General features: G+C 39.7%; 2 protein-coding genes and 1 long non-coding RNA gene across 5 annotated transcripts in view; 1 reads left to right on the forward strand and 2 right to left on the reverse strand.

Annotated features, from left to right (window-relative positions):
• The first annotated feature begins 6,778 nt into the window (after positions 1-6,778).
• On the forward strand, positions 6,779-121,463 carry RASGRP3 (RAS guanyl releasing protein 3). 2 transcript variants are annotated; one of them, XM_077135050.1, is made up of 17 exons: positions 6,779-7,043; positions 70,976-71,170; positions 72,108-72,210; positions 73,420-73,482; positions 74,008-74,139; positions 75,376-75,523; positions 76,952-77,125; positions 77,519-77,635; positions 79,977-80,252; positions 89,833-89,910; positions 94,520-94,633; positions 98,011-98,126; positions 102,727-102,874; positions 108,760-108,796; positions 110,913-111,038; positions 111,338-111,702; positions 116,830-121,463. In XM_077135050.1, the coding sequence occupies exons 2-17, from the start codon at positions 71,101-71,103 to the stop codon at positions 116,836-116,838; spliced, it is 2,076 nt and encodes a 691-aa protein (XP_076991165.1). In that variant the 5' UTR covers positions 6,779-7,043; positions 70,976-71,100; the 3' UTR covers positions 116,839-121,463. The 2 variants fall into 2 exon arrangements, with proteins under 2 accessions (XP_076991165.1, XP_076991166.1); XM_077135051.1 differs by lacking the exon at positions 6,779-7,043 and adding an exon at positions 34,413-34,747.
• LOC143661436 (uncharacterized) lies at positions 57,567-79,079 on the reverse strand. 2 transcript variants are annotated; one of them, XR_013164583.1, is made up of 5 exons: positions 78,680-79,079; positions 77,489-77,652; positions 67,989-68,199; positions 66,455-66,522; positions 57,567-57,674 (listed from the first exon to the last, which is right to left on the reverse strand). It is a non-coding gene; the product is annotated as an uncharacterized LOC143661436 (long non-coding RNA). The 2 variants fall into 2 exon arrangements; XR_013164584.1 differs by lacking the exon at positions 66,455-66,522.
• A 12,884-nt stretch (positions 121,464-134,347) lies between the features above and the next one.
• Positions 134,348-144,179, reverse strand: part of FAM98A (family with sequence similarity 98 member A) — a 15,691-nt gene continuing 5,859 nt past the window's right edge. The window contains exons 4-8 of the mRNA XM_077135052.1: positions 141,042-141,226; positions 139,865-139,945; positions 139,195-139,311; positions 136,220-136,387; positions 134,348-136,131 (exon numbers count right to left, since the gene is read on the reverse strand). Of these exons, the coding sequence (XP_076991167.1) occupies positions 135,472-136,131; positions 136,220-136,387; positions 139,195-139,311; positions 139,865-139,945; positions 141,042-141,226 (1,211 nt within the window). The 3' untranslated portion in view covers positions 134,348-135,471. The remainder of the gene's footprint in view (positions 136,132-136,219; positions 136,388-139,194; positions 139,312-139,864; positions 139,946-141,041; positions 141,227-144,179) is intronic.

Here is a 144,179-nt window from a genome sequence, read left to right on the forward strand (position 1 = left end):
AACCCCAGACCTATTATCCATGCATATTTCAAGGCCTATGGAATTAGAATCCTCTAGAGCCAAGACCCAGATTGTTGCATGTTCAACAGACTATGTTATTCTGACACAGCTTCTCATCAGACCACACTTTGTGAAATTCTGGTTTAGAAGGAATTTTATAGCAGGGACAAAATGTTTAATTTTATTTTTCTCTCATATGGCTCAAGCTTAGCCCTTTGTACTAAACTGAAACATTTAGGAAAAACAAAAGTATTTTGCTAGGCTTCGTTGTCCATATAAAATACAATATCTAACATTTTGATTTCCTTCAGAGTTAGCTGTGCATAGATATTTGGCATTTGAGAAGCCGTATAGTAGGGAGCTATAATATGACACAAATGCCAAAAACGTGGCTTTTGTGTCTTAAAATCCAGACTCTCAGATGCTCTAATCTCATATAGCTCTAGAAATGCAATTTCCTTTTTGAACTATTTATTCATTTCACCCTCTAAATGGAAATGAAACATTCCTAGTTTAAATCTGACTTACGATTTTTAATCTGTATAGTTCAAGAAGGATAAAAGACCATTTATAGTGCTCCGCTGTGTGTTCTATCCCCATAAGAATAGCTGTGACTATATGGTTAACATTTTATGTACTGGTCAGGCCACAGTGGCTTAGCAGGCAGAGTTCTTGATTCAATCTGAGTTTAATTCCCGGTGCCTGCCCATGCAAATAATAATAATAATAATAATAATAATAATAATAATAATAATAAATAAAATTCTATATACTTAAGAATTTAATAATTTACCTGAAGAAAAAGGAAAGTTCATTTATCCAGTGAGCAAAGCAATTTTGGCTTGGCTCATTTAGATTAAATTCATAATTTTATTTTTAATAGAGCTGATTGCATTTGCGATATTGCAAGGACATACAATTAAGTCTAACAATGTTTACTTTGACATGAACAAGAGAATTTGTTGTTCATGATCTGTAAGAGATTTGCCCATCAGATGCATAATTAGACAGATGACCACAAAGACGCTGTCTAGCCCGAGGGTCTATGAGTTTACACTGCCAAAAGTGATTTCTTCATGCACTCAATATTCCTTGGCTGTAATGTGAAATGTAATTTGTTCCCCCCAGAGAACATAGATTTAGCTCAAAATTTGCCTACCCAACATGAAGTTAATAATGGTTTTCTCTCTGTGTATTTTTAGAATGACATCATGCTTTAGAAATATAAACATCAAAGTGGGAACAAAAGATTGGACCATAACAGACTTGTCTTTTAACTTCTCTAAAGGACTCATGTATTATAATTTTCTTCCTCCTACCCTACTGTTCTATTAAGATGTCAACAAGAGCACAGGGGTCAACAAATGCTTTGTATTCATACAACCAGAAAGTAGGATTTGTGGCATTTCAAAATGCTGAGAGGCTTGGAAGGGCATGTCCAAAGTCACAGAGGGTTAGAAGTGAAAGCATCCAGGGACATGGTATGGGGACATTTAGTCTGTGAGCTGTTCAGGAATGCATAATGGTAGGGATGACTCAATTCTCTCTCAAGGCAGTGCATTTCCCAGTGCTTTAAAAGAGAGAAAATGAGGTTTCGGTTGGGAGGCGGGGATTCAGACTCTGCAGCGGTCCCCACTACTCCCACCTCCTGGTATTCATGCCCTTTGATCTCTTCCCCACCCCCCTCCAAGAGGACAATTCTTGTGACTTGCTTCTAACCAACTGAATCTGCCAAAGATGAGAGACGGTATGCATGATTCCAAGTACATAACTACCTTACATAAGTTATAAACTATTTTGCTAAAACATAAGCTCCTTCCCTTGCTGACTTTGAAAAAGCAAGCTCCCATGTGGGGAAGGAACTGAAGCCCTCTATCCAACAACCTGAAAGGACCTGAATGCTGCCAACAGCCACAAGAGCTTGGAAGCAGCTCCTTCCCCGGTTGAGCTTCAGTTGAGACCAAAGTCAATACCTTGATCACAGCCTTCTGGTGTGGACAAAGTGGATCCAAATAAGCCACATCTGGGCTTCTGATCCCCAGAAACCATGAGACAATGGATTTTTTTTTAAGTTGCTAACTGTGTGTAATACTGTTATCCAACAATAGCTTACAAATATAGCTATCTTGGCAACAGGGAAACCTAACACTTTTACAAGTAAACCTCTAAAAATAATAACAGGTAACTCAGAATTTGAAACCACAACAGGATTTTTACATCACTCGCGTGTGCCCTTTATTATTTTGGTCATTTGTGACACAACCAGAAGACTAAAGGCTTTTGTTTTTGTTTTTGTTTTTACTTAAAAAAATATTTTTATTGATAAATCTTCACACACACATTCCATACATGGTGTACAATCAGTGGCTCACAATATCATCACATAGTTGTGTATTCAATCCCATGATCAGTTTTTAGAACATCTACATCACTCTAAAGAATAAAAAGGAAAACAAAACCCTCATAAATACCATACCCCTTACCCCTCCCTCTCATTGACTGCTAGTGTTTCCATGTACCCAATTAATTTTACCCTTTTTCCCCCTATTATTCATTTTATCTGTATCCATGTATTTTTACTTATCTGTCCATACCATGGATAAAAGAGCAACAGACACAAGGTTTTCACAATTCCACAGTCACATTGTAAAAAACTCAGTCATTTTAATTTGTTAGATCTTATTGGGCTGAGCGTGCATCAAATAACTTATATTAGGATTCTAGTTTGTGGTTGTGTTCACCTTGACACCATCAATATAAAATCAGTTTCAGCTCTGACATAATTATATGGCTCAGGAATTATGGAGTATATTGACCCTATTGTAAAATCAAACCAATCTATTGTTTAAGCAAGGAACCTGGGTAGACTGTTAAATCAGCAAAACCTACCACCTGGTCTTTTCCTAGACTAGCGTGACTGCCAAAACAATCAGTTTTCATCTTTGCCGGGCAAATCAATTTCACTGCCATGCTCTCCCCACCACTTCCTTCTCTGCTTCCAAATATTGTACAAAAGGAGGTAATAATTAGGAACCAGTGCTTTGGGAGCCCATGGCAGTCTCCCCGCCTTCATATGTGTGTCATGCACTGTCCCTACAATGAGTCCCTTTCAGTGGTCTGTTTTTTCTTTCTGCAGATTTCCCTCCCAGCAGTGGTTTTGCTTGGTCCTGCTTCCAACAGTGATTAGCTTCACAAATAAGCCTATGGTTGAGTCCAAAGGCTTTTCCCAAAGAAACACCCAACTGGCCAAAACAGCAGGATGAAAGAGCCCATTTTTCAGAATTGATATAAAGAATTACCACAACACCAGTTAGAATTCCCTTAAGTTATTATGACGTTAGATTTTAGTTTTGACAAAACTGAACAAAATCTAGGCATTTGTCATCAGAACAAGTTCCTTTCTCTCTCTCTCTCTCTCTTTCTCTCTCTTTTTAATGTGAAAACTTGTGCTGTGTTATTTTAGATACATGGCAAAGTGGCAGAATAGCAGTGGTGGCCAAAGCCAGACACAGGGAAGGCATTCTTGTTTAGATTTTTCCACTGGACTTTACCAAGACTGACTTTCCCTTGGAGATATTGTGAACTCTTTTATTTGTGCTAGGATTGTCATAATTTTGCAAGGCAACTTTGACATTGCTGTTTATAGAGAGTTAGACGAAGTGAAAATAAATGACTGATGAACACCATTAAATGTAATGAATGGAAGTATTTCATTTCTCTCTTACCAAGTCTCCTAGTTCCTTGAAAGAGTTGTTAACTTTAAAATCTACTTTTTTATAATGTATAACTCCTCTCTAACTTGCAGCTACATTTACAATGCTCTGCTAAAATTTAGAGACTCACCTTTTACCTGCATCCTTTTGACTAGCCGTTCTAGCAGTTCTAATTTATCTTCATTAGGAAGCTATAACAATTCAAGTAAAAGGAACACAGTGCCCCAAAACTGGGTAATCGCCTTTGCTAACAGAGATAGGCTATTATTAAAAAAGTACCTGTGGGTCATAGGGGTTCAGATACATACAATGCATTCCATCAATTTGAGCAATAATGTGCAGACTATTTTTGCTTTTTTCCTAGAAGACTTTTGCGTGAATTTCCTCTGTATTGACTATGTTAAAATTCTTTTTAGGTGACAGAGGTGGTTTGAAGCTTATGTACCCCAGAAAAATGCATTCTTATATCTACTCCATTCCTGTTGAAGCCAACCCATTTCATGGTACCTCCTCTGAGCAGCTTAGGAAACGAAAACAGTGACTATAATTTTAAAATAATGCCTTTTCCTCCATTTACAGAAGCAAAATAGTTGAAGAAAGCCGCAATTAAGTTTCTGATGAGGCCTTTGACGTTTTCCCTTATGCCTTTGAGGGAGACTATCATTAGTTTTAAAGTAAGAATACAGAGCCTTTCTTTTCTCCCTAAATAGCTGAATGCTTCGTTTCTGGAGTTGGGCTATAGTGAGTAAGTTCATGAAGTTGTTCTTTTTGAGAACTAAAACATTTCCCCACACAAAGAGAACGAATGTTTCCAGAGACCAATGAAAGCCTGGTAGATGTGCTCGGCGTCTCTTTGAAGAGTCCGTTCTTCTCACACAGGGCATGGTTTACTCTCAGAAACATGTTGCCCCATTGCCAGCCATTTTCATGCCAATGTCAACTCTTGTACCTTTTAGCTACTTCAGCACACTGCAGCTGTTCCTTCCTGACCGCCGGGACTCCTTCTCCTTCTCTGCTGTTACACGGAGGTGAGTCTTCCCTTCTTTCTCTCTTTTAAGGATATCTTTTTCTCCCCATCTGTGCCTGGGATGGGATCTGTCCCTCACCGGCTCTGGCTGAGCTCATTGTCCAGCCTATTGTTTCTGTTATATAGTTCTTTGCAGTTAGGCTAAGAATGATCAAGAAACAGATGGGTGAGAAAACAGTCATCAAATCACTAAGCAAAAATATGGAATGGAACATTTTATTTTCACCTAGGGATTTTTTTTTTTAACTTATGTTCTCACTGTTTACTTAGATTTTGTGCTATTTTAGGCAACTCATAATTTTAACAAATGCCTATTAGTGAAGTTTGCTTTGAATTTATCCATATTTATCTGGACTACCTCCAGTGTGAGAATTCTCTTGTCTCTCCCTTGAATACCACAGCTTATTCTTTCCACTGTTTTTGCCTTGATTCTGGCAGCTGCTTCAAAGTAACTGGGAAATTAGAGTGTCTTCTTAACATTATATGTGAAAAATGTTTTACTCCTTCTAAATAGGAGTCACCACCATAAAAAAAAGTATTTTAATTTTCCCTGATTTTTTCTTATATTGATTAAAAAAAATCAGCTGTCTCAAATCTTCTTTAAAATGAGAGGTAATAAAACAAATAGAATAACTCTATAGCCCAGTGCTTCTTACATATTCTTAAAGCATCAGACCACCTGGAATTAGAACAGATTGCTACCCACCCCCACCCCGCCCCTGAAATTCTGATCCAGATACTACAGAGGCTACTGGCCCCCGGAGCCCCTTCTTTTGGGTAGCCCGCATATAGAGAGATTCTCTAGCCATCCTTGAATTGCTTCTTAAAGTGTTAACCAGCTTAACTTGTTGGCAGACAGTAAGTAAGCAGATGGATGGATAGATCTATGGATGGATGGATGGATGGATGGATGGATGGACGGATGGATGGACAGATGGATGGATAGACAGATAGACAAACAGATAGGTAGATAGAGATGATAGATATCTAATAGAAGCATATGGAGAACGTTAAGTGATGACATTTTTAAAAAATCCTATCTTCAAATTTTTAAAGTAGTGCATTCACAACATAACAATTAAATAAGTATAAAACATCCATATCATAAAGTAAATCATGCTCCCATTCCAGGCTTCCACTCCCACTTCACAGAAGCAACTTGATTAAGTATCTTGTAGGGTGCATGCCCTCAACATCTCAAAAGAAGTTGAGGATTGTCCCCCAAGTAGTTTATACCAATTTACATTTCCATCATCTAATAGGAATGCTTCTTTCTCCACACTTCAAATAGCGTCAGATATTATAAACGTGTTCATATATGCCAGCTTGACATATGGACATTATCTCATTTTAATTTAGCTTGTGTTGTCTGCAACTATGAGAGGTAGAGCTGCTTTGAGTGGCCCGGTGGTGGCCACCTACTATAGCTTTAGTGCAGTGTCGATCAGATTGCAAACTCTACTGCATACTTTCTTTTAAGCCAGATCTGTGTGTCTTACTCACCTTATGATATCTTCTTTCTGTTGAAGCTTGCCTCAACAAGTACTTTGCCTTCCTTTGAGTAAAAAGAACCAACTATAGTGACCCACCCCCACCCCCACCAACACCCTTATTTCCCCCCCGAAAATCCAATTTATATGGCATTCTCATGGGAAATAAGGTATTTGATATAGTGGTATTTTATATAGAAAACGATACCTCTCCAAGCTCAAGCTTTGCTTATGGAAAATGGCAACTTATAGCAAAACCAAAGACTCTAGGAAATAAATTCTTTTTTATTATGGTACACATACCAAAGCTGGATTATTTGAGGCCAAATTTTCTTTAGCTTGTTTATTGGTATTTATTGTTAAGAAACATATATATATATGCGCATATATACCTAAGATTGCTTTTTGAAATCAAATACACTTCCTGTCTTCTTTTTTTCCTTAGTACTGTTGTGACCAGCCTATTTATAGCCCAGGAAAGGAAAAAGCTCCACTGGAGGCAGGAAAACTAAGTTCGGAAAGAATAGGAGGAAGTGTGCCTGCCATTTAGCCAAACAACCTTTAATTCATTGAACTCAAAGCTTAGCAGCTTCAGTCGTTGTTAGGCATAAACAACTTGCAAATTTGAGTTTTTTTCCTCTCCCTACAAAGCCGAGCAATGGAGGTGATGACAGCATTTCAGAGGAGGGAATAGGAATCTCTAGATGATTAAATACATTGAAGAGAAAAGAGTTGGTGATAAGTGGAGTGGAAAGAAGAAGCAGGATTCTATTGAGGGATGGGCTTCAGATCGTTCCATGTCTGCAAGTTAAGGTAAGCTGTTATTTTTAAGACTGTCCACTGCTGTTTCTTAATGTAGTTTATGGCCTATGGATATTAGCCACAGACAATATATACATAATCTGAAGGCAGATCCTCATACAGCATTTTACTGACCTTTACATATATTTCTAAAGAAATGTAGAAAACAGCCATAATTATAACATTTTCAGTTTTTAACCACGATAATAAATATTGAAAAAAAGTAGTTATTCCTTAAGATAACTTTATTTCCTGTAAATCTTCTTTAGTTACATTATCACCGTGGGATTGCATAGCATAATAATTTTGCTGAAGATTATTTTCCAAAAAAACAGTCTTTAATATTTGTCTGTTTTCTGTCCTTCTCAAAGTGCTGACTAATATCCCATCCACCATTTCTTTGGTCAATGCTTGCTAAGGTACATTAAATAGATAGGTCCTCAAGCAAAAATGGGCAATTATTGTAAAAGCATTTTAGTTGCAGTTTAGATTTTGTGTAAAACAAAGTGGAAATAAGGATTATTTTGAATGCAAACACTTTTTTTTTTACTGGACATTAATTTGCAACAAAAGAGACCCTTCTAGAAGCACCTGAAAGCCCAGTATCCAACAATTTCCGTGATGGAGACTGTTGGATAATTATTTCCATTTCAATGATCGGTTCAGAACTTTCAGCATATATTTTCTGACTGCCTTGAAAAATGTCACTGGATTTGGAAGTGGAAAGATTGAGGGGAAATGGATTAAATCCAAGAATGGTTGATGGTGCCCACAAAATCTTGGAACGCTCCGAGGGACATTCCCAATGCTTTAAACATTCCTTGCCATTAGGCAAGTTTGAAATGGTGCCCCACGTGTGCTGTCGCTGCTGATAAGGTCCGCATGTGTCTGAGCGACGTGATTAATGTTGTCCCAATGACTGTCAAAGGAACAAAGCGCTGGTGGTTTACTGAAAAGGAAAAAGAAGAAGGAAATGTGTTGCTGTTATTTTGGCTCATCCCAGTTTGAGATGGGTATGTTTAAAAATCCGTCACAAGATAGCAAAGCTGGAGACCAGCAAAGCTGAGCCAGACAAATTGCAGTCCCCAGAGGTGACCCGGGCTTTGGGTGGGTTTTTCCCAGCCGGGGAGCTCACTGGCTGCTCTGTTTCCTGGGAGAATTTAAGGGTTGCGCTTTCTGATTAGAAAATTGTGCTTCATTCCGTAGAAATTGTAGCAAAGCATGATGTTTTCGTGTAGAAGGAACAAGATTTCCTGGTTGAACTTTTCCTGTAAAAACAGGAAAATGGAATCATCTGGACCGATAGGATGGGTCTGGAGAAGCCAAACAAGCTCAGGACACCCCTATGATGCAAAATCAATCCGAACCCACTTTCTTGCTTCCACAAAGCACGAGCTGAGGAGACTCAATCATTTGCGCCTCCACGTGGCTCTGGTGATAGAAATGTGGCCCGCAGCGTTCCTAACTTCTGTGAACATTGGACTCATTCCCCCAAGAGTTTTGAAACATCTTTGTCATTCGACACATCCATATGTTTAGATTAAGAGAATACAAATGTTATAGCACTAGTGAACGTTAAAAAAAAAAAGTAGATTACATTATGCATTAAGTAATTTTATCCTGAGAATGTATTTTTCACTATTTTTGTTGGCCATCACTTTCTGGCTGCCCGTCGATGCTTATAACTGTACTCACGGAATGCCAATGATACCAGATGGACGGCTTGGGAATTGCTTAACAGTTTTACGGGCTTCTTAATAGTTTCACAGGCTTTCACATATTTCAAGCCCCTGAGAGTCTTTTAAGTTATTAGAGTTAGCTAATTTTGAAAATATTTTGTCAATTCTTCATTTCTTCCTTCTTCTTCTTCTTCTTTTTTTTGTTCTCTTTATTGAATAGAAGTACAACTCCTGTAATCACTATATATTTACAAGTTGCACAGTGCAGCCAGCTTGACCCTCAAGTTGAAATATCAGTGAAATCTGTTTTCTGAAGCGTTCACAGGAAGCCACGAGAAATTCAGATATCACCCACTGCAATCTGTAACTTGGAAGGTGTGCTGGAGGGTGGGGGGCGTGGGGGGTGTGGGTAGGGCTTGTGGGAGTCAGGCGGCCACGCCCACCCTGGCTGACACTGCCAGGCAGTGGCGTGTTGACTCGTGTGTGCTCACGCTTGTGTCCTAGGCCTCTGGAACCCGCTTTGCCCTCTCCTCCCCTCACACCCTGCATTATAAGTCAGAGCACCGCATGGCCAAAGCACGTTTATTACATGTTCCTACTAGTAAAACAATCTCCACCCTCAGTAAACTGAACGGTTATTTGGGAAAAGGGAATTATGTCTATAGGACACAAAGCATCCTCTGTCTGAACCCGAATTAATGACGTGGATGATCAGTACCAGTTAAGGAAGGACTGATCCATGCAGGTCTCGCCAAGGCGCGGGGCTGAGCTGTCTTTAAGGGCAAAGAGGAGGGTGGGTTTAGAGGGAGGTGGAAGAGCATTCCAGAGAACCAGAGAGCCGAGAGCAGGGGCAGAGATGGGCTGTCCCTGGGGTGCCCGGAGATTAGGGTTGCTGGGTGAAATACAGACCTGCCCAGTTAAATGCGACTTTCAGATAAATAACAAAGTGCAAGTATGTCCTACAGCACAGCGGTGCATGGCGTCTTTTGCATGGGACACAGTTACACTAAAACAGCATGCACTGTCCATCGGAAATTCACATTTAAGTGGGTGCTATTTGCTAAATGTGTCACCCCTGCCGGGGAATAAAGAGTTAACCAGCATGCCGGGAACAGCGGGAATATCATAGGGCAAGAGGAGAAAGCTCGAGAAAGCCCTGGTAGAATTCTACACTATTTGGTTCACCTTTCTGAGGAAACGGGAGACGCTTACGCACTAATGCTTTCGTCTGTGTGCATGTATGCATGCATGCATTTCACCTGAATGGTCTCCCCGCCGTGCCTCATTTTCAATTTTCCCTCAGTCGCCTAGTGAATAAAGATGGATTGCGCCGCCTGGAAACCCTGCCCCGGAGGCGTGCTGGGGGCCTCTCCCTGTCCCCCGCTGTCCCCTAGCGGCAGCATCAGCAAAGCGTGCTGGGCCCCGGCCAGGGACAGTGGAGGCAGCTGCTAGAAGCAAGCTCCTGGGAAGCTGGGACCAACACAACCAGCTCCCTGGTGGGCGAGAATTCGCGGGATTGCTGCAGAGTCACCTGTAGACATTCCAATGGTCGGAGGCTAGCAGCGCTAGGAGATTCTGGAAAAGGGCGCCATCCAATTACACACCCCCTCCCGGCTGGCTGGCCCAAAGGACATTTTGAATAGTGTAGTTTTAGATTTATCTTCAGCTTTCTAATCAGTAGGCGCATGTCAGTTTTTGCCCTTTTAGGAGAGCACCTATATGATGGTTGATTATTAAACTTTGGATGCACAGATGTTCCTTTATTGTTATGAAAATTTCCTAGACTTTTTAATTCCTAATATTTACTTCAAATTTTACAACATATTTCTAAATAAAAAGTGAAAAGTCTATCTTTTAGGACTCTATCCTAAGGAAATAATCATGGGTTCAGATAAAAATATATGTAAAAGAATGCTTATTTATTTATAACAGACAGATTTTGGAACTGACCTAAAATAGACAAAAATAAAGGAATTATTAATACCCACCAATATGAAATTCTGTACAGTCATGAAATTTCATTAAAATATTTAACAGTATTGGAAATGACTGATGATAGATGTTAGGTGAAAAGGAGCAGGATACGAAATTTATACACGGTGTGATCCCATTTGCTTAAAAAATATTTACATATAAATAAAGAAGAATTAAAAACACACACACCAAAATGTTAACCATAGGAATAGTCTCTGGACGGTGGGAGTCATGGTGATTTTTATTTCCCACTTTGTCTCTTTCTATAGTTTGCAAGTTTCTCAGGATAAGCACGTGCTATTTTTGTAATTGAGACTAATAATAATCAATACGCTTTTAAAAAGTGGGACACTAAGTCCCAGTGTTCTAATTTCTTGCTGTCATGGCTGGGATAATATGCTTGTACTAATCCAGCCTCTTGCAGCTTCTATATCCTGTTTGTGACAGAATAATTCATTGTAATGGAAAAGATTATCATGCATTTGCCTGGTCTGTGACTTCACTGCATTCACCAGCAACAGGAAACAAAGGCACACACTTTTTTTTTTTCATAATTGTTTTAGTAATAATTGACAATTGGAGGAAATGAATGGCAGAAAACAATTATGGGCAGACAAGATGGTCAGCAAATCAGACTGGGAAATGTAATGGAGCCAGTCAACTTTATCCATGCAAAGATTTCACAACACTACAAAGATATTATTGTTTTGTTCTCAATCTATTCCTGCAATCACTATTGTTTTTATCAGCACTTACACAACTCTTTGCTGGCAGCGGTGACCAGCAATATGTTTTTTGTGTTTTTTTTTTGTATGCTGTATGGCGGGGTCACATTTCTTTATTTTTCCATATGAGTATCCCATTATTGCAGCATCAACTGTAGAATGTTTGTCTGTTTTGTTGTATTTGTTTGTTTGTTTTGCTTGCTTGCTTGTTTGTTTTTGAGGAAGTGCATGGCGTGGGAGTCGAACCTGGGTCTCCCACGTGGCAGGCGAGAATTCTACCACTTGCACCCCCTTCCAATATGTTTTTTTTTTTTCGCATGGGCAGGCACTGGGAATCGAACCCTGGGCTCCGGCATGGCAGGCGAGAACTCTGCCTGCTGAGCCACCGTGGCCCTCCCAACCGATAAGTTTTTAGTTTAGTAACCTGCTAATCCTACGCCAGGGCTTTGGAGCTGAACTTTTAATGTTTATTAATATTCGAGGTGGGAGTGAGTCTTCCCTGCAGCACATGTTCAGTGGTAACGCCCGGCCCCGCGGCCTCTCATTCCCTGCCTGTGGTGAGCCGCCTGCTGCCCACATGTGGACAATTCCAAGTTGTCGCTCCTGTTAAACTCTTTTCAAAGTCCTCTAAAAGGGGCATCATTGATAACCCCCGAGATGAACACATGGGGCTATTTGTTATAAATTGGGAAAGAGCTGAGCAAGACCTGTCTCCTAGAGGCTTGTATCCGCAGACCTAACTGTCCTGTTGGTGTGATTAGAAATCTTCGGATGGGAGAACTGAGCACACGGGGGCTGCTGTACCTTTCACTCCAAGTCTAGTCTACTTTTAGTCTGGTTTGCAGTAAAGCTCTGTAGCAGCGCTGACTTCTAGCCCTAAAGACCACTAACTGGCCATGCTGTTTACCGTGGGAGTCTCTAGGCCAGCAATGTCCAATAGCAATATAATGCGATCTACAAATGCCCGCTACGCGGGTCACATTGCATTGTCTAGTGGCCACATTGAACACACACACGCACATATAGGTGAAATTAATTTTAACGGTATAGTTTAACCCACTATACTCAAAACTTTTATCATTGCAACCTACATGCAATAGAAGACATTATTAATGAGATACGTTTTCCATTCCTGGTTTTGTGTGTACCAAATCTTTGGAATCTCATGTTATTTTACACTTACTGCGTGTCTCAATTCCAGACTAGGCTCATTTCAAGTGCTCGGTAGTTTCAGGTACCTACAGGTCATGCATGGTACTGGACCATGCAGATCTGGAAAAAAAAGCTGTAGTGCTGCTCTCCGTTCTTTAAAGAACATTTGCAGTTTGGACTGTGAGATGCTTCTGTCGATTTGGGACTCAGTTTTCTCTGTCCTGGTACACTGGGCTGGCCTGCCTTTCATGTATCAGCTAAAACCAAATGGGTGAAAAGTAAGCAAGGACTTGGCAGCATTTGAGGTGTGACCTTTTAAAACAATCCGACTGTTCACCGTAGACCAGGTAATTACGGATTCTCCAATTAAGAATAAGGGTTACATCGATTTTTAAAAACCTAGCATTTTGAAATCTGGATTATGTGATTCTAGAGACTTTATTTTATTATGATGTTTTCACGTAAATTGAGACATTGCAATATATTTTGTTACATCGTCTAAAGCTAACTTCCAGAAACTATTATAGACATTGCGCTCTTAATAGGCCATAAAACTTAGTGCAAAGAAAGAAATTTTTAGTAATTGGGTGAAAAAAAAGCCCCTCCTAGCATTGTGACTGCTTGCTGACTGAGGTCTACTCTGCATGCTGCATCGTCTTCGTGGACCAGTAGGACATGTGGCTCGGTCAGCTTGTGTAATAACTGCCTTACCCTGGGGACTCTCATGCCAGTCAGCTGGAGCTCTAAACGTAGCTCTGTGTGCTTAATGCAGGGACACAAAAACAGAACTCATGGAAGCGGCTCAACCAGAAGACGCTGTAGGTTCCTGCGGTGCTGCCAGGAGAAGACCTGGAAGCACGGGTCTCTGCAGTCCTAAGGGGTGGGAGCAACCTCCACCGATCATATCTTGGGTCCAGTTCTACTCCATGGGGATTGGTTATGAAGCTAGATTCAAAACAGTCAGAAAACTCTAAAATCAAAATAAAAGCTAAAGACATTTCAAATATGAATAACAACCGTACACTGAATGATTTACAAATTGGTAATATTAGCGCCAAAAGCTTGTTTTTAGGAATTTTCTTTTTAGGAATTTTCTTGGCCCTCTGAATTCGTTTTCCATTTCCCCGTGGAAACAAAGGTATAAATGGTGACTGGGTCTGTGTACCTGAAATACCGTAGTTTACAATGAAACACAGTAGAAACAATACTTCCATCACTTTCATAATTAGCCAAAGCAGAAAAAGAATGCACTGTACTGACTTTGTGTCCAAAGCAACAAATACGGACAAAGCATCTACTAAGGGCCATGCAAAAAGTGACAAGCATACAAGATAAATCACATTAATTTGTCTATTAATGTTGGTAGGAAGGCAAATTTCTACTAAATTCGCTAAATTTAGTGGACTAAAGAAGAATAAGGAAATAGATTTGTAAGCACTTTTATTTACTTATTTATTTTTAGGGCACTGCCTTAATCTCAGCTGCTCTCAGGTGGAAACGACCTGTTGGCTTTGACGTCTAATCTTACTTTCAGCTTTGACTTACCCTTTCCTTAAGGATGAGGCAACTCTGGCACTGCTCTTGGTGTGTTCCCAGAGCTAGGACCTTTCTTGGTTCCCAAATAGGGTGAGATTTTCCCCAGGTAACCTTTGGCTAAAATGTGGAAGAGAAGAGTGGCGAATGATTAGAACTAGAGAGATACATGTGGGCATATGTGAAAGAGAATTGCACAAAATCGCTCCAATCTCTTGGGTTGAGGGATAGGGCTTTGGATCATTTCTCTGAAATCTAAATGGTGGGGAGAGAGGTGTCTGCAACTCCTTTGCATGGAGAGTGTCCTTCCTGATGTTAATTGGAAGTGCAGAGGTTCCCATTGCTTTGTTGTTGTTGTTTTTTGCATGAGCAGGCACCGGGAATCGAACCCGGGTCTCCGTCATGGCAGGCGAGAACTCTGCCTGCTGAGCCATTGTGGCCCGCCCTCCCATTGCTTTTTCTGACCACTAATCAAAGAGGGAAGGGGGGGATGGCAAAAACAGGCATTGACTGGCCTTCAGGCAGGGTCAGCCATCTGGGTTGAATGCTTCTAGTGGTTGGTTTTACAAATCAACAAGAGAATTTCGGGGCATACAGGAGAGTTGAGATTATGCATGTAGCCCAAGGAGTAAGAGTCTGGACCAGTACAACAATACATCCTTGTGATTTATCTTTTCTGAGACACTTTCCTGAAATCTCTTGTGGCCGGGGAACTGAGGTGGTGGTTTCACAAGGAGATCCACTGACAAAGGCAAAGGGTGGGATGGTTGTTACTCATGGAGGTGCCAGCTTTGGAATATTCATGAGTATTTCCTGTATCTGAAACCACCCCATTGCCACCCCATAAATCAATTCTTCCTTCTTAAGTCCAGGCTTCCCTTGTTTTATTGTGCTTCACTTTACTGCACTTCACAGATATTGTGGGTTTTTCTGTTTGTTTTTAACAAGTTGAGGGTTTGTGGCAACCCTGCATCAGGCAAGTCTATGAGAGCCGCTTCTTCAACAACATGTGTCTCTTTGTGTCTCGGTGTCGTGTTTTAATTTAGGTATCTGTGTTGTCTTTAAAGACAGGGTGCTATTGCATACTTAGCAAGCTGCAGTATAATGTACACCTAACTTTTATTTATTTATTTACTTTTTTTTTTGTGGGGGAGTGCATGGTCCTGGAATCGAACCCGGATCTCCCACATGAAAGGAAGGCATTCTAATACACATAATTTTTATATGACTGGTGTTCCAGTTTGGAAAGTGCTGGAATGCGATATACCAGAAATGGAACAGCTTTTAAAAGGGAATTAATTTAATAAGTTACAAGTTTACAGTTCTAACTCTCTGAAAATGTCAAAACTAAGGCATCCAGGGAGAGATACCTTAATAAAAGAAGACTGATGGGTCAGGAACACCTCTGTCAGCTGGGAAGTCATGTGGCTGGCATCTGCTGGTCCCTTGCTCCTGGGCTCCGTTGCTTTCAGCCTCTGTTCCTGTGGAGGTTTTCACTTTGCTTCTCTGGATCTGGCTTTCATCTCTTGGATTCCCTTGGCTCTCTCCAGGTTCTGGCTTGTTTAACATCTCATGGTGACGTCTGCTGGGCTCCAAGCATCTCCGAACATCCGTGTCTCTGTTTTCCAAGTGTTAGCATCTGTGTCAGCTCTGCTCTGAAGTTTTGGTCAGCTCTCTCTGTTGGCTCTGAGGTTTCTGTCATTTCCTGGCTCTCTCCAAATTGTTTACTTTTTCAAGGGAATACAGTAAACTAATCAAGACCCACCTAGAATAGGTGGAGTCACGTCTTCTCTAATGAAAAGGTCACACCCACAAATGGGCATGTCACATCACCGTGGTAATAATCAAATAAAAATTTTTTAACCTGCAGTGTTGAATCAAGGTTAAAAGAAATGGCTGCTCTCACAAGATTGGATCTGGATTAAAAATGTCTTTTCTGTGGTACATAATACTTTCATACCGGCACAACTGGGAAACCAGAAAATAGGTGTGCCTCGCTTTATTGCGATACTCACTTTATTGCAGTGGTCTCAAACCAAACCCACATATCTCTGAGGTGTGCCTATGTCCTCTCTCAATTTCTTTAGCTTCTAGGACTGTTTTTGTTAAGCACTCTTATCTCTTCCTTGCCATGGAAAACTACAACCCAACACACTTAAATCTGCTACTCCTTCTAGTTGCCCATTTGAATCTGATTTCACTGCCCAATTTTCCAAAGTGTGTTTTGTTCATACCACCTTTATTTCCTTACTTCTTTTTCAGAATTTTAACCTCATAAAATCTGATGCTCTGCCCCTTAACCCCACTGAAGCTACAATGACAGAGGCTTCCTAAATGATGACACGAACAGCCCTTTTCTCAACTTTTATTCCTCTGGAACTCTGCACACTTTAAAAATCTGAAATTTTCCTCTGTTTAATTCGGAGATGCTGCATTGCCACTATTTCCTTTGAATCCTTATGAACACTTTTCCTCTGCCCTCCAATGTCACTGTGTACCCTTATTTCCCATTTCTCTCTAAATCCTCTTTCTCCTAAAAGAATTGTTTGTGGTTTCGATATGTGAATAACCCTGAATTTTCTTATCTAGCTCTGAGAGAATTATAACCTAAATTTTCGGTCTAGGTGTTTACCTGTCCAAACTGTTTCTACTTGATGCTCTGCCATCACATCAAACCTGGCACCTTCAAGATAAAGCCCCACCCTGCTTCCCTATCCTGTGCTGTTTCCTTTGGAGACGACGTGGCCCCACGGAGGCTGGGAGTCCCCCTCCTCCATCATGTCCTTCTCTTCCCAGTAACCAAGACTATCATTTCTTCCCCTTCAGTGAGTCTCAATCCCGTTCCTCCTTCCTATCATTATGGCCTCCACTCTTGTCCCTTTTGATCTTATTCCTGGACTGTCGTAGGGGCCCTCAAGCTCAGGGTTCGTCTTTCCCACACACTCAACTCTGGACACTGTCACAGGAATCACCTGGGCTGCAAACTGCCCAAGATCTTAGCTAAATTGCCTGGAATAAAAATATACTGAAACTAGCTACATTGGTTCTAAGGAAAGATGTGTCTCATGGCAGCACAGGAAGTGAAGTTGAAATTGGCAAGGGCCTTCCTCCAAAAACCAGAAGGCTAGTGGCCCCATGCAGGGAGTTTACTGGAACTGCCTGGCCCCTCGCCTCCACTCCTCTAGAACTGCCTGGCCCCTTGCCTCCACTCCTTCCCACTCTCCAGAACACCAGGTTTCTCTACCTCAACATGCACATGGAGAAGGATGCCCATCAACTCTCCAGTCTGAATGTCCTTTCTGTCGGGGCATTGGTAGAAATGGATAAAGCTCTTGCTCCCAATTTCAAACTCTCTTGGGAAAGAATCTGAAGACTTGATGCTCACTGGAAGGTCTATTTCAACACTTCACTCACATGGCTGACAAGCTGGTGCCAACTGTGGGCTGGGGCCTCAGTTCCTCTCCTTGTGGTCTTCTCCATGGGGCTGCTTGAATGTTCTCATGACGGGGCAGCTGACTCTCCGCAGAAAGAGAGCTGTAAGAGACCAAGAGGAAAGTGCCAGTTCTCTCTCTGACCTTGCCTTGGAAGCTCTACACCTCCACTTCTCCTGTGTCCTCCTGTATTGCACAGGCCCAGCCAGATTCAATGTGGGAAAGGACTATACAACGTTACATGTGGGTCTATGGCCCATCTGGGGGCTACCACATATAAACACCAAAATGATATTAAGAATCCTGTGATTAGAGCTGATCTTATTTTTCTTCTTTGAGCTTTTCTATATTTTCCATTGTGTTATAGTGAATATGTGTGATTTTTAGAATCACATACATACATATGCAACAACTAAAATAAAACTGTCACTATTCCAGAAAGAAGCAATTCAACCCCAGATACCTTGATATAAAGTTGGGTTATCTGTGCTTTTCTCAATTTGATATAATCCTGCACCTAAGGAAAGCAGGATTGGCTGAGAAGACATGGCCACAGTACAGAGATTGGGGGTAGGCATGGCAGGCTACAGGTCCCAGGGACCAGACACGGAGAGTAGAGAGAGAAGTGTATTATAAAGACTTTGGGCTTCTAGCCCACATTTACTTCTGCTTTCTTCTGAAATCCCGTTACAATTAGATCAAAAGGATTTTTAAAGTAACAAACTGACAATGTCCATAATTTGGAAGCTGGAAAGCAGATGCAGAACAACTACTTTTGCAATGGAGAGCAGAAAACCAGTCAAATTTGCCCTGGAGAACCTTTCAGAGGCTCAAGAATTAGTGGTAACAGATACCACTGAAACTGGTTGAGGGATGAGGCCAAAACAAAGAAAACTGGTTGAAAATCTTACAGAAAAGCAATTAACCCCCAAGACTGCACCCCTGCTTTACACAATTGGCCAATCATCCCTCTCTTACCCTAACAGAAGACTGGGGGTTTATTCTCTCGAGAGAATACATGGGGTCTCTACCCTGGGGGACCCCAGTCTCTGGGCTAGGTCCAATTGAACGCAGGCATTTCATACTCAAAACCAGGAAGTTAATTGAAAGCTCACAGACTGGAAGTTGAGACCACAAACCTCTCCTTTCTTCCACTCAGGTCTAGAATGTTGTAGGCAAGGCAGAAAACGTGGCTGTTAACAGGTTCTAGGTTTTCTTTTTTATGACTAGGCTGCAAAAAAAAGTCTGTTTCCGTGTCTGAAAAACACTGGAAAGGACTCATTCGGTTACAAATAGTTCACCTGAATCAGGTGTTCACCTTTAGAAAGTTCAAATGTGACCAAAGCAAGGCAGGTGCCATGACTGGCCCAGTTTGGGCCACATGTCCATCCCTGGGCCAGTGAACTCCAGCCAAAACACATGGAAGTTCCAAAAGTAGGAGGGAGAGGCAGACAAGGCCACAGATGTCAACTCGAACTTCTCAGGGAAGCAAATCCTCCAAATTGTCTTATAAAGCTGTCGTATAAATGCAAGAAAATGAGTACAATTTAAATGTGTACAATATTTATAGTTATTCAAAGTACTTTTTTCCTACGTTCTTTCATTTGCTTCTCAGAAAAATCCAGGAGGTAGATATTGCCATTCGCACCCTATTGGTTTATTGAGGGTCTAACAGTGTTTGCACAGGACAGATTCACCCAGCAGCCCCTGACGAGGTGAAGGCAGGGCCGGGAGAAGTGGAGGAGAAGTTGACATCCCAGTGATGATAACAGGATCACAGATTCCAGGTTAACTGGGCTGGGAAGTTGCTGGGAAAGACGTTGGAGAGTTGCTGCTTAAGGCAGCACACCAGTGTTCAAAGTTTCCTAGGATCTCGCTCACAAACTCTCTGCACATCAGCCCCGACATGTGCAAAATCAAACTTGGGAAAGCGCCGTGCCAAACACAGGCAGTCTGAGGAGTCACGTGGGCTTCTTTTGGAAGAAGACAAAAGAATCAATTCCTGGGACGAACTCCTCCGTCTGTTTTCCAGATAAGATTGATAAAACCATTTAGCCCAGGTTGCAGATGCCACAAAAGAATGAGTAAAATTGTAGCATCTGACCTGATGACGTTTACTTCAGATTTCCCAGAAGAGTTTTAGCTCCGCCAGGCAGGGAAGGACTTTTGACAGTCAGACCTCCTAAGGGGAAGAGGAGCTAGTGTGGTCCCAGACATTGACCCCTGAGTGTCTCACTTGAAATAGGATAGTGCTGCAGCATTCTCAGGATTATAGCTGGTTATTGATCCCACATGCAAGCCATTCACCATTGCACTGAGGTTACAGTACATGGGTATGTTATTTCTCCCTGCCAGCTCTCTTTGGCGCTCTTCCACTCCTCCCCGGCTTGACCCCCACACTCCCAAGTGTGTCTCCTTTGTTATTTGTAATATAAAATAACAATTTCAAGGCTTGGGAAAAGCTGTCCAAAGAGGTTGAGTTGGGGAGAGGTTTCGGATTTTCATCTGCATTTCCCCAGACACATATATACACAGGCAGACTCTCAGAGTCCTACTGATTAAAACTGGACCCATCCCTGATTTTTATTTAATCTGATAGTCTTTCCATTTTAATGGTGAGTGAGATCGTTTGTGGTCATTGGGGTATGAATAATGGTATTTTGTACTTTACCATCCTTTTTCTTCTTTTTCTCTCCTTTCTTGCCTTCTTTTGGATTTTTCAAGGTTTCTCAGTTAGGAATTTATATGATCTATTTATTTTCCTTTAGTGGTTACACTTGTATTTTTAAAATAGTTGATACTTACGAGTGTAAATATCTTTTACCCTTCTTTTGAATAGGAGAAGGACCCAAGAACTTTTAGTTCTGATCTCATTCTCCTATTTGCATGTTATTACTATTGAGAATGTTGGTTCCATGTTCTTTCCTTTTTCTAAAAAAATGCTCTAGTTGGAGTGTAATTGACGTACAACAAATTGCACAAATTTGAAGAATACAATTTGATATATCTTGATATATGAAATCATCACCACAAAAATGAGCATCTGCTTTATTTTTTAAAAAACGATCTATCTCACATACGAACTTGCACTGGTTGTTACCAAGATCTGCTGGTTTTCTTTAAACTCACAATTAAGGAGTTTAGTACATTCTGGACAGAAGTGACAATAGTCATTGTTCACTGATGTCCACTAGACATTGTGCTAAGTGCTTTAAGTACCTTAATTCTTTTTTTTTTTTTGTATGTTGCATGACCAGGGTCACATTTTATTCTTTTTCCATGTGAGTAATCCTGTTATTGCACCACCATTTGTTGAATTTTTGTTTGTTTGTTTGTTTCTTTCTTTTGTTTGTTTTTGGAAAGTGCATGGGTGGGGAATCGAACCCGGGTCTCTGCATGGCAGGTGGGAATTCTACCACTGAACCACCCTTGCATTCCCCCATACTTTAATTCTTATTGCTTTCTTTATTGTCCTGTAATTCTAATTATAAAAACAATAAAGGTTTCTCATAAATGAGTACACTCAATTCCAAAATCTGGCATATAAAAAAAGGAAAGACTCACACCTCTCATTTTTCTTCAGAGTGGATGCACTTTTATTGTTTGTTGTTGCTTCAGGTATTTCCTACACATTTGAAAACATACATCATTGCAATATGAATGCAGTTTAACGCATAGTGTTTTTTCCAGCTGGCTATTGTGGCAAAGTGACTTATTACGGCAAGGCTATCTTTCTATCTTCCACTTTTCCTGGCTGCCTGATGCACAGAGCACAGAATGAATGCACCGCCATTAGTTTGCTCAATTTCCCTTTATTTTCAGGTTGCTTCCATTTTGTTCTCATTTTTAAGATCCTGAAGTGGAATGCATTATTCCCAACTGTCCCAGCAAAAATGTGAGTTGAGTATTATCTTTCCCCCTTTGCAAATGAGGACATTTAAACTTAGTGGGGTGACTTGCCCACAGCCACTCAGAAGTCATGTCTGAGTGTGAAATGAGGACTCTGGTCTCTTTGGTTCTCCCATGTGCCAGGACTACTCACCTCCCAGCACTCTCCCTCTCCTACTAGTTCAGGAAATGGTAATACACACCCACACATATATATGTATTTATATATAATCTATTAATATATTTATGGTCACAATTACTGGCAATTTTCAACGAGCAGGCATCTTATGGAATGAGAATGCAGGAGATGTGTTTCAGGCAATTTATATATTTCAGGCTCTTCAGCTGAGAAAGCTGATGTATGAGCTGAGAGACTATTTATAGCAGGTACTTTTCAGCCCTCTGGGAAGGTTGTGAAATTGCCTATCACAGGCAGCCGGGAATTGCTTGCCTACTTTTTTGTTTCAAAGGAAAAGACACAGATCATCTGGGCCAGTAAGTTGGGTCCAAAATTGGACTTACGCTTATTTTACTTAATAAATGGTGTTCTTGAAAAGTATGAGGTGAATTTGGTTTGATCAGATGCCCTTTATAACGTACCAGGGTGTACACATTTCTTATAAACCTGCAACGAGCTGCTTTCTCAAAGAGTGCTTTTGTACTATGAATAAATTTCCCTTAATTTATGTTGAATATAACTTTTTTTTTTCTTTTCTGAAGCCAGGAAGTCTGTGCTCAGTTGTTTGTGTTTTAGGGTCTGTTGGCTGCTTAGCCATATCAGTTAATGGTAGCGTGGAATATATATGCTGCTAAAAATATAGACGAATGTATTCCAACCTCCCATGCCAGAATCCCAAACCCAGGCGGATGGTAAAGCCATATCATCCAGAGGAGGTGATTTCAGATCAACCTCTATGCCAGGAGGAGGGCAGCTGCAGGCACGGGGGGCTCTGTCCCTGGGATGAGAGCCCAGACAGCACTGCTGTCTCATTCAGATGGCAGGAGAAGAAGGAGCTGCCTCTGCAGTTGCCAGCAGAGAAGGCAGAGACAAATAATGGGCAATGGACCTTTTGGTCTCCCAGCACACTTGCATGCTTCGAAAGTGAAGAAAACTGTTTTTAGTCCAATATTATCATTTTTGTTCTAAATAGCATTTCAATTCACATTTGTTCATGATATATGTTTTTTCATCAATCATGAGTTGATTCAATGGGTGGAATGGTCTTTAGAGTTCATGGAAATTTTGTTTTGTGCAGCTAATAAGGACTAGCTGCGGGAAAACAGAGTCTGCTATTCAACTTTGAAAAATTTTAGTCAATTGAGCTTTAGTTGTCTTGTGTTTTTTTTTTAAATAGTATTTTACACAAAAAAGCAAGGAAACATCTTTAATGTAAATGAATTACTTAATATGCCTGGCGGCATAGTTCTGAAATGAGTTTTTAGTGGCTCCAATGTTATAATCTTGATCTTTTAAGTTGACATTTATTAATTATTTTGGGCCTATGACCTTGCATTACTTTTAGTTTTTGGAGAATAATCTCAGAATGCCTAGTAAAATTCATAGCTTTACAAACCTAATATGATCCTACTTTCAGAAATCTATACTATGGAAATAAAAACAACAGTATTAAAGACATAAAGACAAATGTGTAAGGATATTTACTGTAGTGCTGTTTATAGAGGCAAAAAACTGAGAGCAATTTAAATGTGCATTCATAGGTGACTAAACTATGATGTAACTATTCTGTGAAATCATTTTAGTAGCTATCTAAAAAATAGATTAATTCTTTAATATTGACCCTGGAACCAGTAGACATGGCTATGATACACTGTCAAGTGAAAAGAACAAATTATAGAGTAATAAGTTTTAAAGTTGGAAAAATAAAACCCCACATATGTATGATACATTTTTATCCCATGTCAAAATATACATGGATGTATGTGCAGACGTATGCATATCTTGATATGGGATAAAAATGTGGGTTAATTCTAAGATCTGGACTGGAGACCAATGAAGAGTTATTAATTTTTTCTCTGTATAACTCTGCATTGTTTGACTTGCTACAATGGCCATGTATTGCTCTTTAAATTTAAATATAAAGTAAAACACACACACATAAAAGTTCTGCTTTCCTTGTTTTGTAGAAGGAAATGAAACTGTTCTTCAACATGATAATGTACTTATTCTGATCGTTAGAGTATAAATTTTAAACATTTATAAGAATTCAAATACACATAAAAGCCTCATCCCTTAGGATGTTATTTTTCAGCTCTTTTAGCTCATGTCCCCTGCACTGAGCTTTTTATTTCCTGTGATCTATATTAAGGAAACAACACCCACCTCTTGGTTTTGCCTCCAATGTTGGAAGTTTACCACAGCATAAATTGATCTATGGGTTTGCACTCATCAAAGAAGCAATCACCCAGATGGATCCAGAGAACTCTCCTTACTTAATTAAAGCATAAGGAAAACTGGAAATTTCCCTGCCACTTTTTTCTAAAAGTGCTTTCTTAGTTTACCCGTTATGATCTACAAATTAAAAAAAATCCTTTCACAATAATGTTAACACCTCCATCCTCAGCAAGTTTTTACTCTGCTTGTGCTTCAGTCATAAGGAATATCTTATCCAAAGGCTTGCTATGTACAAAGGATGTAAGTAATACTGAGGTTGCACCCGAAAGATTAAGCAGATAAAGGGCAGGTAAATGAAGGTGATGTTTAACGAAGTGTAGGATAAAGGGAGTGGTGCCTTAGAAAAGGATATGGAAATCAAAGATTTGTAACCTAGAGGCTGTGATGGTTGGATTAAAACTTGAACAAATGGGTGCGAGGGTAGTTGAGTGGTAGAATTCTCACCTGCCATGCGGGAGACCCAGGTTCAATTCCTGACCCATGCACTTCCCCAAAACAAACAAACTAAGCAAACAAAGAAAGAAAAAAACAAACAAAAATGCAACAAACGGTGCTGTAATAGCAGGATACTCACGTGGAAAAACAACGAAATGTGACCCCGGGTATATAGCATACAAAACAAAACAAAACAAAACCAAAAAACCCTGAGCAAGAATTTGGCACAAAGAATTGAAAAATATGACTTGGAGTTTGCTGGGTTTGGATAATCAGATCATTAAATTAAAAAGCAAAGCAATTGACTAGAATGTTGACATTGTTACAATTATGCACAATTTTGAGCAGATGGATTTGTTATCAAATTAATCTGGTCTATTTTGTAACTAAAGCCATGGTGCAAAAATTCCATTGATTCGTTCATTTATTCATTCAGAAGGTGTGCACTCAGAATCACCTTCCAGCCAGGGCCAGCAGCAGAGATGTGAACCCAGGGCAGCCGAGTGGCTCACGAGGAAGGTGGTGGGAGAGAAGCAGCAATGGAAGCACCGAAAGAAGTGAGGCAGAGAATAGGGGGACTTAGAGTTCCTAACCTCACTTTTCTTATGTTCACGAATTTCCCACTGCACCTCCACCTCATACACTTCGCTATTGCACGTTTCAAGGAAAGAAAATTAATTCAAGTATTTACTTTGCCTCATTTATCTCTGAATCAGCTTAGTATTCTCTGCTTTGAAATAGCAATTGTTTTGAAATTTGAATGGAAAGGAAATCATAAAGCTGAAAATTGCTCTTAGATTATTTTTTTTCCACTCTAAATGCCTCTAAAAAACTGCACAGAGACAGCCTCAGGGCTTTCTTCTTCTTTTTTTTTTTAAATAAGCAACTCTGTTGAAGAACTAAAAGAATTCCGGAAATAGCAGAGGCATTTTAGAAGGTCTAGATTCAAACTGATTTAACCACTAGTCTATGGCTTATAGGGGTGAGATCTTCCAGGATGAATGAAAGTTGCTGTCAAATCAAGATTTTGAAATAAAACTATTAGGGGAAGGAGTTGTTGTTATGCAAGAAATTATGCTAAGCAAGATGTTTTGTGCCATGCATGCTAAATTTTTCTTCTCCACTGTTACTGAATCCAGCCTTGGCTAGGAATCCAGTCTAGTTTAAGAAGCTGATTAGATGGAGGAAAAAATTAAGAGGAAAAAAAGCTGCCATAAAAGTAAACTTACCTGAATTAAAGCAAGGAAGCACAACTATGCCAACTTCTAAAAGCGAATGAAAATTTACAAAAAAAAAAAAAGAAAAAGAAAGAAAGAAAGAGAAGAGATAAAAAAAACAGGAAAAAGAAAGAATGAAAGGGGAAGTCTAATTTTAATCTGGCGCTGACTTGTCCGGAAATGTGGGAGTTTCTCCAGTGATGCTGGAAACCTGACTGACAGCAGTTCCAGGACCTCTTTGTTGGAGACTGCTCTCCTCATTCATTCTCTTCTCTGAAGCCCAGCCCAGTTCCAGGTTAAGAATGGATTCTATTCCAGAGGTTCACTGGCAAATCGATTGTTTGAAACAGAATGTTTTTATCCACAGAATACCTTTCTCCTCAGACACAATGTTAAAAACGGCCCTCTCAATGGTTTCTCAGACTTTACACCCAAAGCACGAGCAACAAAAGAAAAAAATAGACAAATGGCACTTCCTCAAAATTAAAAACTTGTGCTTCAGGGGACTCTGTTAAGAGAGGGAAAAGGCAGCTGACTCAGTGGGATAAACTGTTAAGGATTATATATCCAGAGTATATAAAGAAATCCTACAGCTCAACAATAAAAAGAAAAAACAACCCAATCAATAAATGGGCAAAAGACTTGAATGGACATTTTTCCAAAGAGGGAACACAAATGGTTAAGTAGCCCATGAAGTGATGCTCAACATCACTAACTATTAAGGAAATGCAAATCAAAACTGTGAGCTCTCATTTCACACCTACTAGAATGGCCACTATCAACAAAGCAAAACAGAAAACTCTTACGTGTTGGAGAGGATGTGGAGAAATAGGAACCCTCATTCACTGCTGGTGAGGATGTAAAATGGTGCAGCCACTGTGGAAGCCAGTTTGGTGGTTCCTCAGAAAGCTCAGTGTAGACTTGCCATATGATCCAGCAATCCCACTACTAGGTATATACCCAGAAGACCTGAAAGCAGGATGCACACTGATGTTTATGGCAGCATTATTCACAATTGCCGAAAGATGGAAGCAACTCAGATGTCCATCAACTGATTAATGAAAAAACAAAATATGGTAGACACATGCAATACATGAGTATTATTCAGCTGTAAGAAGGAATGACGTCCTGGGGTACGCGACAAGATGAACCTTGTAGACATGGTGTTGTGGGAACTAAACCAGACACAGAAGGACACATATACGATCTCATTGATAGGAACTAATTGTAATAAGCAAACTCATTGGGTTAGAATCTGGAATATGGGTTACCAGAGGATAGAATGAGGGTAGAGGACGGGGAGCTGATGCTTAATCTGTGCAGAATTTCTACTTAGGCTGATGGTCATGTTTGGAAATGGATGTTGGTGATGGCAGCACATTACTGTATCATTACCAGCATTGGATTATGTCTGTGAAGGTAGCTGAAAGCGGAAGTTTTAAGTTGTATATGTTACTAGAAGGAAAGTTAGAAGATACAACATGGACTGTTTAGCACAGTGAACCCTGCTGTGGAAGTTGGACTGTGGTTAATAGTACAAATACAAGAATGTTCTTAATGAATTAGAACAAATGTATATACACTACACAAGGTGTTAATACCAGGGTGGTTGATGGGAAAAAATATACCTCATGTAAACTATAGACTGCAGCTAACAGTAATATTTTAATATTCTTTCATCAATTGTAACAAAGGTACCACACTAATACAAAGTGTCAACAATAGGGGAGTATATGGGAATGCTGTATTGTTTACATGACTTTTATGTAAATCTACAACTTCTTTAATTAAAAAAATAATAATTTTTAAAGATACATTATATCAAGTGTTACAAACCTGACACAAAGTACTGCATATTGTATGATTCCATTTATATGTAAGGTAAAAATTTATAGAGACAGATTAGTGGTTTTGCAGGGCTGGGGCAGAACAGAGGGATTGAGAGTTGACTGCTGAGAGGCATGAAAATGTCCTAAAATCGACAGTGGTGATGAATGCACAACACTGTGATTAAACTAAAAGCATTGATTGTACACTTTGGATGAATTGTATGTGAAATATATCTCAAAAAAAAAGAATTAAAACCCTACTTAGGAAAAATGTCCCTCGTCTCCCAGATGGCGTCACTGGTATCACTGGCTGAACTATCACACATCCCAAATAGCTGATTGCTACTGTAATGCCAAAAATTAGGCCCCCCCAAAAAAGCACAAATGTATGCAGTTGAGTTGCCTGCTTGTGATTGTAGGCAAGCAGGCTTAATTGAAAGAGGCTGACTAGTCTTCGAAAACTTCTGTGGTTACTAAGTCATTTGGGCAGGTCAACACGTGGCAGGTTTTGGGGTCAGAAAGACTGGCTTCATGTCTCTTGCCTCTCCCTCGGCCACTTATTAATTGTAGGCAGACTAATTAGCCACCCTGAAGTTCTTCTGGAAGAGAAGAAGTAACCTCAGAGCATAGTTGTGAGAAGTAAATGAGCATTTTGCACAGAAATGTTAACTTACAGTCATTATTAATGTATAGTTCTCTGCATGTTTCTCTCTTCTCTTAAAGAGATTATAAGCTTTCTATAAGCAGAGATATTGGTCATATATTTTGGTGAATCCCTAAATGTAATATACATTGAACACAGACACTATAATTTTCATGTATTAATTTGCTCTGTTTCCAGGGCTTCAGAGGTTGAAAACTCTGCTCTCTGATTCTTTCAAAATTTTTTCCTTCTTTTTATTTGTTACAGGTATGTAGCTAGCACACCTCTTGGTATTAACTGAGTGTGGCAGGGTCTTAGTTTGGCTCCCAAATGGTTCAAAGGAAAGAAAAGAGAGAGGGGGAGGGGGAGGAGAGGGAAAGGGAATTTCCCAGGATGCTTAGACAAATGTTGGAAAGAAAAGAGATTCGAGTAAGGGGATTAAACCATTGGACGTGTCTGACTGAGAACGAGATTGCGTTAGTGGCTGAGATGTTGAAGTGAGATGCTGCTGCCCGCAGGTTCCTCTGAAAGGAAAGCAAGGTGGGGGTGGTGAGATGTGCTCGTGGTGCCTCAATCTGACCAGCAGGTGGGGTGGCCTGCTGGGAGGAGCTTCAGGAAGGGACAGCTGGAGGGGAGGTTCATGCTATCTGACAAAGAGTGGGCGGGATGGGTTCCATCTGGGAATTTTTATGGAAGGGGCTGCTGCAGACGCTCACAAAGGCCCATCAGGTGTTGTCTGAGAAACTGGATTTCAGTGGCTCAGGTGAGGCCACCCTGCCCTCCTCTCCCTGCATGCTCTGAGCCTGGGAGTCCCACCACTTCTGGGTCCAGGGCCAGCAAGCACGAGTGGAGAGGCTGAGTTGGGAGGAAAGCATCTTGCTGGACTAATGCACGGGGAGGCTTTTCTGCTCTTGACCCTTTTCTCTTGATCCCCTTTCTTGTCCGAGGCTTTCTCTTCTTTGAACAAGATGGTCAAAGTCCTTTTGCAGGCCTGTGGCTCTTTTCTTATTTTAAAGAGATCTCATTTAACCATAAATAGCTAATATTACCTATTTATCAGAGAAACAGTAGAAAAATGCTGATAAGCATAAAGAGAAAATTTTTTAAAATGTGATCCCATCTTGTAAAAATAATTGCTATTAAAAATGTGATATTCATGTTTCAGACTTTTTCATACATTCACACATTTTTTGTAGAAAACTGGGATTGCACTGAATAAATTGGTTTGCAACTTGTGTTTTTTGTGTAACATATGCTGACTATTTTTTCATGTTGATATAGTTCAACAACATTATTTTACAATGATTGCCTGATGTTGCATTTTAATATTAGTATTATAACTTATTGAACTACTTTTGGCACAGAAAATTAATTTTGATTAATTTTTCACTAGTACAAAAAATGCTATGAGAAGCATCCTTATACATATGCAAATCCATGCTATTTTCTCAAGATATGTTTCTAAATGAATAGGAACTGCTGAGTTAAAGGTTATAATATTTTAAAAAAACTTCTGTTATACATTACAAAATTATCTTCTTGACACATCATACCAATTTATAATCTTGTGAACAGAGAGGGTGCCATTTTCTCAAACCACCTGACAACACTGGAAATTATCATATTTTTCATCTTGGGCACTTTTATAGCTCATAATTGTAATCCTATCATTGTGCAACTTGCACTTTTTCATTAGGGAAGCTGGATTTTTTTCATATATATATATATGTATATATATAGGTCACTTCTATTTCTTTCCTATTCATAACCTTTGCCCATTTGTTAATTGCTATTTCTATGCTAAGTCTATTGATCCTGTACCATATATACTTCAATTTTTTTCTCATTTTGTTATTTGTGTTATAAGTTTGGTTTTGGTGCAGGTATTTTTGACATATGTAAATTTTACATTTTTATTTATTTCAATATTTCAGTTTTTCTTTGTAGCTTCTGCTTTGTGACCACGATTAAAATAATTTTCATGATAAAATAAGTTAATCATGGTTAAAATAATTTTACGATTCTAAAACCAATCACATAATTTTCTTCAAGTTTGTGTGTGGTTTTATTTTCACACTTAACTCTTTAGTCTATCAGGCATTTACTTTGCATATGGTATAAAGCAATCATTTCATCTTTATGTTTCCTAGTCGTTAACTATTGAATGAATTGTTGAATAACCCATCCTTTTCCCACTGGGTTTAAGCTCATAGTCAATGAATAATAAACATTTGTGTATAGTTCTTGCCTCTGTATTTTTGGCTCTCTGTTCTGATTCATCCATATGCCTGTTTTGGCACCAGTGTCAAACTTAGAATTATTGAAACTTTTAGCATATTTAATACCTAGTCTTCCATTCACTGTTCTTTTTAAAAATTATCTTTACCATTTTCTATTTTTTATTCTTTCAGATGAATTTCAGGATTTTTTTTTTTGGCTTGTTAAAAAAACTCTTTGGGATTTTAACCAAAAGTTCATTACATTTGTAAGTCAATCTGGGGAAAACGGAAATCTTAAAATGTTGAGTCTTCTAGTCAAGGAAAATTGTATGACTCTCCGTTTAGTGAAATATTTTTTTCTCCTCTCAATAAAATTTTATAATTTTCTTTATATAGGTTAGGTACTTTTTTTGGCTAGTCCTAGAATTTTTTTTCTATTATGTTTTCTAACTGGTTTTGATTGTTGTAAGAAATAAAAGTAATCTATTAATTTTGTGCTTTTATTTTGTAACTGGTCACCTTGCTAAAGTTTCTAATTATTTTCAAACATTTTTTTCAGTTGATTACATTGAGTAAATTATTATAATATTAGCAAGTGGATAACTTATCTCCTGCTTTCTTATTATTATTCCTTAGTTTCTTTTTCTTATCTCGTTGCAATGGCTTAAATGCCTAGCACAAAGTTAAATGATGGTAGTAAAAATGAACATCCTTTTCTTGTTTCTGATTTTAATGTTATTACTTCTAATATCTCCCCATTAAGTATGATGCCCATGGTTGGTTTGAGATAGATAATCTTTATCATGTTAAAAGGAATTCTTCTAACTTCATTTTATTAATTTAAAATAGATTTTGAATTCTATCCAATGACATTTAATGATTATTGTGCCAATTCAAAAGATGTTCTCCAAGGACTTATGGATGTTTTAATTATGCTCAAACATTCCTTAGTATTAAGATATTTTCTAGGATAAACTGTGTTTATATATGAGGTGAATGTGTTGTTTCCTTTATGATGCTTTGTAAGGTTCTTGGTTTTTTGTTTTAAGTCAGAGGTATATTGTTAGCATCCTATCACTTTGTGCACTGGAACATTTTCTATAGCATGGAAATTATCTGTGCTTGAAGCTCAGAGAAAACTTGATTTTGTAGGTATTATGAACTGAAAACTGTTTTTGGAAATAGTAATGATAACTTTTTAAATGTCTCCATGATTATTGATGTGTGGTTTGTGAACTTCTTAAGTCTGCTTGCCTTTAATTGCAGTTTTGGCTGTGCCCTACAATATTTGATATATTTTATTTCACTATTTGAACTTCTTAGGCATTTTGTGATTTGGATTTTTAAAAATTTCTTGAATCAATGCTTTTTAAAGAAAAGCTATGAAAGTTTTCCAAGAGCTTGGAGCTTTTTAGATTTATATTTTTGTAATTAATTTTGCAATGTGGTTATAGATGTGCCAGCATAATTTCTTTGTGGGAGAAGAAATTAACTAAAATCTTTTTTTTGTGGCCTAATATAAAATCAATTTTGTAAACTTTCCTTATATCTTGTCCCAAGGGAACTACATAGAAAATCCTTCTCTTTAATCATGCATTTCTTCATTCACCATTGTTTCAGCAGCACGCCTCCTACTTATCAGGCATTGTAGCAGGCACTGCAGGATATAAAAATGAGTAAGAAGGCATTTTCTCGAACTGTGTAGAGTTCAGATGGAACATAAGACACATGAAGACCTAACTATAAATTAGGGTAAAAAATGCAACATCAGCAGAGTATAGAAAACGGAGAGGCAGCAGACTGTGGGACCCAAGTCCAGTCCTAGGCTCCTGGAATACGAAGTTGACCTGAAACCATGGCCCTTGACAGACTTTCAGTCCAAAAGTGTAAAAGGATCAGTTGAGGGCAGAGACTGGCTTTTGGAGGCAAGAAGACTGGAAAACCAATGTAATAAGCATAGTAAGTTTGGGGGCATGTGAGAGAGAGATGATAGAACAGGAAGAGCAGAGGAGATTTTCACACTTAAGGGGCAGATGGAAGAAGAGAACTCCGCATAAGAGGTTGCGAGAGGTCGCAGTAAAATTTTGCAGAAGCCAAGGGAGGGGAACATTTCAAGGAGGCCATAGTCAAGGATCAAATGTAGCCAATAACTCAACTAAGATAAAAGCAAAAATGCATCTACCGACCTTGGTCTTTCATGACCAGAGGAAGACAGTTTCAGCGAAGTATGGAGGAGAAGAGGGTTGAGTCTTGAATGCGATGTGAGATGGTGGACAAGAAGGGTTTCTCAAGCTTAGTTATGATTGGAATGAATTAAGGCAGTAAGCAAAGGGACAGAGGATCAAAGATTGTTTTTAGGACAAATGGGTCTAGCAGGTGAGCATGTTTAGATAATGAGGAGGACGAGCTGAGAGGGAGAGAAGGCATGACTCCTGGGCAACTCCTCAAAGCCCAGGAGGAGGGGCGCTTCTTGGATTGAAGGAACTGATGGGTGTTTGTAGGTAGTTTGGGCAAAGAGATGGGCTCTCCCCATTTCTTTGCAAGGCCGGTAGAAACTGTCATTGTGGAATCTTCAGCCCCACCCCTGATCTCGATTGGAAGCGTGCAGGATCTTCATCTCCACATGGGCCATTTGCTTCATAGCACATTCAGGGTCCATCCCCTCCTCTCCTGTAATAGAATTAGAGAACAATCTCTCCACTCTTTTACCATTCCTGACGATGTTTTCTTTTGGTCATTGAAGGGTCTCTAGAAGTCTCTCTCTTTAACTATGTGATATGCAGTGGATCAGCACAGTCAATCGCAGACAGGGTGATAGATGCCACAAGGTCACAAAAGTTTGTTACTTTGCAAATACAAAGTAAAAGAAAATCGAAATAATATTTCAGATCTTCAGTAAGCCTTCTCTTCTGTTTCTGATTGAAGATGGTCACAGCAACACATGAGCAAAAACGCCAATCAAACTGACATGTATTTTAGCATATTGAATTTGTGTATTTGTAGTTTATCACTAACTTTGAACCCTTAGAAAGGGATATATTTCAATACTCGCAGAAATTTTTCCATTTGCTCTTTGGGCTTTCATAAGCTGGTAAAAAATACCGTCCTCTAAAAGTCTGGCAAGATTTGAGTTTTTTGTCTTTTTATGTTATTTGAGAAAAACACTCTATCCTCTCTATGATGGGAAACTTCTGGTTTGATTATCACTGAAAATAATTGCAAGCAAAACCCGGATATAGAAAATTGCCCACCCAGGCTCTCTACTGAATAAGAATTCCCTTATTAAAAGTCAAGACTGGTTCATTTCCTGGTGCTTGCCCATGCAAACAAAAAAAATCAAGGCTGACAGTTTAACAAGCTCATCATAGTTCACAAATCTCTTGGGGACTTAAACCATGTTGGCTGTATATTCATTTTGTCAAACAAGCTGACCCCCTGTCATGTCTCCACTCTGCAGGACGAGCTCATGAACTGAGTTTAGGAAGTGTGATCCTTATTATACCAACAAGTTGGACATCCAACGGGCTTTCCTTAGAGAGGGTGAAAGAAGAAAAGGAGATGGATGGGAAAATTAGCTCAGATGAGGTGTGAATTCAACAAGGCATCAGGGGTGGTATGCCACTTTTGAGATAAGCCCAGGAAACAGCAGGTTGGTCCGACATACCAGCACTCCCAAGGGGGCAGCAGTGCATCTGTGACAAGCTTTGAAAGTTCACTAATGGTTTCTGTTTCCACCTGCTGGAACCAAGTTCGCTGATAAACTCAACTGCTCTGCTGTAAACTATTGACATAATCCAACAGATAGCTATATGGAAAGCCAGTTTGAGATCTGTGAAATCATTTCCATTAGCTTGTTAGATAAAGTTGCATTTGCTTATTGTTCCTTAACTCCTCACACATCTGATTCCTCAGCATCCTTTGGTGCAGCAGCCCCGGCCATTTCACACCAACCACAGCAGCTTGTGAAATTGAGCTTAAGCATTCTTAGACCTTTATCTGGGGTCTCCCTTCCTCAGGACAAGGTTATTCCAACAAACTAGAGTCTCAGATGCAGAAAAAAACAAAACCAAGATGGAGAAGTTGATGGATGTGCTTTGGTGGCACCTGCATGATAGAGCAGCCTCTAGCTGTGTGCGTGGTTCCTTCGTTTTGCTGATCTTTTCTTGCTGCTCAGGACCCCCAATGAAAACCTGAAACAAGAGCACACAGGGACGGTCAGCCTCCCCAGCCCCACCCTATTTAACTTTCCACTTGCTGTGACCTGCCCTCCGGTATGACTTATCAGCTGTTCTGGGTTTGTCACTAGAAGGAAAAAAAAAACTGTGGAATGTACTGCTCAGCATGCTAATGAAACGGGCTGAGCCAACTCAGGGGTTAGGAGAAGGTTTGTGAATTAGGAGAATAATGATATTCAGTTTCTGACCTTCTGGCCCAACGGCGGTATTTATCAGGAGACGCATGTGACTGGCTAAGACTCAGAGCCCCAGCTTGAAGGAAACAGCTGCTCGCTGCGGGCTCTAGCACTTGGCAGCTGACAGGCAGGCTGCCGATGTGAGGACACAGCGACAAAACTCACCAGTAAGTTGAACGGAGAACCTTTTCTCTGAGTGTGTGTGTGTGTGTGTGTGTGTGTGTGTGTGTGTGCGCTTTGCAGGTCACCAACAATTTTTTATTTTGATGACGGTTCCCTCTGCGGCACTGTACAGGGAGGTATTTTATTTGCACTTGTTGTTAACGGTGTTTTTACTGACTTTGGTAGGCCCTGCTATTTAGTTCAAGCTTGTTTTCTAACTGTGAGGAACGAGTGGGGCATAGTGCTCGATCCCTGTCTAAGAAAAGGCAAGTTTATATTTAGAGTCCTTGGTTTTTAGGTTCAAAGCCAAGGTTGCACTTATGAATCTACTGAAGCAACTGGATGGCTCTATTTGATTTTAATCAGTTCTATCATTGAAACTGAAAAACTTGAAAGCATACTTAAAAAAAAACCCAAAACTTCAGAATTTATTATAGGTCAGGTTTGACTTTTCCTAGTCAATTTCTAAAGACATCGCATTTCAAAAGGCATAACAATCTGCAAAACAGAAAACAGACAAAATATCTGGCTTTAGATCGGAAAGCATCTTTAGATTTCATGTCTGCTTCCCAACTCATAAAATACTCTATTTTATAGCAGGCCTTCCTCAACAAACTAATTCACCTTCATTCCTTTAAAGCGAAAACACTTTCTTGTGTCTGGTCTTCCTTAATCTAGATAACGGAGAGTTCATGTTTTTATGATGCTCAGGGTCTTTCTTCCTTGTTTATGACCTGATTGTAAAAGTGATGTCTGAATCTGATTATCAACTTTGGGCACCTGGTGTCCAAAGGAAGGACCTGTTCTCTCTCAGGCTCCTTCAGGATTCATGGAAGATACTCTTGGGAAAGCAGCAAAGCAGATGCCACAGTGGAACTGAGTGGTTGTGCAGAGACTTTTGTCCTTCTGTGGTTGTCACCAGGGAGGGTGTTTCAGAGAGGACAACAGGGAGAGGAAGAGGGTACATCCGCAAACGGAGAGGATGTAGACCTCCGGAAGTGATGGTCCTGAAGATCAGTGCTGCAGGCGGATAACCAAACAGAACCTGTTCCTGGATTGCCTGGAACCTGGGGAGGGAAGCAGAGAGGGATGCTTTTATTTGAGTTCTTGCCAAACAGTTGTTTTGCTCACATCGAGCCTGGGACACCTAGAAGTGTGCTCGTTTCTCCAACGGACCAATGGATTGTCCTGTAGGCGCAAGTTGCACAATTTTCCTCTTTCTGCTCCTGCCTTTAGGGAATGCTGCTCTCTCTCCAGCCTCCTCACCCTTTGTTGTATGTGGAGAATGGGTTGAAAATGTCCCAGGATGTGCTGCTTTTGCTACGGCCTTGGGTTCGACACTCTTTAGTCTTGGGTCCCACATCAGCCAAAGATCCCTGGTGGAAGAAGTTTCAGATGCCCCATATGAAAGAAATGGGATGGTCTGGCATCAGAAAGTTTTCTTTTTCCCTATTAAAATTTAGAAGAATCCACCAGCCCTAGAGTGTCCAATGAGAAAAAAATATTTCCAACTCTTCCGTTCCCCTCTATGGCGTTTGTGTGATGTGCTTGGGTCAGAACGTCGTCACGTGGCCTAGTGACTTCCATGTTCCTGCAGGGGTCAGCTGCCCTGCCCGGTGACTCTTTATGGGTGCCACTGTTGGGACAGTTTCTCTTTTTCCACACGCTGGAAGTGGAAAAGAACCCCCAGGTGAGCCTGTTTCTCGAATAAGAGCAGAATGAAAGCGCCTCCCACAATAAAAGGGAGTTTCCAAATGGGACACTATTTCCAAAGGACCGCAGATGACTGTGAAAGATCCATTTTCAGAATACTACTAACAAAACAATAAAAACGATTATCTCACTTGCAGGAAACACACCCATGGAGTCAAAGACTTTTAGATCTGGACAAGGAAAGATAGAATGTGCAATTTAATGACTTGGAGCCAAAGATGAGGGAAGTGGAGCACGTAGCAAATTTATCTGAGTCACAGCGCAAGTTAGCAGAGTCACAAATGAGAGCTCAGTGCCTCTGCTCCTGTGCCCGTCGTGATGGTAACGCTAGCAAGGAGAGCTTGCATTTACTGTGCACTTTCTATGCCAGATGAGGCGCTAAGCAAGTGCACTTAACTTTCATGCATTCCTCTTGTAACTCTGCATTATATATTATTACTTCAGTTTACAGACGGGAAAAATGAGGGTTAGGGATCTGATAACTGACCCAGCTGGTCACAGCACAGGCAGGAGTCACACCTAGATCTGGCTCCAGAACCTGCCTTCTCCACTTTACACCTGGGCTGTTTCTCAGAAGACCACTCTTAAATGGGCACAAGAGCTGTCTTCTCACCAGGTGACTTTTCTGATATTCAGATCTCGCCAACCACCAGGGTGGGGAACCACAGGGGGATGTGGACAAGCCCCGCCAAGCACAGAGGTGCTTCAGGCCAGTTTGGTGCATGGGGTCTTCTTCCTTGTTCAGAGATACTGTAGCTCAATCCACAGACCTTATAAGGACTCTCGTCATCCATTTTGAGTTTTCACAACAATTAACCTCCCCAGAACCTTGTAAAACAGAGAAACTGGGCAGCAGCCTTTTATAGGTGGATGAAATGAGGGAGAGAGTGAAAACAGAGCAGAAAGTCATTAAACAAGGGCTGGAGGACCGGGGAGTCTCCTCCTCTCTAAAGGATGAGGATGGCAACACCTGCCCGGGCCACTTATTTAGGATTGATGCCTGCACAAGACCTGGTCCCTGGAATTCAGGCCAGCACTCCTTAGCTACACGGTGCTGTAGACATTAAAAAAATAAAAGCGGTGGCATGCATATGCTAATCCCACACATTGAAGCTTAAAAGCTCATGCAATGCAAACGAGAATATTTCCAGCACAATAAGCTCAGACACCATGTGTGTTATGGCCCTTCTAACTCTCCCGGGCAGGAAGGGTTGGGTTTCCTCCGGACAGCCCAAACCCTAAACTAGGTGGAATCCTGATTGGCAGCATGTTTATCTCTTTGAAAATACTTCAGTGACAGCCCCCACATTGCTGAGAGCAGCGGTTGAGCGCTTTATGATTAACCTGGCACACAGTGCTCTCGGTTTTCCCCGTCACTCCTTTCCTTCTGAGGACGACCCGTCCCCTCCTGCCCCACCCCAAAGAGCTGGCTTGGTAAAATGCGATCGGACCTGTTAGCCGTGTCTCCAGCTGCAAGGCTGTTTGTCGACGTGGGCTGTTTACGACTAGAGACAATGCGATTGGTCACCACACTTCTGTTGGTTTGTTCTGGGCTGAGATGCTGCCCGCACCTGCCGTGGGTCCTGATTGCCCACTCTTCCCTCACCTGCCTCATCTGAAGATTGGAGGGCTCACCTGCTGGCCAAGACCCCTACGGCTTTTCTGGGTCACCTGATAGAGACAGAGCCCTCATAGAAACCTACTTCTTGAATCCTCTAATGTTTTTTTTTTTATTTGGCCGTCCACATGGTGTCTCATGGTTATACATGAAAATTAGGGTTGGTGATTGTGAGAAAGAGTGCTGAATAATATGTAATGATCAGAAAGGCCTTTGGTTAATCGGGAGGAGAATTCAGCAAGTAAACTAGGCATAGATGTCTGTGAAAGGTGGCAAACATTTTTTTCAAGGCGGTTATGACAAGATTACACATCTTGAAGATCAAACTATTTATAGCAAGAAAGGGAATTTCAGCTTGCCTGATGCCTCTAAAATTAAGCCCAACTCAGTAACAGTCAGCACTGCAGTCTGCTAAACTAGAGCCATTGGAAATTACCTCCAATCCTTGCAGGCAATGGCTTATTTCCATAGAAATTGCCATTGTCCAGTGGGAGTTATATGGAGGCACAAGAGAGAGAGTCAGAATCAACATACAATCTACAAGTCATACTCCAGGACTGGTTTGAAACAGAATAAGTTATTTTCTTGGAAACTTTTGGGATAGGGAAATAAATTCTATGATATCTTGTTTGTTTCTGCCAGATGATAAATAACCACTCCTTTGTGTTTCAAAGGAACCTTATTTCCAAAGAGTTACCTCCCCAAGCTCTTGCTTTCCCTTTGTACAGGATTACTCATTTACAGTACCTGGAGTTATTTAGCTGTTTGAGTGCCAGGTTCCCATGGCTTTATGGGATTTACAATCTTCTATTTTTTTTTTCCTGTAGAATGCAGGGTCATTGTCGTTTGATATTCTTTGAACCCATCTTTGTTACTGAGAAGACAAACCTCTGCATTTCTACAAGAATTTACAGGTATAAGGCATTTTCATGCACTGTCACATCCCATGAAAGAAAACGGATTTAAAGCCATTGTGCAGTAAGGAAACTGAGGATAAGAGTGATTGATCATGCCTGGCCGTAAAGCTAATAACTGGCAGAGTTCAGCTAAGGCCCCAGTCTTCTGATTCCCGACGCTGCACTTTTCCTTAGTTGATGTCGTCTTCCAGAGAAAGCCCACCATCAGCCCTCTCCTGACCGTGCACTTATACACCTATAGAGTTGCCCTTTGGCATACAAAGTGATGCAGCGTATTATCTTCTGATGGGCAAAGGGCAGATGACTGATCTACCACCTATTGCATGTTTGTCAGTAAGTGAGCAAGGCTGTAAAAATGACAGTGAATGGAGCCTGATAATTTTACAATGCAATAGCACATTGTAATGACCAAGGTTTGGGGGCAGGAAAAAGCAAGCCAACAGCTTTGTGACAGTATGAGCTATCACAGGGTTTCTTACTAAAGGAGACATTTTGAGTGTGAATGTGGATGATTGCCTTCTCTGAATTAAAGAAAGATCTTGAAAACCGTTTCATTCATGGATTGGCTGAAAGGGCATTTTTCCTTAGGGACTAGTGTAATCATTAGAATTTTTTGCACCTTTCAAGGGGGATTGAAGCAGAAAGTGAATTTTTTTTTTTTTTTTTTTTTTTTTTTTTTTTTTTTTTTAAAGGAAAGACAGAGAGAAGGAAGGAAGGATAGAAGGAAGGAAGGAAGGAAGAAAGGGAAACATTTTTAAACATTTTCTTGTTTTTATTGTATTCTGTTTCTCCGTTTTTGTTACATGGGCTGGGGCCGGGAATCGAACCGAGGTCCTCCGGCATAGCAGGCAAGCACTTTGCCCGCTGAGCCACCGCGGCCCCAGAAAGTGAATTTTAAAAAAAGAGAAAGAATGAAATGGTGGGCTAAGGGTCTTTCTTGCCGCATACAGTCTACAGACCCTGTGGTAACATAAAACTTGATGGCCCCATCACAAGTGGAGAATTCAACTCAGTATATAGATGGTTCACATAGCTGCAGATAGCTCAATATCTTTTGCTACCATTTGATCAAATTGGTGACTCTTATTTTCTGAAGCCTTCTCTATTTGCCAAATTCTGCCATTTAACTTTATTTAATTTAGTGTCTGTTTGGGTGGACCCCTCCTGCAGTATATTCCAGAAAAACGTCGCTAATCTTAATCCCCCCTCTGGGTATGAATCTGTACGAATAAGGCCGTGCCAGTTTGAGTCTGTTGTGTACCCCAGAAAAGTCATTTCCTTTATTCCTCATTCAGTATTGCTGGGTATGTAACCAGTGCCCTGATGCAATGGTGCCAGGTAAGCCCCAATCCAGGTTCGATAGTCTCAAAACTAAAAGAATTTAGAGACGAGAGGGATAAATAGTAAAGTTTATTAAAAGAGAAGTTTATCAAAAAAAGAGAGTGCACAGAGAGGTTAATGCGGGAGTGCCCAAGGGAAGGACATGCACCCGAGCAGAGTGGGCCAGCTTGTTTTCCAGCAAAGTCTTACCAGTGGCAGGTTTCCATAGTAACCTTTGAATTCTAGGTGTCTTCTTTGTTCTAGGAGGACACAGCTAGCAGAACTCATGGTCTGTTGTCACATACCTCAAATTAGTCTGGGCAAATGGTTAACAATCTTTATGACCCTGTGCTTCCTATTATTAAATAAGAGTTTGCTTTGGGCCCAGAATTTTATAAGCTTTTATGGTTTGGAGAGGATTCAATGATTTTAGGGAGGTCTGGGGGCATTAGGGAAATTTTTTGTCCTAGGAAGTTTTGCAGCTGAAGTTTTTTGCAGCTCTGTATTAGTTCCTTTGGAGCTAGATAAGAGACTAGGGACTTTGAAGTTGTCTGTTAACACCTTCAGAACTGAATAGGAAACTAGGGACTTAACAGTTGTCCTATTTTATCCTGCTTCAAGTAGGATCTATTTTATTGTTTCCATGGAGATGTGGCACACACAATTGTGGGTGGTAACTTTTGATTAGATGGTTTCCATGGAGATGTGTGCCCACCCATTCAAGGTGGGGTTACTAGTGGAGCCCTTTAAAAAGGAACCATTTTGGAAAGCGCCAAGAGAGCCCACACAGCCAGAGACTCTTGAAGATAAAACAAGAAAACGCACCCAGGGCGGCCATTGAAGAAGCCTGTAGAGAAAGCTAGCAGACATTGCCATGTGCCTTTCCAGCTGAGAGAGAAACCTCATTTGTCATCAGCCTCCTTGAATCAAGATATCTTTTCCTGGATGCCTTAATTTGGACATTTTGTAGACTTACCTTCATTTGAACATTTTCACAGCCTTGGAACTGTAAACTTGCAACTTAATAAATTCCCCCTTTTAAAAGCCATTTTGTTTCTGGTATTCCGAAATTCGGGCAGCTTCAGCAGACTGATACAAGGACCTTTTGGTGAGGTTAATTCGGTTAAGCTGTGTTCCCACTGGACCAGGATGGGTCTTAGTCCTATTACTGAAGGTGTTATAGCAAAGGCCGTGGAGAGAGAAGTCAGAGGCTGGAAGTCAGCCGAACCCAGAAGAGAAAGGAGAAGATGCTGCCATATGCATTGCTAGGTGATAGAAAAGCCAAGGAAGGCACCCCAAAGATTGCTGGCCAGGCAGAAGATACCTACCCCAGGAGAAAATAAGCCTTCTAGCCTCTGAAGCCATGGCACACTAAATTCCTGTTACACCAATCTATTGTATGGTATTTGTATTAGCAGCTAGGACATTAAACACCTCCTCACCTTGCAAAATGTTCTAAAGCTAGTGCATGAATCATTAGCTATTGATTCACTGACATTTTATAAGCATACTCAGAGTTTAAATGAATGTATTCCAGGTACAATCTTTAACAGAGGAACTAGTAATGGGGAAAATAATATGGAAAAAATGAAATTCATATCTAATACCAGAGTTTCATTTTAGTCACTACTTTTCTGCTGCCTAATTATTTCAAAAATCACAGATACCGCATTTGAATATATGATTTTAACCACTTCTCCTTTTCCCCTGTGAGACATTTATACTGGCTTAAAGGAAGGGCAGTGGGCTGGAGCAGAAAGCAGTAATGAGTTGTCAATCAATCTGCAATGAAATCAGATTCCTTTTTTTTGAAGGCTGATTTGTCACCCCTCTGTTTTGTTTTGGAAAAGTAGTATCTTTTTTTTCCCTCCATTCAATAATTCAAAATGGGCTAAACCAAGTTTCCTGTTATACAAGCTAAGTTTAGGAAGGGAACACTTAGGTATTTCTTCCTAGGAATGTACATGCCAGATCTGTTTTATGGAACTCCTTAGAACTGGAATCAAGGCCTGGAATGTCCTTCTCCAGCAGTATGTACTCTAACATAACCTGTGATCATCAAAGACGAATGTTCACAAATCATTTTAATGTATATTTCTGGAGTTCATTCTCTAGAATTTAAAACAGTTTTGAAATAGAAGAACTGAGTATCGTCTCCATATTTGGCTCTGGAAAACTAATACCATAAGTTCAATTTGACTGAACTGTGGATTCCACTCTGCTTTCAGTTCTGTTTTTTAAAAGTAGAAATCATTTCATCTATGCATGGAATGCTTGTCATTCAAAATCATATGAGTTGACAGGCTGTTTCAGAGATCATTGTTTTTTTATGGCAAGGACAAGTGCCCAGTCTGAAGAGGTGATTTCTCTGTAATCTCTTTTTCTCCCAGTCACTCTGATTCTGATATGGATCTGCTTATTTTTATTTTTCTTCTGTAGCAGCCATTTTAACTAGGTCTGCCACTGGGAGAAGTAAGAAACCAACATTTATTTTCATAATACCCAGGGGTAAGCATAATTGTCAACATCCATCCAGAAGAGAAAACTAAATTTCAGACAGGTTGAGTATCTTGCACAAAGCCACAAGCCAGTGAGTAGTGAAGTTGTGGTTCTGGTCCTAATCTGGAAACCTCTCTCACTATGTCTGTTAAAAAATGCTGCTCTGTAGGGAGAGGGCAGCTATTCTGTGCAGTCAGATTGCTGCTGTCCTTGTCATGTCACTGACATTATATCCTAAGAACGCCATGCCCTATACAGAGTCATTTCCCTTAGAAGGCTCTAAGAACATATATGTGCTAGGACTCTGTGGATTCATGATTGTATCCTGAGGTCTCCTTTGGCCTGGGATGGTGAAGTTCGTATGTCATTTTCTAGTTTCTGGTGTCAGGTTGCTTGGTTAAGCAAGCACTGGTCTGACTGTTATTGTGAGGATATTTCATGGATTTAAATCACGGGTCAGCTAATTGCATCTACAATTAACAAAGGAGATTGCCTTCAACAATGAGAGAGAAGTCTTATTCAATCAGTTGAAGGCCTTAAAGGGAGAATTAATGATTTCTGCAATCAGAAGGAGGAATTTCTATCTCTACCTCAATCAGCCAGCTTCTCCATCATCAGAGTTCTCAGCTTGCAGCTTGCCCTATAGAATTAGTATTTGCCAATCACAATGGTTGCGTGAGTATATTCCTATAATAAATCTCATAATATTTACATTACAAACACATACACACACACACATATCCTGTTGATTTTGTTTCCCTTGGAGAACCCTAAGCCAGCACCCTACCAAAAACAAACACATTCTGTTCTCACTGTTGAGCTGTCCTCCCAGCCGAGGGTTCAGTGCACCAGGCAGGGTGCTCCTGAAAAGCTAAGCTTCTGGCAGCACTGTCTGAGATGACGACAGGTATAGAGAAGAGAACGACTGTTGGACCTGCTGATTAACTGTAGTGACTGTTTGCTTTAAATTATATTTAGTTTTTACAAGTGACATAATTTTGGCACCAAGAGGGGCAACCATACTCATTCTATGAAATGTTTCTTGAAGCTATGGCTAGGGGTAGACAAAAGGGCTGAACAGACTTTAAAGCCAGGCAGGTAAAATGTATCTCCTGCTATTTACTTCTTTATTTTAAAAGAAATGCTGCGTTTGACTTCTCACTTGAAACTGTAGAGAGTTGGGCTGATTTAAGCCATGATAGTGATGTTATTATGGTAAGATTTGAGGGTTTACCTTTTTTTGTTTTTGCTTTTGTTTTTTGGGTGCATGGTCTGGGAAATGAAGGGTTTACCTTTTTAAGCTACAGGGATGATTGACAAAAGTGTCATGCGTAAACTTCTGCAACTATTTGGAATACTCTCTCACATCAAGCTTGTGGAAGAGAGGTTAATACATTTGGAAAATGGTTTTGGGCTTTAATTGCCTGATTGGAAAAATATCCTCAATCCAAAGTTATTGATAGTCTAGTTTATGAGACTCCTTATGTGGAAGCCAGAATGGATATTTAGCTCTTAACAGCAATATAAAAGAACCCAAAATATTTACATATAAGATGACTCATTTGATAGATATTTTAAATATATGCTTTTGTGCTGCATATTTCACAAATATGAATAATGACAGAGACTTTACCCTACCAGATATTTACAGCCTAGTGCAGTTGATGGACATTTAAATAGTTATTACTGGGTGCATGGGTGGTTCAGTGGTAGAATACTCACCTTTCATGTGGGAGACCTGAGTTCGATTCGCAGACCATGTATTCCAAAAAAAAAAAAAAAAAAAAATTATTACTATGCTTGTCTTATAATACATAGATATATGTTCTACCCTAAAGGTTTGTAGAAAGTTCTATGGGAGTTTGGGGAAGGGAGATGCCTAACTATATCAGGGTGAAGCAGGGAAGTTTCCGAAAGATTGGTGACATTTGAGCTGGGTATAGAAAGGTAAGTTGTCATTCTTCCAAAAGCGAAAACGATTTTTTGAGAGAGCCCATTCCAGGAATAGCATGTAACATAGCGGAGCTGAATCACAGGGTACACGTTGGGAGAAGGACTGAAGAAAAGGCCTGAAAGACAAGGTGGCTCCAGACAGTTGCGAGTGGGTTTACCTTCTCAAGTATTTGGACATTTTTGAGAACCCAGTTAAAGTTTTTTGTAAAAAGTATTTTAGTATAGAAATTTCCAAACATATTCAAAAGTAGAGAAATAATATAAGGAATCCTATTTACTCATCATATCACTTTAACAATTTTCAATTCATGGTCAGTCATGTTTCATCTATACCACAGCCCATGTTCTACTCTTTCTATATTATTTTTGAAGTAAATCCCAGAATTTCACCATTTTCCTTGCAAATATTTTATGTTTCTAAAAGATAAGTTCTATTGTTAAAAATCATTACTACATTTAAAATAATTGACAGTAATTCTTAATTCTTATTGAAACTTGTCAAGTAAAGGAGCATTATGAATAATATTTTTATTCTTAAAAGAAAACTCTGAGGGCAGTGAGGAGGACAGTATGGAGAGAAAAAAAAATCAAAACCCAACAGAAGAATCCAGATGTGGGTTTGAATTAAAAAAGTAGTATTGCTGGTGGCAAGGGTAGAACAATTTTCTGAATATTTGAAAAAGAATATTGGAATATTTGATACCCCTTAAGAACAACTGGATACGGGGTGAGGAAGAGCAGGAGTTAAGGAAGATTTGGAGGCTTCCCCTTAGATAACCGGCAAATGAATATGCCTTTATTTGGTACAGTGTTGGAATCTAGCATGGTTCAGTATAATCCAGAGAAAAATGGAAGCAAATACTAAATAGGAAATATTTTCTATTACCCTCAAACAAAATTTAGAGATATGGAGCATTTGGAGACATTTCAGTTGCTCTACCTTAAGGAAGCCATTAACAAAACTAGGCAAACCTGCAGAGAATAGCATCTAAAATGTTCAAGGGGAGAGAGGAGCCACTTGGACAGAATGAAAACTGAAACCTCTTTGGTTTATGTGTGACTAATAGTTATAAAACAGGCTAATGAACATGTCTTACTCATCATATCTCCAAATCACTAGAGATTTAAAAGGGGGAGAATTTAAAATAAGGAAAGGAATTTATTTTGTATTCACATTTTATGATGAAAAATTTCAATCAAACAAAACAGTTGGATAAATTATGCAGTGAGGACTCATATACCAACTATTAGAGTCTCCAACTAACAATTTACTATATTTGCTTTACCACACATCTATACATTTATCCATTCCTCTAATCCATCCATCATTTTTCAAAGTAAGTTGCAGACGTCAGCACACTTCTTTCCTAAACACTTCATCATGCATACCATTAACTAGAGTTCAATATTCATTTATGCAGAATTTATGTATGACATGACACAAGAGAGATTAAACATATACATGTATTTTTCCCAAAAGGGGAGGCTGTGATTGAAGAAAGATTAACATAATTCAGGCTGATCTTTACAGGGTCACGTACAAAAACAAGAAGCTGTTTGAGAACTTCCTGGTCCTCAAAAGTTGTTGCCATATGGAGCAGCAACAAAACATCCTTTGGGACACTGTCAAATACTGACCTGGAGAAGCTATAGTGTCTCTCAATAAATGTTAATTGAATTTGAATGTGAGGAAACTGACTCCTGGAAAATCAAGTTTTTTGCCAATAAGTGATAGAGCTGGTACTGGAACAAACAACTGCTAAAATTTTCATGTTGAGCATCACTCCTGGCTTCTGACCATCCTTCAGAATAATGAAGCAGCCTGGTAGATGATTTATATTCAAAACTGTAATGTAATCAATGCATTCTATACAAACTCAATGTAAGACTGTCAGTGTGGACCAGAGTAGTTGAGCAATGCGAAAGGAGGTGAAACTTCTCCACAAAAGAGAGCTCTGTGTTCGCACACTGAGAGAAATGCCTGTGTTCGGAAATATTTATCCTCTGACACCCTCAAAAAAGGATTAAATCAGTTTACAATAAACAGCAAACATAAAATAAAACAAAAACTGAACTTGGCATGAACTCAGGCATAAAACAAGGGACAGATATGAAAGTAGAGTGGGGTGCAAGTTCAGACTTAGCTTTAAAACATTCTAAAGTGTTATACTCTGACGTGTTAAATCCTGCTGATTGGTTCGGTAACATTAAAATCAAGTGGAGATGATGTTTTGAAGATACACTCATTCAAATGTTTGTTGTTGATGAAGATACCTAGTATTCATTTGAAAACTGAAAAATCCAGTCAAATAACCAGACATTTGCCTGAACAAAAAACAAGACACTCCGATACCAGAAAAAAATGTTAAATATTTGATGACTTTTTCAGTTTCAATTTTGATGTTATGACATGAGTCTGTATCAGTGGTTCTCAACTAAAGGTGAGTTAGTCCTTTGGGGGACAGTTGTCAGTGTCTGGAGATACTTTTGGCTGCCCCAACTGGGGCAGGTGGGGATAGGGCACTGCTGGCTTCTAGTAGGTAGATACCAGGGAAGCTGTTAAACACCCTGCAGTGCACAGGACAGCTCCCACAGCAGAATTCCCCACCCAAAATGTCAACAGTACTGTGGGTGAGGAACCATGGCTTATATGCTTCAAAGAAACGTGCCTTCCAGATACTTTAGGTGAGAAACACATGCCACTTCTTCTTGTAACTCCTGTTGAGCAGTAAGTGGTGATGACTTAATACACTTTAATGAACTACTGTTGCATGAGCAGCAGGGGCAAAATGAGACGGACACTGACCAGAGTCCTTTCGAATCAGGTCCATTTAAAACCAGACTGTGTGTGTCTCAACACGGGTTGATGGGACTCTTTGGTGTCCAAAAGCACAAATGCTGTCAGGAAAGGATACAGATGTTTAGTTAACAGAAAAAGTAGTCCAAGGAATTGGGAGCATACTATTTACTGGAGAGCAGAAAAGGATGATTAAATCTCAATTCATGGGATAGTTCATCCTGGGACTTTTCCTTTTGGAACTTAGGAAACGCATTTCTCTGCTTCCATCTGTCCTATTCTTCAAAACCTCAGGAAGGAGAATTAAAGACACTGGAGGCAGATGGATTCAATAAACAAATTTCTCCTGTCAACTTTTATGATTTTCTCCCTCTGATTTAAGCTGTTCTCCTCATTTTCCTCTGTCTGTGTTTGCACCCATATTATTGTATCTTTCTTCATTCTTGCTTCAGTGAGTACCCATTCCATCATCTTCAGTTATTCCTTCCACGTTCTGAATCTTTAGCTTCTTCCCCTCCACTAGATCATCCCATCAGCACACAGGAATGCACCAGTAACTCTCATCTTACACAAAAATATCTCTTGATGAGGGTGAGGAAGAAGAAAATAATACATATCCTTCCATCCCCACCATCTCCTGCCAAGTTCCCTTCACTCCAATCATAGTCCCAACTTGTTAGACAGTCTACAAATGCTGTCTTTGTTTCTTTGCTTCCTAATTACTCTTCAACTCACAACAACCTGGCTTCTGCCCGCAGCTCCACCACATTTCCTCCTGTCAAGGTCACAAGTGACCACCTTGTGGCAAAATCTTTTAAGAAGCAGATGGTTTCCCATCTTTTTCTTATTTGACTTCTCAGTGCCATTCAACACTGTTGATGGTTTCAACTTCCATGAAGCACATTAATCTCTTGGCCTCACAGCACAACATGCTCCAAGTTTTCCTTCTACCTCTCCAACAGCTCTTTCTCAAGATGCCTTTCTGCTTCTCCTCCTCTGACCTCTAGATACTGGAATGCCAAGGCTTATGGGTGGGTGCATCTGTCCTCTCTTTTTATAGTTTCTTCCTAAGTGATCTGAACCATTCCTGTGGCTTTTAAATGCCGTTCACCTGTGAATAAACTCCTCATTTTAAATTCCACACCACACCTTTTCCTTGGAGCTCCAAATTTGTATAAATAACTGCACCTTGACATCTGCACATGGGAGTTTCACAGGCAGTTCAACATTAATATATTATAAACATAACTCTAGATTTCTCTCCACATGTGCCCCCAACCTGCCGATCTTCCCCAATTTGATAAATGGAATGATCATCCATCCAGTGTTTCAAACCCTCCATTCCCCCACACCCTTCACTGAATCACTCATCAGGTTTCAGCTCTTAGCTTAAATGTCCCTCTTCAAAGAGATCTTCTCTGATCATTTTGCTAAAATAATCCCTCTTGTCACTCCTTATCCTAGCATCCTGTGTGCATTTTCTCTCATAGCTCTTATAACAATTTGTAATTATATATCAGTTTGTCTGCTTAGGGTTTCCCCCACAAACTGAACACTCCATCAAACAGCCAACTCAGTTGTTTTGTTCACCGCTGGGTTCCCGGGCCCTGGAATAATATCTGTAAAGGGTAAAGTCATGTGCTTAATTGCTGTTTGTTGAGTGAATAAAGTACTATTTGGATATTGAGCCTAAAACAGACACCTTTTCTGTTTTCATGACAAAAGAAGAATTAGGCCCATTAGCTGTAGAGTAATACTTTTAATGAATAAAAAAATGACATTTAATAAATGCTTGTTGATTGACTGATTGAAAAATTCACTTAAGTTCCTTGTGTTTCCATTCTTTTTTATGACACAGAAATAATACTACTGATTCCTTTTTGACAGAGTATTTCACAGGAAGAAGTAAGATTATTGTCTTGTAAGCTCTGGGAAGAAAGAGATTAAACATATACAGAGCCCAACTCAAGTTGGTGCAGAGAGTAAATGCATTATCAATTTCCTTAGTCTGAGCTGCACTGCACTATTGCCTGAATTCTTCAGAATTGTGAACCAATGGAATGCCATCAGTCTTCATTGTTATAAGCCTTTATTTGAAAGGATGCTGTTTGACAGTCTTCTGTGAAGTGGTTAGAATTACATCAGTGTCTCTGTAACCTTGGAAGCCTTCTCTGGCTGCCACGTCATTTAGGAGGTGGCATATGAGGCTGCTAGACTGCATGGTGGCCCTGGCTGAGGCCGAGAAGAGAGCACAATGGGCAATGACCAAGGTACTGAAGGATAAGGGAGGTAAAAGAGGTGAGAAGGAATCTGTTTCATGGGGAGGAATAAGGAGTAACATCTCTAGGCCTTGACGGGTTCCTAGGTGCCTCTGCAATGGGAAAACCTCATATGTTTTAAATTGGATATTCAGTCTGAAGTCATTCATGGACTCCTGAAAGGGGCTTACAATTTCAGTATCTCTAAAATGATTTCTGGCTCTAAAATGCTGATGGTGAGACTCAAGGGAGTGAGGTTGTTTTCTTCTCCTTTTGCAATGGTTAAGTCCATCTGTTGTAAGGTATAAAAAATGACATCAGGGAATACCGATTTCCCTGTCTTCTTCCAAAATCCTTTGGGGCAATGAGTCTTTATGCCGACTGGTGTTGCTTTGACTTTTATTGAAATCCTGATGAAGACCATAGACTTTCTCTTTATGGGCGTAAACACATAAAATTCCACAGATGCTGTCAGGGGGTTACAGATCTTTATCTTCGGGTAAGAGCTTCTGTCCTAGAAATTGCGCTGATCCCCAAAGTAGCTGTGTTTAGACTGAGCCACGAAGGACGGGGGAGATGGGGTCTCTCTGGTGGGCAGATGTTCTGCAAGTGGAAACCTCACCCTGGGGGTGGGGTGGGGGTGGTAGTGGAGGAAATGAGCCACAGAGGACAGGGCATGGTCAGCAGCAGCACCACAACTGGTTCTGCACTTTCTGCCCCAGGTTTCAAGAGCTCCCATTAAGGCCACCTGGGAGGATGCTGGGCTCCGTGCTGGCGTGGACGTCTTCTATAGGATTTCCTTCACTTCACCAGACTGGTAGCCCTTTTGGGACCCAGGGGCCTCCCTGGATTTCCTTTTGAGCATTTAAGAGGCTGTTACCCTCCTGGCACAAGAGTCCCATTTTGAGAATTAAGAAGTCTCTCTTTACATGTAAGATTGGACCAATCTCATCCCTAAACAAACCACTTGGAATGTGGGGAGGATTTTTAAAATTTATTTATTTATTTATTTATTTTTAAACATAACAACATACAAACATGAACGTTCTTACCATATGATCATTCCATTCTTGGTATATAACCAATAACTCACAATATCATCACATAGTTGTATATTCATCACCATGATCTTTTTTAGAACATTTGCATCAATTCAGAAAAAAAAAAAAAGAGAAAGAAAAAAGTAAAAACTCATACATACCATACCCCTTACCCCTCCCTCTCACTGACTACTAGTATTTCCATCTACCCAATATATTTTAGCCTTTGTTTCCACTACTTTTTTTCTATACCCCTTACCACTCCCTTTCATTGTTCACTAGCATTTCATCTACTCAATTTATTTCAACATTTGTTCTCCCTATAATTTATTTATTTTTTAATCCCTATGTTTTACTCATCTGTCCTTATCATAGATAAAATGAGCATCAGAACAAGGTTTTCACAATCACACAATTGGAATGTGGGAAGCATTTGCTTCTGAAAAACCCTTTTGGAAAAAATAAAAACTGCCACTGTCTCAGGTGGGTGGAATTTGGGGACAAGGACACTGGGAGATGTACTTTGCAGACTAGTTAGTCTACCTCCTGAGAGAGCCGGGGCAGAGACCCATAGCCTGGTGGTGCTATAGGAGTGAGTTTGGACAAGAGAGAGAACATGTGCAGGCTTTTCCTGAAAGAGTTTTTTAAAAAAAGGCTAAAATTTGAGTCCCCAAAAGTAACCAACAAAATCTGTGCCATGAGTAAATGACCAGACAGGGTGCAGGACCTGGAACGCTGCTGGCTTGTGCTGAGACATTTTTATGTTCCAAGGCTCTGCCCTCTCAGGTGCATCTTCACCTGTGTGCAGGTACCCAAAGGTCCAGCATCCACCAAACAGAGGTTTAGCATTTTACTAAACCCTCACTATCATTTTAGACTCCTAAATACAAGAATTATTTTGATAAAGGGAGATGACCATGTTGGAATAACTTTGCTAAGTCCAACAAAATCCCCTTGATGTCAGACCAATGAACAGCAATTCCGTGACATAAAGTTGCTTCATTTTTCTATATCTAAATGTCAAAAGAATTGCATCAGGTCAGAAAACTCAGTGTTTCACGTGAGTGCCACATGCTTTCTTTATGTCCCCATGACCCCAGCATGAGTCGGGATTCTGTGGATGCTCACTGTGGTGAAATAATTCCCTTTCTGCTACTGACTCTCTACTGAAACCTTAACTCCTTAATGCAATGAGCTAGTTAACCTAGTACCTTGATGAAAGTTCCTTCTGATAAGTGGAAGTGCTCCTTCTTTTTCCTACTGCTACAATCTCTTTTTCTATTAGAGCAACAGTGTGTTCTCTGAGTAGTCAGAAAAACGCTACCAGAAGAACTGAATGAGCAAGAAGATGAAACCAGGCATTTGCAGGCCAATGTTTGCAGGTGCACAGACCAGTACATAACCCTTCCTTGGTTTCAGGTTTCTCTTTTTAGTATAACAAACAACAACAAAGAAAAACTAGCAGCTCAGTAGATTATATGAGTGGCTTATTCATTCACACTTATTATATGAGTGGCTCATTCTATTGACCTGCTAGAAATTATCCTGGAAACTGTCCACAAGGAAATTATCCTGAACATCCTTCACAGTGATAATAAGGACCTGTAATTTATTCAAGCCTGACACAAAGAAGTCCCTGCTATTATTGGTGGTAGTAAACAAATCCAAAGCAATTACACTGAGAGGAAGTGGGAAAGAGTGAAACCGTACACTCACTATAGTGCATGGAATCTGAAAGTGCATTTACCACTGAGCAGGACATTTATACTTTTTTTTTTTGTTTTTGCATGGGCAGGCTCTGGGAATCGAAATCGGGTCTCCAGCATGGAAGGCGAACATTCTACCATTGAACCACCCATGCACCCTTACATATTTTTTTTTATAGGTAGTTCAACCTACACTCTATTTTCCATTAAAATGTCCAGAATATCAGAGAGAAGTATTAAAGCTTTGGCACTGAAACTCATTCTCTTTGAGAATCATTAACAAACAACAATTTTGCTGACTGCAAGAACCTTTCTCTAAGAGAGAACTGCAGATACCTCGTTGCAAAGCTTGGAGGTAGGTAATCTAGATATTTTAAATGGAAATAAATAATAATTTATTAGCTTAACCAGGCTTGACAAATGCTTGAGAAATCCCCGAAACTACTTTCCTGCTCAGGGAAGAGCTGAAGTTTGTCTTGCAATTTGAACCAACATTTAGAATGAAAACATGCCAGAAGCCTAAAGCATAGGAGCAGTCTTGTGATTCTCCCTTTTCCAACCCACGAATAGTAACATTCTGAGTATTGGCAGATTAAAGGACCCGCCTTAACTTTTGCATCTGTGCTGTTGATGGACAGCCGAATGAGTCTGAAGTAAGAGCTCAAATGCAGACGTCTGTAGGGCTAGGAGGATACCATAACGAGTAAACTGGATTATGAGGAAGAAAATTTCTCTCTCCATTTGGGACAAGTGCTATTTCACTTTCCTCTTAAATCCTCTAAAAGAGAAAAAGCAAGGGGTGCACGGGTGGTTCAGTGGTAGAATGCTAACCTTTCATGAAGGAGACCCAGGTTCGATTCCTGGACCATGCACCCCAAACAAAACAAAACAAAACACAAAAAAACATGTATTTAAGGATGGTGCGATGGTGGCTCAGTGGCAGAATTCTCCATGCTGGAGACCTAGGTTCGACTCCCGGAGCCTGCCCATGCCAAAAAGATTTTTTAAAAAAGAGAAAAAGCACATAAGTAGGGTAATAAATGGTAGTGACAGTTTCGGTTTGGGGTGACAATCAGGGATAGTGGGGGCTTTGGGAGAACTGGGAGGCAGTTGCTACTCAGTTCCAGCCAAATGTTGCCTTATGGGGATGCACTCCTAGAATTGGTAGATCCACAAGAAGCTAAGAAACTGGATATTTTAAGTGAAAGTTCTGATTTGTAAATTTTGGGAACTAATTTGAAATTTTTTGTAAGTTTGTGAGCAACAATCCCATACAGGCCTAACAAAAAACACCTCTGAGATCTACATCTGTCCAAGAAGTCACTATTTTATAACTTCTGGATGCTGAGTGAGGAAGACTTGATTAGATTGCCCCATCTTCAGTCTGAAGAAAAAACGAAGATTTGTGGTTTATTGTTAGTGTGTCCTTAAGAAGGCTTTCTCAGAGAGTGAAACATGTTGAAAGAAGGGAGTCTGAGAAAAATATTTATAATGTTTAAGTAACCTCTCTATTCTTGTACTTAGTTACTCTAGCATGAGAGCCAGGTCATGACAGCAGGATTTTGCTCTAAGATCCACAAGCACATTTGTGGCATGTCATGGACTTGGCATCTATACAGTTATCTTGCTGTGAATATAGTTTTCAGTAAAAAACTTACTGAGGGTTGGTGTGATGGTGGCTCAGCGGCAAGAATCCTTGCCTGCCATGCTGGAGACCCGGGTTTGATTCACGATTCCTGCCCATGCAAAAAAAAAAAAAAAAAAATAGTTAATGTAAATTGATGACATTAAAAAAAAGACTCATTGGGATGATTCAAACTAGGTCTATATGATAACGCTTATGTGGAGGTATGGATACATCTAGATGGCGTAGAGAATTTTCTACCTTTAAAAAACAGGCGCTTGGCAATTTGTAGGCAGAATATGATTGAAGTAAGACTCCCTTATCCATAAGCAAAATCAGATCTTGAAGAAAAAAACTGTAATGCCTGGAAAAGCAACAACAGCACCTGGTCTCCTCTAACATTGCTTTGCATATGTGAAGGTGAGAAATCCTAGTGCTTGAGAATTCTTTGATTTTCCAGCGCAGATACAGTTTAAGATATTCCGGCATTTTTTTTCCTGTCATCTATATTTTTATGATAGTTTGCTTTTTTCTATTAAATAAAGCATGCAGTAATATGTTCATAAGCGGTTTAAGCACTTTCATTTGTATTTTTCTGTTGTAAAAATGCAATAAATAATTTGTGTTGCATTTAGTAGAGAGGAAGTATCTTTTACCTAAATGCTTGATGAATACTTTCAAGTTTTGTGTTATCCATAGTTAAATGGAGGTAAAATAATGAAATAAACATATGCCTCTGTTTCCTGGATTAGAAATCAGAAACAAGTACTGAAAAAAAGCCACTGGAGATGAGATATTACGCTACGATAAAGATTGACAAGGGTCAAAAACTGTGAACAGATTTGTGAAATCCCCCCAGAAGCTGGTGAGTTCTCATTCTAATTTAAGCACACAGCTCAGTTTCACTTACTATTTCAACTCTTCAACATCCTTATTTTGACTAGAAGATCCACCAGCAAAACTTTTGGTGGAAATGTTTTTGTGCAATAACCTCTCCCAGAAATTGTTTTTAGGATATTTATAACCTAAACATTTATTACCAGTCTAAAGAAGGAGGAATATATAAGACTGGTACACAGGAGCTATTACTTAGTATTTCCATATAAAACTACTTTAAAGTCTTTGGGGACAGAGATGTCTCTTTGTATCCCCTTGAGTACTTATTTTCTCTTATGTACCTGATAGGTATTTATTTAAAAATTAGATTGATGGAGTTCATTTCCTGGTGCCTGCCCATGCAACTAAAAAAAAAGAAATAAAAATCAGATTGATAAATTACCAATAAAATATCCACTGGGCTGGGTTGCATGTTCGACTAGAGACAGCTACTTGTGTCCCCAAATAATGAACACCATAAGGTAGAAAGCTGATCACAAAATTTTCATTTAAGAATTGTGTAAGTAAGGCAGAATTAGTGGAAATGGGATTTAAAGTACATCTCATTTCACGACCAAATTTTTAGCCTATGCTACCTTTTTTTACCCTTTTAAAAGAGTCTATTTTGGTAAAATATATGAGGCTTATGAATTTAAGATCGATAAAAGAAAAAGGAATCATTTTATTCCTTGGGTAAGTGATGAAAAAAGGGCATTTTTTCATCACTTACCAGGAAAATAATAATAGCTAACGCTTATTGAGACCATATCAGCACCTTACCTATATTAACTTACATAATCCTTATAAAAGCCCTCCCATGTAGATACTATTGTTATCCGATTATATAAAGATATGGAGATACAGTAAGATTAAATAAATTGCTCAATCCTACACAGCTAGAAACAGCCAATTTTGATAACAGTGGTCCAGACTCTTAACCATTAAAATATACTCAGAAAAGAGCTCATTAAAGAATGAGAAAAATGTGTAAAGCCAACCTCGACCCCACAAGAAGGGGAGATGTTGGATTATGTCACAGGGACTTTCTCAGAAGCTTTGGTTCAGATGCTTAGAACCTGGCAGAAGGAAAAATGTTTGCTGAAGGAAAGAATGAACAATTACAGGCCTCAATCCTGGTTTTAAGACCTCCCCATTCTGAGTTTTCCCACTTTCTGATGCTGCCGTCTTTTTCAGTGTCATTTTCTCTGAATGCAGTACTCTCCTTTCTCTGCTCAGTGAAACCCCACTCATGCTTCAAGGGCAGCTCAGTTCTGGGAGGCAGAACTTGTTTTTGCTTCTCTCATGACCCTTTCACAATGCCTTGTATAACAATTGCTGTTCATGGGCATCCTCTTCCTTGATCCTAAGGTCTCTGAGATCACAATCTGTGCCTGATATTATATACTTGTACCTCCACCATGTTGTTAATCCCAGTGTTTGGCCCAGAACTAAATGTTCATTAGACAGATGAGAAAATGACTAGCTGAGAAAGAGATGTATCCCATGTGTTTTCACCCTCTTTAATAATCTATAAGACTAGAAATCTGGAAATGTGTCTTGAAATTCCATTATGGGCCTGCTAATATGAAAGGAATTAATTGATTCAATTAAAGAATCATAAGATTACAGAAGATGATTGGAGAAAGAACAAATTTAAAGTTTAAAGGCTATGTTGAAAGAAAAAGACATCAGAGAACATGACCCTATGACTATCAGATGTACTTCTGGGTGTAGGATTAGAAAGCCGAAGACATGGTCTCTGTTCTTAAGACACTACTGGAAAGACCGAATAATTCAGTAACATAAATCACCCAAAGGAAGTCCAAAGTCGCCTAGAAGAGCCAGGTGGGAAGAGGAGACATCCACCAGGCACTGGAAGGTCACCAAGGAGACATATGGGGGGTGGAGGGAAGGCGGCGCTCTAAAAAGGAGGAAATAATGTGTGCAAAGGCACAACGACTATGAAAAAGAAGTTCATTTTATGGCCATATAAGGTGGTGTATAATTTTAGAGGGGTGAGGGTAGGGGTAGACAGGAAGCAGGAGACCAATTTCGGAAAGGCTTTGTATGCCATGCCGAGGATTTTAGATTTATATACGAGGCAATAAGGAACTATGGAAGAATTTTGAATCCAGGAGTTATGTTATCAATCTGATAGTTTAGAAAGATTAATTTGGCACCAAATAGAGAGGCGTGATTAATGAGGAGTGAGAGTCCTTCGAGAACCACCAAGTAAAAATGACAGTTTGAACCTGGAAGGGACAGTCTAAAGAAAAAGGAGTAGTGGAATATGAGAAATAAACGGGAGGTAGAATATAAGACTTGAATGCTGGGGATGGTGAAAGACGGGTGTTAGGTCATCTAGATGAGCCCCAAGGTTCTTCTAAGAAATACTGGGAGACAGGGTGAGCCATAACTCAAGGAAGGGAGCACAGAAGGTAGAGCAGTTTAGGGAAGTGAAGAAGCCATATTATTTAATCAATTTAAAAGTTTTTATTGAGATATCAGTTACTATAGAATTCACACTTAAATAGTGTGCAGTTCAATGGTTTTAGTATATTCAGAGTTGTATATCCATCATCACACTCAATTTTAGGACCTTTTCATCAACCTGAAAAGAAAACGCACACTCATTAGCAGTCATTCCACATTTTCATTCCCACCCTACCATCTCCCCAATGCCTTGGCCTCCATTAATGTACTTCCTGACTCTATAGATTTGTGTATTCTGGATATTTCATATAAAAGGAATCACATGATATGAGGTCTTTGTGTCTGGCTTCTTTCACTTAGTGTAATGTTTCAAGGTTTATCCATATTATATGGCTGAGTAATGCTCCATTTCATGGATATAAATATTGTTTATCCATTAATCAGTTGGTGGACATTTGGGTTGTTTTTACTTTTTAGCTATTATGAATAATGCTACTGGGTGGGGAACAGAGGCTCAGTGGCAGAATTCTCATCAGCTGTGCTAGAGACCTGGGTTTGATTCCCAGAGCCTGCCCATGTAAAAAAAAAAAAAAAAAGAGAGAAAATTCTACTAAGTGCTACTAAATAATGTACTAAATACTACAATTATGTACAAATTTTTGTGTGGACATAAGTTTTCAGTTCTCTTGGGTACATAAACATTTATATATATATATCTGGAATTGCTGGTTTATATGGTAGCTCTATGTTTAACTTTTTGAGGAACTGCCAAACTATTTTCCAAAATGCTGCACTATTTTAATTGACCACCAGTAGTAGGGTTCTTATTTCTCCACGTCCTTGCCAAACTGTTATTGCCTGTCTTTGTGACTGCAGCCATCCTAACAAATATGAAGTGGTATCTCGTTGTGGGTTTGATTTGCATTTTCTTTTCTTTTTTTTTAATTAAAAAAAATTTTTTTTAAATACCAAAAAAAACCAAATGCGAACTTTCTTAACTTTTGATCATTCCATTCTACATATATAATCAGTAATTCACAATATCATCACATAGTTGCATATTCATCATCATGATCATTTCTTGGAACATTTGCATTTATTCAGAAAAAGAAAGAAAAAGAAAACAGAAAAAAACTCATATATACCATACCCGTACTCCTCCCTTTCATTTATCACTATCATTTCAAACTAAATTTATTTTAACATTCGTTCCCCCTATTATTTATTTTTATTCCACATGTTCTACTAGTCTGTTGACAAGGGAGATAAAAGGAGTATCAGACACAAGGTTTTCACAATCACACAGTTACATTGTGAAAGCTTTATCATTATACAATCATCTTCAAGAAACAAGGTTAGTGGAACACAGCTCTACATTTTCAGGCAGTTCCCTCCAGCCTCTCCATTACATCTTGACTAACAAGGTGATATCTATTTAATGAGTAAGAATAACCTCCAGCATAACCTCTCAACTCTGTTTGGAATCTCTCAGCCATTGACACTTTATTTTGTCTCATTTCTCTCTTCCCCCTTTCGGTTGAGAAGGTTTTCTCAATCCCCTGTTGCTGAGTCTCAGTTCATTCTAGGATTTCTGTCCCATGTTGCTAGGAAGGTCTGCACTCTTGGGAGTCATGTCCCACGTAGACAGGGGGAGGATGGTGAGTTTGCTTGTTGTGTTGGCTAGAGAGAGAGGCCACATCTGAGCAACAAAAGAGGTTCTCTTGGGGGTGACTCTTAGGCTTAACTTTAAGTAGGCTTGACCTATCCTTTGTGGGGTTAAGTTTCACATGAACAAATCCCAAGATTGGGAGCTCAGCCTATTACTTTGGTTGTCCCCACTGCTTGTGAGAATATCAAGAATTCAACTTAGGGAAGTTGAATTTCCCCCCTTTCTCACCATTCCCCAAAGGGGACTTTTGATTTGCATTTTCTTGATGACTAATGACATTGAGCATCTTTTCATGCGATTACTGGGAATTTGCATATCTTCTTTGGAGAAATGTCTATCTGTATCCTTTGCTTATTTATTTATTAAGTTTAAGATACCTACAGGATTCCTGGTAGAGCTGTCTAGAATGTAGATGGATATATGAGCCTGACATCGAGAAAAGAAGTCAACACCTGAAATGCAGACTTAATTTAATAATAGCTACTATTAAGCACGCACCATGTATTTAGCATTTTCCATACATTATCTCTAATCCTCAAGCAATCCTACATAGTAGTTATTACTGTCCCATTTTATAGATATGAAAACTAACCCAAAATTGAGTAAAACTTGTGAAAAGTCACACCCTAGTAAGTAGTAAATCTAGTGTGCAAATCCAAGTCTGCTTTTCTCTATTCTCTTTCCACTAGAGCACACCACACAGCAGAACTCTGTGTGATTGGGAATCATCAACTGAGAGGTAGTAGTTGATGAGTTTGGCATGGAGCACTTGTAAGGCAAGAGAAAAGGCCACACACCAAGACTTGTGAACCCCAGGAATTAAGAGGCCAGCAGTAGGAGAGGGGCTTGTAATGAGACCAAAAAGGTCAGAGACACAGGAGGAAAGCCAGCAAGGAGAGGTTGCCAGGAAACCATCCAAGGGGAGAACTTCAGGGAGGACGCGGTTAAGAGACAATACACTCCTGCTGAGCCTTCGAGTGAGAGGTTGAAGAGTGCTTGTTGGGTATGATGACTTCTGCCAGAGTAGTTCTATGAAGGGTGTGTGTTGGTTGGGGATAACGGGGGTTGGACAGAGTTTGTTATAGGTGGTATAAAGAGGGGATGAAATAGAGCCAGTAAATTCTACCTGGCTGTGAGGATGGAAGAGACGGCAGGGGTGTGGATGGAATTTGTGTGTGTGTGTTCTGGGGGACTGGGGATGTGTGGAGGGAGAGAAAAGACACCTCATGTTTACTTACAAAGAGGCAAGACAAGGGGAGTTTAAAGCTAAAGGAAGGAGAGGGGATAAGTGATGGGACCCAGACCCTGGAGCTGGTGAAGAGCAGGCTGAGATGCCCTCCAACAGCACGGTTGCTGTTGCTGATGGGGAAATACACTCACTCCAGGTTCCCCTTCATTCACACCAAATTGTTCACAGTTTAGTGAATTCCCACGTATTTACTTCACCTCTTCTTTTATAATGGTACCAATACAGTATTTATTCCCATCCCTTTGTCTCCTCTAACTCTTAAACAGTTACTTTATAAGAAGCTATTTTTCTCTCTCTTTCTTTCTCCTCCTCTGTCTCTCATGAGTCACAAATACCCATGACTCTCACCTTTTGGAATCACATGCATTCTGAAGGCCAATTTTGCATACTAATGAACCAGTATTATTAAGTGCTAAAACCCTCAAGAATTCCACAAGTTCTTTTCAGCATAGTGATAGATCTCTATGGACCTCCTTGTCCTTCATATAGCAATCTGCTCTTAACCCATTTCTAATGGGGAAATATATTCTAAATTCCAAATACCAATTTACAAATGTATTTTGAAAGAGTTCACAATTTTAGGACCTCCTTTTATATATTAAAAAAAATGTGCTTATGCCTTTAAACCCTTTTTCCAATGGATTTTTTTTTTTTTTTTTTTTTTTTGGGTCTGGGTGAGGAAGGCAAGGCAATATTTCTCTCATGCTGTAGGTAATGAAAGTGAGCCTTAGGGAAGTTACATAGGACCTAAGATACTACAGAAACTTTCTTTTGCTTTTATTTTCTTTTTTTCTAGGCATGTACTGTGATTTCTACGGGTCACTGTTTTAGATAGGGGAAGAACTACCATTGGCCTCCTGAGGTTTACACTTCCTTTTGGAGAAAAGGAGAATTTATCCACTGTAAGGGGAACATTTGCTAAAACAAGAGAATGAAAAAGTCATTAAGGGGAGCCTACTAATTATGGACTTCAAGTGGTGTAAATTTGAAACTAAAGAAAGAATTTTTCAAGCACTTTTTGGGTTCCTATTCTTTCTTTTATTTGATTCCAACAAAAAGACTGGTTCCAAATTTCTGATTCAGAAGTAACTGCAAACTGAGGCTTTAATATTCCATAAAAGAGTAGTACAGACATAATGGTTTCTAAATAGGAACAAAATGTTTTCACTTAGATGATGACATGGTACAGTTTAAAGAAAAAAAAAAGAAAAATTAAATATTGCATCTTCATAGGGTCTGTATCTATTTTATGCAGTGTCAAAATGGTGTAGGAAATTTAATTGCTAAAGCTTATCTCTGTCAATAGTGAAATTTGACTAAAATGAATAATGATAAAAAAGCAGCATTGTGCAATCTCTCATGCTTTCATTTATTTAGTGCAGAATCTGAAAATCCAAAACAGTACCTCTCTCCTTGACTCCAATCATTTTACTATGTCATCAGCTATAATTTGTTCTTGCTCTAAGTATTGTCTTATAGATGTTCTTATTGCATTTTCATGTGTTAAGTTTGATAGCAGGTTGTTCATAAAAAGCTATCTTACGTTCAGTCTAGGTTCACACTAAAACATCTCCAACCACTGATTCTCTGGCATTACTGACTGTATTTTCTGTTCTGGTTTTGTGAGTCATATAACTTAATATTCTCAGGTGTTTTTTCTTTCAGGAAGCTTTCCTGGATTTCTTTAGGTAGATGTCAGTCCCAAGTCTGCATTCTTACAATGTCGTGGCATGTGTCTGCCACTGAGTTTAATAGACTCATTGTTTAGTAATTATTCAGTTTATACTCTGTGCCCCCCAGCAGGTTGTGGACCCTTAAGAATAGGCACTTTACATCTCCGGCTGATAACACAGTGCTTACACTTAAACAGACACTCAATAAACATTGGCTTTTTCTGCTCAAGCACACAAATGCCTGTCTCTGAAAACAGAGATATTTTTGAAAGCAATCTTCCATTGTGCTAGTGCTTCTTGCTGCATTCCTATGTAACAACAGAGAACTCAGGTTTTCAAATCCTTCCTGGAGTTTTCAGCCAGGCAGCTTCTACTCCCGGCATGGAGCGATGGTTGGCTTTCTTCGGTGGGTCGGACAGAGATTCTGTACTCCGGGATCTGCCTTCTGCGCACGTTCTTTTGCTTGTTAGAGGCTTTTTGCACAATGTCTTCATTCCCTTGGAGCCTCTTTTGTGTAAATTATATCCTCTGAAATTGTCATCTGGCCAATGGGAGGATCCTTAAGAATTTTATTCATTCATCCCAATTACTGAAAACGGATTCTTGTTCATAGATGGTGTAAGGTGTGAGCATCCTGATACTCACAGCACAGTGATGGGCACAGAGAACATTTAAAGAGACTCTTCTTCTGCTTCCTCTTCTTCGTATTCTTATTCTTATTATTAAATTCATTCTGAAGTAAATGGAGCAAAGGGGAAAGGAAACATGACCTAATTCAGGAGATTTAGGATAAGGTCAGCAGAGCCACAGACAGGATTCTTATGAAAATAATATTTCTTTTTTTCCGTTAATTAATAAAAAATCATAATAATAATATTGGCATCTTCAGGAAAGGAAAACATTGATCTTTAAAAAAAAAAAACTTATTTTTCCAAAGTTTAAAAATTTAACTTCTGAGTTAAACGTTTCCTAGTTCTGGGTCTTATTTTTGTATATGACTTACAGTATGAACACTAGCATTGTCGTAGGAGGCCACAACCCTTCAATGTGGTTGAATGTGTCCATCTGGAAATCATCTGATTTGCAAGTGTCTGGAATGTGCACATATGGCTTCTCTTCCATGTCCTGCTCCAGTCAAATGCTAGGAAAATTTTGCATTGGTTGGACTTTGGAATTTCATGGTATTTATTACTAGAGCTTCTTTAAGACTCTCATTTCTCACTCAACTCATGTCAGGGAGCTGTATATTGAATATTAAATAAAGACCAATAACCAAGAAAAAGAAATAAAAATGCAGCTAGACCTTGTTATTTAACTGTTTACCAAAAAATGCAATGAGGCATTGTGAGATGAGCTCTGCACTTGTTATTGCCTTCCGTTCAGCCCTTGGTACCAATGATTCCCTGAACTGCCAAGCTTGCTGTAATAATGATGGTTATTCATTTTCAGACAATAAGTCCAGTGATAGAATGTGACAGAATGTTAAGAAACTAAACACAGGGAATAATAAACATTTGTTCTAGACAGTGTCTAGAGATTCTTCCAATGGGCAAGTCTTAAAACAGCTAAAAATTGCAAGGGTAGTGGAAAAAATATAAATTTTTGAAGTCAGAGGGACCTGGCTTTGCAACTTAACTAGCAACAAGATACTAGACATGTAACGAAGCCTCTCTCGGAAAAAAGTCTCCTCAGCCAAGAAATGGGGATAATACTTAGCTTTCAGGGTATTAGAAGATTTAAACATAACATAGTAATTTCCCCAATATTAGGTCTGCCGCCCTATATGGCACAAGTGGTCTTACTATAACCCCATTTCCTAAAATCTAGGACACCTTTGATTATTAATGTCACATTAATTTAATGAAAGCTCTTCACAGGGGGAAAAATAACAACAAAAGCATTTTAAAACTCCAGGAAAACCCCATTACCACGTTGAATAAATCCATCCAAAGCAATAGGGAAAACTTATTTTTAAGAGTTGAAAAACACAGTATTATCCATGGCTATTTTCTACCATCATTGTTAAATAATTTACCTTTAGGGTTATTGCTCTTCTGTTATAAACATGGGATGTTTTATTCTCATTATTATCAATGATGACGCATTTTCAACGTTTTAACTTTGCTGTATGCACCAGGCTCATTTCTTAAGTCCAGTCTATCGTAGTGGGTTTGTGACAAGATCGACTTTGACAGTGATGGCAATGAGACTTTGGTGGAGTAGGCATGGAAGAGCAACTGACTGAAGGAAAATACTATAGAAAGAGAAATCAATTCACAGTACTGAGGGCTTAAGTTGAAATAAATGAGGAGGCAAATAAAAATTAAGACCATGACAATGCATAAAAAGTAAAGAATACCAAAATGTAAAGAGTAAACTCAGAAAAAGGAGCAATAAGATCTTGTGATTTGTGACCTTTTTAATGGCAGCAGATAATGAAGACATTGGAGGGTGCAAGTGATAAGGTAGAGAAACAAGAGAGCTGAGCTGGGAAGGTGGAATGCGAGGGGAAGGTGGTTGAGATTATAGGTGCCAGACTGGAATATCCTGGATCAATCAAAAAGGTGCAAAAGAAATGATTTCTTAATGATTTCATTTCTAATAATGTTTTACTTCTCCTTTATAATATCAAGGAAATCTGGGTGAAATGGAAGCAGGGAACCTTGCCACAGTAATGACACCACTTAGCACATGCCAGCCATGCCTTAGCTCTGGGGCTCACATTTATGGAAAGATATAAGGAACCGAAATTCAGTACTGTTCCTTAGATACAGAAGAAACTTGCCATGTCAATTGCTCCAGAAAAGTTACTTGAAATAATTTCAGAAATATAACACAAGTGCGTGGTATAACAGCTTCAGAAAAAAAGGAACACTCAGTTTGAACTTCCCCTCAAAACAAACTCCAACAGGAAGAGAAAAATCAGCCTTCTACTCTTAAAGGAAATAATTCCAATACTCCTGGATTCTTTCTTCTGTTCTCCACAAAGTTTGCAAATGTTCTCCTCTTCATAAATCTTAAACCCGCTCCCACTATGCCTTCTAACTGACAATCTTGTCTCCTTCTTCAAGTAAATAGAAGGCACCACAAAGGAACTTCCTTGACCTCCTGCTACCACCAAAACTACAAGCCTACCTATATCCAAGCCCCTGTTTTCTCTTTCCTGTTGTTACAATGAAAGAGGTGGACCTCTGATTTATCCAAGGTCAATCCCTTCCCCTGTGCATGGGTCCATCACTCCTGACCTCCCAGAGACTTGTTATGAGGATGAACGCTCTCTCCTGTCTCTTCAATTTTCCTTTTCACTGACTCTTCTTCCAGGACTATTTAAACATGTTGAGGTCTCAACTCAGAGCTCAGCAATGGGAATCCAGAAGCCAACTCAATAGTTCCCCTTGGATGTCTCAGCTATCTCTAATTCAGTACTGTCGAAAAGTGAACTCATCCTTTACCTGCCATGCTACACCTTCCTGTCTCCTCAATTTCTGAATCTCAGGGGAATGGCACTATTATCCACCCAAATGCCTGGTTAAAAATATGGGAATATCACTGATTCTTTTTTCCTGCTTATTCCCCAGGGCTGACCCATCAGCAAATCTTGTTGGATCTATCTTCAAAATATATTCTGTTACCAACCAATTACCTCCCACGGCCACATTCTGGTTTAGATAATCATCATCTCTTGATTTCTTGCCTGGATAGTTATAATTGGCTTCTAACAGGTGTACCCATCCTCATTATGGGTCTTTACTAATTTCTTCTCTATACTGTAGCTGGAGGGATCTTTAAAAATACAGAAATGATCATGCCACTCTTCTGCTTAAAACCTTTAAAGCCATGGTTTTTCTCATTGTTCTTCAGATTAAGTCCACACTCGATACAGCTTACGTTACCATTCATGCTCCCACTGACTTTTTAGCTTCATTTCTTGCCACATTCAAATACTACAGTCATCTAAATGCCTTTCAGTTTCTCTGAATCACCATCCTCTCCCTTATCTCTGAATCTTTGCACATGCTGTTCTCTCTGTCTGGAACACCCTACCCACTGTCTGTCTAGCTGATTCTAACCCACCCTTTAGGTCCAACTTAGATAAAATTCCTCTGGCCCCAAGACTAAATTAATGCCCTCCCCAACCACTACATGCCTCATAAGAGAATTTATTGTAATTACTTGTTTAATTCTTTGCTACAGAATAACAGCAAGAATTGTGTCTGTCTTGCTCAACAATTTATCCCTTCCTCTCCCCCGACTCCTAACCTTTCTGCAACAGTCACTAACTTAGTGTCTCGTGGCTATAAGATGCTTTACAAATATTTGTCAAATAAATTAATTATCACTAAGGGTTTTATTATCATTTCTCTTACCAATGCCCATAATCTTGTTTGTCCTTTGGAGTCAGGGAATAAAATCAAAGCACTTTCTTATCTCCCAACTGTGGCAAAAAAGGGAGAGAACACTTACATATTGCCGGACCGAGGAATGCTATGACACCTTGATCATTAATCCTTAATGATTTTCACAAAGGATTCAGACATTGAAATAACCCCCCTTCCTTCCATCTGAAGACTGAAGAAATCTATGTGATCATTTCTATATAATGACAATATCTACCATTAGGAGGGAAGAGTTTTTGAAGATTTTGGTTAGTTTGCTTACTTTTTATTCCAATAGAGATTACACTATAAGCAAGACCATATTTGGAATTTCTAATATGGACAGTTTCATTCCAAAACTGTTGGATACTTACTAGATATAACACTTCATTTTACAAATATGACAGTTCTAAAGCCAGGAGGAAACTTTGCTGTCATTTTGGCATATTTCCTAGGCACCGTCTGGAAATTTAGTTAATAACATTTCTGACAGTTATTACATAATTTTGGCTTGAGAACTTTCGGGAATGTTATCTCTGGAATGCAGCTAAGGCCACCTCGCCCACTCTGAGATGCTCTAGCTGTCATGATATTTTTTGCTTCTATTTCCTTTTCCTTTCTCTAGACTAATATCTCTCTTCTGTCACTTCTACGTACACTTGAATTTGGTCCTCTACGTACACTTATGTCTTCAACTTTAAAACCTATAAGTGTCTGATCCACCTTCCCTGACTGTCCAGTGTTTCCCAGGTCCCATGATGGGTAGTTATCTCACCAGTTCCTTAAATAATCCGGAAAAGTAAATTACATTCATTGTATTTTTCTCAGAGGTAACTAAAAATTTCCCTTTTTGGTTACAATGTTGAAATCTAATAAAATGAAATCTAAAAGTTCTCCACTAGGAGCCTGGGGTGTTAATTTATATCTAATAATTATAGTTGCATGGAATCAGCTCCCTTTCACAATTTCTGAGATTAGGAGCACAGTTCTGATTGTCTTAGGTAAACTCACAAAGACCTTTTTGAAGATTGTTACTTCAACACTCAAGTCAACGACAATATTTTTGCTTTAAAAGCCCATCACACCTAACAAAATCCTATACCCCCAGAAAAAGTAAAAACTTCTCTCTTGGGAATAATTCAAGCCCTGGGGGAAATTTGGCTTATTGTGTCCTTTTCAGCCTTGGGGAAAAATTTTCTGTGCTGAAGAACAATACATTTCATCACAGCCAGAGAGTACCCATCAACCTGCAAGTCCTAACCCATCTGGAGACTAAACAACCTGAAGAAACTGACAATCACTGTGAGGTGGTTACGAGTGATGTTGCATGAGAGTTTAATGATTCCTACACAAAGTGTTTTAGAGATTTACTGACATCCCAAAGTCAATGTTTAAACATTCTGAATAAGTAATGCACAGGTTTTTATATAAGTATATTTGGACTAAAATAGTATTTTACAGCACTTGAATAACAATTTGGTTTTGTGGTGAAGTTTAGACAAAAAAACTCAAACACCAACTGTACCTCAAGGTTTCTGGAAATGTCTTAACACAGTGTTGATTCTTTTGGGTTTCCATTATTTAACTTTATTTGGGGGATTCTTTATGTTCTTTTGTCAGGTTCTCCAAAGAACTTGCTATTCAAGTTGAACATATCAGTTCTACAGACTGCTTCCTCTATGCCTTTCCCAATGACGATAATTGCCCTTGAGTTTCTTTCAGACTTGGAAATCTACCTGTGTGAAAAAATAGGTAAACATTTATTTAAGCTACTGTAGATTATGTAAGAACCCCTCCCCCCCCAAATAAATATGCCTAGAAAAACTAAAAGGAACATGCCATGACATTAACAAGTATTGTCTTTGGATGATGAGATTATGGCTAGCTTTTTATTTCCTTTCACTTTTTCTTACTGTCCTATTTTTAATAATGACAGCATATTGCTTTTACAATAAAGAAACTTCACTTTTGAAAAAGCAGTTGTAGACACAATAATGTCTACACATATGAAATCAGATCTTAGGTAAACGTGCAGGTGACAGAATGCTTAACAGGAACACACACACATCTATTGATTGTAAAAACAGATTGTAATCTGAGAGCCCTGTCCCACCTGGCTCACCATGTGCTAGGTCCTTTACAGATCCCAAACAGAACTCCAGACTTAATGACAGCGCTTTGTACCAAACAAACCCTATGGGAGCTCAACTTCCCCTAAAAGCCCAACTGAATAATCTTGAAACTCGTTTAGTCAATCTAAGCTATTTGGTTCTAAAGAACACGTCTACTATTCAGTGAATAAAACAAGATTAAAAAGTGTTTATGTAACGAAGATAATCAAACTTGGATTTGTCCAATCTTGACTTCTAATGGGATTGACAGATCTTACATTAGAGAAATCAGAGAAATGTTGCCTCAAAATATCCTGGAGGTGGAACCAAGTTCTTGTTATGAATCTAGGCCAATTCTATTGTCTAGCAGCAGGCAGGAATTCAGTGATGTTTATTAAAAGCTGTTGTAAATTAGTAAAAGAAACCTCAAACTATAACCTTTTTAAAATGTACAGTACAAATACACACCCACAAAAATGCTCACATATTCGAAGACAAACTTTTGGCAATTTTTCTATTAATTTCTTCAGTTGTCCTTTCACTCATTCATTCTTTTCACAAATGTCTTTCGAGTATCTTCTATATAAAAGGCATATCATAGCTGTTGGGGTGAACACTGGAGAACAAATGCCGAAGCACTCCTGTGTTCATGGAGCTTACATTTAACAGCAAGGGAGAATTTAAAACAAACAAGTTAAACATATAATATATTAGACGGTGATAAGTGCTATGGAGAAAAATAAATCCAGGAGGAGAGGTAGAGCATGTCAAGTGGGAGGTGGGATGATCAGGAATGGCCTTACTTTGTCAAGACATGTAAAAGAGTTGGTCCCAAAAGACTCCAATATTCCCCTTTCCAAATCATTGGAGTGGCAGAGGCGGGAGAGTATTAGTCCAGTGTTTTCTGTTTATTTTTTAAATAACCCTGGCCTTTTTGTTCTATGCGTGGTGCTTTTGGCACAAAAATATGGTTACTACAAGGAAATAATAAAGACACTACACATTTTTCTTCCCAAGTTATCTGCCAAGTGAACAGACTCACCCAAATTACTTTTTAGGGGTCCCATTGAACTGATACAAGCTTATAAATTGGAATTAGATTCTTCCTACTCATTCATGTGTTTTCCTTCTGAAATGCATTGTGACCCCACTGAAGACAGGGATGGGGCAATGGCTTTTTCATCTTGGCAGCCACAGTGCCAAGCTCAGTGCCTCACATATCTCAGCTACACACTGACGGCCAGCTGAATAAGTAAAATTTGAGAGTGAAATGGACATTGTCTTCAACAGTTTCTGGGATGAATCCTGATAACCCTATTTACTTTTAAGTTGCTCAAAGTAAATAAGCTTACACCATGACCAACTGTCCACTTATCCAAGCCCTGTATGGACTGGTATCAAGGGCCCACTCTGTAAAACAAACCAGTGGTATCTCCTTAACAGGGATACTTTCAGTATAAGCAATTATGAGAGGTTGTTTCCAATCCCATTTCCCCCCACGACAATACTGCTAAATGGGACAGCTGCCATGGCCACATTTTCTTTCTACCTCTTCTCTTTCTGAGAGGGTGTGGAGAGGTAAGATTCTTCATAGCGGATTAGCGGGCAAAATTATGACATCTTGTGGTATCCATACTTGGAGCAGAAATAAAAAGGGGAAAGGAAACCCACCATCTTTCTTTAATAAGGGAGTCCTGAATCTGACCTTTAATAATTGTGCAACTGCAGACAAATTGCCCAATCTCTGCGGATCCCATGACCTCATCTGTATACTGGGAATAATAATTATGACCTCACAGCGTTGTCGTGAAGATAAAATTAGATAATATAATTAAAGCACAGAGTATGAAGTCTAGAACATAATACAGTTCATAATGTTAGTGTTCAATAAATCATTGTTACTATTTTCTGACTACTAATATTAATGTTACTATTATAATACTTAGGCAAAGAGAATGTTTTACAGTTGTTGAACATTTGTATGAGCATTGAGGATAATGCACAAAGCATATTTGTATTTTAAAATGTACCTCCCAGGTGTGATTCAAAGACATATATTAATAATAATATTAAAGCAAGCAACATTTATAATATTCTCAAATGTCTCATTAGTTAAGAAAATGAAAAGGTCTAAAATATGTAAGTATCAAAAAAAATTGTTCTCACTCGCAAAATGGAATGGTGTTTAACAGGGGACATTGCTGCAGTCTCAAAGCACCACAATGCTAAGGAACAGCTTACCAGGCATTTTGCCATCATGGTCATTAATTTTAGTCACTTTAATACTTACTTCTCTTGTATAAAGATGCATTAAATGGAAGTCATCATCTTCTCAAGTAGGAGAGTGAAATGGGGTCTGAACTTCAAGTCTGATAACTTTCTCTTCCCTTGTTTCTTTAAGAGTTTTCTTGAAGTGCAACAAAGAACCGAGACCACTGCCAGGTCCTAAGATCACCAACCTGATTATGGAGATGGTCTGTCTGATGCTGAAAATGTCTCTAGTTTTTTGACAACGGCTAAACAATCATGGGGTCAAGTGGACTTGGGAAAGCAGCAACATTAGATGAATTGCTGAGCACCTGCATTGAGATGTTCGGTATGAGCCTTTCTTTTTTTGTTCCTTTTGTACATCTTGATTTTATTGCTTCCCTCTACTCAGAAGCAGGTGTTGCTTGTGGAACAGACTTCAATCTCTGTACCTTGGTAGGCAGGGTCTTTTTTTCGCCCTCTGCATCTCTTTCTCTTCACTTTCCACAGCTCATGCTCCATTCTCCAGCCAAACTGACCATTAATGGTTCCTAAATATTTCCCGTACGTCCTACCTACTTGCTTTGACCATGCCCCTTTCATTGAAATGCCGCTCTCTTCATAACACCACTCCTAATCTTCCCATCTGGGGAAATTCTTTCAACTCCTACAGTCTTTTGTAACTTTCTTATGGCACATGGTATAGAATTCTGCAGTCATTTCTCGGTCTTCTGACTTAGACATCAAGTGATCCACTGAATCCAAAATTTCACGTCTTCTAGCTCCTACTAGGTTAAAGACTCTACGATCATGTACTTTTTACGCTGTTGTTTCTCTATCTACCTCATATCGTTTTGGGTAACTCCTTTGGCGATACAGTCACACGGGAGTTGTTTGTGTAGTTGATCACTATGGCAATCAGTGTTAAAGCAGAATAGGTTGCCAGGTCATACAGAATGGCCAGTTAGACTTGAATTTCAGAGAAGCAACTAGTTAATATTTTAGTATAAATGTGGCCCAAATAAAACATGGGACATACCTATGCAAACCACTCTTTGTTGCTTACCCGCGATTCAGATTTAACTAGGCATTCTGTATTTTCACTTGCAAATCTGGCAACCTTAAGCCAGAGAAAGTATGAGACTCTCTTTCACTTGCAAGAAGTGGCAGGTAAAAGATAACTGAGTCTATGAGAAATATATGACACAATTGTTTCGCTACTGGAATCAGAAAAACAGAAGAGTAGCATTATTTTCTCTTTACCCTTTATTTTATTTTTTTAACAGATGACAAGGGAGAGCTGGATAATAGTTACTTGCCAAGAATAGTTCTACTGATGCACCGATGGTATTTATCTTCCACTGAATTGGCAGAAAAACTTCTCTGCATATATCTTTTCAACTACTGTGTAATTTGTATAATCATAAATCAAGGGCTGTGCTTAGATAAGAGCCTCTGCCTAAAGCCAGTAAATTAAGATGAATAAACAATCCAATTGGTTATCCAGCCACTTTGTGAATAGATATAGATGTCCATACAAACATCTGGACGATGGACCAAATAGTTGACTATCCATCTGGGTGTTTGGCTCTACTGGAGAATAACCACTAATAAATACGTAAAATGAAACAGAAGCTGTAGGATGAATGTTTCTAACTTGTCTTAAACATCTGTGCTATTAGTACAATGAAAGAATACTTAAAACCAATTGGATACCTAATTTATTCCTTCTAGGATGGCAAAATGGTGGGAATAGAAGATACGGCATAGACATGTGGAGATGCCTGCCAAAATGATAGGTTATGGCTCCAGCACAAGCACCAAATAAGTTTTTGCCTCTTCACTTGCTGGCAAGATGCAAACAACATTCTAGCAGGTTTATTGTAATTTGTTGATAGATAATAATTGTAGATATCCTTGTGACATAAAAACAGGTATATTGGTACACAGGTTTTATTGTTATTTATTCTCAACTCTATAAAATTTATATAAAGTTTGAAGTCTTCCTATGAATCGACATCTCTTTAAATTTTCCACCCTTTGGTTTCCTTGTTTGCTGCATATCCACAGTGCATGGCATATAACAGGAGCTCAGTAGATGTTTGTTTAAACAGAGTATGAATGAATAGACTTGAGAATAAATGACAATAAAATGGTACTAATATACCTCAACATGGTCTTTTGCAGATCTTAAAGAAATTAGTGTCTTTATAAAAGGCATTTGTCCTAAATTCAAAAATTTTCCATCTTATAACTGAAGTTTTTGGCTAAAAGGGTGGTTCAGTTTTAATTATCTATAGTTGGTAGTATATTTATAATTACAGTAGACCCTCATAAGTTGTTCAGTGGCTCAGGAAGGTACAACTAATTCAAAACAGTGTCCATGCCTCCAGATCAAAAAAAATGTACCCTGGAGCAATAGCAAATCAAGTTTTGATTGCTCATTGGAAATCATCAGAGTCCACTCGTTTTCCCATTGGAGTGCCCACATTTCCCAGCATGATTCTCTTATTAGGAATTTCTTTACTTGGTTGAAGTAGCTGCAGGTGGGTATAAAGTAATACAGTATGAGGATTTTTTTTTCTTTAACAAATGTACGTATCGAAATGCCAGTGGAGAAAGCTGCCATGAATTTCGATTAAAGATCTGCTATTTCATGAGGTAAGTACCTTTATAAATGTCTTTCGGTTTTGGTTCCAGTTTCTGGAATAGGTGACAATTCCCTTTTCCCCAAGCAGCAGACCTAGTTCCCCATTTTACTGCCATTGTTGAAATCGGTTCTCTTGCATTCAAGGGGTAGAACTGATCTCTTGTGGACTGGAGATCACGTAGTGGTAAACTGGATTAGGGAATGAAATCAGCTCTTAGAAAGAGTGAGGTCATTTTCTTCTTCTCCCTCACCAAACACATTCCCACTTTTTTGCCATGTATTGGGGGATGGGCTTCCTCTCATCTGTGGCTTCAGAGATTCAGAAAGAGGCTCAGAGTGCAAATGGGGGAGGACCATGGTCCTTGATTGAAGGAGAGAAGAGGGGACTCACTGACAGACAGGGGATAGGAGGTTGCTTATTTGGGGCATGGTCTTGGATTCGGTTTTAGAAGTAATCTGTAAAACAATACAATCATTTCCATACAGAGATCCAGCTTGCAATCTTTCAGCTGTCAAAAATATTTGATGCATTTCAGATACTGGATTCTGAAGTTTCCTGCAGAGTTTAATTTGGATCTTGGTTTGATTCGAATGACTGAAGAATTCCGTGAAGTGGCTAGTCAACTAGGATATGAAAAACACATCAGCCTCATCGACATATCCAGCATGTAAGAATGGCACAAGCTTCTTCCAAACATGACTTCACTGCTATGGGCAGGGTGTACTGCTGACCCTAATTCTCAATCCTTGCCATTTCAGAATTTAGCTTTGCTCCTTTGAGGAGAACCTTGGAACAGAGCCACACTAGGCACAACCCCTTTTCAGTTTCTTTTTCTGTAAACAACATGCCTCAGTTTCTTTTTCTGTAAAATGGGGATAGTACCTTTCTCACAGGGTTGTTGTGAACACCCAATAAATACATAAAATAGCATGTGGTACGTAACAGATGTTCATTACCTACCTACTGAATCTGCATCTACCTCATGGCTCCCAGGCCCTGGCTAGATAGTGTAGTCTTCAGAGCAGCATCCTTGGCATCACCTAGGAACACGTAAGATGTGTAGAGTCTTAGGCCCACCCCACACCTGCTGAACTGAAATCTTCATTTTAATAAAATCCTTGGTTGATTCAGTCGCTCCCTGCAATCTGACAACCCCTGTACCATCGTGCTTCTAAAGTTGAGCTGAGGCCATGTAAATGTTGACCATCGATTAACCAGGATGTGGTTAGCTCAGTTATTAGGAATGAGGTACTAATGAGGTTAGAGTTTTAGATCAATTAGCTAGCTTTTCCCAGAGAAAAACTATTTTCATGCTCCCTAAATCTGGTTCTCCATCTTGCAAATGTATATTCCTGTGTCCCAGAACAGAATATTCCATTCCATTTTCCTAGAATTGCTCTTTAAGAGTGTCCTTTGGTGAGTCACCCATGAATAACTGGAGATGTTTGTTAAAAACACTTCTTTTTCATTTCACCCCAAGTAAATCAGAATCTCTTGTGATGGTGTCCAGGGTCTTGGATTCACACGATGCTGAAATGTGGGGATCATAGCTCCTGGTGATTTCCATGTGCCTCAAGTCATCATCTATATGCTATTAAATTCCCAGGTGTCTATGACTAACCCTGACCTCTCCTTTGACATCCTATACCCTGCTGGATGCAAGGGGGATTAAGTAGGAGATTCTGGACAGATCAATGAAAACCCACTTTGTCTGGAAAAACAACTCAAAGTTTATGTTCTATTGGCCATGGGTCAGTGGTTTTCTCTCCAAATATGAAGGGCAGGGTGTGCTTCTGCACAGGCCCCTGGAAGCAGGCCAAGAGTTACAGAGTCAGTAGGTTAATAACTTCCATGAGTGAAATGGGTTTTCACCACTTTGACCAGCCCCACTCTTCTTTTATAGTCCTTCCTACGACTGGATGAGAAGAGTCACACAGAGGAAAAAAGTATCCAAGAAAGGAAAAGCCTGTCTGCTCTTTGACCATCTGGAGCCCATTGAATTGGCTGAGCACCTCACTTTTCTGGAGCATAAATCTTTTAGAAGGATCTCAGTAAGAAACTCGTCATTTATTCTTCCAAGGACAACAAACTCATTGCCAATTTTCCCAAGAGCCACATTTTCATACTCTGAAGCATTGGCAGCCTCTGTCACCGTGCTCCACTGGAAACGTGCCCTTAATTCAAAGGAACAATCCTTTTAACCAAAAATAAATATTACCCTGCCTTTATTTTATGGCTCAGGTGCTATATTTCTGTCACTATTTTCAATGTCTCCTTTCATAGGATTAAGGCATGATTTTCGAAATATTCAGTGGAGATTTAACCATTCAACGTTTATTGACTACACAAGAGTTTATTGACGCCACTGACTTCTCCCAAGTGAACATGTTTAGCCATGTCCTTCATGTTGGGGAAGAAATAATTTATTTAGGTTGGAATTTGGATAATTGCCTAATTATAGGTGTAAAAGAGGAATCACAGGCTTTGAGGAGGATCTCTACACCAGGCTGTTTCTTTCCCAGGATAGAGATTCTGAAACAAACTTTTCTTCCTAGTCATGTTAACATCCCTTTTCTTCCTCCTGACTATGCTCTCTTTTTGGCATCTGCTCATTCTTCACTTGCTGTGATAGTATTTCCTCAATGGTCCACAATCAGTGCACTACTTGTCTTCATCTCACAACGCTCTGGGGCAGTCACTCTTTCTTTCTTTCCCAAGGTGCCAGGGAATGGATTGCATTACTACGTCCAAGTACAAACATCTGGCTAGAAACATAGATTTCTGAAAGACTGATTCTTTACTAAGTAATTCCACTTGTAGAGGACCTTAATGATTCACAGCAGGCGGTCATGGGAAGGAATTCCCAGTACCATGCATATGAAAGGAACTCATATATGCCCGGTGGCATCCATGCTGACTTTCTGAAAATGGATCTGTTGTACTAAAGAGCTGCCTTACTTCAGTTACTACTTATTTTTATGTTTTTTCTTGAGAAAACTTTTCAAAATGGTTCTAACTTATAACATTATATTTATGTTAACTTTCTCCTCTTTAATGTATGACATTGGAATCCCTGGGAGTGGGTTAAACCTAGAGATTCTTAGGCTCTTTCTCCATTGATACTGGTTAAGAAGTCTGGAGTGGTCCCAGAAATCAGCTATTTTCACAAATTTTCTGGGTAGGCTTTATGATCCAGAAAATTTGGGATTCCCTGGAATATGACTTTGAGTCTTTCCCTTCCTCCTTTCACCAACACCGGCACATGAAATATTGTTGCTGTGGGGGTGGGGGGGTGGGGGGTGGGGTTGGGGTGGAGGGTATGGTGATGTGAAATGAAGCAAAATATCACATTAAAGACACGTGCATATTTAAACTTGTAGGATACCAACATAAAGGTGAAATGGAAGAAATCAGTTGTTATGAAACAAGATCTCACCTCTTCTATGCAACATTTTAATCTCTAACTCTTCCTTTACTAGTTCACTGACTACCAAAGCTACGTCATCCATGGCTGCCTGGAGAATAACCCAACCTTGGAGAGATCTATTGCTTTATTTAATGGAATCTCTAAGTGGGTCCAGTTGATGGTTCTTAGCAAACCAAGTCCCCAGCAAAGGGCAGAGGTCATCACAAAGTTTATCAATGTTGCAAAGGTATGTCTGGTCATCAGGGTTGGGGTTCATGAAGGGTTCTAGGAGTTCATCCACTTTTTCAAGAAAAGCCATTAAGGAAATTTGGGGATTCATAATACGAGGGCACCAGGCAATGAAATGCCAGTAGATATCTAATGAACAAATCAGACTTCTCTCATGCAAGAAGACTGCTTTTAAAATGCAGTACTTACATGCAATTAAGGTTGACCTATTTTTCTGTGAAATAATTGATGTATTTTCCTAATGGATTCCATTTGTGCTTCATGTTGAATTAATGCTATTTTTCCTAGATCCTTGTTATTAAAATTATGCATACATCCATGTGTAATTCAGAAAAGGACAGAATAATGCCAAAATGCTTACAAAGTACTGATGTTAACACTTTTATTGCAGAAGCTCCTTCAGCTCAAAAACTTTAACACTCTGATGGCGGTGGTAGGAGGCCTAAGTCACAGTTCCATTTCGCGCCTCAAAGAGACCCATTCTCACCTTTCTTCAGAAGTTACCAAGGTACGGTGGATTTGATCCTAATTGCAAGCAAAAATTTCATTTGTAAATTGTTTAGGTTTAGCATACTCTTTTTTTTTCTTTCTCATGCAAAAACATTTTTTATTTTGTACATTTAATCACCATCATTATCTACTCTAGGCATTCCTAAATTATACCATCTCAGTCTTTATCCTCTATCATTCCTTCTGGTTTCATATGTGCCCCCAGCCCTCCTCTCTCTATCATTCTCACATTCATCTTCATTCAGTGTACTTACATTATTGTGCTTCAATCAGGTAATATTGTGCTATCTATTTCTGAACTTTTACACTCAGTCCTGTACATGATCTGTATTCCTTTGGCACCAATTACCCAACCTTTACCCTATTTCTATCTCCTGACAACTGTGCTCATAACTTAAATTCTTCAAGTTCACTCATTAATGTTAGCGAGACCATATAGTATTTGTCCTTCGATTTCTGGCTAATCTCCCTCAGCATCATGTCCTCAAGGTCCATCCACGTTGTTGCATGCTTCATGACTTTATTCTCACAGCTGAATAATACCCCATCCTATGTATACACCACACCTTGTTTAGCCACTCATCCATTGATGAACATTTGCTTAGTCTAATCTTGACAAAGTCACTCTGTGGGGACATTTCCTCTTGGACCAATGGGGGGGCAAAGTAGGAAGGGAACAGAAAATCAGCTGCTTTCCCTTGGAAAGACAGTTCAGAGGTGGCGGTTACAATCCCAACAAGAATGTATTGATGCGCCATTAACATATGGTGGCTATAAATATTCAGCGGACATTCACTTGGTATTCGCTGCCTGTTCGGCCCTCCGACTCACACAGGGGTTATAAGGCGAATAAAGCGATGTACTTCCTGCTGCGTCTTGCGCAGATGAGGTCACAGAATGCCTCCCCCGAGTTCAGCGCGGTCGGAAAAACAATGGAAGGAGACGACACCGGCCATGACAGAATCCTCTGAGTTTACAGCTGAGCTGTCAGGAATTTTTTTTAATGTATTTTTTTTTATAAAAGATCATTTCCAAAACCTACCTTTTCTGCCATATGTATTTCCAAACCATAATATTTTTTCCCCTCATCGAGGAAAAAGAGGCGGTTCATCCATAGGAAGAGATTTCCTCGTAAGGGCGCTTCAGTAAGAACACTCTCAGTCCCGCGTTAAAGGAACCATCTGAAAAACTGACTAAACTATACGGAAAGGCGTCCTCTCACTTTCTGGGAAGTCCAGGGGCTGGGGAGACTCCAGGCACGGTCTGACTGGAGCTCTGGCTCCGCTGCTCTGCTTTCCTCCCTCCCGATCCGGGCCGCCGGCCTCGGCTCTCCAAGGTCTGACTTCAGGAAGCATCCCCTTCTCCCCGCCACCCAGGGCCGCAAAGGCCTGTTCACACTGATTGGGCCAGCTCAAGTCACGTGCTCGACCCTGGACCAATAACAGTTGCCAGAGGAATACAATGTACCGATTGGCTTAACCCTGTGTTTCTCGAACCAATCACAGACCAGAGGGGGTGGGATTACGACCTGGGGCGGAAGAGCGTTTCCGCTGAGCAGGTGGGTGGCTTCCGGAAAGGGCAGACTGACCGGAACCCGGGGGGTTGGCAAGTGTGGGTGGTGGGCGGTCCGCGGACTGAAGGAAGTAAACGCCCAAGTCCGGCCTTCTGGCCTGCTACCCCACTCATGCACAGTAAGCAGGGCTTGTGATGTAAGTGGTCCGTTTTCTTTTAGCTCTGTGCTGAATTTCAAGTAAAAAGCGAAAGCAAATTTTCAAAAGCTGTGAAGACTCCGACAGAGGTGCATGGACGCTTGGGACGGCCGGTGTGTCCTTAAAAATGAGATGAACCCCCTTTTTGGACAGAAAGGGATACTGATGCCCAGGAAAGTGAAGTGATTCACTCAGGGTCTCTCTCCGCCTCCGTGAGCCTCTCTACCCACCTGTCCACATTAGCCTTCAAGTAATGTCTTCAACGCAACAACTAGGAGGTTTTAATGTGATACATGCCTGAAATTCTGAACGGTAATATTTCCATGAATCACAAAACATCTAAATATAGATGATGCCATTAGACACGCCAACATCCCAGAGGGCAGGCAGAGGCTCCAGCTGTTTCCATCTTATAGCAGAGTAAAACCAGCTGTCCACTTCACACAGGCAGATCTAATGCATTTTTCTAACTTTTTTTTTGTTATTTCCTGGTTAACATTTCCCTGCTACAACTTTGGTGCAATCGATACCTCTCTGAGGAGCCCAGGAACTTCCCAGCCACACACGGCTGGGCCTGGGGATGGGCAGAAGGGAAGACTTTGAAAGCTCTGTTTTTCCATCTGTTCCCAGAACTGGAATGAAATGACCGAGCTGGTCTCCTCCAACGGCAATTACTGCAATTACCGCAAGGCCTTTGCGGAATGCGATGGCTTCAAAATCCCCATCCTTGGAGTACACTTGAAAGACTTGATAGCAGTCCATGTCATTTTCCCAGACTGGACAGAGGAGAACAAAGTGAACATTGTGAAAATGCATCAGCTTTCTGTGACCCTGAGTGAACTGGTCTTCCTGCAGACTGCCTCCCACCACTTAGAACCCAACATGGATTTGATCAACCTGCTCACAGTGAGTTCCCGGGGTTCCAAGTTTAAGGTCTTAACTCTTCTGTGCCTCACATTGCAGGGAATATAGAAAGACAGGTGCAAGCTGTTCGCTAAGGGGGAAGATTGAACTTGGGGTCAATAGAAGGGAAGAAATCTCAAAGAATCAGGGCAGGGGAACCCCACACTCAAATCTGCATGACTCAAGAACTGTAATCTCAGGGGTAAGAAATTTCCTTTTGCTCTGAGGGGCCCAGGCTCCGTCTTGCTTCAGGGGGAAGGTCTTGGAGACATGTCCTCAGCCCCTCCCTCTCCTTCTCACCTAATTAATGGCCTCCTTCTTTATGCCCTAGATGTGTCTGCTTATCTTTATCTCCAGTGTGCAACTTTACCTGAAGCCTGGTATAGTGCAAGGACTTCTACAATCTCCTTACCTCCCATTGCCAACCTCTCCCAAACCACCAGGATGTTGTTCCCAGCCTGGCGTTGGAGGGTTTTGGGGGATCTGACCATCAGTTCAGCCTTCTTTCCCGTCAGCCTCTCCCATATCACACCTGCCTTTGAAGAATATGGATTTCTTGTACTTTCCGCCATGGGATGCTATCTTCTGCCTCCTGACCTTTGTACTTTCTGTTCCTCTTCTTGGAAAATCCGTTCTCCAGCCATCCATCACCTAGCTCAAGTCCAAAAGCCTCTATCTTTCTGAAGCACTCTCTATCCCCCTCCAAAGCAGTAAAGCTTTAGTCCCATGCGTTGCCCATGTGCTGCATTTATACTTTCCTTAACTGTAGGAAGCATTGCTGTGCATTAGAGTGTTGCTGTTTACTTGCCCTGCACAGATGTCCTCAGCAACTCTCACAGTGCCTGGCATATTTCGTTTCTCAGCAGATGAACTGAATGCCACATTCAGAATGATGTGGGTCAGACAGAGGAATTTCACCGACTTCTCATGTTTTTTTGGCACATCTGTGCACAATTTAGTTGGTCTCCACGTCCTAGTAGTTTGAGACACAGCAAATAGGTGGAAGAGTGCATTTCCCATCGGCTATGCTGTGTGGGAGAAGACGCCTAACCAAATTGCCTCACTCTTACTTAATCAAGTGTAGGCATAACTTCCTTGTTTGGGTTTAAACATTGTAGCATTCACAACTTGGTTCCTCAAAACTGAAAAATTGACTATTTTCATTTTATGACTATGGCAAATAAAAGTGATTAACCCTTCTTAACCTCTGAGAACAGAAAGCCCCTTGGCCTGCTGCATTGGTATAAGAGTGTAGTTCCTAGACCTCCTCGCGAACTGTTCCTAGAGCACATTAATTGTTTACCAAAGACTAGAACCCCTAAGAGTAGGCATTCCTGCCAGCTGCATCCTCACCTGTAAAGCAGAAGTGGGCAACATACAGAAACACAAATCTCTTGGGGTTGAATTTATGTGACCAGTTGTAAACACACAAATATTTGTTATTGGAAAAGAACTCAGAAATAACCGAAACACCTGCATTTATTGTTTGCACATGTAAATATGTTTCCATGACCAAGTGACCAGAGCTGCAGCCCTAACCAGGCTGCAAACCCCAGACACAGGAGATGTCTGTGTATACTCTCAATGTGTCACCAAACTTTCAAAGTGTCGGGATGCAGCCTGATGTTGAGAATAACTGTACCAAGCAAGTACCTGCACTTGAGTAATTTCTCATGCAGATATAAGGTTATGATGGAGTAGGGGAATTAATTTTGAGTTTTATGTACAGCAAGCAAAATGATGTCAAACCAGTATTTGGGGAAATATTGAAGAGATGTGAATGAAATTTTGAGGTTGCATGTGGCAAATCTGATGTCTAGAAATAATAGCTAAGAAATAATTCCTTTTGATGGGGTGAAATAAAAAAGACAAAGGATGCCAGCTCTTTCTTTTTCTTGCTCTTTCTCTCTCTTTCTCTGTCTTATAGATGTATCAAAGGAAAATGTAAAAGCCATTGAGCTGCATGTTTAAGAACTGCAATGTTGTACGGCAGGTGTAGTGGCAAGGATGTAAAATCCCTCTTTTAGCTCTGCTTCTGCGGTTACTTGGCTATGTCTCTTTGCTAATCAGCCTCAACTTTGGCTTTTTCATTAGGGTTTTGTGCTCATTTCTGAGTCTGATTCCAGCCCTTCTGTTCTGTGAGTCTAGATTTAGGGAATGGTGGTGCTCTGAGAATATGGAACCGGGTGTCCACCTGATTATGTGGTGCCAGCCCAGTTGCTCCTCAGCATAGCACGGTGCCTGCCCCTACGTGCACAGAGCATCAGGCTGGTACCCCTCTGCGGCCAAGATCCATCCTGTCTCCCCATAGCCAAGAGGGAAGATCAGTGCACAGAAATGTGTCTTCGCTCCTCCTGCCCCCCTGGGGAACCATGTACTGAGCTGTGCGAAGATAGGTGGAAAGAGTTAATCTCCTAAGTGTGAGGACCGAGAAGGTTAGAGCCCAGTGGCCATTTATGAAGCACGTGCGTGTTTGGATTGGAACCCTGGGATGGGCGTCAGGTGCCCAGATGTATGTGGGCGCGTCTGTACGTGCAGTATTTGAAGGGACAATTCATTTTCCCCAGGGACCCTTCAGTTTTGTATGAAGTGATTGTTTACTTCTAAACATGGTCCCAGGAAGGTGACTTGAAAGGTGATTGAGAGCCCTGAATGATAGACGGTGAGAACTTAAATTAGTCAGTGATTATTAAATGCCAGCTCTGTGCAGGAAGCTGTAGAATAATGCTTCAGAGTTTTGTAATAATCGATTACAGTATTCACAGCCCTGTCACATGCTGTACACCCAGTGATGTAGCCTGGACAAGGCAGCCAGTACAACACCCCCCCCACCCGCCTCGCCCTGTCCCTTCCTATTTTACAAATGAAAAACTGAGAGTCATAAAGGATGAAGGCGGGCAAAGGGCAAGCTTATGAATCCTAGGTCACAGATAATATTTTGGCTTTCGAATTTAAGCTTAAGGAGATGGTTCTCTGAGACCAAGTAAGAAAGAGAAGAAGGGCCAACATTTAAGGGCACTACATCAGATTTGCTAGAGCTTCCTTTTTTTTTCATCCGTGTTCCTTTTCAGTCCATGCTTAAGGCACACCCAAGCGTCTGAAAACAGCCATCCACACAAATACGATGTAGCACTGAATCAATGTAAATAAATGCAGAAGTGCACTTGTCTCTTGTTCCCCCTCCCCAGAGAAAACTCTCCAAGGGGTTTAGATTTTTATATCAATAGCATGGGGTTTTAGTTTCATTTATCATTATATAAAAGCTACTTATAGTGATATCACCAGACAACCAGTCATGTAGAGGCTGCAGAACTAGAGCTGTTCTCACAATCTCCAACTGCCCCCCCCCCCAATCCCACATACAGTTGGATTCCACATTGTGGGTTTTAAATCGGAAGTGTCCCTTCCCCGACTAATGCGAGAGTGAAACATTCAGATACCATCACTCTTTCCCCCTTTTGCGATCCCATAACTTTACTCCTAAACCTCAGCTGAAGTGCAGTGTGTACTCTTTGTGTTTGCCATTTCCCGTCTCCCCTGCCATATTGGGAGCTCTGGAGACAGATGTGGTGGCTTATTCACCCCTGGAGCCTCAGCTCCCAGCTCGGTGCCTTGATGAGGTAGACGGGTATTCGTTGGGTAGATGAAGGAATGAAAGGATGAATGAACCTACTGATGTAATAATTTTATAATTCCATGTTTGAGCCATATGCTATATTTTGTTGGCAGTTAATAAATTTGGAGATTGTAGGCAAATTTTGAACACCATACCCTGTTTTTTAAACATTTTCTCAAATGTATCTCAGATTTACATTAGACCCACAGTATCTTTTTTTTTTTTTGCATGGGCAAGCATCAGGAATCGAACCCGGGTCTCCTAGACCAACAGTATTTTAAAATCTAAATAGTATTCTTTATCAACTGCTCTGTGATCAGCCAATGTTTCATAACTATTAGGTAAATTCTGTTAATTAAAAATATATATACTGAGAAAATCCTAAGAAAAGCAAACAATTAAGGCATTATCATTTACTTGTTAATTTGTTAATAAATTTCCACAGTTTTAAAATCCCTCCACAGATCTGTTTTATCTTGTTAATAATGACCCATTCTACCTGACACTGCCCACCCCTTACATCCGAGTGGAAGGTCCCTAGATCCTCCTCTTCTCCAGCGGAGAACTGCTCTTCTTCTTAGCCAGCGCCCCCAGAAACTACTTGGAGGCCTCTCCTCCAGGACTCTCGGGAACTCAGGAAGTGATGGAGTGGGTGATGGCAGAACTTCCAGCTGGGTCTGCATCTGCCATCCTAAAGACCAGGCAGCCAGTGGCAGCCTCAGTGTCTCTGCTGTGGGGCAGACTTCTGGAGGACTTGACTCTGCAGGCTTGTGCCATCCATCGTTCTGGAAACTGAGTCTCTTCATTTTGTTTGTGCTATTGAGGCACAGATTTTTGATGTGGATGTTTTTGTGATACTGTGTCCTAGTATAAGGGAGTTGATTACCACTGATTTTCAGTCTGTCTGTGGGTTCACTTATTTGTTTTCTGTATATTTCTTACATTTTACATTTCTCTCTATTAAATCTTAGCTCTGGCACTTAATGGTTATATCATCTTAGGCAAATTATTTACTTTCACAGAGCTCACTGTTCTTATTTGGAAAATGGATTTTACAGGAATTTAGTGGATAGTTCCCACAACATAGTTTAGTGGCCAGTGCATGTTACTTTCCCTTCCCTTAAGTGTTTTGACTGTACTTCGCTACACCTTTTATTATACAATGTGTCCTTGGAAATTTATATGTCAAGATTACATAATTTATTTTCTAAAGATTAAGAAAATGCAAATTGGTAGATAAATTAAGACATTAGAATAAAAATGTAGTATTTCTTTTTTGCCCCTACTTCCTTACTGGGTGAGAAACAAAGCAATGAAAATGCCTAATAGAAGAGTCGGTTCTGCACAACCTCAGGGGGCAGTCTTTGCATTTTGCTCATAGAATATGAATGCACATGAATGTAGCTGTGCTATTCAGATTATCTAATGTTTTACATAATTACCTAATGTAATCCTCACAGTTCTGCAGAATAGGTGTTATTAATCCCACCTCAGCACTTCGGAATAGGGATTATTGTTCCCATTTAACACAGAAAGAAGCTAAAGGCTCAGAGAAATAGCAGTTCCCAAATCACATGGGGTCCAAACCCATCATGCTCAGGTTCTAAAGCCTACATTACACAGCTCTTTGGGGGTTTCCAAAGGTTTAACAAGTGATCATTTGAGCCCACTTAATTTATTCAAGAAAAAGGTATTAAAATATAACTCCCTCCCACAACTATGTCTCAAAAGGTCACGCTTTTTTCCCTACACAGGAAAAAGATATGTTGAGATCAGGTAAAGCATTACATAAATTCATCTGCAGCTCCTTTCTACCTCAGGGCCTTTGCACACACTGGGTTCCCTGCCTGGGAAGGCGCTTTCTCCCTCTGCATCTGTAACCCTTACTGATCCCCCTGAAAAAGTCTCAGGAAGGCCTTTTCTCTCCAAAGCACCCCCCGCCCAACTGCTGGGAGCTATATTGTACGTTCTTGTATTTTACACCGTCCCTTTCTTTTGTAGCGCTCGTGAAACTATAATGAAGCAGTTACTTGTGTAGTAATTCAGGATCTGACTCCTTACCGTCCCTCTTCTCTCCGCTTCAAAATCTAAGAAGGCAGGGACTCTGCCTGTGTTCTTATCACCTTATCCTTGGCCCCTTAAACCTTCCTTCTCATGAAGGAAGGAAGACCATACCACCCAACAGTTGGGATTTGGATTGTTCCCCCCTTTCAGGGAAAATCTGGAGAAGATGTTTTCCCTTGTGATCCTACTTCATGCAATCAGGAGCTCTAAAAGCTGATGTTTCTGTTTCATGGTGTATGAGATCGTCTGTTGATTCTTTTCAGAGTATTTTTAGATCCACCGTTACTTTTACCATTCTGACTACATGCAAATAACTGGAAAGCCCCTGTATTTTCACAGCATCATTAAAAAAAAAAAAAAAGGAAGAAAAAGCAGACCAGTTACAGAAATGGTGAGTGGAGGTAGTTGAATAACCAAGTATGTTTTATTTACGGTTCTCCAGTCAAGGCAACGCAGGTTCTTGTGTGCAGACCAATTCCACAGCCATCTCTGCTGGTGCAATCAGCTGGTAAATGCAACAACCTGAAACAGAATCAGAACAGTTGTCAGGAACAACCAACTCCAAAGATGAAACCAAGCAAATTTTCTTGTAATCCCATTGACAAGATGCTGAGATCTCAAAAATGAGCTGTTTGAAGTACAACCGGTCCCTCTTTGGGCAGAGTTGCCAGTGCTCAGAAGAGATCTGAGAAAGGAAGGAGGATCCTGGCTAGGAAAGCACAGTGGTGGCTGGAGTCAGGCTGAAGGCAGCTTCTCACCCAGAGAGAAGCACTGTGGGCCTTTGGCTGCTGCGCTGATGGAAGCCAAACCCTGCAGGTCCCATCTGTGGGATCCTCTAAACAGAGCCAGCTGGACACACATTAGGCTTATTTAGTCTTCTCAGCGGTCATGGGAGGAAACCGTTATTTATGAGACCCCTTTTACAGATTAGGAGACTGAGGCTCGGGAAGGTCAGTGACTTGCCCAGGTCCACACCACCGATAACTAGAGAAGAGACATTTGGAGGAGATCAAAACAGTTCAATCACAGGGCCATCCCTTTGGCATATGAAAATATCCACTCCTACACATTAGTGTACGGCATGTTTTGGGTTTCTGCTCAGATGTTCCAACACCATTGTCACAGTTCCTGCACCAGTAGTCACTGCACACTCAGTACTTGAGGCTGAGTCAGGAGGAAAGGATCACTCTTGTCCAAGTCTGGATGAGCTCTTGATTGCAGGGAACTCAAAAGGGAGAAGTCACTTGGTTTTCGCTCTTTATTTGTGTAACATTCACAGTGCCAGGCAGCCAGCCTGGGAGTGGGGCTATTGAAGTGGAAAGGACAGGTGCCCTACCTGCTGTCACGAAGCCTGGAACCCAGCGGGACCTGCTGTTGCATAGTTTGTAATATGGTGTGCGCAACCCGCCACAGGTGGGTTTCGGTTGACCCACGTGGAATTATCAAAAAAAAAAAAAAAAAGCTTTATTAGCTGTCCATGTTGGAAAATTGATATATTTCATATAAAATTCTGGATTTCTGGCTTCTTATGGAAAGTGAAAATATATGGTGACTCGAGATCCATTGCCGGGCTGGTGGCAATGTAGCTGGTGCAGCCGTCTCCCGCTGTTGCAGACTGCACCTTTCCCTTTTGCTTTCCGGATACAGGGATCCGAGATCAGCTGTCCCTTGTCACCAAACATTTTTTTATCATAGAGCTAAGAGGAAAGAGGAATGTTTGTGTACCAGCATCTGCGTTGACATATCCCTTTCTTGCACCCTGCATCTCTCTTTTATCTGGGGGCCTGGCTCCTAAAGGCATCTGACTTTGTGAGCTGTGGACCCCTCCTCTCCTGTAGAAGGGGTGACCGCAATTCAGGGGAGAGTAAACACAGAGCCTGTTCTCTGTGAGCCGGGTTTGGGGATCTGAAACGATGCCATGGGCAATTTTATGGTAAAGTCTGTTTTATTATGTTTAGAAAAACTTTAGGTGATAAACTTTAGGTCAACAATGTATGACCCCATATAGGAAATTCTTCATTTAAATAAATGTTGTATTCAGTAGCTAGAGAAGTATCTAGAGTGGTCCTTGGCTCGTGCTGGATAGATTTTGTCAAATGAATGTGATTTCAACATGAAATTTTCTGATGACAGCTTTTCTTTTTAAATGGGAAGGAACGAAAAAATAAATCCTTGAAAGCACATTTGCCTCAGAGCTTTCTCTTGCTTCCTCCTTCCGGCTCCTTCATCTCACCCCACACCCATTCGTATTAGGCTTTTATCTTTAGACCAGATATGTTAGAGGAATTTTTAATGATAGGTAGTTAAGAAAAGGGCATAGTACTTGGTTGTCATCATTGCTGATGAAGTGGTATGATTGATCGGGTGTCTTAACGTGGAAGGGGCCCGGGTACGATTTGTCCCGGTTTATTTTAAGCTTCGTGACTTCTGTCTTAGGTGAGTGGGAAACATGTGCCTTAAAGCTTTACAGTCTTATCCAGGCTCTCCAGTCTCGGCCTAAGTTGTCGTCGTTGCCTCCAAGGACCTTCCTCTCCCTCTTTATTTGTCTGAGTCTCCTAGTCAGGGTCTAGTTCAGAGTCCCTCTGCAAATCCGACCTGATCATTTCAGCATCCAGAAGCTTCTACCTATAATAATTTAGTAATAATAACAGCTATAATAATGATAGCATCTGCAATACCAGATAATGTTTGTGGAGATTTTATTATGCACCGGGTCCTGTGCAAAGTATACTTTACCTGCATCATTTCAGCACATCCTGATAAAACTCCAAATAGGAACTTCTGTGATTATTCCCATTTTACACATGCAGAAACTGAGGCTGTAACTTCCTTAAGGTCACAGAGATCACTAGTGGCAGGCCTCCATTTAACTCCAAAACCTCCGTCTTCTATGCTGTGTCCGTGAATGGGGCAATTTATTAAGCATTAGCATGTACTGCCTTTTATTGATTGTCATTCTTTTGTGTTCTGGTCTGATATTTTCAAATATATTGTCAGGCCCTTGAGGGCAGGAAATCATTTTATACCATTGTGTGTAACCAGACCTGGCAGAGTGCCCTCAAATAGCAGGAACCTAGTGAATTGTTCCTTTATTTCCCCAGTTCTTTAATAAGGCCTCAAAGACAGCATTTATTACCTTGCATTACCTGTTTTCATGCTTCTGTCCCTACCTCCAGCCTGGAAACATGGAGTATCCGTATTCTCTAGCCCAGCACTTATTTGGCCTTGGGATGCTGCTCAGTAAATATTGTGGAGGAACTGAGTTGAAGGTCCTTGGTGATGCTGATGATCACCCCAGGATTAACTTTTTCATTTTTTTATTTCCTTTTTTTTCTTCTCCATGCCATCATTTTCGTTTTCTGCCTTTACTACCATCATTTGCCAGGGCTGCTGTGACAACTAGCACACAGTGGGTTGGCTTAAATAATATTGGCTCACAGTTTTGCAGGTGAAAAATCCAAAATCGGGGTATCATCAGGCCATGCTTTCTCCTGAAGTCTTAGCACTGTGGTGGTGGTGGAGCAAACCCTGGGGCTCCTTGGTCTGTACATGCATCCTGCCTCCACCACAAGGCACGTGTGCTCGCTCTCTCTCTCTCTGGCTTCTAACCGTGTCCAGATTTCTTCTGCATCTAAGGACTTAGTCACATGGCATTAAGTCCCACCTAGATTTCGTTTGGCCTCTTCCAAATAAGCTCTTCAGAGGTCCTCTTTGCAAATGAGTTCACACCTATAGGACTGTGGGCTTGGGCTTGAATATTTCTTTGTGGGGGGCATGATTCCATTGGTTATAACTAACATTATTAGATACTGGAATTAAGCATTCAATTGGAAAAATATTTAGCAGTATAAATAAATAAATGTGATCCAACGTAATTATTTATCTCTGCTAACTTTGTTGTAGCTCTCACTGGACCTCTATCACACAGAAGATGATATTTACAAACTGTCACTGGTGCTGGAGCCCAGGAATTCTAAATTGGTGGGTACCATTTTCTCTCTGTGGATCAGTAGTGAACACTCGTTTTTTTTTTGTTTTGTTTTTTGTATATTCATCACATGATTATTTCTTAGAACGTTTGCATCAATTCAGAAAAAGAAATAAAAAGAAAACAGGAAAAAATGCATACATACCATATCTCTTATCCCTCCCTTTCATTGAGCACTAGAATTTCTTTTTTCTTTCTTTTTTAAAAATTTTATTGACAAATCTTCACATACAGTAAATACATGGTATACAATCAGTGGCTCGCAATATCATGACATAGTTGTATATTCTTCACCATAATGATTTTTTTATGAAACGTAACCACATGCAAACACAAACATTCTCAGTATATGATCATTCCATTCTTGTTATATAATCAGTAACTCACAAAATCATCACGTAGTTGCATATCATCATCATGATCATTTCTCAGAACATTTGCATCATTCAGGAAAAAGAAATGAAAAGAAAAATACTCATACATACCATAACACTTACCCCTCCCTTTCATTGATCACAAGCACTTCAATCTACTAAATTTATTTTAACATTTTTTCCCCTATTATTTATTTATTTTTAATCCATATGTTTTACTCATCTGTCGATAAGGCAGATAGATAAAAGTAGCATCAGACACAAGGTTTTCACAATCACACAGTCACATTGCGAAAACTATATCTTACAATCATCTTCAGAAAACGTGGCTACTGGAACTCAGCTTTGCATTTTATGGCAGTTCCTTCCAGACTCTCCCTTACACCTTAATTAAAAAGGTGATATCTATTTAATGTATAAGAATAACCGCCAGGATAACCTTTCAGTTCTGTTTGAAATCTCTCAGCCATTGACACTTTATTTTGTCTCATTTTGCTCTTCCCCGTTTTGGGCGAGAAAGTTTTCTGAATCTCTTGATGCTGAGTCTCAGCTCATTCTAGGATTTCTGTCACACATTGCCAGGAAGGTTTGCACCCCTGGGAGTCATGTCCCACGTAGACAGGGGCAGTGAGTTTGCTTGTCATATTGACTGAGAGAGAGGCCACATCTGAGCAGCAAAAGAGGTTCTCTTGGAGGTGAGTCTTAGGCCTAGTTTTAAGTAGGTTTAGCCTATCCTTTGCGGGGTTCAGTTTCATATGAACAAACCCCAAGTTTGGGGGTTCAGCCTATTGCTTTGGTTGTCCCCACTGCTTGTGAACACTGTTTTTGTCATTTATTGGAATTGACCATTACAGTGGTGCTTTATGTCCTAGAATGAAGAATTTTAATCGGTATTATTGCCATTTTACTAATTGAACAGTATAGTCCTAGCAGTTGGAGGGTTATTTCTTCAAATCAAAGGCTGAGAAGAACATCATTCACAACTACTCCTTTTTAGTACTTGTCTTCTGTTTGTTATAATCCCTTTGGAAACTTGCCAGTATATAGGATTAGAAAGAAAAAAAAAACAAAAACAAACCAAATAACTGTCATCTTAGTTTTAAAGATCATTTAGATGGCTCCAGGATTTATTTTAAAAAGTGTTCAAAATAAAATCAGATTTTTTTCTTCTATTTTAAGTACCCTTAGATGATTATAATTCACAAATTTCTCTACTGCTAATGGGCTTGGCTCAGAATGTGAGTATCACACTGGGTTGTTCGTGTCTCAATTGATGGCTGAGTCTTCGTAAAGAATCATTATGTAGTAAGATTGAAGACATTGGATCACTGAAGGTGCACTGCTCGTAGTTTCACTGAGTAGACTGTATTTTAAATATATTTTGGGCTAATAAAAAAATACCTGGATAAATTTGAATTTTACAACAAGGATAGGGTTTGCATGTTGAAGAAAAATACTGCTTTTTACAATCGTGTTTTGAGATCAGTTTCTGTATAAAGTCCCCATGTGTTAACTCCTTACCAACTGAACTCTGAACCGTGGACGGAACGAGAGAGTGGCTTGGAAAGCGCTTCTCCAGAACTGGTCGGGGCTGCATTTGCATCTGAGTCGATGGACCTTGTAGCTTCATTCTCTAGAGAGTGGGTATGATGGCTCCATGGGCACGTCGCCCCTCCTGCCAGGTCCCCAGCTACCTCCTCCTGGCAGCCTGCAGGACAGAGTCTATGAAAAGAGGTGCAGCTCAGGTTGAGGAGGCAAGGGGGCCCAGACTTTTCCAAGTTAGCTCGACTAAGAACTAGAAAGAAAGGTAAAGTTTTTGGGTAAAAAACAACTTTTAAAGCTCGTCCCAAATTTCATAGCTTTGGTAGCAGTGATGCCATCTGTAGGTGCATTCAAGCATTTCCACCTCCCTGAGACTTCCTTTACCTGCAACCAGTGTCTGACACCTGGACAGGCATCCTGTGCATACTGTCTCCTGAACTCTGTTGAGGAGACTGTGCATCCTACACGAGATCACACAGCCAGTGGCAGAGCTGGGATCTGTGTCAGGCCTGTCTTGCAGACCTGTGCTTTCCCTACCGCGGGATGCTACCATTTCCCCACAGTTCCTCGTGTCAGGAGCAGGGTAGGAGTCCCCACTTTATTCTGTTTTCAGGCTCAAACTTTGCTGATTTTAGGAAAAGTTTTCCATCCAATACAGAAAAGTCTTTTAATTTGGTTGTAAAAGCAGAGGCTGCAAAAGCTCCATTCAAATCCTGTGGCGCTAAGAAAGCGTATTTCCTAACCCCAATCTGTCTCTCCTCTGAGAGCCTGTTGTCCGCTTTCGGGCTTAGTGTTTGACAGACGATGAAAACTTGGGGCTAATTTCCAGTCATGGCTACATTACTGGGCATCTGGAGCTTTAATTTGCTGGGGGTTAGTATTGACAGACCTTTTTGGAGTAGCTGGGCCCAGCGGTTCTCAAATGTTTTCTGTTCACCGTGATGCCCTTAGAGTCTCAGTAGTCATTTCAAGGTACTGTTAGGACCAAAGAGATACCCAGTGGTTCCATTTATTAAATAATGAATAAATATTTGTTATAATAACTTAGAGAAAATAACACACATACGTTAAAAGAAAAATAATATTTCTATTTCATTCTTAAATAAGCAAAGTTACTTACTAATAGATGTGTGTGTCTTTGGGGACCTGTACAGTTTCTTAAAATCTTGGGATCAGGTTGGATGTCACCACCCTCATTTCCTGCTCCACGTCGAGTTTAAAAAAAAATTTTTTTTTCGAGCAGCTGTAGGTTTACAGAGCAATCGTATAAAAAATGCAGAGTCCCATATACCTGCTTCCAGCTCACACTCCCAGTTTTCCCTGTTAACATTTTGCATTAGTGTGGCACCTTTGTTACAGTGAGTCCGTACTATTATTTGCATGTTGATTTTTGCTTCATAAAGATTTGGTGTCGTTGAAAGAAACAGCACAGTCTAATTGGCCTACTGTCTTACTTGAAGCTAGGAGTATTGCGTGGCATCTGAGGAATCCCAGAATATTCCGGAAAGAGATGAGGGCCTGCCCATACTCCCCCACCTCTTTACTCTCGTGGTCTTAGATATTTTGAGATATTGAGGATTGCTGTGTTTCCCTTGGACGTGTGAAATAACTGTGGCATCCCCGTGAGTGCGGCAGTTTCCAGGAGCAACTTCAGCTTGGGAATTGCGGTTTGTCCTTCACCAGGACACTGTGATGAAGAGACTGATAGCAAGTGCCATGGTGTATGCGGACACAGGTGTGAGTGTGTGCGTGTGTGTGCATGAGCATTGCCAGATAGAGATAACGTTTGTCTTGCTGGTCCACAGGCTACTGGGCAGCCACCTCCCAGCATTGAGGACAGTTAGCCATCACCAGTATCTGCTACCAAGTTTATTTATCCCCAATTCATTATCAAATTAAAATCCTACTAATACCGGTTTGCTGTGTGTGCTAGTGAAAATGTTTACACTGTGTGAGGGTCCTAGGGAGAGGGTATGAAGTCTGTAGCAGTCTTGGCTGATCTCCTGAAAGGACCATGTCCTTTGCTTATCCTGTTTAGATACATTATGCATTATTGCTATCATCTTCCCCACATTATTAAGTGAAAAACTCTCGTAAGAATCGGGGGGGAAACCTGTGGAGAAAGCAAGTCTGCCGCAGAGGCCTAAAGAGGCAGTATGATTAGCAGAAAAATCAGATGTAATTAAGCATATTGATTAAGCTTATTGAGAGCGGTACAGGTGCAGAGACATGCCCAGATATCTGTCCTTCTCCGGGACAAACCCACTGATTCATCGCCAGCGTCATGTGTTAGCTAATTAGATAACTGGTGTTTTACGTGTTTTGAATTATGCAAAAATACTTGATAGATTAGTACATAAACATTTAGGAGTATTTTTAGTGATATTTGAGGAACCTGGATAGAATTTTTGGGTGGCCTGGGAATGCATTCTTCTTTTCTTTCCATTTAAAGTAATAGAGTGTGGGCAGCTGCTCAGCAAAATCCGCTCTCCAAACGTGTGCTGAGTTATAGGTTGTATCCCATTAACAAAAGATGCCTACGCTTGATAAACCTTTAAATCCTACGTGCATGTAAGTTTTTATTGCTAGTTTTGATATACAGGGTTATGTGTCATCCTCAGTGTCCCTTGCCCTCACTGCTCAAGGCCCTCGTTAAGGTTGGAATCTGTGTGTTTTCTGTCTGCAGCCTGCCTCCCCTACGACCCCCACCAAGCCCGTGGGGCCCCTGGAGTGGGCCTCAGGAGTGATGCCGAAGCCGGATCCCACGGTCATCAACAAGCACATAAGGAAGTTGGTTGAGGTAGAGTAAAGGGGGTGGGGGGAGGGTACGGGCAGGCCCTTTTCTCTCTCCGGGGTATACTGGGATTCCTCAGGAATAAGATGGAGTCTGTGCAAACAGCCTTCTGGCAGCGAGGAGCATGTCTCAGGTTGCCTGAGCTGATCCCACAAATACCACAAAGTGAGTTGGCTTAAATGGTGGGAATTTTTTGGCTCGGGGTCCTGCGATGAGAAGTCCAAAATCTAGGTATTGGCAAAGATTGCTTGCTCCCATAAGACTTCACGGTCTAGTGCTGGCTGCCAGCAACCCACTGGGGCCCCTTGACTCTCCCATCACATGGGGAATTCGTTTCTCTTCCGGTTCCCACCCGACTCCCTGCTCCTCTTTATAGGTAGGGCCCAGGTCATCCAGACCCAGCCTCATTCAGCGGGGCCACACCTTAACTACAAACAACAGTTCTGGGAGATCTTATTTGCAATGAGTTCACACCCACAAGCATGCAAATTCACGTTAAGAAAAAGTCTAAATTGGGGTACTAATTCAGTCTCTCACAGGGTAATTTAGTAGACACTTCGCTCTGCCTCCAGGGTGATCTATCGGAAAGGCTCTTTTCATTTCTTTCATTTTGCTCCAAATGCTCCCAGCTACTTCCAGCTCCCTCTCTTCACAGGCATTTGCCACTTCTGTTACTGTCTCTGCGATTGAGGGGCTGTTGGGGGATTAGAACTACTCATGAAACCTCCACAGGGTTTTAAATGCCCATAAATTGATTACCAGATGGCAGGGAAAATCCTGCAAATTGCATTGTTTCTCCTGCTAAATTTGGGGTCTGACAGCGGCTGCACATTGTCATTTAGATCATGTGTCTGTTGGAGTTTTCCACAGAGGCAAAAGAGTAGATGCACCAACAGAAACGTCTCTGGCCGTGGAAACTGCCATTCTTGACAAAATGTCCATTTTAATGACATTTAGTCCATCCTCTGAATTAGCCCATCCTCTGGTGCTGTAGCATTAAGTCTTTGGGATATAGGTATGCTTTTTTTTTTTTTTTTTTTTTGCTGTTTTAAAGAAAGAATGTTCTGTATCTTATTAATTCAGGGAACTGTGAGGTGCTGAAAGAAAAGTTTGGGGAGCCTTTAAAGCAGGAAGGAAATCATTAGAAAAGGTGTAGAGGGGGGTTTTTGGTGAGAGATGGGGCTAAGAAAGTCCTATGGTCCAGTGAAGGCTGTGAGATGATATGATGGTGACAGACCCAACTTAGGGTGGGGAAAGGATCCAAGGAGCTTCAGGGAATGCAAGGACGAAGATGCAGCTTAGAAAGGTCTGGAACCGGGAAATATGTTCTGTTCCACTCCCCTGCTTTTCGCTGAGACTCACTGTATTCCCTCTGTCTGCAGATTTTTCCAGTCCCTACCCACATGAGGAGTGGGTCGCAACCTCTCTCCCGTCACCTTCCTTTCTCTCTCCCTTATCCCTTCCCTTCTCTCCAATTCCGATGTCATGGGGAGGAACTCAGATTGACCCAGTTTGGAGAAATTGCCTAACTAATGGCTTTAATGAGATAAGAGACTGGGTTTTGTTATGAATTTCTATTCTAAGTTTTATTCTGCTAGAAATCTTTTTTAATCACAGCATTAATATGGATATTTGACCATGAATAGTAGGCACTTCACAATAGTTCATTTTTAGTCTATTTGATTACAGATTACAGTTGATATAAAGACTTGCAAAAACAATGTAGTGCTTTGTGATTTTGTACAATTGAGTTATATAAGGCTAAAGTTGCAGTTGGCACCACACAATAGTATATTAAATTAGTTTATTCATTTCAGCCCCACCTATTTTGAAATACTCTTAAAGCAGCTTGCAACATAGAACAATATAATTCAAATAGAAACTGTTGGGGAAAGGCGGAAAGATGGATTATTAAAATTCAGGTTAAATATACATTTGGATAATGTGTTTGCAGTGAGATCCTACACATTTTTTGGAATAAAACAGTTTAGGGCAATGAAAAAATCTTTTATCATAAAAGAAGTATAGAAAGTTTCACTTTCAGGCCTTGGTAATTCCACTTTTACAGGGATAACCAGTGACAACAATTTGCTAATTTTCTTGCCTAACCTCTGATAACCTCTTTCCCTCTATGTGAGCATACGTGCATGTCTTTGAGAAACTTTATTTAGTTGTCTCCTTAGAAGTAGAATTGCTGTATCAGAGGGTAGGCACATTTTAAGGTTTGCTTCGTATTACCCGATTGTCCTCTAGAGAGATTGTTGCTATTTAGTGCTCCATCAACTTGATAAGAGTGCCTTACTTTCTCTAATTTGAGAAATAAGAAAAAAGAGTTTCATTTGGTTTTCTGTAATTATCAGTGGAGTTGAGCACCTTTCCATGGGTTTATTGACCATTTGTATTTTTGTCTTTGGTGATTGCTTATTTTACCTTTGTGTCTTTGCTCTCATCTCATATATGTCACAAACAATTGTCTCTATCATTTGTCTTTTAAATTTGTTGATCTGTTTCTTTGTGGCTCTGATTTCTCTCTTATGCTTAGAAAAGTCCTTTCTCTCAAAGATAATGAAACATAAAAAATTACCTTTTGTAATTTTATAGTTTTATTTTTATAGTCAAATATCTGATAGAGCTAGAATTTAGTTTGTATCTGATAGAACTAGAATTTAGTTTATTTTGTAAGATAATATCCAGTTAATGTAATTCCAATTATTGGATAACCCATAATTTCTCTATAAATTTGAAAAGAGCCTTTTTAATATGCTGAATTCCCATATATACAGAGGTCTGTTTCTGGAACCCACTTCTCTAGTAAATTCCATTACCACATTGTTTTGATTGTAGCTTTGCAGAATATTTGATTTCTGATAGGGCACCCATAACTCCTTACTTAACATGTACACTTCTGCTGTTCTAACATGTACACCTCTAATTGAGCTTTAGAATCAGTTTGTTCATCTAAAACAGATCTCCCACTGGCATTTTCATTGAAATTGTACTAAATGTATGCTTTAGTTTTTTAGATAATTTGACATCTTAAAGCTTTCTTTTCTGTTATCATAGTATTGGGATTTGTGAATTTGCCATATCCAACTCCTGCTCCACCTTTAGGTCTCCAGGTCTTGCTTTAGATGTTGCCTTCTCTAGGGAGCCTTTCTCAACCTCCTTCTTTTCCCTCCACATTCTCTTCCGTAGGGCTCGGGATTTATCCCCAGCAGAAACTCGTCTTTTTATTCTACAGGGGGTACAGATGCCCTCATCTCCCATTAGTGTCTCAGCTCCGAGGGATGGGCTGACATGCCAGTGTAGTCCCCATTGCGCTCCCACTAAGAGGCTCAGAGCCTTACTTACAGTCGCTCAGTAAATTTTCTCTTTATTTGCAGTCTGTGTTTAGAAACTATGATCATGACCGTGATGGGTACATCTCCCAAGAGGACTTTGAAAGCATAGCTGCCAATTTTCCCTTCTTGGATTCCTTCTGTGTGCTGGACAAAGATCAGTAAGTCTTTGTTTTGCTGTATTTTAATGCCACTGTCCTAAAGCAGAAAACTCTTCATCAGTGGAGAGCCTTCCATTTATGTCTCAGCAGCTTCAAACCTAGTGCTTCGATGAGTCTAACTTTTTACATATTTTTTCTGGCTGTACTTGGACGTGAGTGACTGGATGGAATCATAGCACAGGCACGTCATCAGTGTTGAGCGTGAATGCCCATTCACAGATTAGCCTGGCTCTCCATTTCCCACGTTACTTCTGCTGCTTAGCCATTTTACTCATCCCCAAACGTCTGCCAAAAGGGAATAGAGGACAAAGATAGTTTGATCTAGTTTGGGAGTTCTCAGCATGAGTGGACCCGAGGGCAAACTTAAAACACATTGAGTAAGTAAGATTTCTTTAGATTATTTATGATCTTCCTGAAAGAAGATAATGCCAAGAAATGTCCGTACTTTGTTTTTTTTGTTGTTGTTGTTGTTATTGACCAAAGATTGCCTTGATAAACAAAGAATAAGTATATTTCTCTTCAGCTGTAAATGCTTCCTGAAAAATTAAAACTGATTTTAGAGGCTAAAATCCAGCTCATTAATAAAATAATGATTTTTTAAAATCGTTGCTGACAAGCCTGACATTAGTAATTTGATTACTTAATTTTTAACTGTATGAGATTAGTTCTTAACTTAATCATCTGAAATTAAATGCTGGACTTTACATTAGTCACGTTTCCAGATTATATCACATTTAAATCCCCTACTATCTTTTATTTTGGGGGAATTTTTTAAAAATGAAATCCGCAAGTAATTCACACCAAGGAAAGTCTTGATACTTCAGTATAAGTGTCTTAAATCCTTAAGTTCACCTTCATTGCATAACCAGAACAGAGAGTATTTTTTAAATAAATTAAATGATTAGAAACTTAACTTCCTTTTCAAAGTCAGACTTAAGAAACTTGCTAATTACCCACTTCTTCCCTTAGATTTGTTGCTATCAGTGAATGTAAGTAGGACTGGACTTGAAATTACTTCTCAGGCTTCATTTCTTTGGCCCAGCTACCATCAGTAGAATGGTTTCAGAAAACCTGTGAAAATAGTGCAAAATAGTTCTGGTTTCCCCAGCTACCATTTATCTCTCTCTCCCCTCCCTCCTCCCTCTCCCTCTCCTTTCTTTATGAATGCAGATTTGATCTGTTCATCACTTACATGACCTTTTTTGGTCAGAAAGTGGGATACCTTAAATTAACATCGCAAAGTTTACCATGGCTAACTGTACCAAAGTTTCTAATGGTTAAATGCAGGAAGAGCTAAGAAAAAAAAATATTTTCTCCAGAGAACTGGAGAAACCGTTTGAACCATCTCCTATAGAAATAGCTATTAATTTGTGTTTGTGAAGAAGGAATTAACTAATCAAATTTGTGAAATAGTATTAAATCTAATTAAATAGGTGTCTTTATCTCATAACTTCCCAGAACTTTAAATAGGCGAATATCCTCTTGCCTCTTTAAAAGGGAAATGGGAGAATGCACTATTTCACAAACTTATTTGTATAAATAAGGTCCATCGTTTATTTATCGCAGCACCCTCCTCCTCCTTCCTGCTCCCACCTCCTCAACTTCATCATTCTTTCAAGGATCTGCTTTCCCATAAAACACTCTTTGGGAACCATTGTTTTAGGGGATACTTAATTCTAAATCTACATCCCATGGATTCTTAGGCCGTATTTGGATATTTCAATGTGTCAGTGACCAAATAAAACTTCTTGGTTCATTCAGATTGCAATCCTTTGAAAACTCCACTTAGAGAGGAGAGGCAGTCTGTTTCTTTGGTTACCAGAGGGAGGGAGATGAGAGTGAAATGGACTCTCTGAGGCAATGTTGGAGCCAGCCCAGGTGACATGACATGGTACCTGTATTAGCTAGGGTTCTCTAGAGAAATCAGTCAGCAGGAGATATCTATAAATAAAACTTTTATAAAAGTGTCTCACATAACTCTGGGGATGTAGAGTCCAAGGTCTGTAGGGCAGTCTGCCAGCTGGCAGCTCCAATGTAGGTCCTCTCTCAGGAGAGGCTGGTTGAAGCAGGAAGAGTGATTGCTCTTCTGAATCCTTCTCAAAAGCCTTTTGGTGATTAAGTGTCACTCATTGCAGAAGACACTCCCCTTAGCTGATTACAGATGCAATCAGCTGTGGGTATAGCCAATGTGGTTATGATTTAAGTCCATGAAGTATCTTCATAGTAACAGACAGGCCAGGGCTTGTCTGACCAGACTACTGGATTCCAACTCCTGGCCAAGTTGACATATGAACATAAACATGACAGTACCCGTGGGAGCTGGCCAGGCCATATTGGGAACTGATGGGTCAAGAGCTGATGTGTGAAAAACCCCACCTTGAGCCAAGGAGCATGGGATATTTCTAAGCATGTTAGTTAGGTATTGCCAGCTCCCATAATAGATAAGCCCTAAACTTTTGGGAGCCTGACACAATAGGAGTCTTTATCTCACCCGTGTAAGAGTGTTCCTGGTAGGTGGTCACCAGTCTCCTTCCAGATGATTCAGGGATAGTTTCTTCTTTCTTGTAGCTTTGCAATCCTCTACAGTCCTGGGGTCTTTTGCATGCATCTGGCAGTTGAAAGAAGAGAGGGTAGAACAGCCAGCAGCTCCTTAATCTACTTAGTCTGGAGTATGACACCTCACATCTCTTCACATTCCTTTGGTGGCTCATAGTCACATGGCCACCACCAAGATTCAGGAAGGGCTGGGCAGCTGCTTTTAGCAGTGGCTCTATGTGATGAAAGATGGAGCACATGCTAGGCAATAAGCATTGTTCCTCCTTCCTCTGTCACTTAAGCTGTGAACAGGCCTATGCCAATGTCGCTGCATTTACTTTGTGTTCTGGTGGATGGTACCCCTGGGATTGTATGACTTGGTGGTGCTGTCCCAAGCCTATATATCTCTGTTCTTCATGGGTGTGCTCCCACCGCGGAACTGGGTTCCTGATACATGCTTTTGATTACAGGAGATAATTTGCTCTTAATGTGGGACAACCCTATGACACTTTCATTGTAATACATTATAATTATTATTAAAGTTATCTTGCATAAGAGGTGAGAAAGGGGGATTAAACATTCAAGCCAGGGATAAATTATGGTATCACCGATAGCAATAAGGATGCCCAGAGAAGGGACTATTCAGGTAAGAAAGATAAGGAGTTGGGTTTAAATTTTGAAAGGAAAGCGTACCATCTAGGAGGAGATGTCTTGTAAGTTGTTGAACATGAGGTTACCAAAATTCAGCAGAACAGTGAGGGCTGGAGATGTCAATTGCTAAGACTTCCAGAGGGTTGAGTGTGCAGACAATTCCTGGGGGGAGGATTTAAGGGGAGGTGAGCATAAGGCCTGAAGAATGAGTCTTTGGGTAGTGCTCTCCCCACATGCAGACCCTGAAAGGAAGAAACGATCTTGCAGGAGTGTGAGAAGGAGGAGGACAACCAAGGCTGCATGGAGTTACAGGAGTCAGTGGAGCAGACAATGCCAAAAGGAGGAAATGAATTCATGTGTCATAGGCTGCTCGAGGAATGAGAATAGACCACCGAGGATGTCCTTGGTTACAACTGCAGTAGGATGGAAGGATTAGAAATCTGACTGTACAAAGTAAAGAATAATTGAAGGAAATAGAAAAATGTGTCAAATGAATATTCTTTTTGAGAACTTTGGGGGTGAGAGAAGTAAGAGAGAAAAGACAAGTGTTGGTGATGGCAGCAGGATTGAGGAAATATATATTTTAGGAAGGGTAGTCCTGAGCTTATCAGGAAACAAAGGAAGAAATAGTTGAAGAGACTGGGCAGAACCCAGTTGGTGATCTGTAGGGGTTGGAAAGTGAGGATGGGATCATCTTTTGAGACAGAAGAGAACTTAAGGGGAGTCAAAACAGATACAAAGGCATTTTGATGTGGCGAGGGAGGTATAATCTCCAACACATGTTAGTGTGGAGAGAAGGCAGTATGAATCTGTTATGGCAAGTGGACTGGATCACTTTGGAAAACAAGAAGGCAGGTTATGTGGTGATTATGGACTAGGGAAGTGGGTGGACCTGAAGATTTGTCCTGTGTGGAGAGGACTTGGATGCACTGTTTTAGCAAACGGGCTGTGAGCTAGCAGACGTGAATAAAAAGATCACCAATGGCCGTGACCCTGATGACCCCAGGTTGGATGAATGTGAGAATAGTGGGCCAAGTTATCACAGTTTCCAGCGTTTCTCCAACAGCCTGATGTCTGCGAACCCTATTTCCAGGCCAGGCCTGGAAAGGAAATGCCCTTCGAGAAGCTACTCTTCATTAACAAAGGGCCTTTCTGTGCCATGGTACAAAGGTCATATGTGTGTGTGCTTTGGGATGTGGTCCGTCCACACACAGAGACTATCATCTTACCAAGCAAGGCATTTGGCACCTGAGGCTGTCCTTTAGATTTTTTCCCCCCTTGTCTCAGATATAACAGAAAAGGGAAAATTCCCCACCTGCTTTTGGCCACAGGTTTGGGAGGTGGGGTAAAATGTGGGGCTACTTAACAATATGGTATTCAAAGATCCCCCCTTCTTTGTTTTTTTTTTTAACAGGGATGGCCTAATTAGTAAAGATGAAATGATGGCTTACTTCCTGAGAGCAAAGTCTCAACTCCACTGTAAAATGGGACCAGGATTTATCCATAATTTTCAGGAGATGAACTATCTCAAGCCAACTTTCTGTGAACACTGTGCAGGATTCGTAAGTCTGTTTTCCATGGTTTTCTCTTGTATGTAGTTATTTCTACACCATTCTCAGAAGTATATCATTAGTAAAATGATATACTAGATAGAGCCTATCACCTTGCCTTGGGTCAGAAGTAAAGCATGATGGCTCCCTGAGTTAAAACAAAAGCAAGCTCTGTAGGCTTCACTATGCTCTAGGAATGTGGGTCTTGCACAGATAAGGAAAGTAAGTGAGGCCTCTTAACTCGGGAAGGTCATGTGTCTGTGAGCCCTTGCCTGAGAGAGGCATCACTAATATTCATGAGCATTTGCAATGAAGGGGAGCATGTATCGTCACCAGGTCCTTGCAGCTCTCATTTCGCCTGATGTTACTCACCAGCAGTCCACCATGGCATGGTTCAGTCGCTCACAACTCAAAAAAGGAAAGAAAAAATCTTTCTGGAGAGAAGACGGTTATACTAATAAATAATATTTACTCAGCACTTGATGGTAATGGAGTACTTTTGCAGACATTAGTGTAATTAATCCTCAGAACAAGCCCTTGAGGTGTGCATTTTTCTTTCCCCTTTTTGCTGAAGAAGACAAGGAGTCCCAGAGAGGATGACCCCGAGTCCCTAAGATTGCACAGCTAATAGTCCTCAGAGCTTAGACTCAAACACAGGTCTTCTGACTAATTCCCATGCTCTGCCTAGACGACTGCAGCAAATGAACATTGTGCATTTAATTTCCCCCATGTTTGATAATTCCTTGAGGTCAGTTTTTGGCCTTGGTCTTGAACATAGACTCCTGAGCCCTGAATGTCTTACAGTTGATGCCCAAGTTACATGAAACAGACAATGTGGTCTTCCAGGTGAGGTTGGGTGACCCAGTACTCGATGAGAATGACTACTGCCCCTTTCTCTTGATTCCAAATGTTGAGTTTATTTGGCAGTCTTGTCACACTGTTGACTCATACTGAATTTGATATAGATGCTATGTGTTACCACTGAATTACATTTTTCCCATCTGGGAAACTGACTTCGGGAGACTTGTGAACAACAGATTATGTTCATCCATACACCCCTCTGCGAATGGGCAGTGGTTACTTCTAAGATGGCCCAAGTGATCGTAGTAGCTGATATGGTTCTACCCAACCCAGCACCCGGCTACCCAACGCTCATCATCCCCCCAGGGAAGGAGCAGCCTTATTCGGTCAGTATTGCCACTAAAGTTGGCTCACTAGACCACTCTGTCATAAAACAAACACATTTCCTTTGTCACATGCCTCTAGTCATTCCATTCTGGTGGGAATGTTTGGAAGTACGTAGACCTGAAAAATACTGGAGTGGGATGGGGTCATGTGTTATATGCTCCTGTAGGGCAGGACCCAGTGAACTCAGCCGAAAGTCAGGCTGATACATCTGTTATTTGGTGGAGTTGGGGAGTCTGAAGGTTCTTATCAAATCAGTAAGTCATATCTGTGCTGTCCAGTCCTTTTGCCTTGGTTCTCCCTCCTATGCAGGCAGTGATTCTCTAAAGGCAGCCAGGTAGTCTTTCTAGAGAGTCTCCACACTCCTCACTCTGACTGGTCAGAGAAGAGGTGCTGGCACCACGTTCTTAAAACTGCTGTGATGGGATAGAACCTTGGACCTTGGAACCCTGGAACCTGAGTTGGACCTTGGAACCCTGAGTTTGAATCTGAGTTTGGCTTCTCCTCCTTACTGCCTGTACATCCGTGACCAAGTTTTGGCCATCTCCAGAGCCTGTTTTCCATCTGTTACAGGGAATTAATACTTACCTGTCATGTTATTGTGACAATTACATGACATCAGACATATTGCATGCATATAGTCACTTGTTAGTCTTCCTCAATGCTTTAGAAATTTAATTTAAACCAACTCATTTAAAATGTTATAGACTTTTTTATTAAAAAAATTTTAATTAGAGAAGTTGTAGGATTACAGAAAAAACATGCATAAAATCCAGTGTTCTCATATGCCACCCTATTATTAACACTTTGCATTAGTGTAGTACATTGGCAAATCTACACTTTTATAATCTACAGTCCATGATCTAACTTAGGGTTCACTGTTTATGGTGTACAGTCCTGTGCTTTTTTGTAAATATTATTTTATTCTAGTAACATATATACAAAGTAAAATTTCCCCATTTAACCACATTCAAATATATAATGCAGCCCTGTTAATTATATTTCACAATGATGTGCTACTGTTGCCACCATCTGTTACCAAAACTGTTCCATCAACTCTAGTAGAATCTCTGTACAATTTAAATATTAATTTCCTATTTCCTATCCTCACCCCAGCTCCTGGTAACCTATGTTCTAGTTTCTGACTCTATAAATTTGTTTATTCTAATTATTTCATATCAGTGAGATCATATAACATTTGTCCTCTTTTTCTAGCTCATTTCATTCAACATGATATCTTTAAGGCTCCTCTGTGTTATCAGACGTCAAAACTTCATTACTTTTTATGTCTGAATGATATTCCATTTTGTGTATATGCCACAGTTTTGTTTATCCATTCAGCTCTTGGTGGACACTTGGGTTGCTTTTATCTTTTGGCAATTGTGAGTGCCACTGTGAACATTGGTATAAAAATACCTGTTTGAGACCCTGTTTTCAATTTTTTGGGGTGTGTACCTAGAAGTGGAATTGCTAAGTATACATGGTTATTCTATACTTAGTTTTCTGAGGAACCCCCAAACTGTCTTCCACAGTGGCTGCCCCATTTTACATTCCCACCAACAATGGGTGAATGTTCCTATTTCTCCACATCCTCTCTTACACTTATAATTTTCTTTTAGTTTTCAAAATATATTCTATTTCAGTGGTACAATTTGATTTGATCTTGACTCACATGCAAAGAAAGTCCACTGGGTTCTCAGAAGAGTTTATAAACATGACCCCATGGATTTGTCATTGAAAGAGATTATGAGAGAATGCAATGGACCATTTTCCAACGTCTGGAGGGACCTTCTGCTTTTGAAAAAAATTCTATTTGAAGAGTCAAGAAAACAAATGAGCACTCCTTGCCTTGTAATGCATTTATTTTAGAATTGGACTCCTAGGACTGAAAGAGTTCCCCAAATTCCCATGTTTTATAGATGAAGAATCCTTGAGGTTCAGAGAAATTAAATGAGTCTCCCAGAGTCACATGGCTCATTAGCAGCAGGACCATGAACTCACACAGCATCTTCTGACTCCCGGCCCAGTACTCCTTGCACCACAGACAGTTACTCCAGACCTTCCCCTTGGCCTCTCCGAGGTCTGTGGGCAGTCCCCCTGCACACCCATCACCATGAGGTCACCCTCCACTGACCTTGGCTGGCATGCTCCCTCATGTCTTCTTCCAGTTATTAAGTAACCATTAGCAAGCGATATCCTGACTTCCCCTCCTGATAGGACTTTTGCTTGACTACACCTTTTTTTTTGCAGTTCTTGCAGCTATGATAATAGTATTCCACATCAGGATATTAGGATGCTTTTTCTTATTTCTTATTCTTTCTTGTCCCAGCTCAGTGGGTCTTCCCTGTCTTTTCCTCAAATACCACTGTGCTGGTTTGAAAGGATTTATGTCCCCTAGAAAAGCCATGTTTTAATCAAAATCCCATTTCATAAAGGTAGAATAATCCCTATTCAATACTGTATGTTTAAAACTATAATTAGATCATCTCCCTGGATGATGTGATTTAGTCAAGAGGTGTTGTTAAGCTGGATTAGGTGACGACATGTCTCCACCCATTGGGGTGGGTCTTGATTGGTTTACTGGAGTTCTATAAAAGAGGAAACATTTTGGAGAATGGGAGATTCAGAGAGAGCAGAGAATGCTACAGTACCACGTAGCAGAGAGTCCACAAGTCAGCGACCTTTGGAGATGAAGAAGGAAAATGCCTCTGGGGGAGCTTCATGAAACAGGAAGCCAGGAGAAGAAGCTAGCAAATGACGCCGTGTTCACCATGTGCCCTTCCAGATGAGAGAGGAGCCCTGAATGTGTTCACCATGTGCCCTTCCAGATGAGAGAGGAGCCCTGAATGTGTTCACCGTGTGCCCTTCCAGCTGAGAGAGGAGCCCTGACTGTGTTCACCGTGTGTCTTTCCAGATGAGAGAGAAGCCCTGACTGTGTTCACCGTGTGTCTTTCCAGATGAGGAAGAAACTCTGTGTTCACCATGTTCCCTTCCACTTGAGAAAGAAACCCTGAACTCATTGGCCTTCTTGAACCAAAGTATCTTTCCCTGGATGCCTTAGATTGGACATTTCTATAGACTTGTTTTAATTGGGACATTTTCTCGGCCTTAGAACTGTAAACTAGCAGCTTATTAAATTCCCCTTTATAAAAGCCATTCTGTTTCTCAGATATTGCATTCTGGCAGGTAGCAAACTAGAACAACCACATCCTTGTTTCCCTACTTAAGAATTAAATAACACATGGAAAGAGCTTAACACTCTCATATAGCAAGAGTTCGATAAATGTTAGCTACTGTTGTTGTTACTATTATGACCAGGCACTGCTCTTGGGGAAAGAATTTCATATCACTGCAAAGCAGTCCGAGTTGTGGTACTTTGGAGATGACTTCATTTCCCTGGGTCATCACACACCTCCTGCCACAGGGCAGCATGCTAGTTGTCCTAAAGATCTGATAGCTCCTGACCACCCACATCCCACTTCTGCATCTACACTTTCTCCCTTGCCCCATCAACCAGTCACACAAGGCTGCACCTGTAGCTAATTGTCAGTGATCTTTCTGATCCCAAGGTAAAGCAGCCCCCTTTCCCAGGAGGCGCTTGCATTTTAATAACATATTCTGAAGAACCAAAGGGCTCAAAGGAATTGCTCTCCACGGGTGGCATTTCTTTGTCAGAGAAAGAGAAGGAGCAGCCTTCTTAGCCTGAGTCAGTTCCTACTCTCCTTAGGGGTTCCATGATGCCCACACAGGGTATAGTTCGCCTGTAATATGTCATGATTGGCACACCCTCACCCCTAGCAGGTCATGCAACCCTGTTCTTTTAAAATCATTTCCTTAAGTAGACAACAGTCACCTGACCTAACCTCCAAAAGGTTGGGCCCTATCCTCCCCAGCTATAGTGAAGCCCATTTCATTCACAAATGACTGTATGTTTCTGGCTTCCCTCTTACCTGCATGCAAGCACCGTGGGGTACGGGGCGCAGGAAAGGACATGGCAAGGCCCTGCAAACTCCCTTCTTCATGGAGAGCAAAGACACGATGATGCCCCATGGACCACCTGGGCGTGGTGCCTGGAACCACAGGCCCCCTGTGTCTTCTCGGCACTCCCCGGCCACGTGGAAGTCCCTGTCTCCTTGGCGGGGAAGGAGCCAAGCCTCTCCCACGGCCCTGGCTCAAAATCACACAAAGCAAACGTGTAAAATGCATGCACGAATGAATGTTAGGCTTCTTCCTTTTCTGTATTCATCAAGGACACAGATACTACTCGGAAAATAACCCAGCAAAATCCAGCTGCTTGGGTGTGAAGTGCACTTCTTGGATTGCTTTATTTCCTGTAGCTGGAGCCAAGACAGCTAGTGCCTTTAAAAGAGGGCAGAAGGAGGTAGGGGCTTCCGAAGACCAAGTGTCTGTTAACACCGAACATTTTGCTGAGAGTGCACCGTGCCAGAGTCTGATAAATGTGCCAACTTTAGCTTCCCATCCTGGCTCCCATTAGGCTCCTCGAAAGAAAAGGGAAGCAAAACTCCTGTTATCATTGCAGCTGGAGCAGGCTGGGAGGGGGCTCTCTCTCACAGGAAGGGTGTTGAGAGCAGCTACATCCTGTTTGTGCTATGCTAGTCATCCTGCTTCCCAGGACTTCCTTCTCTGTGGCCTCTTCTTCCCTTCCAGAATTCTCTCCAGATTCCCTGACCTTCCTTTGTCTTTTGTTACAGCTCTGGGGCATAATCAAGCAAGGATACAAATGCAAAGGTAAATGCATGCTATCTTATGAAAATTTGAGCAATTTGTTATTGAGGGCGGGAATGAAAGGCGTCTGATTAAACCAGGAAAGCTCTTGACATCAGTGAGAACTGAAGTCTTTGAGGCCACTGGTAACTGAGGAGTCTGCATGTCCTAGAAAGGACTCCTTGCAGTTTTTTTAATCAAAGTTGGAATTTTTCTTTAGCCTGTCAGAACACAGCACACCACCTCTTACCAACTTGCATAAATCCAGCCTTGATCTTTAATGTGCTTGCGAATCATGGGCATCAGGTTAAGTTGGGTATTCTGCACTGGGACAGGCCTAATTAAAATACTGTTTACAAGAATTTTTTCCCTTCGAGGCAAAAACACACATACACACTTCCCAGACCGTGCATTCCCCCCAAAACAAGCTAACAGAAAAAACCCCACACATTTCTATATGTACCTATTTCTTCCCACACTCACATAGCTGTTCCTTTCTCAGCAAAATCATACAGCTGATGAGAAACAAGAAGGAGAACTCTTAAAACTTATTTTTGTCTCTTTCAATGAATTGGTTTGTATAGCTCCCTTATTTAATTTAGATGTATAAATAACCGAATGAGTATACATTTAATATAAATGCAAGATGCCTTTAGGAAGCATATGGCTATTTGTATAAGTATAATGATTATACCTTATTGGTGGTCAATTCAAGAAGTCAGTAGATACTTTATGTAGACTTTACCCTGGCTCCTGTAAGAATCTGATGATGCTCTTGATAAATATAATCAAGCAGCAAAAGGAAACCTCTTAACCACAGAAGGCTTTCAGACTGGTGCTGCTTCCCAGTGATGCCTTTTTTTCCCACCTGTCTCCAGAGCACTGTCCTCACGTGCCCGAGCAGAGGGCTTCTGGGCCCTGACGGGCCCTGCCCTTTAGTGTTTAGAGCACCTATCCCTTAGTGCTTTTCTGCAGCAGTTGTTGCAGTCTAACTTGGATATTTATTTTTAAGTAGCAAAAATACTGCAATATCTTAACTGCCTAGCAGCGAGTCATTAGTTTTCTTCTGGTTTCTGTCCCCAAAACACACACACACACACGCACACATGCACACACTCACACACATTCGATTTTATGAAGATCAGATCAATTAAACCCTTGGATCATCTATGTACACACCGTATGATGTTTTCTCTTAATGGCCCACAGAGTGAAAAACGTTAATTAAAGTAGCCTAATTATGTCATTGCTATTTGCTCTGTCCTTGCAGCCGTTATGAGGCCATTTGAAACAGGACCTTTTTGGGGGAAAGTGGCTATTTTTTTTTTTTTGGCATGGGTAGGCACTGGCAATCAAACCCGGGTGTCTGGCATGGCAGGCAAGAACTCTGCCTGCTGAGCCAACATGGTCCACCCTGTTGAGTGATTTTAAGTGCAGCGTAGGACCCTCATCATATGAAATAATTGACTGGCTGTCTTCCAAAGCAGCCAAATCATTTCTAACCCAAGTAGCAGCAATCACTTTTTACTTCTTTAACTAAAGCGTCTTAGTGGGAAAGCGCTCAGAATGATGAAGCCTGCCATTTCAAAGCCATGGTCAAATATAGAATACATTTGTTGAATATATGTCCACCTTGTTTTCTGCTTTTGTACCAAGAGAGGAAACAGAAGATGGATAAGGCTTTGGGAAAAGAAGAAGAGTAAAATAATCCCGACAAGCACTGAACGGAGGAGCCCTCTCAGTAAGCGATCAGAGGCAGCAGTTGGTACAGGGAAAGGCTAGAAGCTGAGGCCTCTTGCTTTCATCCTGACCTGGGACCCTTTTTGCAGGGAATCCGTCCTAGTCTGGGGAAGAGGCTCAGCTCTATCCAGTTTCTGCTGAGCAAAGACAGTTCACTCCCCAGGCTAGGTACATTACTGAATTGTGGAGAGAAAAAAGATGAGCAGATATAAGGGAATTCGGGGAGGCATGAGAATCCCAGAGGCCTTTTTCTAGATGTACCTCACAGGCCTCAGTTGGATTCAGAAATTCAACACAGAGCCCAGGGTCCTGACAGCACCAGCACCTCCCTAGAAGCCCCATCAGCGCCAGACACCTATGGGTCTCACTAATCATCTGTGATACATTTGGGATTTTTCAGACTGTGGAGCCAATTGTCACAAGCAGTGCAAAGACCTCCTAGTTCTGGCCTGCAGGAGGTTTGCCCGGGCGCCCTCCCTGGGCAGTGGTCACGGCTCGCTGCCTGGAAGCCCCTCGCTGCCCCCAGGTAATGTTCCTCTACTTTCTTTTTGCTGTGATTTCTCTCTGCTCTCCTTCCCATACCTTGACTTCGCTTGGGTTCTGGAGCTAAGCCCTGTCGGAGTCACCATAAACACCAGCACCACCTTCAGAGAGAGCAGCAGTGGCCAAGCCCTGGACTCCCCTTGACCTCTGTCTGCTCTTAGACCTCACTAGCATGCCACCTCCCTGCAGTTCATTTAGTGCTGTACAGCCTCTAGTCCTCTAGGATCCTGTGTATTTGGACTCTGGTGGTTTGCATTCACTTTCCTTTCTTTCTCTTTCCAGTGCAGGATGAGGTATTTGAGTTCCCTGCGGTCGCTGCTGGACACCGGGACCTAGACAGCAGAGCCATCACCCTGGTGACAGGCTCTTCTCGTAAGATCTCTGTGAGGCTGCAACGGGCCACCACCAGCCAGGCCACCCAGACCGAGCCCATATGGTCAGAGGCAGGCTGGGGGGACTCAGGGTCTCATACCTTCCCCAAAATGAGATCCAAGTTCCATGAGAAAGCAGCCAAGGACAAAGGCTTTGCCAAGTGGGAAAATGAGAAGCCCAGGACACAGGCTGGTGTGGATGTTGTGGACCGGGGCACTGAGTTTGAACCTGACCGGGATGGAGCGGACATGGCTGAGGCCAGACAGGATGTTGAGGTAAGTGCCAGGTTGAATCACAGATCAAATCAGAAAAGGGAAGCTAAAGGTGCTGAGATGAGAATTACAGTGGGTCTGGGAGGCAGCTTGGTAGATTCAAAAGCAGAATGGTTGGGAATCGAGACATATCATTTTTGGATCTGTCATTGGCTAGTTATGTGACCCTGGGCAAATGATTTCCCCTACCGGACCTTAGATCTATCATTTATAATAATGTCCTGAATGATAAGTAAAACTTAGCGAAGGTTGTCATGTCTGTGTACTGAAAGAAGACCCCGAGGATCCACGACTATTGCATGTAGCCAATATACTAGTATGCTATATGAATCGTCTTAGTTTTCCAAGCTAGAATCAGGGATCAGACTCAGAGGAGGCAGGGTGTGGGGATTGAATTATGTCACTCACAAAAGGCATGCCCAGGTCCCAACCCCTGGTCTGGTGTATGTGAACCCATTTTTGAATAGGACCTTTGAAGATGTTGTTAGTTAAGGTGTGCTCAAACTGAAAGAGGGTGGTGCTTAATCCAATGTAAGTCCTTATAAGCAAAGAAAATTGGACACAGGAGCAAAACCACAAGAACGAGCAAGAAATTGGAAGTCAACAGACCCTAGAGCAGAAAGGAGAAGACATCGCCTTGTGCATTATCATGTGCAGAAAAGCCAAGGACCAAGGAGTACCTGCGACCAACCCCAGAAATTACAGTCTGTGGGGAGAAGGCATCATCTCCTTGCTGATGCCTCAATTTTGGGCTTCTCCTATCCTCAAAACCATGGGCCAATTGATACATTTCCATTGTTTAAGCCACCCCATTGTATAGTATTTGTTTTAGCAGCTTGGAAAAGATAACAGTTTTTGGCACAAGAAAAGTGGGAAGTTGTTATTGCAAATACAGTGGAAATGGCTTTGGAGTTGGCTAATAGAGGCTGGAAGAAATGTGAGCACTTTAAAGTGAGTGAGAGCTGTAGAGAAAATTTGTATCTTCTTGGAGAATACATAATTCGTCTTGAACAGAATGCTGGTAGAAAATGTGGAGGTTATAGGTACTTCTGGCGAGTTCTTAAAAGAAGCTGAGGAATGTGTCATTGGACATTGGAAGAATGGCGATCCTTGTTATAAATTGGCAAAATTGAGTTCTGATATAGGCTGGAAGGCAGAACTTGAAAGCAGTTAACTTAGATATTTAGCTGAGATTTCCAAGCTAAATGTGGAGGGTGCATCCTGGTTTCTTCTTACAGCTTATAGTGAAATGAGAGAGGAAATAGGTAAACTGATGATTGAACTGTTAAGCATAAAGAAACCAGCAATTGATGATTTGAAAATTCTCAGCTTTCCCAATAATGTGCCCTGAGACTAGGTCCAGAAACAGCTGTCAGGGACCTCCCTGAGCTTCCAGGAAGTGAGTCCTCAGAGTACAGGGCTCCACCTGAGGGTTCAGCTGAACAACCTTTGCTAAAGAAAGGTATGGCTGAACAGGGAGCCAATCAGCCATTTCAGTGGTAGTCAGAATTGGAAAGGCAGTTATCCAGAAAGGATTTGTGGGACGTTCTATAGCCTGATGATTTGAACCTCCTTGAAGTGAATGCAAAGCCAGCAAGATTTTGGCAAAATTTGAATGAACGGTACCATTGCTAGCCTGGACCAAAAGGAATAGAGAAGGGATAACTTCAAGAGCAGAACAAAGCGAGGTTTGGCATGAAAAGATCTCTGATCAAGAGAGGGAGCCCACCCAAATGTGTGGAAAGCACCTTCCTCTGCTTGGAGGAGGTGGAGCTGCTGCCCCATCAGACTTGGAGGACCAAACATTGATCTATTGATGACTCTCAGACCTTGAAATCTAATGGAATTTGCCTAGCTGTATTTCAGACTTGTTTGGGACCGGTGACGCCTGTTTTCCCTCCTGATTTCTCCCTTCTAGAGAAGGAATGTTTATCCAGTGTCTGTCCCTGCATTGTATATTGGAAGCAGATCATTTATTTTAGGTTTCTTATGTCCCACAGGCAGAGCGGTTTTGCCCCAGGATGGCCCATACCCAAAATTGATTTTGATGAGACTTTGTACTTAGCATTGTTCTAAAATGGCTTAAGACTTTGGGAATGTTGTGGTGGAGTGAATGCATTTTGCAAATGGGAAGAACATGTCTTTTGGGTGTTCAAAGGACAAGCTGTTGGGAATTGAATCATTTCTCCTACAAAAGGCGTGTTCAGGTCCCAACCCCTGGCCCTGTGGATGTGAAACCCATTTGTAATGGGGACCTTTGATGATGCTGTTAGTTAAGGTGCCCAGACTGAATAAGGGTGGGCCTTACTCCAATATGGCTGAAGTCTTTGTATTGCAGAGGAAATTGAATGCAGGAGAGAAGACACCAGAAGAGCAAGAAGTCAGAAGTCAACAGAATCTGGAGGAGAAAGGAGAAGGCATCATTTTGTGCATTGCCATGTGACAGGAAAGCCAAAGAGTACCTGCAGCCAGCCCCACAATACCGCAATCTTTAGGGAGAAAGCATTGCCCTGCTGACACCTTAATTTTGGACTTCTAGCCTCAAAATTGTGAGCCAGTAAACACCCATTGTTTAAGGTAACCCACTGTATGGTGTTTGTTTTAGCAGCTGGGAAAAGAAAACACAGCAGAAGCAAAGAAGATATAGAAGGAGAAGGAGAGTTAGAAACTCAAAAAAGGAGTTTATGATGGCATCCTGGGGAAAGGCGTGGCGAGAATCACAATAGAGACACAGGGGACCTCAAGGTGCTACAAGCCAGATTCTGCCTCCAAACCAGAATTGCACTGAAATCATATAAGGCAAACTGTGAAGCATATGAAACTTGTTGGAACAAGCTGAAAACATAAATTGGTTCAAGATGGAGTTAGATAAATTTATCAGTCAACAGTCTATCGTGCATTAAGAAGAAGGATTTGGGGAAATTGGTTTCATATTCCTAACCTTTAAATCTAATTTCATGGCAAAAAGCCATTGCATCCCTATGGAATCATTAACACAAGCAGAATATTGGGTTAGGCAGAGAGCCTGTTGGATGGAGCCAGTGCTCGATAGTCTTATGGGTGGGCCTCCACTTCCACTCTTCCAGAGATGGGAATACAGTCTCCATGTCTCCCATGGTGAGAAAAACTCCCATAACCTTTAACCAGAATTTCTCTGGTCCTTTCTTCTCTGAAGACAATGAGGAGACCACACATTATCTTCAGTTACATGAAAATTATTCTAAAATTTTTCCTTTCCTGTAAGATCAACTTATTTTTTTTACAGCTTTATTGAGATATAACTCACATATCACAAAATCACCCATTTAAACCACGGTTAAATCGCTGTGAGCATATTCGCAGACTGTGGTCACCACAATCAATTTTATTACATTTTCATTACCCTCAAAAGAAGCCTTATGCCCATTAGCTGCCGTTCCTTGTCTCCACCCCCGTTCCAAGGCAACCACTAACCGACTTTCGTCCCAATGGGTTTGCAACAGCGACTTTTTCTTTTAGCCTTTGGCCTACTTCTCATCTTGGCAAACATCTCAGTCTTGTCCTTCCATCTCTCCCACTGGTCTAGCACAATTCATGCTGGGGGTGTGGAGGCGAATAAGACAAAAATCGTGTTTCTGCCATCGGGCAATGTCCTAGGACTAGTGCTCTTAACCTAAGGTCCAAGGAAGGGCTTCAGAATTCATGCAAGTGTTTTAATTTTATGTGAACTTATACATGGACATGTGCTCATTTTGGGAGAGAGGGGTTCGCAGCATTGGACAGCCAGGATTCATTGGGTGTGAAGATTTTCCAGATAATGCCTGAAATTTTGCTGGTCAGTCCAGGCACCCTTTGAGCCTGCAGAGGCTGTTTCCATGAGATCAGCCATGAGCTTACGGAGGCCCATTCCTTCTACTGACCTAGCACAGTTCAACTTATTTAGACCATGCACCTGGGTAAGCAGAAACTCACAGCCTGTTTTAGATATAGGGCAATCACCTATTAATATTTTTAATAACTAATTTTAAATTAATCATTAATTGCTATAAGGAAATAGAGACAAAGATCTGTTTAAGTCTTTGTTGTTGTTTTTTAAATTTAATTTTGCTCTTTGGAAACTGGACTTTCATATTTTGGGGCTCTCTTGCTCTTGTAATATTCTCATTTCATGCATCATAGGGACAGCTTACTAAATATTAGAATTTAATTTCATTTGTGCTAATTAAGGAAGACTGTGCTATTGTGTAATATGTACATGCTGTAGAGCCTCGTTCCCATCCAAATCAGTAACACATGAGAAGATATTTGCCCTTTTTTTAGGAAAAAGTCAAGAAGAAGAACAACAATATGACAGAATCACACCCAACGGTTCATTATGTGGACAACAGTTTACAAATTTAGAAATTTTTCTGTCAGGCAAGAACAATGAACAGCATTAGGATAAATGATCATCTATACATTTATTATTTATTATCATATGATAATAATTAAACTTTAATTTAAAGTGCTCAAAAGACAAAAATAAGAGTTTTGTTTGTAACCTGTATATTTCCTTAAGTGGAATTCCAGAATTTACACACATTTTTAAATATAAGGGTGTGAATATTTTCTCTGGCCATGGCTATCATTTCATTAATGATCACTCAGCCCCTGGATGTTAGGGACAGGTCAAAGCTACTCTCTCATTGGTAAGAATATGCATATTTCCTTTATAAAACTTCTTTTGTTTTCCATTACTTTCTGCTAAATTAAATCTAATCAACAACTATTTATCATAAAAGTATTGGGAAATGCTGGACTAAACAAATTTGAATATATATATATTTTTCTTACTAATTTTCCCTTTATACTAATTTTAGAGTTCTAAGAGGGGAAATCCTTTAGCAAGGAATATTTCAAGGGATTAATGTTTTGCGGAACACCCTTATAGAATATGCATCATTGGTGGACTCTGTGACTCTGTGAATAGCAGCTTTAAGATTTCATGTGCTGGTTGGATTACATGACTCTTTAATTCCCTCTAAATCCTGAGATTACAGAGTGCTGGCCATCTGAGATAATCCCTCAAATTTACCTTACAGGATTTCCAGGAATACTCTTATTTTGTTAAATGAGACCCAGCCACATAACAGCTTCTGGTTTGTATTGCAGGATGGGTGAATTCAGCTGAGGAAACTGAAGGCAATAATGATGACTTTTAGAAGAAGCAAGCTGATAAAGAATACCCCAACTCTCAGGAATTTATCTGGAAACATATCTTGACCTTTACTGCGTCGTAATGTCCCTGATTGGACTGTGGCACAGAGAATCGACCCTAACTATGAACTATTTATTTTTCTCCCCCCACCCGCCCTAATTAGACACCATGAGGACTGTGTTATGTAGTTGATAGTTGTTCTAGTTTGTTAGCTGCCAGATGGCAGTATATTAGGAATGTAATGATTTTTTAAAAGGGGAATTTGAATAGTTGCTAGTTTACAGTTCTAAGGCCGAGAAAATGTCCCAGTTAAAACAGGTCTACAGAAATGTCCAATCTAAGGCATCCAGGGAAAGATACCTTGGTTCAAGAAGGCCGATGAAGTTCAGGTTTTCTCTCTCAAGTAGAAAGGCACATGGCAAACACGGTCAGGGCTTCTCTCTCAGCTGGAAGGGCACATTGTGAACACAGCGTCATCTGCTACTTTCTCTCCTGGCTTCCTGTTTCATGAAGCTCCCGGGAGGCATTTTCCTTCTTCATCTCCAGAGCTCGGTTGGCTTGGTGGACCCTCCGCTTCATGGTGCTCCAGCATTCTCTGCTCTCTCCCCCACTCGCTTTCTCCAAAATGTTTCCTCTTTTATAGGATTCCCATAAACTAATCAAGACCCACCCAAATGGGTGGAGACACGCCTCCACCTAATCCAGTTTAACAGCCACTCTTGAGTCCCATCTCCAGGGAGATGATCTAATTACAGATTCAAACATACAGTACTGAATAACGATTAGAAGAAACAGCTGCCTTTACAAAATGGGATTAGGATTAAAACATGTCTTTTCTTGGGTCCATACATCCTTTCAAACCACCACTAGTTTTCTCTAGAGCCATTTATATACAGGTGAAATGAAAGCTTTTATGCATGTACTTGATACTCATTCTCTATATGTAGACTTTGCTTTTTTCTGAGAATATTATGTCAATATTTTTATAAACTCAGGGAGAGGTTTAAAAAAGGAGTTGAACATCAGATATTTTTGATGTAGAGGTCTTTTTATGTGCTTTTTTGGATGGAATCAGAATTTAACATTTTCTTGAGGGACAAGAAAGCTCTTGAGATCCTAGAATGCAGTGGTTCTACCCCTTATATTGGCAATAAGAACGTGTTTACACTGCTCTTCCATACAGTTGTTATGATGATGTGTCAGAAGTCATGTATCTAAGACATGTATATAAGTCTTACCAATTCTGCATCACTAGGAACCTATGACACAGCCATGAAAGGCCCCCTAACATTTATAAATGCATGGGAGAAAAATATCTTGTCCCATTTGACCCAGTTTAACCATCTTTCTTTAGATACTTGAAATATGAATAGCAGGTAAGAAATCATCAATTTAAACTTTTGGGAATAAACCTTAGGAGAAAAACAAGCCACCACACAGATCACTTACTGAAACACAAAGCCAATGCCAATTTTTTAAGACTTAAAATTTTTTCAGAATTTTGTTTGTTAAAGAAAAGGTAAATGGGTGGTGCAACAGTGGCTCAGTGGCAGAATTCTTGCCTGCTATGCCGGAGACTGGGGTTTGATCCCAGTTCCTGCTTCTGCAAAAAATAAAAAGAAAAGGTAAACTTCTGGTTATGAAAGAGAACTTTTGTGCACTTCCTAAGAAATTGCTACCCACAATTAAAGTCATCAAAAAAGGTCATAAGTCACCTCTGGTTAACATTTTCATTCAAACTTTCAAAATGTCAATATTCTAAATATCTTACCTTCACCCAAAAGAACTAGATGTGGGTGTGTTTCTTACATGATTAGAGGAGAAAGAACAAGGGTCAAGATGTTGTCAAGGGATTGGGCCTGTGGTGAGGAGAATGACCCCAGAAACTTTTGCAGTGTCCGTCATTTGGGAGCTAATTGTCCATGTAAAATTGTATTCTTTTCTGTTTGGGCCAACCACTTCAGTAAGGTAATATCATCTTCTCTCTCCCCTTCATTAGTTAGCTGAGGACAGTTCTGCTCAGCAAACACTTATTAAGCACCTGCTCTTCACCAGTTCCTGTGCTGGACACACAGTTTTGAGCAAGACTTGGTCTCTGCTCTTGGGAGCTGGCACCTTGTGGGCGTTAAAGCACAGTTTCCAGTAGTTTAAAATATCATTCAAAACTTATTAGAACTGACTTAATTGTACTAAACAGATTTAGAAATGGGAAATACTGCAAATTAAAAGTTAGTTGAAAGGGCGGTGATTAAGCTAGGTATTAGAACTCACCATTTGCAAACAACCATCCCTAAGTGTTGGTTCTATGTATATATACCATCTATTCCTGTTCAGCACAGTGATATGCATTTTAACAAAAACAGAAAATGGCTATTTATATACAGGAAACCTTTCTTGTGTGTGTATGTTTTTAATTTGAAGGAAGTCCAGAAAGAAACTTGATAATAAATGTTGGACTTATTTTTTTCTTCTGAAAGTAACAGTCCACTTGCCACCTAGTTTGGGTTATTTTTGAATTTTCTTATTATAGGAAGAGTTTTATATTGTCAGCCTTCCTGTGAGGAAAATACTAAATGTACCATTTATCCTTGAGTTTAAAGAACACACACATGCAAAAGAAAACAAATATAAATGTGTACATATATGCTTATATATTTATATATGTGCATGTATATGTGTGTGCATGTGTGTACACATATGTATGCACAATCACTGTTATTTTGCTCAAGAGGAATTTGAGCCCATAAAGAAGCTCCTTTATAATTTTGATTATATCATTTACTCATAACCAATGGTAACTCTGATGTTTCTATTTCCCATAATAAGTAAAAGAAACAAAATAGGCAAACCCGTGATAGAGCATGAAGAACTATCCTGAGTGTTTCCTCCAGGTCTTCCTTTTGTAGGTCTGATGATCATTGTCACCTTCCAGGTGAAAGGCAAAAATAAAACCAAACCATGAATATCATTGGATACCGGGGCAGAATACATTAGGTGCTTCAGTTGCATCTTCAAAGAAGGATGTACAGATTGGACTGATGCTTTTTAGATCTGCCCAAACTAGAGGGCAGCCCTAGCTGGTGTTTTGAACCGTCTATGTTGAGTGACAGCCGTTAGATGCAATAAAGTCTCCAGATTGCCAAGTCTACAGATTCTCTCCAACGGTCGAAGGGGCTTGCTATTTTAAAGTTTTTTCTTTGCGCTCTAGAACAATTTAAGTTACTCTGAAATTGTCTACGTTTTAAAAGTTTGTTGAAAATTTCCAGCAAAACCATCTGAGTCTGATATTACTACTGGATAGTTGCTGTTTCAGCATTGCTACTTCTTTTATTCTTAAGTCAGTTTTTGTAGACTCTGTTTTCCTAGAAAGTACCCATTAAACAATTTTGAACTATTTTTAAATGATGGCTGGTAACGTGTCTACCAAGCATTCCTAAGGTAAACACATTGCTTTTGCTGAAATATAAAAGACCCCAGAATGACCACATAAATTCGGCGAAACTAGGAACCAAAACATATCTTTGGTATGCAATCTGAAATCCGATTTGAACCTCATCTCTGACGGTTAATAGTCATGGGATCTTGGGAAGCCAAGACATCTATTTGAGCCTCAGCTTCCTCAGTTGCAAGATGGAGGTTTCATCACTTTCCTCAACTACCTCAAAGAGTTATTAAGACATGTAAAGATCCTATAAGTTAATATGGTTTTACAGTTAAGCAAGAGGTTTCTCTGAAATTGTCTTCAAAATCCCAGAATTTAAATGTATCATACAGCTGTGCATTTTGGCACCTCTAAACCTAAACATTTAGGTCCAACTGTGTCAAAAAAGAATTGTTTAAACAAAGAAGTAGAAATGAAACCTATTTGAAGGAGTTTTTCTTGTTCCTGTAACAATGTGAGTATAGGTATTAGTTCTGGTCTGTTTTCTAATTTTGACTGTTCTTCTTGCCCTGTTTGAAAATAGATAGGCAAGATTAAGAAAGCAACCTGTTTAAATTTAAATGAATTTAGAGAAAAGTCCGTACACTGGATAGATGTATATAGGCCAGAGCATAAATATGCTTGGGAAACTATTTCTCAAAATAATTTCGTTTACTACAGGTATACTAGAGAAAAATAAAAATTAATCTTTAAAATGCACACAAATTTATTTGACAACCAGAGTGTATGTTATAGTTATTGAAAGTGGTAATTATAGGAAACTGCTTGGAATTTAAGGAGCATCAGGAAAATGCTCCCTTTGGTTGCATCGAAAATCTGTTCACTGAAGTCTAGAGAGCAGAGCTCAAACGAAAACACCTTATCTTGTTAAAAGGTTGATGAAAATTACCTTGGAATTCATGTGTCCATTCAGAACCTAAGTGACTTGCAGTTTGTATGTAGGAGCATAAAGAAAGCATTATTTGGGGTATCCTATCAGGCAGCTGGCCTGAGCATTGCAGGGAGCAGTTCTGAATTGAAAGAGACTTAATTAAACATAACCAAATGTAATGTAAGAATGTTGATTGAATTCTGGATCAAAAAATAAATGGGCAATTTTGAGTTGTATATATGTTACTACAATAAAAAGTAAAAATATGGCAGGCATTTCAAGGGTGATGGGTAAATTTCCATATGCGTTATATATTAAATGATGTATTAAATGAATGTTAATTCATTTGTGTGATAATGATAAAGTAGGAGAATGTATTTTTAGGAGATGCTTGCTAAAGTATTTAGGGATGCAGGATCATAATGTCTGCAACTTACTTTCAAATGGTTCAGCAAAAAAAGTTTATATAGAGAAATTATGCAAATGTGGTTAACAATTCTGCAGTCAAGGTAAAGGGTAAATTGCTCATTGTATTTTAACTTTTCTCAAGTCCATAGCTGAAAAAAGTTGAGGGGTAAGAGAAATGATTAACTACTTCTTTTATTGGAAATCATCAAAAAAGCAACAATGAGAATAAAAAGAAATAAATTCCATTTTTAGAGAAACTGGGAGAGACCTGAAATTCTGGGTCTCATAGTAGAGGAAGGACGGTCAAGGATCAGAGACTGACCAGTAGGGGTGCAAGAGGACGTGGAGAGAAGATAGCCATGGCAAAGGAGGGCTCAGTGGTTGAGATACCAAAAACACCGGCAGTAAAAAATACCCTTCTCAGAACTAAGGGGACCCTCTGAAGTGCAAATCCTCAGTCCTTTGCTTACAACAGGAGAAACAGGGCTATGCCTGCTGCTGGTAGGAATCTCTGGACCTTCTTTGGTTCTGAGAAGCAGAAGAGCAGGGGACAATGACCTGCAATATTTGCCAGAAGCGGTCTGTCTGCAGGGCAGCAGTGCACCAAAGTGTTTCAGGATGGAAAAAAAACCCACCGTGTCAGTCCTCTCCCCTACCCCCTGCCCCAAGATGTAAAGGCAAATTGAACTAACACTAAAATCCTAGGATCATAAGAAATTTTTTTTTTGGCTAGACTGGACGTGGGCCTGGCTTTCTCCCTGTGGGAACTGCCCACAAGTTTTGGGTGAAAAAAGGCTCAGAATTCGAGTTAAAGCGAAACAAAAAACCCACAGTGTGCTGGGGGTGGCAGTGGGGGAGGCAGTTAAATGTCAACAGAACTCTCACTAGAAAAATAACAGTTAACAGATCATAAGAAAATAAGGCCAAATGATTCTCCAAGAATCAAAGCCATGTAATGAATTCCTGATCCAGGAAAAGCATTATTATAGAGGCTTGTTGTTTTAAGCTACAAAAGTTTAAGGTAATTTGTTATGAGGTAGATGACTAAAACAATATCCTACGGGGCAATTATAACCTTTGGGGTTATCTTCTCTACTGGACAGAATATAATTTGCATCTCTACCAAATAAAAATCATTTGCATCTTGTCAGTTTGCTCCAAGTTAGCATCTGGGCCCTAATCCAAAGTAAATAGTAAATCAAAGTTACAATCTCCTTGAGTAAATTCTCAGCCTCAGCACTATTGACATTCTTTGTCGTGTGGCTGTCCTGTGAATTGTAGATTATTTAGTAGCATCTCTGGCCTCTACTCACTAGATGCCAGTAGGACTCCAGTTGTGACAAACAATTTTTGTTTCCAAAACATTGCCAAATGTCTCCTGAAGAAGCAAAACTACCCCCCATCCCCACCCTGCATAAGACCCACTGCTCATGCATCAGATTCTCCTGAAGGTCTCGTTCAAATATAGACTGCTGGGTCCTATCCCCAGAGTTTCCAGTTCAGTAGGTCTAGGGTAGGGCCTGAGAATTTGCATTCTTAACAAGTTCCCAGGTGATGTTTGATGCTGGTGTTGAGGCTTTCTAAATATCAGAATAGATTTAGAACCAAAGCAAGGAGACTCTATAAGACCAAAAGCAGAACCAATAATATGACAGAACCAAGTTCAAGCATATCTGTTGTGTAAACGTAAATGGGCTAAACTCACCTTGTTTCAGTTTGCTAAAGCTGCCAGAATGCAATTGCTTTGGTTTGCAAGCTACCAGAATGCATTATACCAGAACTGGAATAGCTTTTAAAAGGGGGAATTTAATAAGTTACAAATTTACAGTGTTAAGCCTATAAAAATGTCCAAACTAAGGGATCCAGGTAAAGATACCTTAATTCAAGGAAGGTCTATGGGTCAAGAACTCCTCTGTCAGCTGGGACGTCACATGGCTGGCATCTGCTGGTCACTTGCTCCTGGGCTCTGTGCTTTTAGCCTCTGTTCCTGTGGGGGTTCTTCACTTTGCTTCACCAGGGCTGGCTTTTGTCTCATGGTTTCCCTCAGCTCTCTTCCAGGTTCTGGCTTGCTTAACATCTCATGGTAACTTCTTTTGGACTCCAAACATCTCCAAACATCCATATCTCTGTTCTCCAAATGTCAGCATCTGTGCCAGCTCTGCTCTGAAGTTTCTGTCAGCTCTCTCATTTCCTTACTCTCTCCAAAATGTTAAAATGTAAAAAATCTCTTTTAAAGGATTCCAGTAAACTAATCAAGACTCACCTTGAACAGGTAGAGTCACATGTCCATCTAATCAAAAGGTCACACCCACAATTGCATGTGTCACATTTCCTTGGGGGTAATCTAATCAAAAATTCCAACCTACATTGTTGAATCAGGGTTAAAAGAAATGGCTGCCTTCACAAGATTGAATCAGGATTAAAACATGGCTTTGCTGAGGTACATAATATTTTCAGTAAACCAGCAACGTACCAGGAATGGAAAGGCTTTTGTAAAGGGAATTTATTAGGTAGCAAGTTTACAGTCCTGAGGACAGAAAAATGTCTAAACTAAGGCATCCAGTAAAAGATACCTTGTTTCAAGAAAGGCTGATATCTATCACACGGGAAAGCATGTGGCTGGCATCTGCTGGTCCTTGTTTCTGGTTCCATTGCTTCCAGCTTTTGATGCCAGCGGCTTCCTCTCTAAGTATCTGTGGACCTTCACTTAGCTCCCCTGGGACACAACTCTGGGTTCTGACTTGCTTAGCATCTCATGAGAAGGCACATGGCAATGTCTGCTGGGCTCTGCCCAAGTCTAGGCATCTGCTCTCTCCATTGACACTCCAAGCACCTCCAAACATCCGTGTCTCTGCCAGCTCTGAAACAACTGTTCTCTAAGCATCTACATCCGAGCTTTCTCCAAAATGTTTCCCCTTTTAAAGGACCTTAGTAAACTAATCAAGACCCACCTTGAATGGGTGGAGTCATATCTCCATCTAATCAAAAGACCACACCCAGAATTGGGTCTGTCACATCTCCATGGAAACAACCAAAGTTTCTCACCCTGAACAACAAGTCTGGCCTCACAAGTTTGGATCAGGATTAGAACATGGCTTTTCTGGGGTTCATAATAGTTTCAATCAGCACACACCTATTAAAAGAAAAATGGTCTCAGAATGGATAATCCAAAAAAAAAAAAAAAAAAAAAAAAAACCCCAAAAACAAACAAGCCCAATTCTATGCTGTGTACAAGGGATATATCATAAAGTGATTCCAAAGGCTGAAATTTTTTAAGTGGGCAAAGACATACCAGCCAAATGCAAACAAAGAGAAAACACAGGTCTTAAATTTAGTTATCACACAAAATTAAATTCAAGGAAAAAGGCACAAAAAGAGACAAAGCCAGGCCCATTTCAATGCTAAGGGATATAGTTCACAATGAAAATGTGATTGCAAATATTTTGGTATCAAATGACACATCAACATTTGTAGAGCAGAAAGTACAGGAGATTTATGGAGAAATACATGGAAATATATTAATGGAATGGGACATTTATTTTCTTTCTTTTGGCTCATGATATACCAAGTACCGAGTACACAAACAATAAGTGATTTTCTGGACCTGTCCAATACAGTATCCTCTGGCCGCAAGTGGCTATCGAGCTCTTGGCATATGGCTGATCAAAACTGAGATGTGCTGTAAGTACAAAACACGTCAGATTTCAAAGACTCAGTGCAAAAGAAAAAATTGTAAAGTATTACATTAATATTTTATTATTAATAATTTTATTTTTAATAATAAAATATTAAACTTAAAATTATTACTTTCAACATGCGATCAATATACATCAACATAAATATAAAAATATTGATCGCATGTTGAAATGATAATCTTTTTGATATATTGAGTTAAGTAAAACATACTGTTAAAATTAATTTCACCTTTTTCTTTTTACTTTATCATGGCTGTTATTTAAAATTACATATGTGGCTTGCATGATATTTCCATTGGACAGGCTCTGCTATAGAAGAACTAAATAATTAACAAGCTATATCTAAGTAACTGTAACAGCTAATGCACATATAGTGCTGATTATATTCCAGACACTGTTCTAAATGCTTTGCACATACTGACCCACCTGATCCCCACAACAACCTATCAGGTAGATGTTATCACTACAGCTATTTTACAGACAAGGAAACCGGGGTACAGAGAAATAAGTAATCTGTTTAAAATCACCCTTCGTGCATCTGGGTTTAGAGCCCCTCAGACTGGCTCCAGAGTCTCAAGTCTAAACTGTGATCCTATAACTGATGCATGCATATATTGAACTCTGTCATCTGAAAACAGAGATTCATTTCCTGTTCCATCTTCTTCAAGAAAACATTTATAAAAATTAGCCATATATTAGGCTACAACGAAAATATCTCTAAATCTCAAAATTAGAAATAATAAGAATTACATCATAAGGCTATGAAACTAGAACTTAATAGCAAATGCAGAAAAATAGTTCCTAAGTTCCAGAAAACAAAACAAAACCCACATCTTCCAAACCATTCATACAACTCTTGAATGAGAAAGGAAGTTGAAATTGAAGACTGCATGTAATATAATTGTGACTACATTGCATATACTACCTACAGGATAGAGAATAGGTATTACTTAGAGAAAGTTACGGTCTTAAATGTATTAATACACTAATAGACAAGAAAGAATACAAATACATGGTTACTTGGCTCAAATGTAGACCAACAAAATCGAAAGCCTAGTTAAAAAGGGCACTTTCTAGGAAAACAGAGTCTACGAAAGCAGACTTAAGAATAAAAAAGTATGATGCTGAAAGAGCAACTATTTAAAATCAATTTTCATCAAATTTTTACAAAGTAGTTAATTTCAATGTAACTTAAATTGTTCTAGAATGCAAAGAAAATACTTTAAAGGTCTTTTTAATGATACAGGCAAAATACTGATCCCAAAGCCCAACAAGGACTGCCCCAGAACACCGGGAATGAGCCCATTTACGGACATCAGTGCAAATCCGAAATAAATATTTTATTAAGTACGGTTTAAAAATTACCAAGCAGGGCTCATTCTAGGAATTCAAGAAAGGTTAAGTATTAGGAAATCTATTAATATAATCAATTAGGTCAATAAACTCTAAAAAGCAAAATTGTATTATCGTCTTCATAAATGCTAAATAAACAATGTTCAACATACAACATATGTTTTTCTTTTAAAACTGTTTGAAAGTCAAAATAAGTTGAAATTTTCTGACTATGATTAAAATGTATCTTTCCCAACCCCAAAACTTAATTTGTATTGTATTGCCATCATTTACACTAACGATGCGTCCACGAAAAGAATACCTACAATCACCACCATTGTCTTACATTGTCTTCGATAAATTAGGCAATACAAACGGAAAAGGAAAGATAAAATAAGGATTAAGTATTTTCAAAGGGCAAAATCATCACCTTGATATGATTCTGTACCTGAAAAACTAAAAAGAATCATCTGAAAAAATTACTATGGACAATAAGAAAAATCAGTAAGGCAGTTGATCATTAAATTAATAAACAAAAACTTTTTCATAAATACCGACAGCAATTAGTTAGAATGCATAATGGAAATAAAAGACCCCATATACCAATGAGAAATAGATAAAATATCAAGGAATAAACCACAAGACATAAGCAGGTTATATGAATAAAACAAAAAAAAATCTCCAGAGGTAAGCAAGAGAAGATTGAAATGAATGTAAAGGCATCAACTTCTTGAATAGAAAGAAAATATCAGGAAGATTTCAATTCTCCCTAGTTAACCTTTGACTTTAACACCCGACTCACCACCTCCCACCCGCCACACACATTAAAAACCTGAGGATTTTTTTTTTCTATTTTGCATTAGCATATTGATTTTAAAGTTCACAGGGAGAAAAACAAGCACGTATAGCTAAAAAATATCTGAAAAAAGAGTAATGAGTGAAGACTATCAGATATTAAAACATAAAGCCTCAACAATTAAAACAGCCTATTGAAAAAGTACATGCATAGATAGAATAGCAAGTCTGGAAACAGAAGAAGCAATATGGTAAATTAGGGTATAACAAAATGGGTATCTCATATAATTTCAGAAAGAATATTCAATAAATGATTTGAGACAACTGGGTAACAATCTTAAAATAAAATACACTTGGACTTGTATCTTAAAATTTATACCATGGTATTTCCAAAATGAATGAAATATTTAAATGGAAAAGAATACAGCCGTAAAAGAAAATTGTGATAATTATCTAAAATTATTTTGGATAGGGAGGGCCTTTCAAAGTATGTCAAAATACCCAGGTGCTATAAAAGGGAAGATAAAGTTGTTATATAAAAAATAAAATTCTGAATGGCACATCCCACCAGAAGCTAAGTCAAAAGATTTAAAAACATTTACAAATATTTGTAAGTCATATCACCAACACAGAGCTAATTTAACTAATGAAGAGCTGCAAAGTCTTAAGACATCTTCGACATCCTGGTTTTAAACAAAATGGGCAAAGGAAATGAATAGACAGCTCATACCCCCAAAATCCAAATGACTCTTTTTAACGTTACCCACCCCTCACGAAAAAAGAAATTCAACGTAAAACCACACTGGAAAAACAGTTTTCACTCCTCAGATTCAAAAATTTTATACACTCTCTTGGCACCGGTGTGGAGATACATTCTATTCATATGTTGTATTGGGAATGTATATTTGTGCCATCTCTCTGTAGACCATTTTGGCAATATCCATCCAAATTAGAAAGGTACTTCCTTTTGAACCCAGCCATTCCACATTTGGGAATTCATCCTAAAGATTGTAATGATGATATTAGTAGTTGGAGCAGCAGTAGTAGCAGCAGCAGCTAGTACAGGCTTGCTGCATGCCAGGTTTCTAAGTAGTTGACATATGGAAATTAATTGAGTCTCACACTAATGCTAGGAGTTCTGACTGATGAGAAAGTGGATGCACAGAGAAGTTAAGTAATGAACCCAAGGACACACAGGTAGTAAGTGGTGATGTGAGAATTCAAACCCAGTAGTCTGGCTTCAGAATGCATGCTCTCATTTGTGACCTCTCAAGGTATAATTGAACATGTGAGAAATAAAAAATGAATAAGTTTCTCCACAACAGTATTGCTTATGATAAGAACCGATCAAAAAGAATCCAAAATTCATCAACAGAGGCCTGGTTAAATAAACAGTGTTACATCTATCTAATGCAATACCATTCAGATGTTAAAAAAAAAAGAAATTGTTTTTGAATTGATATGGAAAGAACGCTAAGATAAGTTTATGTATTTATTTATTTAAAAAATATTTAACAACAAACGAACAAAAACATTCTTAACATATGATCATTCCATTCTACATATATAATCAGTAATTCACAATATCATCACAGAGTTGCATGTTCAGTATCATGATCATTTTCCAAGTTTTTAAATGAAAATCAAGATGCAAACAGTATAGCATCATTTGTGTACACACGAGCGGAAGAATGCTTTTGTTTATTCTCTTTGTATGTATAAATTATCTCCGAAAGACACACACACAAAAAACTAACTAGGTATCTTGGGAGGAGATTGTGGCTGAGTGGCAAAAGCGAAGAGACTGCACTGTATAACCTGGCATTTGCATTTTGAATTTGGAACCATGTACTATGTATTCGAAAAGTAAATAATAATGACAGCGTGGAGGCTTCTTAGGGTCTATGCCACAGAGGAACAGATGGAGGTAAGGTGAGTAAGGGTGACATATGCTCCAGGTAGCAAATTCATCTTTGGCCCAGGACTGCACATTACTAATCCAGTATCACCCGGAGACCCACATGACAATTACCAACTCAGTGGTCTGCAAGTCTCTGTGCTCACCTGCGCATTTTTTAAGTTTATATATAAAATGTTTCATCACACCCTTAAATAGGTTTATTATTTGCTGTAAGACGAAATAAGCATTGACTGATTGGAATATTTCATGGCATGATTTGCTAAAACAGGTTTTAACTACCTCATTTCATGAAGATTATTGTATCTGGAAGAAGTCATTTAAATTTTTTACCCATGAATTTATCCAATGTATTTTGACAGATTTGGTTGTTTTAAAGAAATACTCCAGGGATATTTTAAGTAACCTACATAACTAACCTATACTGTTTTGCTCTTAATTTAAAACATCTCTAGAGGCCAGTTTTGATTGTTAAGAGAGATAAGTATAAAAGGAATTAAAGGGTTAGAATAACTTAAATGGATGTAAAAGGTGGCATCCTTGAACCAGTATGTTAAATTGTTTCTGGCATCCATAGGTTTTTACCCTCTGGGGCAATTACATAATAGGAAGATGTGAGTTGTGCTTTGGACCTTTTTTTACGTGAAGTGGGAAGAGACATTTTCTCAGCTAGCTTTGGGAAAGCATACTGGTGTAAGATGACACTCTAGAAATTGATTCCCATACGTAAAGCAATCCATCTGAATGAGATCTCTCCTGCAATGTCTTCATGTGCTATGGCTGATTTCATCTTGGAAAGCACCATGGTAAACCTTAGGCATTGTCTGCCTTCTTATCTTGCTTTGCTTTTGTTATTGTTTTAGGTGAAAAAAAGGGGGGGGGGCAGTGTCCAACTTGAGGGAATGTTCTAGAGAGTTGTAAAAAGAATTCTTTCATATAAGCCAATGAGCAGTGAGTCTCCTTATCGTCTCCTCACTCTGTTCTGTGATAATGCTGGTCCGGGGCTGCTCCACTCTGCAAAGTTACACGCTAAATAGTATGGTAAAGGGTCTCTTTTTAGAGAAAGGCTAGAATTTAAAAGCAAAAGGATGCATAGCAGATTACCTATCATGGATTCCAACGTGCTCTGAAGCTGTAGGAAGAGCTAGCTCAGTTCTGTGCTCTTCTTTGCAACATTTGTTTCAAATTTAAACCAGGAAATGGAGAGATTCTGCCCAAGAGCCTGCTAAGGGAGTTCCCAAGTACTGATGAGTTCTCTGTTGATACTAACTAAACACTGAGTACGTGTCATGTGCCCCTTTGTAATAGGCATTTTAGACGGGTTATCACACTTTGTCCTCACAGTTAATCTATGAAGGTGGGAATGATTATCTTCATTTTACAGATTAGAAGACTATGATTTAGCTAAATTAAAGAAATTGCTCAAAGCTGCATAGCTGATTACCAGGGTTCTGAGTCCAGAATTATTTTCTCCTGGTGCTCTAAAAGAATTGTTAGGAAAGTATGTGTTGCATCCACCCATTGCTTCCAAACTTTAAAATGGGTATACGTTTCATTGCCCTGGCCTATTACTGAGTAAGGCCCTTTAGGGGAGAATTTTCGTTTTTCCATAGTAAGCACTTGATTCATGAATAAGAAGCTAACTGGTAAAGAGCAGCACCATAAGTGCTATTTACTATATTTCATCATCATTGCAAATGAGATTACAAAATAGTCCTGCTCATCCCTTTAGTTGGGATTTACTTTCTGCTTCTTGTTTCCTTAGAAATGTATTTGCTAATTTCTGGTAACTGAGGACTAGTTAGGATGAAACAAGTTTCTCTGTGCTTTCACACTAGTGTAGTTGGCGTAGTAGAATCCACCACCTCTACACCCTGTAACTGGTTCCTATGGGGAGGTAAAGACCTGAAACAGGTAAACCATGAGACATGAGGCAGCGCTGGGTAAGGCCCTGATCCCTCCTGGGAGCAAACCTATCTGTTCTGAGGACTTGATAGTACTTTTCATACATTTCCTTAAGAAAAGCTGATTTACCTCAACCATTATAGCCTTAAGATACAGCGAGTGCTAGATGTTTGCTTTGGATTCTTAAAAGGATTTGACACTTAGGGATTCCTGAAGATCTTCAACCACTACTACCTTTTTTTGAAAACTTCCTTGTCTTTTTGTAATCTTTCAGAGTACATCCCTCCAGTATGTTTTATATTCCTACTTTACTCTGTTCTCCCCGCCCAGTGAAGCTTCTGGAACTTCTCTAAACTTATTTTCTCCTGTCCTCATTGTTTACTCAACCTTTAGAAAATTGGCTTGTCTTTATTCTGAAACTGCTCTTGAAAAGACCCCAAGACCTGTAATGGGTACTTTCAGGCCTTGGGGTTTTGACTCTCTTGGTAGTACCTGGAATTGCTGGCCATTGAGCTCTGAAGTTAGATGGCTTAGGTTTGGTCCTGTCTGCCTCACTTACTAGCTACATATGATGTGTGCAGTTAACTTACTCTCTCACATGCAAAGTGGGGGCGACAGATACTCACCTTGCTCTAAATACTAATGAACTATAATTCACAAAGACATGCTGAAATTCTATGCCACTTTTCTCTTGGTTTTTTCTTTTACTTCAGTGGCTCCATCTACCCTTAAGTGATCATTCGCCAGGACTCTATCCATGGTCCAATCCTCTTTTGCCCCTTTTGGGTGATTTAATACATAATTATTATTTTGACTGAATGTTCCAATGCAAAAATCATCGGATGCTGATCATTCCCAAATCTCTATCTTCAGGCCTTTTCCTGAGTTTCAGACTGAGATCGTGTCCCCAGAAAACTTTCTTCCCCTTCTTGTAATTTTGATTACAATCAATATCATCATCTGCGTAATCACAAAACAAGTCATACTAAATCTTTCTCACTGTAACCAATGAAGGCCTGTTAATTTTTAAGCTATCCTTCAGATTCCAATCTTTGCTTCCCCTCCCCTCACTTAAACTCAGTCTCTACCTTTTAGTCAAAGATTATGTAGAACCCCAATCTGACCATATCATGTCCCTTCGCACCAGCATATTACTGTACATAAAATAGGTCCAAGTTTTTTAGAAGGCACTTCGAGTCTTCTATTACCTGGCCCTGGCAACTCTTTCAACTTTTGCCAATTTCCAATCCATACGAGTGATACTGAACACTATAGTCCCCTGGCACAGTGTTGATTGTGTGTTATATTTTTACAGTATCTATGTTTCTGGCTCTACCACTAGACATTTTCCAGTGCAGGGACTTTCCAACTTACCTTCGTACCTCAAATGCCTAAAACAATTCCTGGAATATAGCAGGCACTCCTACTTGTTTATTAAACATTGCAGGCCTCTTTCCTTGTTTGGAAGAAATAATAACTCACTGTAGCAAATACTGATCACTTAAAAGGATTGTTCTTCAAGATTTCCCCCAAATTTCTAGAAAAATGTTAATTTTTTTTCCCACTTCCACTCCAGGCCTCTTCATTTACATTTACTACACAGGGAATGATTTGCTGTGGAAGTTTTCATGACAACAGTCATGCTTAATGCAACTTACTACCAAGCATCATTTTGCAGGTGATTAGAAGTTAGCAAGGCAAATCAGTGAGTTCGAACACTGATGCACACACCCACTCCAAAGGGTCACGTGATGTGGACATGAAGGTACACAAACGCAGCCCTGACGAGAACCGCGATCATTCCAGTGGTTATGATCATGCTAGTGAGGAGCAGCAGGGACAAGAGCAGGAAAGAAGTCACATAAAACTGGACACTGGGTGCCAAGATGAAAATATTTTTTTAATCTAGGTAAACCCAATGGCCCTTTCTGTTAAAAAAATCAATTACTTAAGGGAAGGTAATTAAGTAATATATGCACATTTAAAGCCTTTTTAATAGAATATAATATAGGTAGATGAGGTATCTAGAAAAGTAGAATGGGCAAAACCTAAAAAAAACCCAAGTCTAAGAACATAGGTGATTTGGGAACTGGAAAATCAGGTAAGTATAGATAGAAATGATTTCAAATGCTCTCCCTCAGCAAGAATTTATGTACAGGTATTCTATGTCCAGTACAGCTGGATACTAGCTCAGTCTGGTTCTAGAGCAGAAATGAAAATGATGCAGCGTATCTTTAATAATTACCATAGAGAACACTGACATCTTGTTCTCCAGTTCCTGGTACCAAGAGAAAACAAAGACCTAACAAACAGTATTTTCTGTTTTAATCTATTTGTTGTAAACAGAGGCAATATTTTAAAGAATTCATGTTTAAAATCCCCTCCTAAAATTTTTGTTTATCCAACAAACTCCCATATTCCTACTGTAAGACATCATTATTCATTACCTTTAAGGTTAAGAAGGTGTCTAAGATCCACAGACATACTCTAGGCAAAATTTAAGAACTTTACTACCAAAACTGGTGGTTTGAAGAAAGTATTGTATTTCTAGAGAACGTAATCTATGCCGAAGGAAAAATGTTAAAAACTCAATTCTTTTTGGTTTCAGAAATGTAGAAAAAAATTTCAGACTCTCAGGAGCAGAACAGTTATTTTTTAGTAGCTGAATAGTTTTAATGTCAAGACATGAGTTGGTTCTTCACTCTAAAAAGCCCAATTTAGTAGGAAAAGAATATTTCTTTTTAAAACTTATATTTTCAGTTCACTTCCTCTTACGAAAAAATCCCCCTTTCTTAGCAATAATGGAAAAACCACCAAAAAAGATTGAGGCCGTTAGTTTATCTTTGCCTAATATGTGTAGCAACAGCTACATCCAGTGGTCAGAGACTAGTAGTGAAGTTTTCTAGCTGTCATGTTATAATAAAGGTACATTTGGAAATAGTTTCAATTTATCCGAGGTTTCAGGGTTATGTTTCACTACAAATTATGTTTTAAGGAAATACTTAAGAATATTTTGGGAACAAAGGCTTTAGTTCATAAGCTTGAAGCAAGTATAAGAATAATTCAGTTAAAACAACAGGCTAAAATAAAACTCAAACCAAAGAGAGAACTTACAGATACTTTATTGCTCACCTTTCACACAAAACACACCTCCAGCCACTTTCTTTCACAGCTTGACAATGTTTACGTGTACAAAAACCCAGCAAGAAGCGTCATGTAGATTTCAGTAAAGGAGAATGTAACACATTAACGCAGCTAGGCTTTTGTTTTCTGCAGCAATAATAAAGGGCCTCCTGCACTAAGCAAAAATCTGTCTTTAACTTGGTAGTGCATTTCTTCCATTACAAAAAAAGTCTCCTGCCCAAAGCAAACTAACTTGTATTTGCTGAGCCAGCAGTATTAACTCATGCATAAAACAAATTTCAGTTTGCTGTTTCTCTAGCAATTTCAAGTAAAAATAAGGTCGAAGGAGGAACTTGTTTTGGATGGATGCAGGTCAGTTTGAATTGCCATACTTAACTAGATGCCTACATGTACTATGGAAGTTTACAACTTAATTTGCTTTTATAATCTTTACGGATTTTGGCTGTGTTCAAGGTTTTCAGAGTTGAGTGTATGGTACAGTATTCCACCGAAGGATAAGGCTACTGAATGTGCTATCTGCAGAAGAGCTCATTTAATAGGAACTGACATACAGGTCTATCACGAAGCAAATGTGGCATAACCTCTTCGAATAAAAAAGCCAACGGGGGCAGAACTGTGCTTGGAGAAAAGGCATTAGAATATTTTAAGCAAAACACATATAAATGGGTTGTTACTATGAGGAAAATTTCCTAGTTGTATATCTAAAAAAATCTAGGAGAATCCTCATTTTCAAAACTGCATATTGAAAAGATGAAAACTACTTATTCCAGCAGTTTCTTCAAAAAAGTATGCCTGTTCTGACTTGGAATTAGTTGACTGGTCAAAGATTAAAGGCAATTTTATTACCTTTTTAAAAAATTCTTTATACAAAGGAGAGATGTTGTAATTCTCAAATAAACAGCATTATGTAAGTCCATTTAAAAAAAAAACAACAGAATTGAATGACGACCTACAAATGCTTACACCAAGCAGGTATCTGCCTGCTACCTGTGGTCTCACACGAATTCAAAATCAATTCTGGATTCAGGATTCTGGAACTAAGGTTTCTATTATGTGAGCTCTAGCAAAATGTAAGGTTCTGTAGCCTCAACTAGTATAATGTCTTCCCTGTCCAAATCCAGAATGATTATACTGATAACCTCCATGCTGGAAGTGCTGTTCGAATTGGCCTCCTTGGTGATAATTCTGGCTCCCTCGCCCTCCCCAGCCCCCTCCCTGGCCTCCACGCCCACCCCGGCCTCCACGCCCTCCTCTCCCTCCACGCCCACTGCCTCGTTCCCCGTGGGGCCCAGCATCTTGGTATCTGTTGTCCTGTTGGTATCCACCACCCTGATATCCGCTTCCCGTGTATGTAGATGTTTGGAAGCCACCATAACCGCCGCCTTGATAGCCTCCACTGTGGCCACTGTGATAGCCACCTGGCTGGAAACCCGAATCTCGATAACCACCATCCTGGTAGCCGCCTCCTCCTCCACTCCCTCCGTCTGTCCAGCCTCCTTGATGCTTGTTTCCTCTGCCTCCCCCTCGGCCTCCGTGGTCATAGCCGCCACGCCCACCTCTGCCGCCTCCTTGATCGTGACCTCCGCGAGCTCCGTAGGAGTGTTCGTAGCCGCCTCGCCCTCCTCCCCGGCCTCCTGCTTGCGGCTGGGGCCCATCTTGCCTCTTCTGCCACGGGGGCATCTCTGGGGGTGGCGGCTCAATCTCGTTGGGTCTCCCCCCTCTGTCGGGCACCCTGCCCATCAACACCTACGGGGCGAGAGAGAGACTTGGAACTATTTTTCTGTATGAAGAGAAAGAGATGTATCTGAGACAAAATTAAAAGCATTCTGATCACCTTATTGATGGCACAGGCAGTCTTTTCTCTAATAGAGCCACTGCTAGTCCTTAAAATCTTTGACAAGTCTTGTCTTGCAGCCAAAAGATGGGCGACGGAAATAACACTTTTAGGAGATAAGACCGAGCGTTTTGGCTGGTAAACCTTTGCTAGTTTTTCAGTCTGGCTCTGTTGAAATAAAAGTGTTCAAAGACATTCAGTTTTCAAAATGGCATGATATACTTGTATCAAGTAAGTTAAAGATGTCTAAAATATCTGATAATCATATTTACCAGATTTCATATGGGAGAAAGAAGTTATGTACTCACCACTGCTCCTACCTAGTCGAGAACTATCTTACCATTCAGCTGCCACCAGATTTACTGATACAGCAAGGGATGGTGATGGCAGGGAGAGGGCAATGGAGTGGAGGGAGCCAATGGGTTTCCTTCAGGTTTGAGGGGCGAAAAATGCAAAAAAAATCTTCCCCCACGGGATCTATGATCAAAAACAATTACTTTATCTATTCAAATGTAAGAATATAAGCCATTTCAACAATTTTATTTTTAAATTTTCTCTTCTTGGGTTTCTACAAGATAATGAGAGCTGAGACTAATCTATATTGATGATGTGCTAATACATACATTTCTTGCAAAAGTGATTCCCCCATTTAATACTTCCTTCTATTATAAATAACAAATAATATGGTCTATTTTAACTACAGAGTAGAAGAATAAGTTAATGATTAAGACTATTCGCTCTAGAGAGACAGACAGATCACTGGGAAATTAGTGTATGTCAGTCAAACACTGAGCCTTTGTTCCTGAGGTTTTTGACCTGAATAATAAGAAATACAGTAACATATAACGTATAGGGTTGTTAGGAGAAGATTAAGACATAACTGCTATAAAATACTTAGCATAGTGCCTGGGTAATAAGAGGTACTCAACAATGCTGATAGTTATTACTCAACAACTTAATGAAAGTTTACCTCTGCCAGTGTAAAAAATTCACTAGAATAAGCCTACTCAGAAGGTGGCGGAAATAACAAAAAATGTCAGAAATGTTAAAACTCTTTAAGTTAGTAATTTTACTTTAATATAACATTAAGAAAAATAAAAGTGATAATACAGAAGTCATATGCTTCAATGATTTAAGTGAAACAGAAAGCTGGATAAGCATCTAGTATCAATGAAATTTGATGGAATAAATTATAGAGCAGCTATTAAATAACAAAATTATGATAAGTAGAAACATGGAAAATGTTTAGGTCATATTAAGTGAAAAAATAGAATGCAAAGAGGTATATACACTATTCTTGTACATACTGACAAAGTGAGGATGATAATACTAAAATGAAAATAGTTTTGGGTGAGATAGTGGAATAATCACTGATTTTTTATTTTTTAAACATTTTTTTTAGTTGGAAGATAAAGGGATTGTTAAAGAGAACGTTTCCTGCATTATGTCTTATATTTATTTTTCTTATAATCACTATAGTACCTAGAATAAATACTCAATTAATGCTCGTTAAATGGAAACACACACCTTTGAAAAACAGTTTGATATATACCTCATATAACACTGATTTAAAATGAAATTTCAAAGTGAGATATAAGTATATAAATTTCATTAAATGAAATAAAAACTTAATTTATGCACATTAGAGCAATTTGTATAGTCTTTCCTGATCCTCCCCAGTATATCTATATATTCCATAGAATCATCATGAGTTATAGTTCAAAAGGATCTTACATATCATCTAATGATGTCAGGCTAATGATGTCACTTTAAAAATTATTAAAAATGAGGAGAGTAAACGGAAACTCAGTCATGCACTGGGGGCCTCCGCTGTAGAGCCTGTTAACTGAAGTGCCAAGACCAGAACCTCGGGCTGATGGCACCTCTTGCAGTGCATTTCCATCCATCATCGTATATTTTTCTAGCTGAAAGTTAAAAGTCACTATTTTTGATACTCCACCATGCTGAGAGTGAAATGATTATTTTTAGTCAAAGATAATTAAAAAGGACTGGTTATTTCTTAAATAACAGTGACAGAAGAGAATAGAATTTATTCCTGGTAGTACCAGTAACTAGCTGAGAGATCGTAGGTAAAGTCTCCATTTATCTGGGCTTCCACTTTCTTGCTTGCAAAATGCAGGGTGTTTTAAGACTGATTTAAAATCCTCTTTCTAATTCTAAAATATTACAATTCTATAAATATCTACCCTAACAATTAAAGAGATAGCCAGATATAACTGTACTAAGTTTTAAAGATTTTAGGGGGAACTACTGTTAAGATAACTGAAGAACTAAATAGAAACTTCATTTTCTGAGTCAATGAAATTCAGAGGAAAACCTATTTTCAAAGATGAATGAAGTAGTAAAGGAATACCTAGCACTAACGCATCTAGACCAACCTTCACAATAGTTCCATTTTAGGGTCCTATAGGCCAAATTAACCAATTATTCCAATTAATTCTCATTTTATTAGTCATACAGTAGGTATTTAATATGTATTTAATAACCAAGACTTTTACTGGATTAGCTTAAACTGAAATAAAACTTAAATCTTACCAAATTCTCCAATTCTCTATAAATACATCATATTTGGATTTACAAAACTCAGTATTTCTAACTTCGATTACCAAATTAAATTGTTAGCCTGAAATATATAGAACACAAGTAATTCGAAAGCAGAATTTATTATTTTAGTAAGTTTCAGATATGAAATTTTCTCTCACAATGGATGCTTCTGGTAGGAGCTATAAATCCAGTTTTGTTGAAAAATATAAAAATAATTTGAAATACAAATAATGTGTTCATCATTGCTGGCTAACTGAAAAAATGGCTACTCAGCAATTCACTAGAGAAAGATTCCTATGTGTGTGCTTTATGTGTTCCTCTTGCAGTCTCTGCTGTACCTAAACTGTGCTAGAATTGCTTAGGGAACATGTCTATAAATATCTTGTTCTTTTAAATTATTTAACGTGCACCTTAGCTCTGTCAGACCAGCCAAAGGACTGTACAGTGACATCCAAGCGTTTTATTAGCAGCTTTCTCCGAACTTCATATTCATTGGCTATGGCTTGGTTAATTGCTTCTATCTTTTCCTGAAAAACAAAATAAAAAGACCAGTTAGAATTTAAATCTGCTTGCTACTCTGTCTCAAAAGGACAGAACTATTTTATTCATAACTGAATGCCTGGCACTTAGCATGCACAGTCCCTTACACATAATGGATTAATAGTTAATAGGCAAAATGATAGGCAAAGTAATGTTAAGTCTCAAAACATAGTACAGAACATGTAAAATAATTTTCATTTAGCTTTCCCACAATTCACTGCGTAAAACTCAGCTCAATGTGGTTTTTGGCTTGAGGGTAACTGATGTGGCAATTAGGAATCCACATCATACTGAACTTCAATTTATTTTATTCAGCTATGAGATATTTACAAATGATGAGATAAATGCTTCTAATCTTATACAAATAAATCATTCTGCATTAGTTTTGAGATTTACAGAAATAATACTTATTTTAAGAATGTCTGCTTAGAAAGCTACATATTAGAAAAACATAACTTAAAAACTGTAATTATAAATGCTGACATCAAAATGATGGAGTCTGGTTCCCTACAAATTTTACTCAAGATGAACACTACTCACCCAGTGGGCTGGTCCCATTGGTTTCTTCAATAAAGGCTTTCCCACATGATTAGGTGGAACTTTTGCTAATGTCTCCTTTAACTGACACAAAAACATAGATAAATGAATAAACAAATCTAAAAGTAAAAATGTATCTACCTTATCTGCCCAATTCCCATCATATCTTGCCATCAAAAGGTGATTCCTGACAGAGGCAAAGGTGGAGGACGTTTTGAAATATAAAAGAGCCACACGAAAAAGACACTCGCTCAGCCCACTCCTCAGGTGCCTACAGAAGTATGATCTCTTCACTGCACCTAGAACAGTGCCTGACGGGAGGCACTCAGTGAGTATTTGCTGAATGATGAATGAGCACACACAGAAAATCAGGACTGTAATGCACTGCCACTTCCCCATAGCGCTCAGCCAAATACTGAAATACCCCATAACGTGAAGGTACCAATTCTTAGAGGCCAGCAGATATGCATATGCATATAACAAATATTTTTTTCTCTTTTAGCCATTCACTTATGAAGATTGCTTTTTCCTATTTTATATATATGTGTGTGTGTGTATATATATATATATATATACACAATCTTTTTTTTGCATGGGCAGGCCCCAGGAATTGAACAGGCGAAAACTCTGCCGGCTGAGCCACCGTGGCCCGCCCCCTATTCAATTATATTTTAAAACCTTAGCTGCTGATAATTTGTGGTATAAAAATAATTATTTATTTTTGCATACTAGATTATGTGAGCATTCAACAAATCTAGTTTGCCAAATGAAACAAATTGGACTTTAACTGACTGGATTAAAAAAAAGACAAAAAGCTTTAACATCTTTTCTGTCCAGTCAATGGGAAGGAAGATGGTAATATTTAATGATAAAGACCTTTAAAATTAATTATATCAACATTCAATGATAAAATGACTTTTAGAAGGACTTAAGTCTTATCTTATAAACCAGAGTCAAGTTTCCTTTTAGAAAAAGAAACAAGCTAGCAAGTTAAAAAGTACTAAAATGCTAATTTCTCTTTAAGATATCTAGAATTTAAAACCCCAAACTCATTTAGTAACAGTTATTTAAGAATATGCACATTAGGTTCCCACTAAGACAAATCCACGTCATTGTTTCATTTCAAGCAAATGCAGGACTATGCCTTTAATACACTACAATCTGGTACTAAAGGTCTTACTTTTTTTTCAATCCCGCTGAAGAATTGGAACATAGTTATATTGGCTGGAGGTTTGGACATTCCTAGAGCAATACATATGCCTTTCAACTCTTGAAAGACCTCACTACCGCCTCCTTCTTGAGCTTTTTTTGGAGGAGCATTCACACAGAGCATTCTGGCAGCTTCTAGTTCTGAGATGAGGTATGCTGAAGTAAACAAAATAAGATTTCAAAATGAGATACAGCTACAGTTAATAGTCATAAGTCTTGGGTCACAATGCTATAGACCTATTGATATGTAATTTTTCAAGCTGCGAGAATGGACAAAAACAAAGAAAACCATTTTTACTTGTGAATGACAAAGCACATAAACCCCTTCTGCGAACCAGATAGTCGACCCACACATGGTGTTTACAGACTGATTTAAAAATAAGCAATTCTTGGAAACCAAAGATCACAGTAGATCAAGTGTAAAAATGGATTCTTAAATTCCACCATTAAGGAACCTCCAGAACAGGGGTAGCATTTGCAAAAGGCAGCAGGTGGCCAAATTTCAGGGACAGTTAAAAAGGTTACCTTATTTCACTCTTTCTCACCACTTGTGAGCACCAGCGATACAAGCACTTTGCCTTTTGCTTCCACACTCAGGCAGCCCAGCCAGAACTGGCACGAAGCAACGTTTCTAAGTAGCTTAAGTTCAACTCACATAAGAAGCACATAAAGAGAAGTGGGAAGGCACAAAACTCCCCCAAAGTACCTTTCCCACAGTTTCCAGTATCCTAATGCCACCCTTTGGCTGCTCAAAGAAAATCCTTTTCCATCTATATTCTTCTCAGGACTCCCTGACCCCTTCAAAAAACCTTTCCAAATCAATTCTTGGTAGAATGGCCCTTTGTAGAATACCATCCCCTTGTGTGTCGATTTCAGGTATAGTGAGGGTTGCAATCTGCTTCAGGTAATTTAGTTTAAGGTATAAAAATTCAATAATGTTTCTTTAACTCTCCCAAGGACAATTAAATTTTATAAAAGATGATTAATAATCACTTGAATCTTAGGATTTCAAGTATGTGACAAAGTGACAACCTTCAGGCAAAAGTAAGGACATATATAAGTTTTGGAAAAAAACATTCTCTAGGCCACTATATCTTACTAGATGTATAAAAGTAGGACCAGTTTTAACATCTCACTTCCTACAACCAAGGTGCAATGCAAGAAGTACAGGAGTTATAATTTTGGCAAATCATTTCTGAAAAGCTAGCAACTCCTGTTCTTAACAATAAAAACAGCTAAGTTTCAGAAAGATTATTCTAAACGGGTTTGACAAAATCTTAGCGTGTCTGATATAGCAAACTATATTTACAGGTTGAAGCAACGTGTAGACATCAAAATGGTAAAACCCCACTAATGATGAAAATAATCACTGTTTTTGTAAACACAGTTTTAATGGAATACTACCACATTCTTTGACTATGCACTACCTATGGCTGAGTTGGGCACCTGAAGTTGTGGCAGAGACTATCCGTGGCCCACAAAGCCTAAAATATTTACTATGGGCCCTTTAAGAAGTTTGCTGAGGTCTATTCTAGAGCATCATATATTATATGATTTTATAATAAATTGGTTTTCTAATTTGGGACAACATACTCAGGCATTCACAAAATTAGTTTCCCAGTAGTTATCATGAAAAAATATTAACTGATACCGATATATTCAAAGCATTCGGGAAAGTCCTGAAGATAAAAAAACAAACAAAAGATTATTCCTACTGCATTCTAATTGGCAATAAAGAACATATGCATAAGAAGCTGACTACCTCTTCATCACTAGGAACTCAGATATCTGACTTACTTTACTAAGGGAATACATCTGAGAACCATAAAGGCCAAAGAACAGCCAGACAGAGTCCTTAATCTGACTCACGAGAATCTTTCAATTCAATTTTACTAACAATTCTGATGAGGTTGGTTTGTCCCCTTCCCCACCCAACCCCAAAACACAATGTGTTAAAAGAATCAAACTAGGCAGGCAAGGATGCCGGAAGAAGTAAGTAAAATTATAGCATCAAGATGTGACAAATGATCCTTGGAAAGATGATAAATATTTACACAAAGCAAGTAGAGAACAAAATGACTGTGTGTATGTAAATACTACAGTGAAAGAGGATACAGACTGAAGGGATAAGTTAGAAAAAACTTAAGTGAAGATGAAGAGAAGGGAAAGTGAGCTGTGTGGATGTGTTTATGCATAAAGAATTCAAACAGCAGGTAACTTAGTGGATTAAGTCCTTTAGTTGAGAAGCAAATAGCTGTGTATAACTGAAGAGCATTTGAGATTATGGTATATTAAAATAAAGCCTTTAATTATGACCCTGAGTCCAAAATAATTTTCAAGGCAATCTGCTTAAGAAATAATTTTACAAAGATTTATATTCAAATTACTTTTTTTTTTTTTTTTTAAAGGGAAACATTTTTAAACATTTTCTTGTTTTATTGTATTCTGTTTCTCCGTTTTTGTTACATGGGCTGGGGCCGGGAATCGAACCGAGGTCCTCCGGCATAGCAGGCAAGCACTTTGCCCGCTGAGCCACCGCGGCCCGCCCTCAAATTACTTTTATAAGTATCAGTGCTAAAAAGGGCAAAAGCTGAGCTCTTTGGAAGAATTCAGGGTTATTTCTAAGAATTCCAGATAGTTTTCTTCCTGTTTAAGATAACATATGTAGGAATAAATAAATATTTATTATTCGTAAAAATAAATGGCACAACAAAGAATCAGTAAGTATACTGTGGTCTGAGCCAGTTATCGAAAATATATCATTTCAAGGATATAGAATGAATGTATAAGAACTATAACCAGCAATGTTGATTATATTTTATTTGCATAATTTCTTAGTAAAAATCATTTGACAGGCAAAGGAAAAATTAAGAAAGAAATCAGTGTCCAAGAATAATGGCTAAATGCCTTTTTTAAAAAAACTGAACCTTGAAAACAGGAATCATAGCAGAGTTTGTAAAAATAAACACAAGCATGTAAAAAGCCTCTGAACTGTGTTTGTCATAATAAGAACTATAATATTCAATTAAACAAAGTTTAATCCTAATGTTTTTCAGAATGCTATAAAAATTCTGAGTTAAGACTATTTGTTGTGATTATTGGCGTGCTT

The sequence above is a fragment of the Tamandua tetradactyla genome, chromosome 17 (assembly GCF_023851605.1).
Source record: "Tamandua tetradactyla isolate mTamTet1 chromosome 17, mTamTet1.pri, whole genome shotgun sequence".
NCBI lineage: Eukaryota > Metazoa > Chordata > Mammalia > Pilosa > Myrmecophagidae > Tamandua > Tamandua tetradactyla.

What these genes read in the sequence shown, in the direction of transcription:
- RASGRP3 (XM_077135050.1), top strand. Translation starts at nt 71,101, where the DNA reads ATGGGGTCAAGTGGACTTGGGAAAGCAGCAACATTAGATGAATTGCTG. An exon ending in CACCTGCATTGAGATGTTCG is followed by an intron (nt 71,171 to 72,107) that starts GTATGAGCCTTT and finishes TTTTTTTAACAG; the next exon opens with ATGACAAGGGAGAGCTGGAT. An exon ending in GCAGAAAAACTTCTCTGCAT is followed by an intron (nt 72,211 to 73,419) that starts ATATCTTTTCAA and finishes TAACAAATGTAC; the next exon opens with GTATCGAAATGCCAGTGGAG.